At 52.3% G+C, this 137077-nt stretch overlaps 8 protein-coding genes and 2 non-coding genes across 16 annotated transcripts in view; 5 read left to right on the top strand and 5 right to left on the bottom strand.

Moving 5' to 3' along the window:
• BORCS8 (BLOC-1 related complex subunit 8) overlaps nucleotides 1–6826 on the bottom strand; it is a 24583-nt gene extending 17757 nt beyond the window's left edge. For both annotated transcript variants that reach the window (XM_057540686.1, XM_007195433.2), the window contains exons 1-3: nucleotides 6730–6826; nucleotides 3051–3163; nucleotides 2509–2573 (exon numbers count right to left, since the gene is read on the bottom strand). In XM_057540686.1, coding sequence (XP_057396669.1) covers nucleotides 2509–2573; nucleotides 3051–3163; nucleotides 6730–6766 — 215 coding nt within the window. In that variant the 5' untranslated portion in view covers nucleotides 6767–6826. The remainder of the gene's footprint in view (nucleotides 1–2508; nucleotides 2574–3050; nucleotides 3164–6729) is intronic.
• Nucleotides 6827–6852: 26 nt separating this feature from the next.
• RFXANK (regulatory factor X associated ankyrin containing protein) lies at nucleotides 6853–12423 on the top strand. Of its 3 annotated transcripts, XM_007195429.3 has the most exons (10): nucleotides 6853–6961; nucleotides 7557–7696; nucleotides 8207–8400; nucleotides 9642–9725; nucleotides 9867–9932; nucleotides 10195–10295; nucleotides 10476–10601; nucleotides 11003–11069; nucleotides 11481–11561; nucleotides 12195–12423. In XM_007195429.3, the coding sequence occupies exons 3-10, from the start codon at nucleotides 8214–8216 to the stop codon at nucleotides 12263–12265; spliced, it is 783 nt and encodes a 260-aa protein (XP_007195491.1). In that variant the 5' UTR covers nucleotides 6853–6961; nucleotides 7557–7696; nucleotides 8207–8213; the 3' UTR covers nucleotides 12266–12423. The 3 variants fall into 3 exon arrangements, with proteins under 3 accessions (XP_007195491.1, XP_007195492.1, XP_028017982.1); XM_007195430.3 differs by lacking the exon at nucleotides 6853–6961 and having other exon boundaries at nucleotides 7472–7696; nucleotides 9645–9725; XM_028162181.2 differs by lacking the exons at nucleotides 6853–6961; nucleotides 11481–11561 and having other exon boundaries at nucleotides 7473–7696.
• Nucleotides 12424–12456: 33 nt separating this feature from the next.
• NR2C2AP (nuclear receptor 2C2 associated protein) lies at nucleotides 12457–14024 on the bottom strand. The gene is made up of 5 exons (XM_007195431.2): nucleotides 13604–14024; nucleotides 13318–13408; nucleotides 12993–13098; nucleotides 12853–12920; nucleotides 12457–12598 (listed from the first exon to the last, which is right to left on the bottom strand). The coding sequence occupies exons 1-5, from the start codon at nucleotides 13639–13641 to the stop codon at nucleotides 12479–12481; spliced, it is 423 nt and encodes a 140-aa protein (XP_007195493.1). The 5' UTR covers nucleotides 13642–14024; the 3' UTR covers nucleotides 12457–12478.
• Nucleotides 14025–19524: 5500 nt separating this feature from the next.
• NCAN (neurocan) lies at nucleotides 19525–45092 on the top strand. The gene is made up of 15 exons (XM_007195428.3): nucleotides 19525–19607; nucleotides 23891–23970; nucleotides 24855–25262; nucleotides 28417–28591; nucleotides 28702–28829; nucleotides 29383–29676; nucleotides 30579–31175; nucleotides 31373–32833; nucleotides 36698–36814; nucleotides 37804–37917; nucleotides 39253–39411; nucleotides 40549–40631; nucleotides 41358–41502; nucleotides 42255–42437; nucleotides 42690–45092. Exons 2-15 carry the CDS (start codon nucleotides 23898–23900, stop codon nucleotides 42833–42835), a joined length of 4083 nt encoding a protein of 1360 aa, XP_007195490.3. The 5' UTR covers nucleotides 19525–19607; nucleotides 23891–23897; the 3' UTR covers nucleotides 42836–45092.
• Nucleotides 25349–25421, top strand: TRNAK-UUU (transfer RNA lysine (anticodon UUU)). The gene has a single exon. It is a non-coding gene; the product is annotated as a tRNA-Lys (tRNA).
• Nucleotides 45093–48657: 3565 nt separating the features above from the next.
• Nucleotides 48658–55375, bottom strand: HAPLN4 (hyaluronan and proteoglycan link protein 4). The gene is made up of 5 exons (XM_057541786.1): nucleotides 55288–55375; nucleotides 54147–54264; nucleotides 53507–53869; nucleotides 51589–51921; nucleotides 48658–51198 (listed from the first exon to the last, which is right to left on the bottom strand). Exons 1-5 carry the CDS (start codon nucleotides 55288–55290, stop codon nucleotides 50807–50809), a joined length of 1209 nt encoding a protein of 402 aa, XP_057397769.1. The 5' UTR covers nucleotides 55291–55375; the 3' UTR covers nucleotides 48658–50806.
• A 981-nt stretch (nucleotides 55376–56356) lies between these two features.
• TM6SF2 (transmembrane 6 superfamily member 2) lies at nucleotides 56357–64712 on the bottom strand. Its single transcript, XM_007195426.3, has 10 exons — nucleotides 64502–64712; nucleotides 62763–62866; nucleotides 62257–62354; nucleotides 62084–62187; nucleotides 61616–61698; nucleotides 60850–60974; nucleotides 60566–60667; nucleotides 60143–60235; nucleotides 59356–59475; nucleotides 56357–57045 (listed from the first exon to the last, which is right to left on the bottom strand). The coding sequence occupies exons 1-10, from the start codon at nucleotides 64594–64596 to the stop codon at nucleotides 56839–56841; spliced, it is 1131 nt and encodes a 376-aa protein (XP_007195488.1). The 5' UTR covers nucleotides 64597–64712; the 3' UTR covers nucleotides 56357–56838.
• A 2903-nt stretch (nucleotides 64713–67615) lies between these two features.
• On the bottom strand, nucleotides 67616–97246 carry SUGP1 (SURP and G-patch domain containing 1). 3 transcript variants are annotated; one of them, XM_007195424.2, is made up of 14 exons: nucleotides 97175–97246; nucleotides 95310–95481; nucleotides 91375–91475; nucleotides 90166–90366; nucleotides 88022–88145; nucleotides 87590–87690; nucleotides 86505–86628; nucleotides 78172–78527; nucleotides 71076–71182; nucleotides 70050–70227; nucleotides 69558–69664; nucleotides 68581–68726; nucleotides 68106–68235; nucleotides 67616–67807 (listed from the first exon to the last, which is right to left on the bottom strand). In XM_007195424.2, exons 1-14 carry the CDS (start codon nucleotides 97206–97208, stop codon nucleotides 67781–67783), a joined length of 1908 nt encoding a protein of 635 aa, XP_007195486.1. In that variant the 5' UTR covers nucleotides 97209–97246; the 3' UTR covers nucleotides 67616–67780. The 3 variants fall into 3 exon arrangements, with proteins under 3 accessions (XP_007195486.1, XP_007195487.1, XP_028017999.1); XM_007195425.2 differs by having other exon boundaries at nucleotides 88022–88133; XM_028162198.2 differs by lacking the exons at nucleotides 91375–91475; nucleotides 95310–95481; nucleotides 97175–97246 and having other exon boundaries at nucleotides 88022–88341; nucleotides 90166–90330.
• TRNAK-CUU (transfer RNA lysine (anticodon CUU)) lies at nucleotides 81016–81088 on the top strand. Its single transcript has one exon. It is a non-coding gene; the product is annotated as a tRNA-Lys (tRNA).
• A 312-nt stretch (nucleotides 97247–97558) lies between the features above and the next one.
• On the top strand, nucleotides 97559–128426 carry MAU2 (MAU2 sister chromatid cohesion factor). Of its 2 annotated transcripts, none has more exons than XM_028162170.2 (19): nucleotides 97559–97854; nucleotides 108353–108370; nucleotides 108741–108806; nucleotides 109512–109607; nucleotides 111108–111202; nucleotides 113302–113329; nucleotides 113698–113853; nucleotides 114995–115141; nucleotides 115229–115319; nucleotides 116449–116552; nucleotides 117142–117219; nucleotides 117525–117590; nucleotides 118939–119022; nucleotides 120400–120449; nucleotides 120650–120727; nucleotides 120940–121051; nucleotides 123963–124053; nucleotides 124930–125057; nucleotides 125435–128426. In XM_028162170.2, the coding sequence occupies exons 1-19, from the start codon at nucleotides 97579–97581 to the stop codon at nucleotides 125507–125509; spliced, it is 1839 nt and encodes a 612-aa protein (XP_028017971.2). In that variant the 5' UTR covers nucleotides 97559–97578; the 3' UTR covers nucleotides 125510–128426. The 2 variants fall into 2 exon arrangements, with proteins under 2 accessions (XP_028017971.2, XP_028017970.2); XM_028162169.2 differs by having other exon boundaries at nucleotides 118939–119025.
• The last annotated feature ends 8651 nt before the right edge of the window (nucleotides 128427–137077 follow it).

The following is a 137077-nucleotide window of genomic DNA, read 5'->3' as shown; positions in this document are numbered from 1 at the left end:
CGCTCTCTTCGCCCCCCAACCAGAGCTCAGCGGATGCCTGTGTGGGCCGGCACTCATCAGGCACCTGGGGGATTCCATGGGCCTCCCTGAGGGCTCACTGTGGGCTTAAAGTTTAGATTTCCCTATGCAACAGAGCACTGGATGGCAACATGCAACTTTCGCTTAACGGCTGCTAGACCATCTAATGCTTTGAAGGAGCTATAAGCATGCAAAAATGACCTCAAAAATATCTTGCGTTCCTCTTAGGGAACCTATTCCTGCCTCTGAATCAGGAAGCTTGTCAACTGGACCGTGAAAAGCTCTAGAGGTGAGTTTAGACTCATCGCCATTAGAGGGGCACTACTGCAAAGCTGTGCTAAGCTCTGGTGTTGAAGCCACATTGATGGATGTCTAATGAATATGTCCCTTCCAACAGCACTACAGGAACAGATTCACCAAGCCACGCGGGGCCTTGCTAACGCCAGAAAGTTGCCTGTGCAACGACACCTGCAGTAAAAATAAGAGGGTCGTTTTAAAGTCCTTCTGTTAAAGACAAAGAAATCACTCCCATTTATCATCAGTCAGGGACCTGCTTATGGCTATGAGATCAAAAGGCGTTGGCTGTCGCCCGCTCATCTGACACCACCAAATGTAGTCAGCTTTCCTAGTGCCCGTCCACCTTGATAAAAAGCTGTCTAACATAAGCTCACTACTGAATAGTTCACCCCAACCAATATACCATTTTATTATCTTTCAGTTTTACACCAACCGTTAACGCTGCATAAAGCATTTCAACAACTAAAAGGGCACTTTCGTGTCTGTAAAGGAAACAGTCTCTCAGCATTAGAGAAATTCACATCTCACTAAAGAGAAGTGCTCAGAGCTCAGAGTAGACTGGCTCCCTGCCTAGCCCAGGGCTGCTAAGCACTTGAAATGTGGTTCATGAGACTGAGGAGCTGAATCTTTCGTTTTATTTCATTAAAATTTAAGTGTAAACAGCCACCTGGGATCCGGGCTCCTGCACTGGATAGCACGGCTAGAGGAACTGGGAGAAAGTACAGACTTTGATTTGTTCTTCCTTGAACCTGGACCTTTCTGATGAACTCTTGGCTGTCTGGGAACTATTCAGCAGCTGCGAGAAAAACTCCCATTTCTTTTCTACTCTTCCTGGAGCTAAGGAGGGTGTCTGTGACCACCATCCTCAGGAAGATGCCATCTGTCTGGGTCACCCTCCTGTCCCAGCGGAAGGGCCAAGGCTGGTGAAGGCAGAACTCCCAGCGGCACGACTTCCTGTCAAGGAACCTTCGACCACACAACAGAAACAGGCAGGCAAACCGCACAGTGCCACGGACGAGAGCTGCTGGGGAGTATCCAGCCTCCACTGAAACAACCCACAGCCCGAGCCAGGGGCAAACAGCACTCCTGATTAAAGTCACCAACTCCTAAAGCAAACGGAACAAGCCAGGGCATGAAATACAGTCATGCGGAACAGAACCAACAGGAGCACAGGAAGCAAGGCTGGCAAAGCTGCAATAATGGGAAGAAACAACAACTACTGCTTTTTATTCTCAGGCACATCTTTCACTTGGGGTTAAAAAATTTGGATATTTAGAGAAAGTTAAACAAACAAAAATATTAAATGGGATACCCACGGTCACAGAAGCTTTATTCATAGTAGCCAAAACATGGAAGCAACCCAAATGTCCATCAACAGAGGAATGGATAAACAAAATGTGGTCCATCCATATGATGGAATATTATTCAGCCCTAAAAAAGGAAGGAAATTCTGACACATGCTACAACATGGATGAACCTTGAAGACATTACGGTAAGTGAAAGAAGATGGTCTCAGAAAGACAAATACCGTATGAGTCCACTTATGTGAGGTCCCTAGAATAGTCAGATTCTTAGACAGAAAGCAGAATGGTGGGTGCCAGGAATGGGGGGTGGGGAATAGGGAGTTAGTGTTTAATGGGGACAGAGTTGCAGTTTTGCAAGATGAAAAGAATTCTGGAGATGGATGGTGGGGACAATTGCACAGCATTATGAGTGTATTTAATACCACTGAACTGCACACTTAAAAATGGTTAAGATGATGAATTTGCATCTTACCACAATATAAAAAATTGGAAAGAAATAAAAATTTAAAAATAAACAGTCATATTCATGTTTTGGCCCTCCCCCCCCAGCTGCCATCCACCCCACCAGCCAGTCTGTGGTCCTGACTGTGGGTGGGAAACATTGGCCCCTTGAGGCACCTCCTGGAGTCCTTATCAGCCCCTCCTGTGACAGATGGGGAGGGGTTGAGGGCCGGGAAGAAGCCTGCCTGAGACACACGGGCACCAGTCAAATAGCAAGAAGCACAGGTCAGGGCTGGAATTTTGCCCTGTGGCCAGGTGAGTCCAGATCCGCATGCCTCTACTCAGGTGGGTTCGGCAGGGCAAGGCTCACGGGCAGCTGGCTGAGATGCCCCTGAACACCCGGGGCATAACAGGGCAACCGTGGCAGTGCGGAGGCTGTGGCGCTCACCTGCAGGCGTACTCCACTGTGTAGATGGCTCCCTGGCTCTGCTCCTCCCACCGCTGCATGTCAGCCTGCGGGGGGGTTGGGGGCTGTTAGCAGGGGTGGCTGCTACCTCCATCCTCCCAGCTCTCTGGGATGGAGCACCCGAACACCAATCACCAAGGCTGTAGAGAGCAGCCCCCTCCAGCCCCTGATCTTTCCTCCTGCCACTCCCACCCCTCATCAGTCTGGGCTTTCTGTGAACACACGGCGACTATGGCTCAGGGCCTTTGAGCAGGCTGTTCTCTCTGCCTGGCATATCCTTCCCTCATACAGCTGCCTCCTTCTCACCACACAGGTCACAACTACTGCAGACCCTGCTGTCCCCTTCTTCCAAATCTGCCCCAGATCTGTCCACCCAGCCCCAATCTGGGCTGGTGACCATGTGCTTCCTCGCTGGTGTCCCAGCCTTGATTCCTGCACCAACGGCTCCTGCTCCACAGAGTAGGCCCCAGCTCACGAGGTGCAGACCCTGGGAGAGGTCGGTGGCTGGGGCGGGGACAGCTCACCTTATGCTGGGCCAGCTCAGGCAGAGAGCGGCGCACGTGCTCCTGCAGCCGGTACAGGGCCACGGATGGCTCGTTGGCCAGGACGTAGACACTCTCAGTGAACTTGTCTGTTACTGGGTCCAGGATCGAGAGTCGGCAAAGTGGGATGGGAGGGCAGGGTGGACAGGGGGTCAAGGAGACAAAGCATCAGACTCCTGGTTGCTCAACCTGCGAGTCCAGCTAGAGTAGAGAGGAGTATCCAGTGTCCCTCCCAGCGGCTGCGTCACCTGTGGCCCCGGTGATGGGTTGCAGGAGATGGTCACAGCAGGGCCGAACAACTCCATCTGGGAGTCACAGAAGGGCCTTAATCTTTTTTTTTTTTAATAAATGTATGTATGTATGTATGTATGTATTTATGGCTGCATTGGGTCTTTGTTGCTGCGCGCAGGCTTTCTCTAGTTGTGGCGAGCAGGGGCTACTCTTCATTGCGGTGCGCGGGCTTCTCATTGTGGTGGCTTCTCTTGTTGCGCAGCACGGTCTCTAGGCGCGCAGGCTTCAGTAGTTGTGGCACATGGGCTCAGTAGTTGTGGCTCGCGGGCTCTAGAGCGCAGGGCCTCAATCTTTTTTTTTTTAATTTTTTTTTTAATTTTTTTAAATTTATTTATGGCTGTGTTGGGTCTTCGTTTCTGTGCGAGGGCTTTTCTCTAGTTGCGGCAAGCGGGGGCCACTCTTCATCGCGGTGCGTGGGCCTCTCACTATCGCGGCCTCTCTCGTTGCGGAGCACAGGCTCCAGACGCGCAGGCTCAGTAATTGTGGCTCACGGGCCCAGTTGCTCCGCGGCATGTGGGATCTTCCCAGACCAGGGCTCGAACCCGTGTCCCCTGCTTTAGCAGGCAGATTCTCAACCACTGCGCCACCAGGGAAGCCCAGGGCCTCAATCTTGATGACATTAATGTGCCCAGTGAATTCATGATCTTTCCCTTCCCAAACCCACTTACAGTGGACACTGCTGCCACCGGCTCGGATCTACTCACCTTCCTTTTACCCCAGTGACAAAATCCAAGATTCTTCTTCGGATGCCCATTGGCTACTGGACCCAAAAGTGCCTGGAAGTTTACATGGGTGGATGGCTCTCAGCCATGACTGACCACCGAGGGGTAGGAAAGCCCATGTCCTGCGCTGTGTGTTGGAACAACTCAGAGGTGTGACCCATCCCCGTGAGCTCCCCTGTGGGAACAGACTGTGGCTTCTTTCTGCAGGATTTTACCTGAGGTCACTCCTTGCTCAGCTTCCTCCCCGGCCCTGTCCTGTTTCCCCCTCTCCTCTGTGGGGTTCTCTTGGTAAGCTGACTACACACAAATCCTCATCCCAGGGTCTGCTTCAACAAACAGCAGCCAACTGGTTGTCCCTGCCCTTCCTATCCCATCAATGAGCAGACCCTGCTTGTTCTGTCGCAAAACAAAGCCCAGAACTCACCCATTCTTAACACTGTACTGCCCTCACTGGTCCAGACATAGCTGTCTCCCACCTGGATGACAAACTCAGCTGCTCCCTGGTCTCCCCGCTCCCACTCCTGCCAACAATCCAATCCCCACAAAACAGATGGCATGAGCTCCTAATGAACATATCAGATATGTCTTTCCCTTGGTTGAAACACTCTCATCAGCCAGAAATTAAATCTTCCTTCCTTAACATGGCCCTTAAGGCCCTGTATGTTCTACCTGCTGTTACCCCCCTCTGCCCTCCTCGGCCACCGCTCCAGGCACAATGGCCTCCTAGCTGGTCCCTGGACACTCTCAGCACTGTCGAAAAGAACTTTCTGTGATGATGGAAAGTTTCTATAATCTATACTGCCCAATATGGTAGCCACTAGTCACATATGACTACTGAGCACTTGAAATGTGACTGATGTGACTCAGAAACTGAATTTTAAATTTTATCTAATTTTAATTAATTTAAATATGCATAAGTACTGTGACCAGTAGCTACTGTATTGCAGCACAGCTCTGAACACTTTGCCACCTCAGGGCCTTCATACCTGTTGATCCCACCACTGACACTGCCTCCCTCCCCCCGCAACCCTCATTTCTCTTAATCCCTCATGTCTCAGCTCAAATGTCACCTCCTGGGCAAGGCCTTCCTTAATCACCAAGCTTAATCAGATGTCCCTTCAACTTCACTCTCAGCCTCAGCACTTTGTTCATTTCCCTTATACTTAAAATCTCACTCTATTTTTTTCTTAAATTTTATATTGGAGTATAGTTGATTTACAATGTTGTGTTAGTTTCAGGTGTAAAAATTCTCATTCTTTATTAGGTTACATGTTTACCTAAAACTTGATTTGTGAGGGCGTGGGCTTCTCTGAGCCTGTTTCCTCATATGCAAAAATGGAATGATAAAGGTACCCACCTCAAGGTTTGTTACAGAGATGGACCCCATGCTATTGCGCAGGGCAGTGTAGTTGGTGAGGGAGAGAACCCACGTGTGTCTGGAAGTCAAGGGAGGATGTATATGAGTCTGTCCAGTTTGGGTTTGTCCAGCTCACCACGGTGTCCTGACTCAGGCAGAGCCCAGCCTGCCACCTCCAAACTATGTGTCCTCTTACCTTCTTAGGCCTCCTTGTTTTGAAAATGAGCACAGTAGCTTACACCTCACAGTGCTATTATGAAGGATATGGAATTACATGTACTTGTGACTTCTAAATAATTAACTAGTGGGAGTTGCCTGGTGGCCTAGTGGTTAGGATTCCGGGCTTTCACTGCTGTGCCCCGGGTTCAATCCCTGGTGGGGGAACTGAGATTTCGCAAACCCGGTAGCGCAGCCAAAAAAAACCAAACAAACTATAAACAAATAAATTTGTAAAAAAAAAAAAAAGAAAAAAATAACTAGTAATAACATATATAATAAAGTAACAAAGACATTTATACTTTAAAAATAACTTGTGGCATTTTGTAATTTGTAACTATGTGATTTACATATATTTGATAAGTCGATGTAAATGTATGCAAATGCGTAAATACAAAGGAAACAATACGCACAGCAACTGCCACGCCCCAAGCGTTCTTCCAATGCTTTACAGATATCAGATTACTGGGGGCTTCCCTGGTGGTGCAGTGGTTAGGAATCCGCCTGCCAATGCAGGGGACAAGGGTTCCAGCCCTGGTCCGGGAAGATCCCACATGCCGCGGAGCAACTAAGCACGGGTGCTACAACTACTGAGCCTGCGCTCTAGAGCCCGTGAGCCACAACTACTGAGCCTGTGTGCCACAACTACCGAAGCCCGCGCGACTAGAGCCCATGCTCTGCAACGAGAAGCCACCGCAGTGAGAAGCCTCCGCACTGCAAGTAAGAGTAGCCCCCACTCACCGCAACTAGAGAAAGCCCGCACAGCAACCAAGACACAACACAGCCAAAAATAAATTAATTTTAAAAAAATATTTATCAAGTTACTGAATTATCACAACAATTTTATGGGGGGAGGGAGGGAGACTATTATACTCCCCATTCTACAGATGACAAAACCGAGGCACAGAGACTTTCTAAAGGTTTCAAAACTAGTCAGCGGCCGAGCCGCGATTTCGTGGCAGTTCAATCACAGCTCCCAAACGCTCCCTCCGCGCCTTGGCCCCCTCCCGCCCCCAGTCAGGTCGCCCTTCTGCGAGTTCCTGACCCCTCCGCCCCGCCCGGGGCCCCACACCACCTTTCTTCCCCTTGAGCTGCATCTCCGGTTCCTCCATAGTGGCTGCGGCCCTATTCCGAGGACAGGAACCGGAAGTCTGGTGGTGGAAACAGCTGCCTAAACCATCCCTGGGAAACTGGGGCACCGCATTTCTCCAGTTCCGATACTCATTGGCCTGCCCGCCTCGATCTTTAGTCTACCCAGACAGGAGAAGGGCCGTGAGTTAGAGACTGGGGAAAGAGGCAATCGGCAGGTGGGTGAAGAGGGGCCGGAAACCCCTTGAAGCTCCAGGAGGGACGCTCAGGCGGGGGAGTGGGAAGGGCGCCCTCCTTTACCGAACCCCTTTTCCGGGGGCAAATTGGGGGAATACTCCACACACTGCCCACTTCGGGCCGTATAAACTCCCTTCTTGTACCCCTCTGCTGCCACAAAATCCCTGCACATACTCCTGAGCCCCCAGGACCGCACAGGAGACATTGTTATGGGCGGGGACGCCGTCTGTCCGAAGGTGGAGCCGATTGGCTCCGTCTGGGAAAAACCTGTGGGTGGTGTTGAGGGTGAGGGAGGACAAGGTCAGTGAACTCTTGAGAGCCCTCTGAGGCCCCGCCCATCCCTCCCGTTCCTACTAGGCTCCCTCCCGAGCGGCGGGTACGAGAAAGCGCAGGCGCAATTGCATAGCTCTTGCCCCAGCGGAAGCCGCGCCCCTCCCCCAAGCCTTAAAGGGCCAGAAACAGCTCCTACAGCTCCAGCCCTTCCGCACTTTCGGGGGGCGGGGGCGCGCAGGCGCAGTGGAGGCACTCTGCGGTGTGGGTAGCGGTCGCGTATCAAGTTGCTCTCTGTCCCGGCAGAAGAAGCCAGGGTGCAGAGGGTCCAGGCTCCATTTTGCTACCCATTACATCAATTGGAAGAGAAAAGTTTGTGAGTTGGGCCCCCAAGTTTGGGGGGACCCGGGCTTGCGGCGTGGAGTGACAGAGGAGGCTCGTTGGAGGTGAGTGGACCTCCTGGATTGACTTGGGAGGGGCGGGTGGGATGCAACCAATCACATCTTTGTTGAGCCCTAACTCATTCTAGGGATTCCCCCCCCCCCCCAGAAAAAAAAAAACTCAGTGGACGTTTAAGATCTGCCCGTGTATCAGGCCTCCTGCTTAGATATTTACAGACATGATTTTTTTTAGTCCTCCTTTCCCCCATTTTATTAATGAAGACACTGAGGCTTAGAGAAATTAAGTAATGTGCCCAAGTTTTCACAGCCTATAAGTGGAGGGATTCAAACCCAGATGGCTGACCCCAGAGCCAGGGCTTTTAAGCAATGCATTATTGTATGTGCTCTGGTGTTGGGGAGGAGTGGGCCTGAGAAGCAGTTGGACTCTGGTCTTAATTTCCTGGCTGAGTCTTAGTTTACCCACCCTCACTGTGTGAGGCCGGGTATGCAGTCAGTGCCTATTTAATGAGTTGTCAATAATTATTGCCATCTCTCCCTGTTTGGCCTTTCCACCAGCTTCCCAATGGAGCCCACCCAGCCTGCAGAGGATCTCAGCCTGACCCAGCAGCCTTCTACCCCAGAATTTGGGGACCCCGAAGACCCCAGGGGTGAGGCCCCTGACGGCTCAGACACTGTGGTCCTCAGTCTCTTCCCTTGCACCCCGGAGCCTGGGAATCCTGAACCAGATGCTGGTACCTCCTCACCTCAAGGTAGGATACTTACCCTGGACTCCTGCTTCTGGGATGCAAAAATGGTGGAATGTCAGGCCCAAGATGGGACTTATGTCTTTGTGTCCTTGAATGTGTCTTCCATCTCCACCCTGTGAGGGGTTGCTTATTATTATTTTTTAAAATTGTGGTAAAATTCACGTAACATAAAAGTTACCATTTTAACCAGAATTGCTTACAATTCAGTGGCAGTTAAGTACATTCACAATGGTGTATAACTTCCACCTCTATGTAGTTCTAGAACATTTCCATCCCCCCCAAAGGAAACCCCAGACCCATTAGCAGTCACTCCCCATTCCCTTCCTCCAGCCCTTGGGAAGCAAAAATCTGCTTTCTGTTTCTATGGATTTGCCTGTTCCGGACATTTCATATAAATGGGTTCATACAACATGTGGCCCTTCCCGTTCTGGCTCCTTTCACTCAGCAAGATGTTTTCAGGGTTCATCCACATTGTATGGTGTGTCAGTGCTTCATCTCTTTTATAGCTGAATGATATTCCACAGTATGGCTGGACCACATTTAGTTTATTCACTTATGCATTGATGGACATTTGGGTTGTTCCCCTTTTAGTGACTGAATAGTGCTGTTGTGAACATGCGTGTACAAGTTTTTCTCTGAACACATGATTTCAACTCTTTGGGGTAGATACCTAGGAGTGGAATTGCTGGGTCAGATGATAATTCTGTTTGACTTATCAAGGACCCAAGGGTTTCTTTTGACTGGAATCCTTGAACATGTCTAACTCAGTCGCCCTGAGGCCTTTGTCCCTACCATTCCCTGTGTGAAATGCTCTTCCCACACTTCTCTCCAGGTTTCTTCGACTGGCCAAGCTCTCAGTTGGTGTTACCTCCTTGGAGTGACCCTCCCTGACCATTTGCTTTAAAAGGGACTCACTCTCTGCCCTCCGTTCTTTCCACCCCCTCCCACCTACTTTTCATTTCTCCTGAACACGTATTTCAACTTAAGCTCTCATTCTATTTCTCCATTTCTGTCTGACTCCCCAACTTGTCCATGGGCCCCTTGAGGGCAGGGACTGTCTCATTTGTGCAGAACCTTGCCAGTTGCGGAGGAGAAATCCACACCCTGGGTATCTGGGAGGATGGAGTGAGTGAATAGTGGAGCCAGGCACTGTCTCTGGTAGTTCCAAGCCCCCAGGGTCTGGTCTGAAGCCCAAGACATACTGGGGAATGAGGGGAAACTGAGGCCCTTTCTCTCTCTCCCAGCAGGCAGCTCCCTAAAGCACTCCACGACCCTCACCAACCGGCAGCGGGGGAATGAGGTATCAGCCCTGCCGGCCACCTTGGACTGTGAGTGGGACCCAGGTCCCCAAGGGGGAGAGAAGTAGCGGGCTGGCAGGGGCTAAGAGGAGCAACTTTGGACAAGGAATAAACTGGGGCATGGAGCTCAGATGGGACAGGTGAGGACTCTTACCTCTCTCTGCCCCCCAGCCCTGTCCATCCACCAGCTCGCGGCCCAGGGGGAGCTGAGCCAACTGAAGGAGCATCTGAGGAAAGGTGTGTGCCCACGCTCGTGTGCTGGTGTGACCATGCCTGTGTGACCTCACATGCTGGTGTGTGCATGTGGCTGCTGACATGACCTGAGTCTCCACATGTGTACCTATGTCTGTACGTGTGTCTGAGCATGTCCGTGTGTGCATCCACATGTGTGCTTCCCCGCCCCACATCTGACCCCAGCTGCCTGCCCCGCCCCCAATTCCGCAGCACTGGGGAGAGTGGGCAAGGGTGCATCCCAGTGGTACCACCCCCCTCCTGCCAGGAGACAACCTCATCAACAAGCCGGACGAGCGAGGCTTCACCCCCCTCATCTGGGCCTCCGCCTTTGGAGAGATCGAGACCGTCCGCTTCTTGCTTGAGTGGGTGCGTCCCAGCCCGGCTGGGGGCTTCGTGGGGACTCGAGGGCGGGCCAGGGTCTCAGCTGAGTCTGCTGGTGCTGTGTCTGTAAGATGGAGCTAACATGGGGACCCCAAGATTGCAGGGGATGCACCCACCCCTCCTCTTGCCCCCCCTTCTGTCACTGTCCCCCTCTGTTCCCCCCAGGGTGCCGACCCCCACATCCTAGCTAAGGAGCGGGAGAGTGCCCTGTCACTGGCCAGCACGGGTGGCTACACAGACATTGTGGGGCTGCTGCTGGAGCGCGACGTGGACATCAACATCTATGACTGGGTAAGGCGCCACCCACTGGCCCTGGGCACCTCACACGGTACCAGGCTGGCTCTGGGTGCTAAGAACGCAAGACAGACCCATCCCCAAGCCTAATAGAGCTCCCAGTTTTGGGGGGGGGGGGCGGGGTTAGCTGACACATAAACAGCTCAGGTATAGTGAATAACACTATGTTGGCAGATACACAGACAGCTAGCTGCAAGAGCCTAGAGGCTGCCTGTAGAGCCAAGGGAAGTCAGGATGGGCTTCCTGGAAGAAGGGGCATCTAAGCTGAGACCCAAAGGAGAAGCTAGGTGGGCCAAGTGACAAGCAGAAGGAGGAACCATGTTAAATTGGTGGGTGTGGGGTGTCGTGAGAATCTCGAAAAGATAGTGTTGCTTGCCCCCTACCCCTGTCCCTGACAGAATGGAGGGACACCACTTTTGTACGCCGTGCGTGGGAACCATGTGAAGTGCGTGGAGGCCTTGCTGGGTGAGTAGGAGTAGAGGCTAGCCTGAGGGGCCCTAGAGCCCCATCTGGCTCTGCAGGAATCCTGAGGGCCAGGGAAGGGTCTGAGCTCTTCTTGAACAGCTCTTGGGATGGGTGGTTGCTGCCTGCTTTGCCCAGAGGATTGATGTGGGGACAGGAGGTGGCAGGAATAGCACAGGGGTCTGGCTGACTGGGTTGAGAACCCACACCCTGCGTGCCTCAGAGACCCTGGAGGTGGAGATTCTATTGGCCACATTCATCAGAGAGGTCAGGCTCTTGTCCAAGACCACACAGCAACCAGGAGACCTGTGGCTGCACAGTGGGTAGTCACTGGACCTCCCGAGTCTCCGTGCCCCACCCGGGCTCCTGGTCCCCAGGCCCAGCCCTCTCTGCAGTGTCTGCTCTGCTTTGCAGCCCGAGGAGCTGATCTCACCACTGAGGCAGACTCTGGCTACACCCCAATGGACCTCGCCGTGGCCCTGGGATATAGGAAAGGTCAGCCCGAGGCACACGGGGCTAGTGACAGGGGCCATAATGGGGGGACATGTAGGCACTGAGAGGCCCAAAGGAGGCCCTGGCAGGGTGAGGATACCAGGAAGGCCACAGTTCACATGGCCATGGAGCCCAGCCCCCTCCACGGCAAGAGGTGGGTGTGAGTAGGGGCTGTAGGCAGACCCCAGTTTGACTCCCCACTTCAGAAAATGGGGGGATCCTAACAGAACTGACCCCCTGGGGTCATGTGGGGGTGTGTGGGAAATATCCCACTCCTTCCTTGAAGGAGTTTTATTCCATTTGAGACAAGTAATTCCTCACAGTCCCTCTCATCTTTTCATAAAAGTTCCAACTTGACCATTTTGTTTGGTAAGGAATATTTTTATAATTCTGAAAAGCCTCCAAAAATGCATTTTTACAAACTTAGGGGAAATAGAGGTTCCTATGAGGGGGGCCTCTGTCTTCCCAGCTGTGCTCTGGCAAGGGCTTGGATTTCCCTGTGTATGAAATGGGTCCTCCATCCAGGTCCCAGGGCTGAGGCCCCTGTTCTTACCCTGAGGGGAAGGTACAGGTTGGCCTGTGCCTCTGCAGCCGCTGTTCAGTTCATGGCCCACCTTTTCCCTGTTCTGTTTCCAGTGCAACAGGTGATCGAGAACCACATCCTTAAACTCTTCCAGAGCAACCTGGTGCCCGCCACCCCTGAGTGAACGCTGTCTGCCAGGGACTCAGACACTCAGGGAACAAAATGGTCAACCCAGAGCTGGGGGAACCCAGAACTGGCTTCAAAGGCAGCTCCTGGACAGACGGTGGGGGGGGGGGGGCCCTTTCCAAGAGGAACCAATAAACCTTCTGTGCAGAACTTGAAGGACTTCACTGTGCTTCCCGGAGGACGTCCTGGAGGAGGCAGCCACCCAGTGGCCTCACACCTTCTTCTCCCCTAGCACCCGCAGGTGGTAGATGACCACTCGGCCAAAGAAATCAGTGGCGTCCTCAAATGTCACTTTCAGCCGGTCCACCTCAGCAGATGGCACAGGGAAAGTGTAAGCAGGGCAGTCAAGGGAAACAGATGCCTTATCTTTTCCCACCCACCAGCCCCAGCTCAGGTACTACAAATGTGCTGGGTGACCCAGCACACTGTGGGTCCCTCTGAAACTCTCACACAGAACAGATTATCATCAGCCCATTTTACAGGTGAAGCAGTGGAGACCCAGAGGCCAGTTGCTCGAGGTCACACGCCAGGGCCCACAGCTTTCAGATGCACAGACCACCCCACCCAGAGGCTGGGGCAGGATATCTGAAGCGAGTTGTTGTCCTCAGGATAAAAGTCCACAATCTTGCTAAGCGCCTCACTCCCCTGAGAACCTGCAGCAGAGAAAGGAGCAGTGAGGCCAGCGTACCCTCTCTAATCCCCCATCTTCCAGGGCCTTCCAGTACCTTCTAGGCGGCCCTGGCGACTGGAAAAGCCCCCCTGGAACTGGATCTGCAGCTGGGAGACACAGATGCGCTGGGGAAACTCCAGTATTACCCACTGGGAGGGGCCCTGGAAGCAGAGAAATAGAGGTCCACGGTCACTCCAGACTCAGAGCCCTGCTGTGCCTCTCATTCAGAGTCCATGGTGGGTGGGGAGCACAGTGAGCACGGGTTCCCTCCCTGGCCAACCTAACTGCCTAGCTGGGGTGCACCCAAATTCTCAGGGCGCCCTAGACCCCTGATTCTGATTCACACTAGGGGTGGAGGATCCAGGGAGAGGGTGCCTCACCTGGTCCGAGTTCCAGCAGGTCTCCTCATCCTGGTCGAACAGGTGCTTCTTTCCAAACTGCCGAGTGTTACGATTCAGCACCGAACTCACCCTAGAGGCAACCAGAATCGGCGCGTGGAGAGGTGCTGAGCCCTGCGGCGAGGGCCCGCCCACTACCGGGCCCACCCCTCCCTCGCCACCGGTTCCCCCATTTCTGTCCACTACGGAGGGACTAAATCCCAGGCCAACGGCCCCGTCCTCTACTGCCCGCCGCCATTCACACCCCACCCCCGCCCGGGGCTCTCACCTGCTCACTGTCTCTGGACAAACCAAAGAGTGGGTCATCTCGGTTCCACAAGGCCTCGCAGGACTCAGAGCTGGGCTCAGTCAGTGTTCAAGTCCCGGCCGCCAAAGCCCGACCTTGTTCACGCTCAGAGTCTCAGAGTCTTCACGTCCTCACCTGTAGCACGGCACAAGAACAGTCACTGCTCCGTCACTCCAGTCCTAAATGTCGCCTTGACCACCCCCTTGCCAGAAAAATTTGGAGTTTCGGGGACACTGCCGATGACCCGAGGCCAAGCCTTTCACAGTGGGTCCAAGGAAGGGAAACGGGTTTCCTGTGGGTTTCGAGAGCAGTCGCTCCCTCTCGGTGCCTCAGTTTCTCTGCAAACAGCTTGGAAAACCAACATCAGTACCCGGAATCGCGTGAACGCCGCGCAGGCGCAGAGTGCCTCAGGCTCGCCCAGCCCCCGCTCCCGGGGCGCGGTTTAGTTTGAGCCCCGCCCCCTCAGCGCCTGCCTCTTAAAAGGTCCTGGGCCAGTGATTGCCTATCTCTCGGAGCTGGAGGAAAAAGGCAGGCATCTAAAGCAATTGTGTGCCTACTGTGTGCGGGGAGCTGTCCTTTGGTGCCCGCGGGTATAGAGCCCTAGTTTTGGTGTCCGAGAGCCTTCTTATAATGATGTCTTCCTACCGGCAGAATGAAGTCGGCCGAATTCATTCCCTGATTGCAGTTGCCGCCTGGGAACCCTTGCATTTCACTGCCTCCCAGAGGCCAAAGGAAGAGCTGAGGAAGAGGCTACGATGGTGCGAGTACTGTACTGGGAGCCTTTATCAGCCTCGCGTGTCCCCACTGGGACACAGGAGGCCCGGTTTCCAAATCTGTCTTCTCAGTAAATGCTGCCTGGGACAGGCTTCTTGGAGGAGGGGTAATGTGAGGTGGGTTTTGAAGAATGAAGAGGAGTTTACCAAACCGGATTATACAAAGCCTCAGATACACTGCTAAAGGTTTGGTTCTCTGATTCACTAAACAACTGCCACTCCCTACTGCCCAGCCCTGTGCTGAGTGATTCTGAGGACTGTGAGAGGCCTCAGTTCCAGCCCCATATCTGAAGATCTCCCAATGTGGGGAAGACAGAACTAGACACATACACTCCCAGCCCCATGGGGCCAGGGCTGAGCCAGGGGGAGAGATAGGGCTAGGGAAGCAGGGGGTCTACCTGTAGGGAGGGCTTCCTGGGAGAGGGGATATTGTCCTGCGCTTTAATGGGTGGGCAGGAATTCACCAGGGTGAGAAAAATAGGGGGGCGGGGTGGGCAGACAGGGTGAACAGCATAAGCAAAGGCCTAGTTGGATGAAAGACCATGAATTTGAATAAAATATGTGGAGCCAGATCCTGCTGGACCTAAAGCAGTCACAGAAGGTGTTTGAGAAAGGGCAGTACACCCGTCCAATCTGCATGAATGGAGGGTTCTGAGACAGAGCAGCCATTGGCAGGAGGCTGCAGTTCCTGGCTTTAACTGAATGGTCTGGGATCCAGTCCCTTTCTTCAAGGGCTAGGGGAATGGTCCTCCCGGCGTCCTACTAGTGTCTGCCCAAGTCCACACCAGGAGTGGAGGCTGGCTGGGAAACTGGGACACCAGCGGAAGGGCCGCCCCATCAACCCCTGCCTGCCAGGACTTCCTGCATTCAGTCATGGCCTGGTGCCATCCAGACCTGGCTCTGCTGGTCTCAGGGCCGGGGCTGGGGTGTCAAAAAACACCTCCCTACCCCTAGAGGAATTTAGGAAGAGCATGGACCCTGGAGGGCCCAGATCCTGTTCAAATCCTGCTTGGGCCACTCAGTCATTGGCTGTGTGATCTTGGACAAATATGTTGACCTCTCTGAGCCTCAGTTTCCTCATCTGTGAAATGGAGGGAAATCTATAGGACTGCTGGAGAATTCAATGGGCTCTTCAGGCTGACACATAACAACAGTGGCTGACATTTGTTGAGCGCCTACCCTGTGTTTAACTTGAAGCCACGTTTGTCTCCATCCACAGGATCATTAAATCTGCTGTGCTGGTCTCTGTCACTCCCATTTTACAGCTGAGGATACGGCCACTCAGCCACTTGGCAGCCAAGGTTCCCCAGGAAGGATATGCATGGCCCCAGGGCCCCCCTTGCCACTCCTGGTCTTGGCATGGAGCCACCTTGCCCAGTGGGATAAAGCCAGCTTCGTACCCTCTTCCCGCCTCCTCACCCCACCGGTGCCTGGTCATGAAAGAGCCTCCTGTTTCTCCAGGGAATTAGCAACTCTAAGCTCCCAGCAGGGCAGCAAAAAGTGGTCCATTCATTTGCCTTAGTGAGAAGAGACCAGGCACTCCCTCCTCCCTCACCCCAGGGGATGGGGCAGAGGGAGGTCTACAAGAGCCAGGAGCTGTAACTCTGGTTGGCTGAGGGAAACTGAAGCAAAGAAGTCATTTGGCTAAGGTCACTGAGGGGAACCGGGATACAAACCCCAGTCTGACTCTGGAGTTCCCTCCACTGAGCTGAGTTCTGCATTTTTCAGGAGAGGACTTGGAGGCTCAGAGAGGGTCAGGGATTTGCTGAAGTCACACAGCAAGTATGTGTCAGCAGGGACTCTCTCTGGGGAGGCAGCCACACTCATGGCAGAAAACAGGTCCCACTTCCCATGAGTTTGTCATCCTGGAGTAGGGCAGGGAAAAGCCCTCAGATTGCTTCAGGCCTCAGTTCCCCCTGGGCAATAAGTGTAATGGTTGCCCCAAGACCCCAGCCTGGAGGATCTGTGGGGGTGGAGGTGATGGAGTCGCCTGGGCTGGCAGCCCCTCTATGGGGCAGGTCCGGGTCTGATTTATCCACGGGGGCCTGCATGAGTACCACAGGGCCCAGCTCAGAGTAAACGGATGCTCACTTGTTTCCAACTGGACTTGTTGGTCCTGGCAGGGGGCAAGCCTGGGAGCCTAGAAGCCTGGGGAAGTGGAGATGACAATAGGCATGAGAGGGGTCAGCCAAGCATGAAGGGATTGAGCTGAGTTCACGTGAGAACAGGGCCACGACTGGCCGACTGGCCGTGCTGAGGATTGAGCATGAGTGGCTGTGCTGTGAGCATGGCCCCGGGGGGACTGTCTCCATGTTGGTGACTTGGGGTCAAGTGATCATGGTTGGGTGCTGGCTGTCTGTAGGTAATGCCATGGCTGTAAACATAGTAGGGTGTAAACAACATGGGGCAAATGTGGGCTGTTTGTGGCTGCCAGGAAGGCTAAGTTTCGGTGGGTGTGCACAGCAATGGGTGTGTTTGAGTGTGAAGGGACTAGGTGCAGCCGGGCTCACAGCTGTGAGTTTGGTTGTGCAGCAGACATGACTTGTGTATGGCCAGTGTGACTTATATGTGGCCTGGCTGAGTATGGTTGTATATGAGCTGCCTGTGCTGTCATTGTGTCTCTGGCATATGACTTTGTATCAGTGGTTATCGGTAACATTGTATGTGACAGGAGTGAATATGGTTGCATGTGCCCTGTCAGTATGTCACCTTGGGTGTGTGAAAAGCACTTCGGGGGACACTGTCCACCCCTGATGCCCAGATGTCCTGGAGGGTCTTGCCTTCTTGCTCCTGTTCTGGCTCACAAGCCCCCTCCCCTGCTCCCTCCCCCCACTCGCAGCAGCCCCTGGCCCAGGCCCCAGTGTAGAGGAGACAGAGAGAGCACTCAGGGCTGGAGGAGGGGGGTGGTTGGCCCATTCCCAGTGCAGGCCTATAAATAGCTCTTTGAGCCCGGCAGATTCCCAGGCAAGGTTGCCTCATTCAAGCCCCCAGCAACAGCCTGCTCCCGGGCCCCAGGCCAGCCCCTCTAAGCTCAGCCCTGGCACCAGCCAGGGGAGCCAGGGGGTGGGGGAGTGAAAGGGTGAGGGGAGTCAGGATGGGGATCAACTTGGTTCTGAAGCCACAGACCTGGGCTCCCACTTGGCCCCTACCCGTACTCTGCAACCTCAAGCACATGTCCTGTCTCCCCAGCCTCAGTTTTCCCAGCTGGAAAATGGGCAGCAGCACGATAGCAGCCCCCAGCTTGTGTGTTTACTTCCCATTTCATTCTCCCAGCAACCCTGTAAGGTGGTTACTCTTAATTATCCTTGTTTTCGACAGGGAAACTGAGGCACAGAAAGACGAAATGGCTGGCCCAGAGTTACACCACTGTTAGGAGTTGCAGAGAGGGTTTTGGTTTTTTGGGGTTTTTTGTTTGTTTGGTTTTGCCATGCCGCACGGCTTGCAGGATCTCAGTTCCCCAACCAGGGACTGAACCCTGGCCACAGCAGTGAAAGTGCCAAATCCTAATCACTAGACTGCCAGGGAACTCCCCAGAGAGGAGTTTTGAACTCTGGACTTGTGAGGCCAAGCTGAAACTCCCACACATGTCACCCAGACCCCTGTCCCCACCGCCTGTCACCTGCAGACACTTATATCAGTGTGATCCCCGACCTCCATCCCTCCTCTGGGATGAGAAGTTGAACAGTGAGCATAGTTCCCCATTGTGTCACTTTGGCCCCTGGGGCCACCTCTAGCCCACCCCCCGAACAGCAGTCTGACACTTACAGACCTTCTAGGGCAACATTGCTCCCCTGGGGTCTTCATCCTTCACTCATTCTCACCCCCTTTTTGGTAATCTTGCCGAAATCACCTAGTTCCCTGTTTGTCCCCCCACCAGACTGAAATCCACCCTCAGAGATGCACACACACACACACACACACACACACAGATGCAGGACACTGGTGGAGTGCACAGACCCTCTGACCAGCACAGCCCATTCTCAGTGCTGAGAAACTAAGACCCTGGGAAAGAAGGCCAGCTGGGTAGAGGGCTGATTTCTTTAAGATTTTGTTCTCCTTCATTTCCATTTTTCATTGTGGTAAGATACACGGAACATAAAATTTACCATTTGAAAGTGTACAATTAGTGGCATTAAGTATACTCACATTATTGTGCAGCCATCACCACTATCTAGTTCTAGAACATTTCCATCACCCTAAAAGGAAACCCTGTACCCATTTGCAATCACTCCCTGTTCCCCCTCCCCCAAGCCCCTGGTAATCACTAATCTACTCTCTGCCTCTGTATTTGTCTGTTCTGAACACTTCATATAAATGGACTCATACTGTGACTTTTTGTGTCTGGCTTCTTTCACTCAGCATAACGTTTTCAAAGTTCATCTATGTTGTAACATATATTAGTACTTCATTCCTTTTTATGGCTGAATAATATTCCATTGTAGACCTTTTAAGATCAGGGGTCTCCCTGCAAAGACACGCACATGCCGCCTGCTCAAAACAAAGGTATTTCTGTAACAACAGTACCTGGTCCACAGCAGGTGCTCCATAAAAGTTGACTAGATAAGGGAATGAATGAATGAATGAATGATAGTTCTGGCTGGCGCTGGCAGAAACAGCTCTGGGTGTGACACACCTGGGCTCTGACTCTGCAAGTCTCTTACCAGCTGTGTGAACCAGGGAGATTTCTGTCCTCTCTGAGCCTCAGCTTCCTCTCTATACATGGTGTAAAACAGTAACTGTAGCCAAAACTGCTTCAAGTGTGAACCTGCAGGCAGACCAGGGTTGGAATCCCAGCTCAGTCCTTCCCCTCTGCGTGACCTTGGGAGAGACTTCATGTCCCTGGGGTCTCAGTTTCCCCATCTGTAAGATGGAGCAGACCCCACTGCGGGGGCGTCTGGGGATCCTTAACGTGGCACCTGGGGCGAAGTGAATGGGAGGAAGCCAGGAACAGTCTTCCCCGGGGTGGGGTGAGTGGTCGTAGGAATAGGGAGGGGGTTTTAGGCAGAGGGAGCACCCTCCCTCGCGCAGTTGGAGGCGTCAGGCTGACAGGGGCGCATGCGCAGAGCAGCCCCGCAGCCCCTTTATAAGCGCTGAGGCGGCGCTGGGGCGAGCAGAGCACAGGGCTCAAGGGTGGACCCGGCGCGGATTGAGCGCAGCCAGAGCGTCCTTTGTGCCGGTTGACCGCCCCGGGATGCGTCCGAGCTAGGAGCCAGGTGGGGGTCCGTCGTGGGGAGGGGGCCGCGTTGAGGGAGAGGTCCTTGAAAACAGAAACAGAGCCCGAGATTGGGGAGGGGGATCAGAGGGAAGCCCCCAGAATGGGGAGGGGGTTTAGAAGGGGAGGGAAGCCCCGGGTTGGGGAGGGAACCCACACTGGGAGAGGGCTTGGGAATGTCAAGGGGATTCGGATTTGGGGGCAAGGTTGTCTGGGGAATTCGGAGACGACCCCGCGATGGGGAAGGGGCCGGGCTGGAGGTGGGTCTTAGAATTGGGGAGGCACTGGGAACCAAGGCTAGGGAAGGGGCACCCCGAGCTTGGAGAGAAGAGGGGGACACCCACACGTTGTGTGGGGGACTCTGGAACAGGGCACCCCGTGTCTGAGCTGAGACACCCCAAGATTTTAAGTGGGGATTCCCAATTTGCAGATGAATACAGGATTCCAGGCTGGACTGCAGCAGGGAGGGGGCCCCCAGACCAGCCTGAGCCCAATGGACGGGGTCTGCACTGAGAGTGAACCCCGACAGGGATGGGGTGCCCTGCAGTCTCCCTGTCTTTTTGGCTCAAGTCTTGTCACCACATCTTGACTCAGGGAGGAGGCTCTGGGGGGCTCCTTCCCAAGGTGGTCCCTGTTGTTCCCTGGGACTTGGAGTTGGGGTGCTGTCCCTTCTCCCAGGGAGCACATTGTGTCTCCGAGGTGAATGCTAGTTGAGAGCCTCTTAAAGCCCCCAGTTATGGATCCCAAGGACCCGTAAAGAGCACCCAGTCTCTAGGGGGGAGCCACCCCCAGTATTTCCACATCTGGCCACATCCTCACAGCCAGACACAGATCCTTGCCTCACCCCTTCCGTTCCATCTGGCCACATGGATGCATGTGGAAGTCCTGGCTTGGCTTGGGGGCACAGGCGCTGGGAAGGAGGGGGCTGGGACCCCAGGCCCAGCCTGGGCAGGAGCAATCCCCATCCCTGTTCCTCTTTGTTCCTCTCAGCAGCATTAATGGGAGACAGCCAGGCTGAGGAGAGGGTTGGCGCTGGGCCCCAGTGGGGGATGTGGGGCAAGGGCCGGGAGGGAGGGCTGGGCAGACCATGGGACCCCAGACCCCAGCAGCCTTACTGGCTTGTGGACATATCCAAACGGAAGGCGTCCCCCAGGAGGTAGGGACTTTGCGTGTGTGTGTGTGTGTGTGTGTGTGTGTGTGTGTGTGTGTGTATCCCGTACTGGGAGAAGGCATGTGCTTATGGGGGGACCCGGGGTCCTCTGTGACTCTAATGTGACCAAGGTTGTGTCTTCGTCAGGAAACTTGTGCTGGGGGCCACTTCACCAGGTTGCAAAATGATGTATGCCCACCAGTCACCAAAGCCACAATTTATCCAGCCTGGTCTGTGCCAGGGGGCTGGCAGCTACGTGAGTGAGTGTGTGTGAGGAACTGTGTCTGACAGAGTGGCCTCATCGAGGGGTTTATGTGGGGAGCCTGAGACTGTGGGTGTGTGTCTTTGTGCAGAAGACGTGCTGCCTGGCTTGTAAGTGCCCATATTGTCTCTCTTTGTTAATGTCACTGTGAATCTGTGAGTGTGTGTGTCTCCTAGGCTCTGAGCCTAGAGTGTGTGGCTGTGTATGTGTCCCGTGTGTGCAGCAAGGGTCCTCTCCATGTGATTGGCAGTGTGGACCCTGAGTGGGTGAGTGTGAGATGTAGTCTGTGTACAGAGTTGGGGAGCTAATGGGAGAGACATTGACAGGGGTTCAGGTCTCCAAGGGACAACCTGGGATGATTTACTGAGCCCGGTTTCCTTTCTTCTCCAAGGAGTTTCCATGCTCTAGCCCATCCACACAAATACGCTCTGACTCCAAGGCCAGTAACACATACACACGTGTGCTCATAGCCCCTGCTGAGGGGTACTTGAACCCACACATCCAGAGACCACACTGGGTCCCCTATGCCCCACCCAGTGCATATTGCTGCTGTGGACCCTCGTACATGTTCACACACCACAGGGTGCAACCTCATGGATATCCTTGCCTGGATGCACACACAGGCACAAACACACAAAAATGCCTGCTGGCAAACTCACCCTCACTCAGTGCCTTCTGAGACAGGAGGTGGATGTGAGGGAGGGGGAGACACACACACACACACACACACACAGAGACACGTGCGCGCGCGCGTGCACACACACACACTCACACTCTGTCTCTCTCTCTCTCTCTCTCTCCCCTCCTGGGCCACCCCTCCCACAAAGCCCCCTAGGCCCCTACTTGCATATGTATGAGGATCATGCATTATTAATGAGGGGACAAGCCCCAGACAGCTGTGTAAATGCTCACCTCTCATGGCCCTGGGGAAGAGGTATTTTAAGAGAAGGGGTGTGGGTGTGTGAAGTGCAACTGGAGGGGATGGAGTGTGTGGGGGAGGGTGTGGGGGGGAGTGCAACTGAACCTTTGTATGTCACCTTGTTGGACCACCATTGCATATTTGAGTGTGTACACAAGGCTTTGTGTATAAGAAGCTGTTGTTTAAGTAAACATTTCTTGGACTTCATAAGTCTTAGCTCATTCCATTCTCACAATAACACTCTGAAGTATGTGCTGGTTGATCCCCATTTTACAGGTGGGAAAACTGAGGCACGGAGTGATGAAGCAGCTGTCTAGGATCATGCAGCATGTAGGGAGTAGAGGCAGGGTTTGAAGTCAAGTCATGTGGATATAGTCTGAGCTCTTAACCATACAGAGTATGTGTGTGTGTGCACGTGCGTGAGAATTCTCTGAACTTGCCCCCTCCTAAAACTATCTTGGGGTAGGCACAGCCCAGAGTCCTGCCCCACCCTCTAATACCCATCCAGGCCTTGGACAGCCATCAGGGGACCCTGCCCCGCTCAGGGTTCCGAGGGGGAGAAATGAGGACAGCCTGGGATGGAGGCAGAGGTTGCTGAGGTTTACAGGTCGGTAGTTAGGGGCATCGTCCCAGAAGCTGGCCTCTGCCCTGCTGTGCAGTCCCAGGCAAACCGCTCACCCTCTCTGGACCCCGAGATGCTGCCCTAAGAAGGCAAGAAGGAGACCAAGGGGGTAGTGCCACTGTGTGGCCGCCCCAGAGTTCAGCACCACGGACAGGTCCCCGGCCTGCCTCCCTATGGGGGCCTCTGGGAGCTGGGAACTGGTGGGGCCAGCTGTCCCCCACAGGACCCTATTGTGGACTCCATCCACACTGGCTATTCTTTTATCAGGAGGAGGGTGCAAGGGCTGGGTTTGTAGGTGATGTTCTAACTTCCCATCTGCCCCCACCTTCTGAGCCCCCCCAGTGGGGTAAGGGGAAGGGGGTTCCAGAGGGGTGGGACGCACCACCACCCCAGGGTTTCTAGTCTCTGGAAGACTGTGAGGTTTGGGAGGGCACTGCTGTATCCCAGTGTTTGGAATGGGCTTTGCTTACAGGTAGTGCTCAATATTTGTCCACTTTATGCTCATGTGCCACAACCCCTATAGGAGTCTAGACCCACAACTGGAGTTTCTCTGTGGACCTAGAAGGCACCTTCGCCAGTCAGTATGAATTCAGAGGGAGGATGGGGTGGGCGAGGGCGAGGTCCCTTCCTCCAGCTGGGACTTGGCAGCTCTTCAAAAATCCCAGAAACCAGGAATAGAATCTTGGCGACAACCAAATCCTGGAATTGAAGCTGAGAATCGTGTCAGTCAGCAAACCCAGATTACAGGCTGGATTGGAGTCCAGTCTGCTGCCAGAACTGGGGACCCCAGGCAGACTAGGACTGGCTGCTGCTCTCTAGGAGCCCCCAATTTGATTTGGGAGGCTGACTTGAAAAATGGGACTTTGATCTTGGCTATGTTAAAGTCAATAATAATAATAGGAGCTGAAATTTACTCCTTCATGCCAGGCAGTTCTAAGCATTTTATATGTATTGACTATATTGACTCATCTATTCCTTCCAACTACCTGATGTTATCCCCATCTGACCTGCAAAGAAACTGAGGCACAGAGAAGCTAAGCTACTTGCTCAAGGTCACCCAGCAAGGAACAGGCAAAAGACAACCCCAGGTTTGATTCCCTCCAGCACCCATGCTCTGACCATAGGACTTCACTGCTCAGATTCTGAAGTCATTTGGTCCTGGGTTTGGATTCTGGCTCAGCCCTGGCTTGCTGACTGTGTGACCTTGAGTGACACACTGGCCTCTCTGAGCCCCAGTTTCCAGATCTGTAGAATGGGAGGAATTGGTCCTTTCATGCCAACTGTCTAGGAGAGTTGTACTCACCCCTTCCTTCCTCTCCATCTTGTTTCAGGTCCAGGATGGGGGCCATGTCTGTCTGGGTCTCAGGCCTCCTGATTCTCCAGATGCTGCTCTTTGTGGCTGGGGAACAGGGTGAGTTGGCTTGTTGGGTGGGAGAGGTTGGGGTCTGGAGAATTGACAAGATGGGGCAGCGTTTTAACTTGAGAGCCTTCTCCTGCTGGTTCTCTGGCTTGGTCTGGAGAATAAAATGAGAATAGATGAAAAAAGTCTTTGAACAGTCAAAAGCGAACAAGACACCTGAGAGGTTATTTTTAGTCATTGCCAGCGGAGGCTAGAGGTTCCCGCCTCTCACTGTTTTGCTGAGATGAGCTGAAGAGAGAGAGAAAAAAAAAAAAGGGAGAGAGAATAGTATGAAGATTGATTAGTGATGCCTGCCATGGGTGGGACAATAGAAATAAAGGTCTGTGTGCCTCTCCCTGGCATCTCCCCAGTAGCGGTCAAAAGCCCAGACTTTAGAAATGCCTCCTGATTTGCTCTGTGGCCTTACGCAATTATAATGATGTCTCTGAGCCTCAATTTCCTCAACTCCCCCAAAAGAGGATGAGACATGGCTACCTCTGCAGATGGTTATGAAAATCAAATGAGCTGATTGCTATTTATAAAGTGCCTGTTATATAGAAGGTACTCCACAAACACTGTTTCTCTTCCAATGGCTGCCTCTTGCTTAACTTTTGGGGAAACCATGGCTGAGAGCAGAATAGTGACTTTCCCATGGACACATAGTGAGTCAGTGACACTGAGAGTTAAATCCCTGGCCTCCAGGGTCTGGACTTTGAGTGGAGGCAGAACTATGAAGGGATTCGACCCCATTACCCCTCTTCTGCTCACAGATGGGGTTACAGATCACAGATCTGTGTACGGCATTGTGATGTTGTGTAGGCAACCTAACCTCTCTGGCCTCAGTCAGAGGGTCCTTGCCTCTCAGTCAGGCCCTCTCTCCACCTTCTCCACCCCAGGCACACAGGACGCCACTGCTGCTGCCACTGCCGAGAAGGGGCTCCACATGCAGAAGGTGGGGTCTGGGTCGGTGCGGGCTGCGCTGGCAGAGCTGGTGGCCCTGCCCTGTCTCTTCACTCTGTGGCCACGGCCAGGTGCAGCCCGAGAAGCCCCTCGGATCAAGTGGACCAAGGTGCGGACTGCATCAGGACAACGGCAGGACTTGCCCATCCTAGTGGCCAAGGACAACGTGGTTCGAGTGGCCAAGGGCTGGCAGGGACGTGTGTCACTACCTGCCTACCCCCGGCACCGGGTCAACGCCACGTTGCTACTGGGGCCACTGAGGGCCAGCGACTCCGGGCTCTACCGTTGCCAGGTGGTGAGGGGCATCGAGGATGAGCAGGACCTGGTGCCCCTGGAAGTGACGGGTCAGTTGGGGGAAGGGGAGGGGCCAAGGCTGGGATGGGGAAGCCCATCCACTGAATGTCACCTTAGAAATTACTCCCTGGGGAATTCCCTGGTGGTCCAGTGGTTAGGACTCTGCACTTTTACTGCCGAGGGCCCAGGTTCGATCCCTGGTCAAGGAGCTAAGATCCCACAAGCAAAAAAGAAAAAAGAAAAGAAAAGAAAAAGAAATCACTCCCTGAACAGTGATTTGCTTTCAGTTCTGATAAAGTCAGGAAGAAAGTCTCCATGGGTACGCCTCTCTCTTTAACATCTCTCTCTTTCTCTTTTAGCTAAGAGAGAGCAGCCTCTGGCTCAGTCTCTTATGGACCACAGCATTTCATAGGATTTCAGAACCTTGTTTTAAGTCCATTTCATGGTTACCTACTTTCACATAAGGCAAAGGATATTGGCTTTCTATTTAAAATAGGAATACAGATTTCCTTTTAAAATAAATATATGTTTTAAAAAAGTGAAGTTATTTTTTAAAAGTGGATTAAAAATATAGATTAAGTAAATAACAGTCATCAATGTAACCAGTTCCTATATTAAATTGTTTCTGTTGAAATAGTCAGTGTAGTTTCTGTTTTCCTAACCAATCAAGATGAACAAGGCAAAAAAAAAAATTATTTTTAATTATTAAAGCAAAGTCCTAGGACAGGGCATGGCACTCAGAAGATGATCAATTGATATTTGACGAATGAATCAATGAATAGATTTGTGGGGTTTTTTGGCTGCGTTTTGGGTCTTCATTGCTGCGCGTGGGCTCTCTCTAGTTGCAACAAGCGGGGGCTACTCTTAGTTGCGGTGTGCGGGCTTCTCATTGCGGTGGCCTCTCTTGTTGCAGAGCATGGGCTCCAGTAGTTGTGCCCGTGGGCTCAGTAGTTGTGGCTCGCAGGCTCCAGAGAGCAGGCTCAGTAGTTGTGGCGCACGGACTTAGTTGCCCCAAGGCATGTGGGATCTTCCTGGACCAGGGCTTGAACCCGTGTCCCCTGCATTGGCAGGCGGATTCTTAACCACTGCGCCACCAGGGAAGCCCAATGAATGGATTGTTGTGTGCAGAATGTCCTGTGGACTCCTACTGGGAAGTCAATTTCCCTTAACCTGTGTTGGCCATGAGCAAAGTCCCTGCACCCTGTGTTCTGGAGCACAGTCTTTCCCCAGCCAACAGTGTCTCACTGCATATTTTATGGGGTCAACCAATCATCCCCTTTCCAAGGCCTTGTTCTCAAAACTGATAAACCTCAAAGAAAACTGATAAGTGGTGAAAGAAGAGAATTCCACCTCTGGGTTTGGTAAGTTCGTTCATTCAGCCAAACATTTATTGAGCAGCTACCACATGCCAGCCTGGTGCTGGAGACATAGCCATGACTGAGACACAGCTGCTGCCTTCTGGGAGCTCTCAGTTTGATAAAATGGAACAAAATGTTTAATACCTTTGTTTTGCTCAGCCATTTCTCTCATCCCTAAATCAGAATTTGAGTCACAGTGAGCTTACTGATGCTTCATGTCCTGGTTTACATGTCACCTCCTCCAGGAAGCCTTCGGTGATTCCATTTCTAAGCTGGGCAAGAACCACATTTGGGGGCTTACCTGGTGGTGCAGTGGTTAAGAATCTGCCTGCCAATGCAGGGGACATGGGTTGAGCCCTGGTCTGGGAAGATCCCACATGCCGTGGAGCAACTAAGCCCATGAGCCACAACTACTGAGCCTGTGTGCCACAACTACTGAAGCCTGCGCACCTAGAGCCCATGCTTCACAACAACAGAAGCCACTGCAATGAGAAGCACGCGCACCACAACGAAGAGTAGCCCCCGCTCGCCACGACTAGAGAAAGCCCGCACGCAGCAACAAATATCCAATGCAGCCAAAAATAAATAAATAAATAAATTTATTTTTTAAAAACCCACCACATTTTTTTTTTTTAATTTTATTTATTTATTTATTTATTTTTGGCTGTGCTGGGTCTTCGGTTCGTGCGAGGGCTTTCTCTAGTTGCGGCAAGTGGGGGCCACTCTTCATCGCGGTGCGGGGACCGCTCTTCATCGCGGTGCGCGGGCCTTTCACTATCGCGGCCCCTCCCGTTGCGGGGCACAGGCTCCAGACGCGCAGGCTCAGCAGCTGTGGCTCACGGGCCCAGCTGCTCCGTGGCATGTGGGATCTTCCCAGACCAGGGCTCGAACCCGTGTCTCCCGCATTAGCAGGCAGATTCTCAACCACTGCGCCACCAGGGAAGCCCAACCCACCACATTTGATCACCCATTGCTGCCTTTGCTTCCCCTATGTATGCATGTACTTAATTCCTAAAAGGCAGAATCTCTCTCTCACTCTTCTCCATGCCTCCTGTCACCTCCAGAGCCTAACCCTAGGCAAGAAGAGTGCTATCTTTGGAGTCAGATCTTTCTGGATATAACTTCTGGCTCTCCCTTATACAGGTTATGTAGCCCTAGACCTGTCCCTCAACCTTTCTTTTTTTTTTTTTTTTAAACACTATTTTATTTATTTTATTTATTTATGGCTGTGTTGGGTCTTCGTTTCTGTGCGAGGGCTTTCTCTAGTTGTGGCAAGTGGGGGCCACTCTTCATCGCGGTGCGCGGGGCCTCTCATTATCGCGGCCTCTCTTGTTGCGGAGCACAGGCTCCAGACGCGCAGGCTCAGTAATTGTGGCTAACGGGCCTAGTTGCTCCGCGTCATGTGGGATCTTCCCAGACCAGGGTTCGAACCCGTGTCCCCTGCATTGGCAGGCAGATTCTCAACCACTGCGCCACCAGGGAAGCCCCCTCAACCTTTCTGAGCCTTAGTTTGCTCCTCTGGAAATGAGGATAATCATAGGGTTGTTATAAGATTTCAATGAGATAATGCTTATAAATGCTTTTTACATAGCAAATATTTAACAAATTCTATGGCCCTTTATGGCCATTGCTATCAGTTTCCTCATCTGTAAAATGGGGGCATATCAGTCTCACTCCCCATCATCACCCTAGCACTATGCCTGTTGCTGAGTGAACAGACATGATACAGGGCAGTGTAGGGCAGCAGGTCTGTTATTATCAGACTGGGTGGTGGGGGGGCATTCTGCAAGAGTGAGGTCTGTTCTTGAAGATCACAGCATAAATCATCCTGGATGTTTCCCCATAGGTGTTGTGTTCCACTACCGAGCAGCCCAGGATCGCTACTCGCTGACCTTCGCTGAGGCCCAGGAGGCCTGCCGTCTCAACTCGGCCACCATTGCAGCCCCGCGGCACCTGCAGGCTGCCTTCGAGGATGGCTTTGACAACTGTGACGCCGGGTGGCTCTCTGACCGCACTGTTCGGTGAGGGGGTACACAGGGTAGGGAGATGGAGAGCTAGCCCCTGGAGAAAGATGGTCCTTGGGGGCCCCAGGAGCACACATCTGAGAGGGACCCCCACCTTGTCTTGTCAGGTATCCTATCACCCAGTCCCGTCCTGGTTGCTATGGTGACCGTAGCAGCCTTCCAGGGGTGAGGAACTATGGGAGGCGAGACCCACGGGAACTCTACGATGTGTATTGCTTTGCCCGTGAGCTGGGGGGTAAGTCTGGGGCTGGCAGAACACCCTCTTCCCTGAGCCCCATTACCCTCCCTAACCCCCATCCTTCCCTAAGTCCTTCCTAGCTCTCCTAAGTTTCATCCCTCTCTAAACCTGCAGCCAAGATCTGAGCCCACTGGTTCCCTGAGACTTCCTCCACTCCTTGAGCCCCTCTCCTTCTCTGTGCCCCTTCCCTCTCTCTGAGCCTCTTCCCTCTCTGAGGCTTTGTCCCCTTCTCTGAGTCTCTCCCCCTTCCTGCCCCCCTCCCTCTTCCTACTTCCCTCCTCACTGAGCCCCCCTCACCAAGGCCCTCCCTCTCTCTGAAGCTCAACTCGTTAAGGGGCCTGAGTTACCTCACTTGAAAAAGAAAGTGAAGCCCCCTCTTAGCACTGCATGAGAGGTAACGACAGTGATGTTCTGGCGATGGGGGCACGCAGCTGCGGCTGCCGCAACCCAAATCCAGCCAGATCAGGGCTATTTGGGGTGGGACCCCCTTCCCGGGCTCCGTGGGAGGGTTCTTGGGGCCCCTCTGACCTTCTCCCGCGCCTTCCCGCAGGCGAGGTCTTCTACGTAGGCCTGGCCCGCCGCCTGACACTGGCCGGCGCGCGTGCCCAGTGCCGCCGCCAGGGCGCCGTGCTGGCCTCGGTAGGACAGCTGCACCTGGCCTGGCATGAGGGCCTGGACCAGTGCGACCCGGGCTGGCTGGCCGACGGCAGCGTGCGCTACCCGATCCAGACGCCGCGCCGGCGCTGCGGGGGCCCAGTCCCGGGCGTGCGCACCGTCTATAGCTTCGCCAACCGCACCCGCTTCCCGGCGCCGGGAGAGCGCTACGACGCCTACTGCTTCCGAGGTGCGCGTGAGGCCACGCCCCTTGAGTGTGCGTCCCCTGGTGGCCACGCCCCAAGGGCATGCACCTTGATAACGGCCGCGCCCCGGGAGCTTGGCTTTCTAGTGGAGGTGGAGGCCAGGCAGGGGAGAGATACGAGAAAACTTGCTCCGCGGTGAGCCACGCCCCCAGGGAAAGGTCATACCCCTGAGACAAGCTTTCCGTAGGAGCCCCGCCTTAGAGGAGGACGAGACCCAGAGAAGACCAAGCTCTGGGGGGCAGTCCTGTTTAGCGGGTGGGCTATGTCTCCTGAGATCTCTGAGAGACACGCCCCTGGATGGCGCAGTTCTTACCTGGAGCCTTGCCCATGAGCACCCGCTGGGGAGGAAGTGATACCTCAACTAGCCATGACCCCTGAGCAAGGCCACACCCCCAGGGATGGGACCAGGGATGACCCTCATCCTTGGGGTGGGGCCACACCCTCAGAAGCTGCAAACCTCAAGTCCAAGGAGCTGAGTCTTATGCGTAAGCGGGGGGAAAAAAATCTCTTCGTATGAAGACCATGCCCATTAGGCGCTTTCTCTTCGGTGGGAGGAGCCACGGCCCAGGTCTGACCTGTCCCCCTGAGAGCTGGCCACTGCCTGAGCTTCACCCACCAGCCAAGCTGTCTCTTGACCCTTTACTGTGACCAGTTGACTCTGACCTTTACAGTGGACCCCAGCCTGAACAATGAGGATGATAACTTTCCGCCTCTGTCTCTCAGTCAGGGGGGATCCCAGAAACAACCCAGAGAGACAGAGGGGCGCAGAGAGACAGAGATACATAGAAGATCTCTGCTGTAGCATGCTGGAATGTGGGTAGACTTCAGGCAGAACTTCCCAGCCAGCCCCTGGGCCTAACACAACCTCTTCTGCTTTCTCCCACAGCTCATCACCCTACATCACTACATGGAAACCCAGAGACGCCGTCGTCTGGGGATGAGGGGGAGATTCTGTCAGCAGAAGGGCCCCCCGCCCAAGAACTGGAGCCCAGCCTGGAGGAGGAGGAGGTAGTCACCCCAGACTTCCAGGAGCCTCTGGTGTCCAGTGGGGAAGAAGAACCTCTGATCTTGGCAGAGAAGCAGGAGTCTCGAGAGACCCCCAGTCCTGCCACTGGGGGCCTCACACTAGCCTCAAGGCCTGCTCTGGAGGCTGAGGAGGTGTGGCTGAGCACGGTGTCCCCCGCCCCCAGCAACGTGGAGGCAGGCACTGCGGTGGGCATGCACACAGAGGCAACCCCAGCCAGCACCATGCCCAGGAGGAGGGGGCGCTTTAAAGGGTTGAACGGGCGCCACTTCCAGCAACAGGAACCCCAGCGAGGGCTGAAGGGGGTGCTCCAGGCCAGCGTCCAGCCCCCCACCCCAGAGGTTGCTGGGAATTACGTGGAGCCTCCCCTGGCCACAGGAGCCACTGACGCCTTGGGGAGTGGCCGGAGCCAAAGCCCCTGGGCTGTGCTGACCAATGAGGTGGATGTGCCTGGAGCTGGTGAGTGGGGTCCAAGGGGGAGATGGGACCTGCCTGGGGATGTCAGGGGGACAGGGGAGGAGGCTCCGAATCACAGTTGGGTGCCCTGGCCTCACCAAGCCTCAGAAGACCCCTCTTCCTCCGGCCTGGAGCCAAGGAGACAATCAACAGAAGGAGCTGCTGAGAGATAATTATAATTACTGTTGATATTGTTTCAGGTTCCCCTGGTGGCACGAGCCCCCCAGAGCCCTGGCTGTGGCCCCCAACCATGGTCCCACCCATCACCCTTGGCCTGGAACTAGAGGAAGCCAAGGGCCCCAGTGTGAGGCCAGCCACCCCCGACCTGCCCTGGTCCTCCTCGGAGGCCACTGCCTTGGCTCCCAACCCCTTGAAGGGCCCCAGCACAGCCCGCTGGGAGGCTCCTCCCACAGTCATTTCTCCAGACCTCCCTGTCATGGCCATGCTTCGTGCCCCCAAACTGTGGCTCCTGTCACACCCTACGCCCCTCCCCGCCGATGCCAGTGAGGTAAAGGGGTATAGTGAAGCCATGGCCGCTGCCCCACCCTCCCCTGCCTCAGAGATCGAGGCCAGCCCCCAGGATCCCATCCATCCAGAAGCGTATTCCCTGCCCGCCTCCTTGGGCCTGACGGGACAAGGTGGAGAGGCCACATCCCCGACACTCAGCAGCCATGGCGAAGGAGGTCCTACAGCTCCTTTGCAGGCAGCCACAGACACACAAGCTGGAGCTGGTCCTAACTCCTTCAGAGCAGACTTCGGGAAAATTGGGGGGACCAGCCCTACTGGGCTCAGCAAAGCTGAGCACCCCAGATCCAACCCACAGGCTTCTGTGGATGGGAATGTGGTGGCAGCCGTCACTCCCACTGAGACTGCCACTGAGCCCATGGGAGCCAGAGGCATCTTGGGGTCTGAGTCTGGGGTCTTCAACACAGCAGAGACCCCCACTTCCAGCTTGCAGGCCAACATGGACGAGGCACAGGGCATGTGGCCGTCACTGCACAGTGAAGGGCTAGACCCCCATTCCCCATCCGTGCTCTTGGGGGTCCCTGGGGTCTCCCTGATGCCCAAGGTCACCCCACATTTGGAGCCTTCGGCTGCTACAGATGGAGGAGCCGCAGTGGGTCCCATGGAGTCCATGGCCACACTAGACACCAGCGATGCTGGTGGGAATTGGGAACCTGGATCCCACGTGGTTGAGGGAGATGAAAGCCCCACCTTGAGCCCTCAAGTGGCTGTGGATACAAGTGTGGTAATGTCCCTCATGTCCCTGGACCTGGGGGACAAGGTTGGGGTCCTGGCCATGTCCACAATGGCCTCCTCAAGCTCCCAACCCCATCCAGAGCCGGAGGGCCAGGTGGTGACCCAGGGCACCCTGAGAGGCTTGGAGCCTCCACATGAGGGCAGCCCCTCAGGGGAGCCCGCTCTTCCTCCTTGGACACCGACAGCAGCCAGCGAGGACAAGCCCATTTCAGTTTCCTCGGGGGAGCCTTTAGTGCCGTGGGACTCCCCCAGCACCCTGCTGCCTGCCTCCCTGGGCCCAGAGGAGTTTGAGCTGGAGGTCCTGGCGGGGAGTCCAGGTGTGGAGAGCTTCTGGGAGGAGGCAGCAAGTGGAGAGGAGCCAGCCCTGCCAGGAACCCCTGCAAATGGGAGTGCAGAGGAGGGTGAGTTGGAAGCTCGTGGTCTCATCCAGGTCACTGTGTTTGCGCTCAGGAACCAGGGGCTGGGGTAGAGGCCAGAGCTGGGAGGAAGGATTGTTCTTGGGTGCCTGGGAAAGTTTCTAGCAGGGGATGATGTTGAAGGCGGGAGCTCATTAGGCAGAGTTGAATTACAGAAAGGGTATTCCTGGCAGAGGCACTAGCCTGGGCAAAGGCCAGGAGGTGAAGCTGCGTTTGATGTGTTTTATGCACAGCGAGTAATGAGGCAATGATGAGGTGCTGGGCGGAGTTTGGTTTTGGAGGATGAGTACAGTCAGCAAATCATGTTCATGACCACTCTCAGCTGACAGTGTTGTGTGACGTTGGGGTCCTGCCTTCAGCGATGCCTCAGTCTGGGGAAGACAGAGCTGGTTACAGGCAACCCCCCTGGGGTGGGGCCGGAGGGAGGAGGCATGGCAGGGAGGCCTTCCTGGACAAGTGTTGAATTGCAGCTGGAATTCAGTGGTGCAAAACGTGGGGGGCCTCAAGCCACAGGTAAAGTGGGTGCTGGGAAGGGGTGGGAGTGGTGGGATGCATCACCCCCATTTAGTAGACAGCAAACTGAGGCTCGGGGAGGTATGTCACTACCAGCTAGTCAGTGATCAAACCTCAACTGGCACCCAAATCCACGTGTGCCTTGGTTGCTCTATGCCCAGCGGAGTCCAGAGAAAGCCATCACCCTGTTCTCCTGGGGCCAGGTCTGCCCATAACTCAGCCTGCAAGTTCCAGCCCTTTATTTTTTAGGTCCTGCCATATTGAGCTATTCTTTCGGTCAAGTGAGCGTTAAAAAAAAAAAAAAAAAGAAGCAGCAGCAGCTAATTAAAAGACACACTTTTTCTGAGTTGCAAAACACTCTTATTAACACGATTGGTTTTACACTTGCTCCTTTTTTTTGAAGACAAAGTGTCGTGGTGATGGAAACAGCGGATGCAGGGTTTCATCACCCACCCTGTCATCTCTGGGTTGTGTCTGGGGCTGCATCTTCTTTTCTTAGATGCCCAGGAGGCAGGTGGACCCTGGGCAGGGGCACTTGCATCAATAAAGGCTTATGCTTATTGGTGACTGCCTTTGTGCTTGTGGGTTGGTCTGAGCACTTTACTGGAATCATCTTGGTTAATCTTTTTAATGTCCTTGAGGAACAAGTTCTAGTACGATCCTAACTTTACAGATGGGGATACTGAGGCACAGGGAAGTCAAGTGACTTGTGCAGTCATGCAGCTGGGGAGTGTCAAGGATAACATTTGAATCCAGGCTGACAACAGTCTCTGTCTCAATCACTGGGCTCTAAGATGCTTATTTCATTGACATAAAACAAAACAAAACGCCCTGAGGTCTTGGGGAGGGGTAAGCTTGCCCAAGGCCAAAGGAACTAGAGAAGGAGTGGTCAGGTGGGAGGGAAACCACGAAGAAGGGTGCTAAGGAAAGTGTGTTGAGAGGAGCCCCCAGGGCCACGGCTGGATCTGTCTTGGACTTTGTTGGTTTTTCGGCTCCAGACTCAAGCCATGGGCAGCCGGGGTGGAGGGAGGCAGCCAGTTCTGGGGGAGACCTGGGCGCCTACTCACCTACTGCTTGCAGCAGAAATGCTAATGAAGCCAAAAATAAATGCAGCACCAGCAAGCGACTGAGTCACCGCCAGTCTGTGGGCAGGTGTCAGCAGCTCGGGGCACCTGGTGGGGCTTACACGTCCCGGCGCCTGGCAGCCCCACGCATGTGCCCGCACGTGCCAGGATGGCACCAGGCACAGACATAGCCACAGGCCTCTCTGGCCATCCGTGGTGGTACACGCCACTGCCCCAGGGACAGGCTTCAGTCACTGCGGGCAGGCCAGCGGCTACCTTTATGCAGTTAGCAAGCAACTATTGAGTGCTTGCTGTATTCCAGGCACCATGTTGAGACCGAGTCCCTTGTCCTCTGGAAGCTGACATTCTAGAACAATGCTCTAGAACTTTCCCAATGATGGAAATGTTCTCGAGCTACGCAGTCTAATACAATAGCAACGAGCTATTGGTGGCTACTGAGCACTTGAAATGTGGCTACTGTGACTGAGGAACTGCGTTTTAACTTTTATTCCATTTTAATTAATTTAAACTTAAATAGCTGTGCGTGGCTGCCATGTGGAACATCACCGCTCTGGGGGGGAGGCACGGATAAGAAACGATGGTCCTAATAAATTATATTGGAGGTTAGAAAGTAATAAAGACAAAAGAGAAAAGTAAAGCAAGGGATGAGGGATGCCAGTGGGTAGGTTTTGGTTTTGGAAGGGGGGTTAGGATGAATTTGAGCAAGCCTGAAGGAGGTGAGAGAGGAGCCATGCAGAGATCTGGGGGAAAAGCAGTTCAGGCAGACGGAATAGCTTGTACAAAGGCCCTGAGGCAGGACCGTGCTTCGTGTGTAGGAGGAACAGCAGGGTCAGTGTGGCTGGAGTGGAATAAGTGAAGGAGGGAGAGGAGGATCCGGCAGGGAGATATTGGGGAACATTGCATGGGGCCCTGTGGGCTGAGGTAAGGATTTTGGCTTTTCCAATGAGGGTAATGGGGAGCCATGGAGGAGTCTAGGCAGAGGAGGGACATGACCTGACTCAGGTTTACATGGGCTCCCTCTGGCAGCTGTGGGGAGAACAACCTGTTAAGGGTGAAGGTGGAGTCCAGAAGGTCAGGGAGGAGGTGACTGCTTGTCATCATCTCAGTTTCTTGTGGGCCTCCAGACCAGGACAAAACAGAAACAAATTCTAGGTTATAGGGCCTGGAGAGAGGGCCTTAAACTGGGCTTCCAGAGCCCCGTAGGCCAGTCTTGGCTCTTGTACTGTCCTGCTGAGTGGCTTTGAGCTAGGCCCTGCCCTTCTCTGGGTCTCGGTTCTAGTATCTTGCAGTGGAAGGGTTGACACTGTCCTGACAAGGGATAGGGGTCATCTGGGGTACATGGGCGTTCTTGCTCTGCCCCTCCAAGACTCCAGGGTGGTCCAGAAACCACCCACCAAGGCCTCTGAGCCCCTGAGATGGGGAGGGGTGGCCCTCCTGCCTCTAGGGAAACCCCACTGAGGAATGAGAGAGGTGGACAGGGCCTCACATTCAACTCCCCCTGGATGCCCTGTCCGTGTTAAGCAATGTTGAGACCCCTCAAGAGGCCCCAGGCTGATATACAGAGAGCCAGTCATGGCATTATGGTCAGGATTGGGAGAGCAGGATGAGCTATTTTTATTTTCATTTTGTAAATGAGGCAACTGAAATTCACAGAAGTAATTTGCCCAGGGTTCCCTAGTGAGTGGCAGAGGCAGGAATTGAACCAGCCTCTCTGACTGCACAGCCTATGGTTATTACTGCTATAATCCACCACTTCTCCACACTGTAACCACTGAGGTTGCATCAGAAGAGGTTGAGCCACAAGGATGAAGGAAGTGATGGTTCCCACTGGTCCCAGTGCCGTTCATACCCCATCTAGAACCTATGTCCACTTCTTTGCTCCAAAGTATGAGAAGCACAATGACCAGTTGGGTATTTCTAGAAAAATGGGGATAAGTCAAGGAGGGCACTTAAACCATGTTCTGTGAGAAGACTTCCTAAGAGAAGCTGCAGGAATCCCATTCTAGTTCAGTCCAAGGAAGGACTTTGTCATAGCCAGGGCATCCCACAGGTGCTTTGGGCAGTTCCTGGAAAGAGTAAGCTCATCACAGGGGCATGTGAGAGGAAGTTGGCAGTCAGTTATTGGGAAATTATAGAGGGGACTCCACAGAGAGGGGTGAAATGAGAGGGCCTTTAGGGGTCTGAGGTCTGGATTCCCTGGGAGGCAGACTTGGTGGTCTGACTCCTTCCCGTACTCCTGTCCATCCTGCAGTCCCCTCGGATCCCTGTGAGAACAACCCTTGCCTGCATGGGGGCACCTGTGAAGCCAACGGCACCATGTACGGCTGTAGCTGTGACCAGGGCTTTGCTGGAGAGAACTGTGAGATCGGTGAGTACCCCAGACTCAGGATCTGAACACAGACTTGTTTGACTCAGAGCCCTGGGGTCTATCCCAGCAGCCATCCCCATGAGGATCAGGGATCACAAAATGCTGGCTTCAGATGCTCCCTTCCCCTCCGTCCCTCCTTGGCTCCAGTAAATCAGCCTCAGCAACAACCATCTGAGGTTTCATCCTCAGGGCTGAGGCTCTGGTGTGCTGCCTCCCATTATTACAAGGCAAGGGTGGGGAAGGGGAAGACAAAGGGATGGTAAGGCTCAGACTCCCACCAGCAAAGGGCCCCAGGGGATCGCCTACCCTCTCCTGGGTGGGCAGGGGTATAGGCACCACCACTAGAACTGTTGGAAGCTAGCCCCAAAGCCCAACACAAGAAATATGACAAATTATGAAATTATAACAATTATAAATGATATAATTTCTTGAGCTCTTCCCATTGACTCTACTCACAACCACCGCTGTGGAGGTGCTATTATTATCACCACTTTGCAAAAAAAAAGAAACTGAGTCTCAGAGAGGGCAAGTGACTTGCCTGGCATCATACATGCCTCAGGCACTATCTACACAGGAATTGGGAGAAGAGGTGCTCAACTGATTGCTCCCTGTACCTACAAACAACTTCGTGATTCTGTGCAAATCCTTGTAAGTGCTCCACATTCTGAAGACCCTTCAGCTTCGACATTCTATGGGTCTGTTTGCCAGACCCACCTTCACTGTTCTGGAGTCAGGGGGAATGTCCTGCACACTCTGGCTTTCAGCCAGCCCAGTGGCATCTCCTCTCATTGATGCTAATTCACATCAGTTGTGTGAGGTTCCACCCCCTTGACCTCCAGAGTCATTGGGCCATCAGTGCAGACCACCGCTGTTGTACTCAGGTCTGGGATAGATGGTAGGGTCATGACCGCATCTTCTGCCTGGTTCTCCATGGGGCCTGGGAGCCACGGGGAGGCTGACCTCTGACTCAGCCCCACCTTCCCCTCCAGATATAGATGACTGCATCTCCAGCCCCTGTGAGAATGGAGGCACCTGCATCGACGAGGTCAACGCCTTCGTCTGCCTTTGCCTCCCCAGCTACGGGGGCAGCCTCTGTGAGAAAGGTGAGTCTCTGCCGAGACCCCAGAAACAGTACCAGGAGCAGGGTTGGGTGCTGGACCACAAGCTTCCCACATATGGAGCTCCAGGTCTCTGCCTCTGGTTCCATGGCCGTGAGTCAGACAGGCAGGAGGCGAATAATTTTCTTGAGATAAAATTCACATAACATAGAATTAACCTTTTTAGAGTGTACAATTCAGTGGCATTCAGTACATTCACAATGTTGTGCAACCACCACCTCTAGCTAGTTCCAAGACATTTTCATCAGCCCCAAAGGAAATCCCATCCCCATTAGCCATCACTCCCCATTCCTCCCCTCCAGCCCCTGGCAACCACTAATCTACTTTCTGTCTCTATGGATTTGCCTATTTTATGTTTCATATAAATGTAGTCATACGCTCTGTGTCTTTTTGCATCTGGCTTCTTTCTCTCAGCATGATGTTTTTCAGGGTTCATCCACATTGTAGCACGTGTCAGTGCTTCATTCCTTTTTATGGCTGAATCGTATTCCATTGGATGGGCCACATTTTGTTTATCCATTCATCACTTGATGGACCTTTGGGTTGTTTCCCCCTTGTGGCTAATGTGCATAGTGCTGCTATGAATGTTAATGTACACATTTTTGTTTCAATACCTGTTCTCCATTCTTTTTGTTTTTTCCCCATTCTTTTTGGTGTACCCAGGAGTAGAATGGCTGGGTCATGTGGTGATTCCATGTTTAACTTTTTGAGGAGTTGCCAGACTGTTTTCCACAGGGGCTACACCATTTTACATTCCCACCAGCAATGCACGAGGGTTCCAATTTCTCCATATCCTTGCCAGCGCTTATTATTTTCTTTTTTTAAAAAAATTATAGCCATCCTAGTGGGTATGAGGTGGTATCCCATTGTGATTCTGATTTGTGTTTCCTAATGATTCACGTTGTTGAGCATTTTTTCATGTGCTTGTTGGCCATTTGTATATCTTTTTGGGAGAAATGTCTATTTGAGTTTTTTCCCAGGAGGGAAATTTTAGGCTTTCCTGAGACCATTTCCTGAGGTCCCAGGATGTGGCCAGATCAGAGAATGAGACATTAGAGTTGGGATAAGAGGGGATGGGTGTAATGATCTTCCAGCTGAATCTCTTCCTGCAACAGAGAAAAGAAGTGAATATGGGAGGAGGGCGGTGAAAAGGTGGGGGGACAGAGTGGGGGCTGGGGGATGGGCCCAGGGAGAGGGTTGATTTAGCCCCACAGTGACCTTGGATTGGGCCCTCTCTCTGGTGGGCTGGTGTGCTCACGGCTGGCAAGGCAGGCCTCGGCTTGAGGCCAGCCCCCTTCATGCTCCCTTTCCACCTCCCAGACACAGAGGGCTGTGACCATGGCTGGCACAAGTTTCAGGGCCACTGCTACCGCTACTTCGCCCATCGGCGGGCATGGGAGGATGCCGAGAGGGACTGCCGCCGTCGAGCCGGCCACCTGACCAGCATCCACTCACCCGAAGAACACGGCTTCATTAACAGTAGGGACTCTGGGGTGGGCAGGGGTGGCCTTTACAGTCCCTTTGTCAGGGCATCCCCCCAGGGTCCTGAAGACGCTGCCTTTCTGAAGCTATGTTCATTAATGCAAGCCCCGACCACTTATTAATTCAAGTGTCTATTTATTCACTTGTCAGTTCATTCATTCACTTCATTCATTCTCCGACTATTTACTGAGCACCTGCTATGTGCCAGGCACTGTTCCAGGCACAGAGACACACATTGTCCTGTCCTTAGGGAGTGACGTTCTTGAAGAGGATATAGTCAAACAAGTAAATATCTAATTAAATAAGTCTATCCTAAAATTTAGCTGGTTCTCAGGGCACTGATGACAGTTAAAACAGGGCCAGGGAACAGAGGGTGATGGAGAAGCATCTGTGGTGTGGGGGATGAAATGAGGGAGGAGCAGAGATTTAGAGAAAGAGGGGTGTCCCATAAATTAAATCCAGCATTTATTGATTTACTCATTATTCCTTCTGCCCTTTTTCATCCATTTATTTATTCACATTTTCCCCATCCCATCCCCTGTTAATTCTTTAATTTGTTCATTCCCTGGTTCACTGGCTTTTTTCCTCTATGTAATCAAACACACATGCATCCAGCTGCTTCCTCCCTCCTCAGTGACTGATTGGCTCATTTAGATTCACCTGCCTGCCCTGTCCAGCCTTGCTCGCTGGCTCTCTTAGCCCCTACTCTCTCATTTCTGCAAAGATCTGACTTGCCTTTATTGTTTCCTCTGGCCTTTTGTTTAAGCCACAAATTGTGACAAGGCCAGGAGCCTAATTCCGGCCCTTTCCATGCCTCAACCCCACTCCCCAAGTATGAGGGCAGCCAGAGCCTCAGCCTGCTAGGGAATGGGGGGACGTGGCCTCCAGCCCATGCCCCACAGGCTGCCAGAGGGGCTGGGGTCCTCCCTTCCAGCTCAAACCCAGAACTGGGGGAGGGGCTCTGGGTACCCCGCCCCTCCCTTCTCATCTTCATCCACTTCCCCTTCCAGCCCACCTTCAGGCTGGGCAGGGGGCTGAGTCTCCCCTCCCACACCCCCAACCTGGCCTCCAGCCAGCAACCTAGGCTGGGGGAGGTGCAAGTACCCAGCCCTCACGACACCCCACACCCCACAGGTTTTGGGCGTGAAAACACATGGATCGGCCTAAACGACAGGATCGTGGAGAGGGATTTCCAGTGGACGGACAACACAGGGCTGGTGAGTGGTGGCAGCCTGGGGACCTGGGGACCTGCAGTCAGACTGTTGACTTGGGCCCTGCCTAGAATGGAGAGTTCTGGGTAAGCTGTAATGACCCGGCCCTCTGGCTTCACTTTAGTAAATTTTATATTATATATTTTTTACCACAATTAGAAAAGAAATCCACCTCCTCTCTTCTGCCATGAGAACTGGCCCCGGCCCACTCTCTGACTATACTCGAACTGGATCAAGCAGCCCCAGCCCTCCTGGCCTCTGTTCTGTTCCTCAGACAGGACAAGCTCAGTCCTGCCTCAGGGCCTTTGCATTAGCTATTCCCTCTGCTTAGAACTCTGTTCCCTGCCTGCGTTGTTCTTATCCTTGAGTCTTCCTTCAGCTCTCCTGTTGCCTCCTCAGGGAAGCTCTCCTGGACTTCCAGTCTGAGGTCACCTTTTGTTCAACTATTTATCTAACAATGAGTTACCCATGTGGAAAACAGACTGTCAGGGAGTGAGACGAGGCAGGAGGACCAGGGAGGAGAACACCACAGCCTCGCAGCTAGAGAAGGGTTGACTTGGACTGTAGTGGCAGCCACCCTCAGGGCAGGCAGAACAGTGCCCATTGTAGAGATGGAAACACTGAGTCCCTAAGAGTTTGAGTGGTCTGGCCAGGGAAATCCCACAGTGCCAGTGCCAGAGCCTGGGACAGGCTGCATGTCCCCTGAGCACCCCCTGCTCCCCATTCTTACAGCAATATGAGAACTGGAGGGAGAACCAGCCCGACAATTTCTTCGCGGGTGGGGAGGACTGTGTGGTGATGGTGGCACATGAGAGCGGGCACTGGAATGATGTTCCCTGCAACTACAACCTCCCCTATGTCTGTAAGAAGGGCACAGGTATGCTGCTACTCTCCCTCCCACCCCTTCTCCCCCAACCTTCCCTCCTGCCTGTCACTGGTTCGTTGTTTTATTTAAGTTTGTAAATGTAAGAGTCAGTCCAGCCCAGTTTTCACGCTTCAGCACTATGTGAGGGTACCGATTTTCCCCCCACCCTTGCCAACTCTGTGTTCTCAAACTTTTTGTTCTTTGTTCATCTAAGTCCTGAAAAACAGTATCTCATTGTTATCATAGTTTGCACGTCTTCGAGGATGAGAATAACCAGCTCTTCATATGTTGATAAGCTGTTTATATGTATTTGATTTCCTGTGACCTACCAGTTCATTTCCTTTGCCTAATTTTCTATCGGTTCATTGGTCTTATTGATTTGTAAGAGCTCTTTACATATTAAGGAAACATATATATGTATATGTATATTCTCATGTCCACCTTTCTCTTATACTTTTCTTCATTCTTGCTTCTGTTTCCTTGCCAATTTTCATATCCTTTTTTCCATTCATTTGCTCAGATTATTCTTGCCTCCCATCTCCTTCATTCCCATCATGCACAAGAATTAGGGGTTGGGATGTGTCCAGGAGGTTCCTGCCCCTCAGCAGCTCCTGGTTTGGGTGGAGGAGACATCCACTTCTAGCCCTTTGAAGTCACAGCTGGGCAAAAGGTGGGACCTGTTGAGGGTTCATCTCAACAAGAGATGAAACCAGTTCAGCCGCAGTCCCACCCACTTCTTTAAATGGAGGTTCCTCTGTCCCCAGTGCTGTGTGGTCCCCCTCCAGCAGTGGAGAATGCCTTGCCCATTGGTGCCCGCAAGGCCAAGTATAATGTCCACGCCACTGTACGCTACCAGTGCGACGAAGGATTTGCCCAGCACCACGTGGCCATCATCCGATGCCGGAGCAATGGCAAATGGGATCGGCCCCAAATTGTCTGCACCAAACGTAAGTGGCTTCCCCCAGACACCCCAACAAAAGTTTCCAGCTACTTGTAGTCTCCAATTAAGCATCTCATGACTACATACATTGATCTGGTTGAATGTCTGCCTGATAATACGGCCTTGCAGATAAGTGAGAACTTACTAGCTTGCCTGGTGTTCCCTCCGTTTCCCGCTCCCCCGAGGAAGCCTGTTCCATCAGGCCACCCACCTCTCATCAGCTTTTGCCACGTTCCTGTCGTCCCTCACTTCCCTGCAGCCAGACGATCCCATCGGATGCGGCGACACCATCACCACCACCAACACCACCACCAGCATCACCACCACAAATCGCACAAGGAGCGCAGAAAACACAAGAAGCACCCAGCAGAGGACTGGGAGAAGGACGAAGGGAATTTCTGCTGAAGAACCAGGCAAAAGAAAGCACAATCCCCTTCCCACACCTCCCCTGGAGGCTTCACCTGGGGAGGCATAGCCCAGAGAGAAACAAGAGGGTCCGGAAGCCCCTGAGTCCCAAACCACATCTCCCCATACATAACCATTTGTAAAAAGCTCCTCTCTCCTTTTTCTTACATAAACAAGGTCCTCTTGGCAGGTGTAGCCATGTGTCTGAAAAGTCAATTCTAGTCAGGCTGAACTCTGGGAGCATCTCTCAGTGCAGGGAAGCACAATCGGCAAAGATCATCATTCTTTGCACTGGTTTAGTCTTTTGTTGGCAAGGCTGACTGCCAGTTGTGGAAGTAAGGCTTTGATAAGGGTGCAAGAATGTGTGTTTGGATTCGCACTAAGGAATTGCTTTTACCACCAGAGATTCAGATTTAGTAAACTGTCAGATGTCCTAAATGCAGGCTGAAGCCTATAGTGAAGGTCACTGGCTTTGGGAGTAGAAAATTACATGGACACACACTGCTTGAACTTGATGACTGCTCTTCCTTCACCTTGGACTTCAGCCTAAGTCAGTCCTTAGTCTTGGTGGATGAACTGAGTGTGGAATTCCTATGTACTGAATTTTAGGAATGTTTTTGGAACAACATCCCTCCAGGCCCTCAGAGTTAGGGGTCGGAATAGTCAGAGAAATTTGTGGGCAATGAAGGGAAGCTGTATTGCTTGCCCTCCCAGGTCTAGTCCAGTGCTGAGATTTGGTGGTTCTGCATGTGTGGTGAATTTTATACACACACACACACACACACACACACACACATACACACACACACACACACACACGGATGAGAGGATGTTTAGGGCTCAACGAACCCAGATTTCTTCCCCCTCCATCTCTCAGGGGACAAAGAACTTCCTTCCTGGACCAAGGAGGTGCCAAGTTTTCTAGCTCGGTGCCCATATCCATCCCTCAAGCAGACATTGGTAGTGCCCCTGCCATGGGTCCCACCCCTACCCCTACTCTATTCCTGTCTCCTCCATTCATCGCCTGGTGGACTAGAAATGCTTAAAACTTGAAGTAGTGACATCTACCTGCGGTCATGTAGAGAGATATGCAGTGTTAAAACTGAAACACACACACACACACATTTTTCTCTTAGTTTTTTAATTTTCTAAGCTGTAAAGAACTCACCTTGCCTTCCTCCCCAGAATCTGAAACCTGTAAAAACTCTCCCCAAGCCAGAAGTCGGGATTCAGCTTCCTGATCTCTGGCAGGAAAGATCCACAGCTTTTCCTCCATGTCCTTTGTCCACTCTCAACCTCTCTAGTCTGGGTAACATCTGTGGATTAGTGTTAAAAACCACAGTGGAGAATGGCCCTCTGCAGGAAAGAAAAATAAGCAAATATACGGTCCATCTAAGGGTTCAGTAGAGAAAGAAACGTGTTGGCTGAGCCTATATCCCTCCTGGGAAGTACTAATCATAGTTGACAACTATGGAGTAGGTACCATGCTAAGGACTTACACACACTGCCTCCTTGAATCTTCTCAACAGCCCAGTGACTTAGGAACCATTATTTTCCCATTTTACACAAGACAAAACTGAGGCTCAGATAAGAGAAAGACACTGGCTTGCAAGACAGGAATAACGATTCAGTCCTGCCTCTGGCTGACTCCAAACCCTGCTCTCTGTTTTGGGGGGAAGGAATTGAAACATAATCATGCTCTAACACACAGGAAGATTTAGGAAAAGATTGAGAAGTGCAAACTAGACCCGCATCCTTGACCATGGTCTTTAGTGTTCCCTGCTATATAGACATTATCCACTGTTCCATGTTATGGTCATTGTTGAGAAAACCCAGGGATATAGGTTTGCCTTCTAGGTTTGATAATTCCTCTTGGTTTAAGAAATATAAAAATAATAACACATCTTTGGTCATCCATGTCACAAAAGAATTTTCCTTTGTTTGGAGTGGGGGGCTCTGGGGATGCAACTTTTTTGGGGGTGTCTTGGTTTATGCTCCTTACCCTTGACCACCTCAGCCCCTCGCCCTGCCCCCCACCCCAGCTCCATGGTGGGAGGGGGCTCTGATATTTTCTAAGGTGGGTGGTTTGTCTTTTGGTCTTTCCCTTTGAGATGTGCGTGAGTGTTTGCGTGTGCCGCGTGTGTGGCATGCGTGTGAGTGTGTGTGCGCGTGAACAGCTTTGGATTCTGTTGGTTATGCTGTCAGCTGCAGTGTTCCGTGGGTCTGTGGTATCTGACACTATGGACATTAATGTACTCCTTGGACATTTTAATAAAATTTTTTAACAGTTCAACCTGCCTCCTGACACCTTCCTTCATTCATTCACTCAGCAAGGACTTACTGGGCAGCTATTATATGCCGTGTACTGTGCTGGGTGCTGGGGAGATAGTGGTGGACAGAACAGATGTGACCCCTGGGAGGTGGTCAGGGGAGGCTTCCTAGAGGAGGTGAATGGAATCTAAAGGATGAATAGCATTAACTAGACGAAGAAGGGAAGAAAGGAAGAGAGTTTCAGGCAGAGGGAAGAGTAAAAGTGAAAATCTTCTTGCAGAAGGGAACATGGTTCATTTGAGAAACAGCAAAGAGTCCATAGTGGCTGGAGCGGAGTGACAGAGGTAGACAGTGGAGGGAGATGAGGTCAGAGAGGCAGAGGATGGATCACTCAGGGCAATATGGGCTGTAATGAGAAGTTTGGGCTTTATTCTAAAGCAATAGTGGCAACAAACAACATTAACAAGGTCAAAAGGCGAATGCCAAGCTTGGAAACAATTCTTCAAATCAGAGATAAAGGAATTTTGCCTTAATATATAAAGAGCTCCTACAAATCAATACAAAAAAAACCCAATAATCCAATAGCCAAATGGGCACAGGATATGAACAAAAAGCTCAAAGAAAAGGAAATACAGATGGCTCTTAAACTACAACATATGCTCAACAAAATAATACACAATTTTCAGATCTCCAAGGTACACAAATAAGGACATATAAATAAAAGGGAATAAACAAATCTCACAAGAGAGGGGCCTTGCATATTTCAATGATGACAATGTACCTGAACTGAGAATGATTTATGATTTACTCAACTGCCTGCATCTAAAGTCAAAGTGGAGGATAGTCAGCTTCATATAACAGGTGAATTGCAAGTGACAACCACAATGAGATATTATTTTTCACCTATCAAGTTGGCTAAGGTAACAAGTGATAACACATGATGCTACTGAGGACGTATGGAAATAGGCAAGTACATCTGTTACTGATGGGCTATAAATTGGCCTCACCTCTAAGAAGAGTTGGAGATCACTAACAAAATGGCAAGTTTTGACGCCTTGATCAAACAATTCCTGCTATCATCCTCCAGTTATACTTGTACTTATGTGATGACCATGGTACTTATTACTAACAGCAAAATATGGGAAACAATGTAAATGTCCACCATTAGGAGACTGGTTACAAAGATTATGGTGCATCCAAACAGTGACTACTTTGCCAACCTTCAAAAGAATGCTGGTGGGGGAAGGGGACAGATTTATACATGCTGAAGGAAACCAGTCCCCAAATATACTGTTAAATAAGAGTTACTTTAAAAGTGTATATGAGGGCTTCCCTGGTGGCGCAGTGGTTAAGAATCCACCTGCCAATGCAGGAGACACGGGTTCGAGCCCTGGTCCGGGAAGATCTCGCATGCCACGGAGCAACTAAGCCTGTGCGCCACAACTACTGAGCCTGCGCTCTAGAGACCGCATGCCACAACTACTGAAGCCCGTGCACCTAGAGCCCACGCTCCGCAACAAGAGAAGCCATCGCAATGAGAAGCCCGCGGACTGCAACAAGAGTAGCCCCCGCTCACCACAACTAGAGAAAAGCCCGAGTGCAGCAACGAAGACCCAATGCAGCCAAAAATAAATAAATAAATAAATATATAAAATAAAGTATACATGGCACACAAATGTTCATAGCAGCATTATTCACAATAGCCAAAAGGTGGAAACAACCCAAATATCCATTAACTGATAAAAGAATAAACAAAATGTGATATATATACATATATATGAACATTATTCAGCCATAAATATTATACTGAGTGAAAGAAGCTAGACACAAAAGGACACATACTGTAGGATTCCGCTTGTACAAAATATCAAGACTAGGCAAATCCACAGAGATGGGAAGTAGATTAACAGTTGTCAGACGGGTTCGAGCTCTGGTCTGGGAAGATCCCACATGCCGTGGAGCAACAAGGCCCGTGAGCCACAACTACTGAGCCTGCGCGTCTGGAGCCCGTGCTCCGCAACTAGAGAGGCCGCGATAGTGAGAGGCCCGCGCGCCGCGATGAAGAGTGGCCCCCGCTCGCCGCAACTGGAGAAAGCCCTCGCACAGAAACGAAGACCCAACACAGCCAAAAATAAGTAAAATAAAAATAAATTAATTAAAAAAAAAAACAAAAAACAGTTGTCAGGGCATGGAGTGGGGATGGAGGAATGGAGAGTGATTGCTTAATGAGTATGGGATTTTCTTTGGGGTGATGAAAATGATAGGGGTGATGGTTGAACAACACTGGGAATGTACTAAATGACACTAAATTGAAGACTTTTAAATGTTTACAATGGTGAATTTCATATTATGTGAAGTTTTACAACATAAAAAATATATGTTGCATATTTTCATTTGTGTAGAAGTGGGGGGAAAACAATATATGCATGTTTGATTGAATGAATATGAAACATCTTTTGAAGGACATGTAAGAAATTTTAGATGTCTCTGAGAAGTGCCCTGGGTGCTGGAAGACAGGAGTGAGACATTTTTCTGAATAACTAGCTTCAGGAGTGGCTCTACCCTGGTTGCCATCCTTAGGTCTCCTCCAGGTGGACCCTCGAAGACCTCCACTCCAACAGTGCAGAGACCCAGCAGAAAGAGGGTTCCCTTGGTCCTATTGGTCCATCAAAATCGCAGGCAGTCTCATTGGTCTGCCTGGGTCCATGTCCACCCCTGGACCAATTAGGGTTGCCCAGGAAGATGAGCCACAGCACTCACTGCCCAGTGGAGTCAGCCCCTCTGACTCACAGAATGAGAGGAGGGAAACCTACATACCCGAGGCAAAATCAGGATGCTGGAACCCATGGAAGGGAGAAAGGATGTCAGCAGGGAAAAGGTGGGATGAAAGAAATCTCATGCACTCATCTCCAGAAAAATGCCCCTACCATTCCTCTAGTCAAGGAAGCTAAGGCACAGCTGGAGCCCAAGGCAGTCTAACCAAGGGACTGGACCCTGGCTTCAGATGAGTGGTTGGAATCTCTAGGAGTTGTGTCCCATCTGTCATTGAAGCATGAGCAGTTAAATCGACCATCCCACTTCTACAACCATATCAGACGTTTACCCTTTTTTTCTCTTCTCCCTTTCTTTGTATGCCTGAAACTTTCAATACTCCTAGGCCCACACTCTCCCTACCCTGACCTCCACACCCACCCCAGGGAAAATTTGCAACTTCTCTGCCTTCCTGATGCAGGAACTCAACACCCAGTTTCACACACTTCATTCCCAGGGGACTGAGAGGAATCACTGGATTGGTTAGTGACCCAATTAGGACAAGGCTGAGAAGGGCCAGACCCATGGGAGGTGGCTCAAGGGACAGAGGGAAAGATGATGGGAGGGAAGGGAGGGGAGAGAGATTAGGGAGAGGGAATGGTCTTGAGGAATGAGAGGAGACGCTTCCCAACCGAATCGTCACCAAGCACCCACAGCTGAAAAACATTTTGTCCACCAAAGTGCATTTTTGAAGTAACTACCCACGAGCTGTCTCATTTTCTCATTCATCAAAAAAAAAAAAAAATTTATTGAGCCCCTGCTGTACACTTTGCACTCACTGGGACCTTAGAACAGCCTTGATACAGAGGAGGAAATAGGATCAGGGGTTTTGTCACTTGGTCATAGAGGCAGGATTCGAACCCAGGCATATCTGGTTCCAAAACCCACAGATGGGTTTCCTGGAGATGGATGTGACAATATGGAGGGCTCCAGGAGGGACCGCAGTGCCACTCCAGGCAAGACCTCGAAACTGGGGTCTCCAAAAGCTGGGGTGGCCTTGTTCGTGGACAGTCTCTCTGAGCTAGCTATTAACACTGGGGAGTTTGGGTCCTGACTTCTTAGCACAAATTGCCCTTTAGAACCTGGAGCTCAGAGAGGATTTTGAGGTTTAAAGACAATTCAACCTCTCCTGGATCTCTAAGAAGGAAAATGTGGGTGGAGGGAAGTTAGAAAAGGAGAGAGGAACTCAGTGAGAACGGGGATGTGGTCTCAGAGAGGAAGCGGGAGCCTAGTGCTTGCATAGCACAAAGGGTAGGGGCACGCCAGAGCCTCAGTTTGTTCACCTGGGTGCTGCAAGGGTGTCTCGTGCACAGCTGTTGTCTGGGATATAGTTAGCGTGCAAACGGAGGATATCCAGCAGCTCCAGAAGTCCACCTGGGTCTGAGACGCTGCCTGGAGCTGGGCCCATCTGGTGAAGGGGCAGCCATTAAGCCCTATGGGGCACAGTTCGGGCCCATGGTAAGAAGTTCCTGAGAACTGGGAAGTCAGTTGTCCTGGGGACGACGTTGACAGTCTCTATGGTGACAGTTTGGAGGGGCGGGCCCTACCGACAAGGGAAAGCCTAGGGGGACAGGTGTTCTGTTACCTCAGACACCGGAGTGTAGTCTCCATGGCAACAGCTGGGGGGGGGTCCAAGCCGCTTGGGGGCGGAGCTTGGAGGGTAGCAAGGAGCTGAGGCGTCCCGCAGAAGGGAGCAGCCTGTTTCCATGGTGAGAGCTGGAGAACCGAATGTTGGGTCACTCTCAGGACAGTTAGGGGAGAGGGTGGTTTCCATGGCTGTTGGTCAGGGTGAGGACAGCGGGAGTGAAGTTGTAGGTCTCTGGGGTGAAGGTGGGTGAGATAGGAAACGTGCGGTGTCCATGGTTACAGCTGGAGGAGGGAGGCACTAACTCCATGGGTGTGACTGATGAAGGAAGGGCTGTGTGACTCTAGGTGACAGGTAGAAGCTGGGCTGGTCGCCTTGGTAACAATGGGAAGTGGGGCAGCTTCTCTCCATAGTGAATGACATAGATTTTATGGGTCTCTGGGCCTGGGAGATGGTCTCTTAGGTGACAGCCAGGAAAGGGCCCATCAGGTGAAGACGGATTTGCTCCCTCAGAGAGATACCTAAGGGATGGGCCACAGCTGCCAGTAATGCGAGCCAGCTGGGGCGTGTCAGTCTGTCTTAATAGTGACAGACAAGTGTGGTCTCCCCTGAAACTGGAGGGGCGGAGCTGTTCTCCACAGTTACCTGGGGACACGGCCTGTTACTATGGAAACTGGGGGACTCGTGGGAGAAGGGGGGGGAAATGGGAGTAACCAAACTCCAGGTCACCCTAGAGGAGAGGACAGGAGCCCACAGTCTTCATGTGACCACGGTGGCATGGTCAACTGACGAACTCTGAGGTTTCTGGTTTCTCTACAGGTGATAGGGAGGAGAGTTCAGTGTCCGGGTGACCTTAGGGGACCAATCTTCAGTCTCCAGGGAGATGCATAGGACGTGTGCCCAGTCTCCAGATAATCCCGGGGGTCCAGCCTCCAGGCGACCTTGGGGGTAGTTCCAGAAGACCTCGCGAGACGTTCCCAGTGTTCAGGAGACCTCGGGTTCTGTTGGTCTCCAGTGGTTCTCAGAGGGTGTGCCCTGTCTCCTGGAGAAAGTCGGGAGAGGAGAGGAATCCACTGTCCAGGAGAGGCGGGGCTTGGTCGATTTCCAGGGGACTTGGCTCCCGGGACTGGCCAGACTCTGGGGACCTCAGAGGGTGTGGCCAGGGTTTAAAGACCGCAGGAAGCCTGGTCAACTTGCAGGGCACCGCAGGGTGCATGGCCAGTCTCCAGGGGTGTGGTCCATCTCCAAGTGGCCGTAGGGCACTCGGCCAGCCGCCAAGCGCCCCAGCGGTCCACGGCCCGGGCCTAGACGCGCAGCGGGGTCCAGGCGGCGGGGTCTCGCGCGCCTCCAGCCCACCCGCCGCCTCCGGCCCAGCCCCAGCCCCAGCCACCAGGTGCCGGGTCCGGTGCACCAGGCGCGCGGTAGCAGTAGACGCCGAAGAGGCGGCGCGTGGCGTCAGGAAAGCCAAGGCTGCGCACACCTGGCCGGCGGCCGCCGCAGCGCGCGCGCGGGTTCACAATGGGGTAGCGTGCGCTTCCGTCCGCCAGCCAGCCTGCGGTGCAGCGGTCCAGCAGCTGCAGCTTCCACGCGGCGAACAACTGCCCCACCTTGGCCACAGCCGCTCCGCGCGCCGCGCACGCGCGCGCTGCTCCCGCGAAGGGCACGGGCCGCAGCGGCTTCAGGAAGAACACGCGCCCTGCCGGGGGATGGGGAGAAGTGGTTAGGGCCGCTCTTGGGACCCGGCTTCCTCGGGATTCAGGACACTCTCCCGCTTGCAGCCTAGGACCTCAGCCTCAGGGCTCAGAAACACCCCCTCCCCTGCACCCCGGGACCACAGCCTCGGCTAGAGCAGTGCTGGTGCCAGGCGATGTTTGATTGCCGTGCCTAGGCAGTACTAGGGACGGCATCTCCTGGTTCGGACCCCCGAGGGCGGTTGTGGAGAGGAAGAACAGGGAGAGAGACCTGGGCGGAGTGGGAAAGAGTCTGAGAGGGAGGGGTACCTGTGTGGGGGTGGGGTCTCATACGCGGGGCGGGGCCCGGGCCAGCGGAGGGCAGGACCTTCCTCCCAGGGGTGGAGCCTACGCACCCGGGAGGTTGGATGTGAAGCAGAAGGCGTCGTAGAGTTCCTCGGCGTTCTGGCGGTAGCCGTAGTTGCGCACACCCCCCGAGGCTCCGCCGCCAGCCCCGGCGCTCCCGGCCCCGCCCAGGCCGCCGCAGGGCTCCCGAGGCTGGCTCACCGGGTACTGCACGGAGCCGTCGCGCAGCCAACCCGCGTTGCACCAGTCCAGGCCGTCGCGCCAGGCCGCGTGCAGCTGCTCAGCCGACGCCAAGATGCCGTCCTGTTCAGCGCACGCGCGTTGCGCCTCCGTGAAGGTCAGCTTGTAGCGGCCTCCACGCGGGTGGTAAGGGAAGACTACGCCTGAGAGGATACACGAGGGTCAGCTCGGACCCCCCAACTCTCACCCACCTACCTGACATCTGTGGTGCCGTGTGACTCTTCCACCTAGACCTTTCAGGCCATCCCTCACTATGGCCTCAGAGCTGACCATGCCTTTCCCCAGTTCACACCCCTCATACCTTTGCCTTAAGCTTGGGATTCACTTGACCCTCCCCCTTGACATACTTAATCATGTCCACCTCCTTTCCACCACTGGAGGCTTTTGTTCATGTTCTTTCCACCTTTCCACCTGTCGAACTACTATTCATCCTTCAAAACCCAGCTCCCACAACCCTCCATTCAGTTCTACGTGCTTCTGACATTCTTCCAGCATCAGGACCTTCCTTCTTGTCAAATCCTGAGCCCACAAAACTGACTCCCTCACACTGGGAGCCCACGAAAGTTTGACCCTGGGCAAAGACCTCTTTGATCTCCAGCATTGTCCAGGACAATTCCCATTGGTTTCCCTTCTACCTTCAGTTCTTATAACTCGTCCCTCATCGGAATCACAGTCATCTCAGCTCACTAGCGTTCTGTGTGTCTGTGTTTGTGGGGTGGACCTTGGGGGTGCAGGTGCAGATGCTTCTCTCAGCAGATGCAGGAAGGATCAAACAGGAGCCAGAGAGAAGAGCTGGAGCCTGACAGACTAGATTTCCAGTCCTGGCTCTGCCACTCACTGTTATGGGCCCTGGTCAAGGCTCTAACCTCTCTGAGCCAGTTGCCCCTCTGTGAGTAATACCATCTCCCTCAGGGTTTTTGGGAAAATTAAATGAAAGCTCAGAGAGGTCTTCAACCAAGCTCCTGGCACATAGAAAACACCCAATAAAAGAGAGCTGCTTCTATTATTGTTGTTGTTATTCGCTATTGTTGGGAAGTTCAGCGAGTGAGGGCTCTGAAATCTCTCTAGCATCTTACTGAGGTGGAGTGCAGAAGGCAAACCACATGGGATGGAATTCTTCAGATAGAAACCCTACTTCCCAGCTCCACAGTCAGCCAATCAGAGCATCCCATCTCCCAGGCACAGTGATTGGCCCATGGATAGGCAAATGACTCAAGCTGGGCCAATGAAGGACAACTCTGGGACTCTAGCTAGCACTCCTAGGAAATCAATTGCCAAGCTGGGAGGGTGGAAGCCTGGCACTACTTTTTGGTTCCATCAGGGGAAACTTGTCCAAGGAAAGCCCACCCAGGGAAACAGAGCTGAAGGAAGGATTTCTGACATGATGTGAATGCCTGGATCTCACTGTGCTTGGATCCTACCAAAGGGTTTCCCAATGTCTTCACTATTGACATTTTGGACTGGATTATTCTGTGCTGTGGGGAGACTGTCCTGTGTGTTGTGGGCTGTTTACAGCATCCCTGGTCTCTACCCACTATATCACCACAACCTACTTCTAGATATTGCCAATATCCCCAGGTAGCAAAATCACCCCAGATCAGAACCATTATCCTACCCCACCAAGCCGCTGAATTCCTTCAGGCCAACTTGATTTGGTTTCTGTCCTTTGCAATACCCTCCTCTCTTCTCCCTGAGAAATGAGCCTCATCCTGCCCACAGGCTAGTCACCTTCCAGGTCCAGCTTGACCATGCCAGTGTCATCCTCCAGCTCGTTGGTGACCTCGCACTCATAGCGCCCATAATCCTGCAGCGTGACGTTTCGGAGAACCAGGGAGGCATCCCCGGGCCCATCGCCCTGCAGCTCAGCCCGCCCGCGGTAGCTGCCAAACGCCCGGTGCTGGGCACCCAGCGCCACGAAGACATCGGCAAAGGCCAGCGGGTCCACCACCTTGGTCCACTTGAGGCGGACGCTGTCGTGGCCGTGGGCGGCTGCCTCGTAGTGGTAGCGGCAGGGCAAGACGATGGTGCCACCCCGGTGGCTGACCACCTGTCCCGGCGCTGTCTGCACCACCACCGAGCCCGACTCCCCTTCTATGGGCAACCAAAGAGGGTTAAGAAGAGGTTCTAGGGGCGGGGCAGGGGAATCTGGGGAGGGGGACCCAGGGAAAGGGATGTGGGAAGAAAACTTGGGTGAGGATCAGGAGATCAGAAGGGTAAAGGGGCTCCGTAAGGGGACTAGGGAGGGGGCGGGGACTGTGGCCATCAGGACCGCCCAGCACCCTCCGTCCTCCCTGTTCCATGCACCCTGGTGATCCTACTTGGCCACGGCTTCTGCGGGGCAAGATCCGCTTCCACGGCCCTGACTCACCCAGCACGTGCACGACCTTCTTCCGGCCGTGCTCCGCTTCCGCGGCGCCGGTGAGCAGCAGGACTCCCCATGCAGCTGCCCAGAGCGCCCCGCGACCGAGGGCCGCCGGAGCACACACCTGGTGGCACGGAGCGCTCAGTCTAGCCTCCTGGCCTTTGCCTTTCAGAAGACTAACTCCCTGGCCTTCCTTTCCCGCGGCGAGGACTTCTTACATGCCCAGGTCCCCAGCCCAGCCAGGATCCCGGAGGACCCCCCCAAGGAGAAGGCTAGCAGACCCTCCCACCCACCCCCACTCTCCCAGGATCTCACACACTTGCCCTCGGGCAAAGCCCACGCCCCTGGACACACTCTCCCTTAGTTCTGCACGGGCAACCCACCTGACCCCCTGACCCCAACACCAGAGCCTCGGAGCCCCGCGCCCTTCTCTCTCTCTCTCTTTTCTGGCCCAGGCCGAGGACTGGGGAGGAGGGGGGAGGAGCAGAGGAGCTGGAGCGGCGGCAGCGGCAAGGTTATCCGCGCGCCAGGAGACTGCAGCAAACCCGTGCAGGTGGGGGTGGCAGGGCGAACGGGTGGTAGAGGCAGAGCGGGGGAGACGCACAGAAAGAGGGCGAGGACAGGGAAAGAGACTGAGACAGAGAGAAAGGCAGGGAGAGATGGAGACAGAAGGAAAGTGTCACAGACAGAGGAAGGAAAGATGGAGAGGGACAGAGATACAAAGGGAGAGAGAGAAGAGAGTGCCAGAGGGACACACGGAGAAGAGTAAGGAAAGATGGAGAGAGACAGAGGTAGAGAGGGAGAGACTGAAAGAGAGAAAGGAGAGAGAGCAAGAGGGAAAGAGACACAGAGAAGAGGGAGACAAGGGGGTAGGGAGAGACAGAGACTCAGAGAGAGGGAGAGAAAAGGGACCCAAAAAAAAAAAAAAAAAAAGAGGGAGAGAAAAGTAGGGAGAGACATAGAATAAGAAAAGGAGAAGCAGAGAGGGAGAGAGTGGGAGGGAAAGAGATACAAGGTGAGAGACAGAGAGAGATGGGAGAGATGAGACGGAGAGAGGGACTGAAGAGAGAAACACTGCGGGATGTAGATCAGAGACACAGAGACAGAATCCCAGAGAAGGACCTACCGAACCCATAGCCCCACTCACCATCCTGCCGGTGCGGCCCCCGACCAGCGGCCCCTATGTGCCGGGACTGCGCTCCCCACACACCCAGGAAGGACTGGGCAGGTCCCTGCAGGCGGCGCAATCCCGGCGTCTGCCTGCAAGGGGAGGAGGGAGGTGGACGGGGGGGGGGCGTTAAAGGGGACGTGGTGGCGCCTGCTGGGGGAGAGGTGATGATGGGCACAGATGGAGGAAGGACTGCCCTGAACAGTGAGTTCAGAGCCAGGTCCCAGCCTCCCTGCTGGCTGACCTTGGGCCACCGGAGGAAACTTTCTGGGTCTCAGTTTAACTCTCTTTAAAATGGAGGAAGTGGGGGGCCTGATGATGCCCTGCGTGGGCAGGGGGGCTGAGTAACCTGGGAAAGGGGCTTGGCTTGCACGTCTCCGTTTTCCCATCTGTCACTGGGTGACCATCAAAGCGTCCTGGGCCCCGGCAGCCAAAGGGTGCTCACTCTGTGGGATGCGGGCCCTACAACAATCACACGCTCTGCAGAGGGACTCTGTCCCTCACTCTATGCCTCAGTTTCCACATCTGAGATATGGAGTGCTGGGTCTTTCGTGAAGATCTAATGGCTAGACATAGGTGCCTAATAAGTGTTAGTAAGGGCAGGGAGCAGGCGGATCAACCCCCTGACCCAGAGTGGTCTGGGCAGGAGTTACCCCTGAACCTGGACCCTCACTCAAGTTCAAAAATCAAACCAGGAGGCAATGAGCCCTTCTCCCAACTTCTTGGCTGCCTCCCCAGCTTCAGTTTCCCCCAAATATAAGCCAGTCAGACAGCAGAGGCAGGGTTATGGGCTCTGTGGTTGAAGGGGCTGGGGCTCGTTGCCTAACTCAGCTGCATCCAGGAGGCATGACTTCGGACCAGGACATTCATCTCCCGCAGGCTCAGTTTCCCCATCTGGAATATGCGGTGAGACCCAGCATGTAGCATGTGAAGTTAGCCATTGGCCTGGTATATGGTAGGTGCTTAATAACTGTGCCACACTGTTAGTTATTAGAATTTATTGGTGGAGCTTAGACTTTGGACCCTTCTCTCCTGATTGTGCCCTCAGGCAGGTCTCTGGTCCTCTTTGAGCCTCGGTTTTCCCTACCTGGAAAATGGGGCTGGGCACACCAACCAGAGGTAGACTTCTGCTCTCCGGCACCTCCAGCTCCTGATGGTTATGCTGGCAGTGATGAGTGGGCCCTCGTGGGTTTGGAGGAGAGGGTCCCTTGCCCCTGCCCCCTGAAACACTCAGAGCAACATTTTATGCGTCAAAAGGAATTTTACTGAAAGGATCCATGGGGGGATGATGGATAAATTCCGGGAGGGTGCCAGTGTGGAGTTTAGGTGAGGTGACAGCTGAGCATGGCCGTGGCCTTCTCTGCTGGAACACCTGGACCTTGGGCCCCCCCATCCCACCCTGAAATCACCATAGCCAGGACTGAAGGCACCCAGAGACACACGTCCTGCCTCTAAAAAACCCAACCCACCCTTCCAGGGGCAGGGCCAGCTGGTTATGTAAACAGGATCTTGGGGAGTCCCATGGCCCCCTCAGTACTGCTTCTCATGGTGGGCTGGGGGGCCAGGAAGCGGGCGTAGGAAGAAGGCAGGGCTCCACAGGCAGCGGTAGGCCAGCAAGTGGGGCCCCAGAGCATACAGTAGGTTGCACATGAAGAAGCTGGCCCAGGCATCCTCAGGCACACGGTAGGTGAAGGGCGTGCGCAGGTGCATGGAAGCACCCATGTGTGAGAACTGTGCCTGGTGGCCAAAAAGGGAGGATGGATGTCACAGACCAGGAGAGAACAAGTCCCAGCATCACCAGCATCCCACCCTGTGGAGCTCAAAATGTCCCCATCCCTATCTCGCTGGCTCTGCTGACCTACCTGTCTCCCCTCTTCAATCCATCTGTCTCTAAATATCCCTATCCTCACATGTCCTGTCTATCCTCATCCATCTATCTGTAAGCCTCTCCCCAGCTGCCTAACCAGAACGATCTTCACTCTGTCTGCTGGACCCTGCACCCTATTTCTCTGCCCTGAGTCCAGCTCCTCCTCCTGGTCTTCCCCACCCCAGGCAGCCTTGATACAAATCCTCTCAATTCTACCCCTAATCGATAAAATAATAATATATCTAATGGATGTTCCCCTGGTCCCACTGCCCTGGCCAGGGCCCAGCCTTTATCACTTCCCATCAGAAACCCAGAAACATGCCCCCAGCTCTGACTGGGCCCTCCACTGCTCAAACACCTTCTACAGCTCCCCATTGTTCTCAGCACAAGCCCCCAAGCCCAGAGTTCAAAGCCCTTAGCATCTAGCTGTCAATTTATCTTGTCTCTGCCTTTACCCACGTTATGGGTCTCTAAATCACTGTCCCCCTCTGTGCATTTCCTTATGCTGTTCCCATTCCTGGAATGCCCTTCCCTGCCTGAAGAACTCATACCCATACTTCAAAGCCTATGCCCCCGGGGGTGTGTGTGATGAATTGGGAGATTGGGATTGACATATATACACTAATATGTATAAAATGGATAACTAATAAGAACCTGCTGTATAAAAAAATAAATTAAATAAAATTCAAAAATTCAAAAAAAAAAGTAATATCTTTCCAGAGCTCAAAAATAAGAAACATTTATTTGGAAAAAAAAAGAAATGGAAAATTACAAAAAGAGTAAGTGGAAAAATTACTGAAAATGGTTTGGCAAGGTGGGTTAGACAGTGTACATTTTGTGGTTTGGCAGGATCACATTTTCTTGAGCAAAGACTCAGCATGAGGGCTGGGGTCATCTTTATTGACACAAACTACAACCTAGTTCAGGTGGAAGTCAAATTGAAGTTTGGTCAACTCTCTTAGCACAGTGTTAACCAAGCCCTTTTTTCTGTATAGGGGTTTAGAGTTCAGAAACCTCATGAAGCCCAAAACATTCCTTCATGTAAATTTTCTTTGCTTCAGAAATTCTCAACAGTCCTAACTGGCTTGCTACCTAAAACTATGCAAAAAGTAAAATCTATGTTTAAAAGGAGTAAAGATATTTTCTATACAAAGCCTTGAATATGCTTGAATTACTATTCTCCCTTAATAATAACCCTTTATAATTAGATAGTAATACACAAAATAAAAACAGAGAGTAGGATGATAGCTGGGGCTCAGCAAGATCAGTCCAGTCCTTCTGGTTTACAATGTTAGAAGATTTCCCTCCTCCTGAAATAAGGTTTCCAATTTCTTGAACTTGTCAAGTCAGATACTTCCAAATTCTTTAATACCTCAGATACTGAGTATCATTGAGTATCATAAGGAGAAACATATAATTTTCAGATTCTTCCTTCACATCACATAGAAAAATAAATTACAGATGGAATAAAGAGCCAAATATTGCATGTAAGAATTTTTAAAGCCTATGCATGAGAAAGCTTTTGAAATAGCAAAAATATCTCCAAAGCTTGACTTTAAATATTGGTAGTCAGAGCTTTCGGACTCAGAACACAGCTTCCAAAGCAAAATATAGAGAAGAAAGAAACCAAGTTAAGAGTAGTTCTTCTGCCTTTAAAGAGCTGGATGGAAATGAGACATTCTTAGCAATTTTGATAGATGGCTGAGATTTTTACAGCACTCTTCTGTACAACAAAATTATTTTTGACAGTCATCGTTAATGAAACAACTAATAATAATAACAATGATAATAATATCCAGAAGAGAAATAGACAATGAGTATTTTCTTTTATTGTACTTTGAATATACAATCATGCCACAACAAACTAAAAAATAAATAGTAAAGTACAATAGAGAAAAAAAAAAAGCCTATGCCCCCTTTTCTAAGAACTCTGCCCCCTCTGGAATCCCTCTCAGACTCTCTACCTCCCTCTATTCAGTTCTAACCTCATGGGTTTGGGGTGTCTGTGTCTGGCTCTTTCTCCCCCACGCTAGGGAATCCTGGGGTACTGAGCTGGGGGTGGAGCCTGTCAGGGGCCGAGTATCACCCTGCTCAGGGTGAGCACAAAAGCAATTAATGAGCAGGCAGAAACTTTCTTCCCTATGCACTGGCCCACCCCACCCCATTCCACCCCACCTCACCTGGCCAATGGCTCCAGCAAATACCAAGGTCCAGTCAGGCAGCCAGGAGCAGCCAGGAAAGATGAGGGCATAGATGGCCAGGCCATAGAAGGGCAGCACGTAGAACATATTCACCAGCATCTGGGGGGCACACAGCTGATGGATTGAGCGGCTGCCCCAGTTGGGTCTCCTGATACCCCTCAGGTGGTGGCCCCAAGGAGAATCTGGCCAGCCTCAGACCCCACCCAAGACTGGGGCTCTCTGCACATCCTTCCCTGTGCAAATTGCTCCTTTATTTCCCTTGGGTTTCCCCACCCATCCCACTCCCACACACTGAGCCCACCCACCTTACTCCAGAAGTAGCATGTGACCCTGGCCTGGCCAATCAGAACACCCCAGCCCCCTGGCCATAAAAATCAGCTATGAGCATGTGATTTAAACTTGGCCAATCAGAGCCTGCCTAAGACTTATACTTAAGCTGAGGAATTAAGGGCTCACACTCCTCTGTGGTGGCTAAGTAGAAAGAATGGAAGCCTAGAGCTACCCAAGGCTGTCTCTGCCATACCACAACGGCACTACCTGGGAGTGGAGCACATGCAAAGAAAACACAGTCTAGAGACAGAGTTATCCTTGAGCTCCTGGATCCAGCCATACCTGAAGAGAATATCTGTACTTTTTTGGTAGGACAATAAATTCCATTTGTGCTTCCACCAGTTTGACTTGTGTTTTTGGCACCTGCTTCAAAGGGGCCCAGCAGATCCCTAACCACGGCAGGATTGTGGCGCTCTCCTCCCATCTGCCCTCTCACCTGCACCTTCGGATAGGCCACGGGGTCCCGCAGGTATGGCTCATACTGATAGATGTAGACAAAGCAGGCATCCATGGGGCAGTCAAGCACCACCTGGGGCCCACAGACAAACCAACAGCCTCAAACATCCCTCCCAGAGGAAGCCTTCCCCGGCCTCCCAGGAGGGGCCCATACCCCTTGCTCTGGCCTGCCCCAACTTTGGTTCTCTCCTCTGGCTGAGAATCCACAGATATGTGAGCTGGGGAGAAGGCTACAGGGAATGGGGCTTTGTGATGGAACACTCAGGTTAGACTCGATGAACTTCCCTGGATGATCAGATGGGAGAGCAGTGGCCTTTTTGCACTGGATAATGAAGATAAAGGAGGGAGGGATGGGCTGGGGACGGGGAGTTGGAGGCAGGTAGGCTGGCCAGTGCAGACTCACCAGGCCCCGAAAGAAGGTGAAGAACGCAGCAAAGATGAGGTAGATGATGAGGGCCAGGTCAACTGGGCGCTGCAGAAGGCCCTTTCTTTGCTCCTCCTCCACCTGCCCCATGAGAAACAGCATGAGAAGTCTGGTATCCAACAGGCACTCAATGAAGGCTCATCCCTTCTTCCCTAATGACCAAGGAGATCTTTCCAAGGAGATAATGTCTTTGACCAGAAGCAACTCAAATGGGGGACATTCAGGCATTTGGCACAAGGCCTATCTGGGGGCAAGGGACTCACCATGTTGGGAGTGCAGCAGCTTGGTGCCTGGGTCTGGTTGAAGACCCTCAAGCCAGCCCAGCAGGGGACCAGCAAGTAGGGGATGGTGAGGAAAAAGGAAGGCCTGATCTCTGAGTTGTATTTGCCTGCCATGGTAGGAGAGACAGGGTGTCACGCAGCGAGGATCTCCCAGGCCCGGCCGGATCCTTTAGCTGGGCCATGTCAGAGCCCCTGGCTGGAAGTTGTGATTCACAAATGCCATCCTAGCTCAGCCCTAACACGTCTGACTCCCCAGTGCCCATAAGATGATGTCCACGCTCCTCAGCCTGGCCTGCCTCAATTTACCTTCTGGACACGGCTCGTACACTTCAGCTATTCTTAGCTCCCCCTAGAAACACCCTGGATATTCCTCTTGCACAGCCATCCCCACATCCCTGGCTGCCTTCTCTGCTCCGCCTCCTAAGACCTACCTACAAAGGTTTCACTCTGCCCTCTGGATCCACCTTAAAATTCCTTTCTTGTGTCAAGAGCATTCTGGGCCAAGTCCCTGGGGTCAGGAACCGCTAGCTGGGGAGGAAATGGAATGCGCTTCCGCACCTCCAAGAGGAAAATGGGGGAGTGGTGGGGAAAGGCTGCTGGCTTAGGCTCTGAATGGAGAGGCATGTGGTGGGGAGGAGGGTGCCCTCTGCAGACATTGGAGAGGGTATGGAGGATCCACTGGGAACTTCCAGACACAGGGCAGTGACCCAGCCCAGGGAGACAGGATTCCTCAGAGCCAAGTCCTTACCAAGGATGTTTCCTGGGAGGAACACCAGGATGCTCATGACGAAGGATCCCAGCCAGTAGAGTCCAAGGTTCCGGTACCTCTTCCTGGGCAGGGGATGGAGGGGTGACCAGTAGATCCCTGTCCCCCAGTCTCAGAGCCCCCGACAGGGTCCAGAGACCAATCTGGGATCCCCAGCTCTGGATCCCTTCAGTGTCACCCAGGACAGAAGGGACAACAGGAAGTTGAATGAACTCTGTCCAAGGACAGTAGTGTCTGCCCAGGCACAGGGTGGTAGAGAAGAGAACCGACCATCACTGACACCTGTGATATTCCCTGGATCCTTCTCCTGGCCACTCCTGTCTAGAGCCCTAGAGAGGCTTCCTGATATCCCCTACAGATACTTCTGGCTTCATCCTGACCTGGGACCTCCCACCTAAGGACGCGACCTCCTTCCCAGGGTCCAGGTGCCACCCTGCCCACCCCACGCACCTTTTACGGATGGCACCAGCCATGGCCAGGTAGAGGAGGTAGTGAACAATGCCATCCCAGTAGCAGATGAAGACCCCGTGTGCCGTGCGCAGGTACGGCTCACCCTGCAGGGGCAGGTGCAGGGCTCAGACGGGCAGTAGGGCTGCGGGCATCCCAGACCGCTCCCTACATACCTCCTTGGTGTAGAATGCCATGAAGCTCCCCATGTAGCCATCTTCCTGGAGAGCGATAAGGAGGTCCACCACGGAGGTGAAGGAGAAGACTGCGAACACTACGGGGAGAGTAGGCGGGGCATGGGCAGGGTGTGGGCGGGGCACAGACCAGGTGCGGGCGGGGCCTGAGACTGCAGGTCGGTGACCGGCCACCCAGTTTCAGGGCAAAGCCTCTGCACAAACCTGCTCCCAGGCCCCACCCCGCAAGTCACATGACCCACAGCCCGCCTCAGAGGGAGGCACAGTCCCTGCCTTTAGGGGTCCCCAGGCTGATGGGAAAGGCACTGTCCCTGCACTCAGGAGTCCCAAGTCAGAAGGGGGAGTCCCCTTGAGGTTCCCCAGTCAGCAGGGGCTCTCCAGTCTCTGAGGTTCTCCAGTCTGATGAAGGCCCTTCAAGGGCTGCCAGTCTGATGGAGGAGGCCCTTGCCCAGACAGTTCTCTTCCCTAAGACCCTCCCACCAACTCACCAGCATAGAGTGGGTCATAGTAGATGTCACTTCGGGACAAGCTGTATATAGCCAAGAAGAGCAGACCCAGGATCAGGGCGCTCATCCACACCACCCCCAGGGGGCTGTGGAGAGGAAAACCAAGTCAGGGAGGCCAGGCCCATTCTGAGGTCCTGCCCCACCCTAGGGCAAGAGCAGACTCCAGGAAGCTCCAGGTGAGGAGGCTGAAGCATCTGTCCGTCCAGGAAAGCCATTCCCTGAAACTCCCCTTTCCTAGCACCAGGCTCTCGCCCCAGCTGTTTCCCTCTTCTGGAAACTCCTTCCAAAAGTCTTCTTTCCACTTGGCAAACTCCTACTCATCCTTCATGGCCCAGCTACATTGCTCCTCCTCCAGGGAAGCCCTCCCTGACTCCTCAGAAAGGATCATTGCCTGACTTGGGCCAGGCACAGAGAGAGCATCTGTCAACACTTCTGACTATATGATTTATCCAGTCACTTGCTGATGTGTGTGACAGTTTGCTTGCTCTGTCATTCAACAGCTCCAAGACCCTCTGTGGCCAGTCCCAGTGCCCACACCTGCCAGAGGGTCTCTAGTGCTCAGCTCTGTACACCTCATGGTCTGAAGCTCCTGACTCCTCAGGTAAAGTCCAAATATTTCCATCAACTCCACCCCACCCCTGCCCTGATCTGTTCCCATCAACCTGATAAGGCAGGTCAACCAGCTGCAGAGATAATAGAAGCCAGGTCTCTGGGCAGCCTCCAACTCTTGGCAAACCAAGGCCAAGGGTGGGAGGGTGGGAGACATATCCAAGGTCACACATTCCCCCCCACACTCTCTCCAGGCCCCGACCTTCTCCTGAACCCCTCTAACCCCTAGGATCCCCATTCCCAGCCCCATCTAACCAACATGACAATTATAGCAATCACATGAGACCACACCAGCATCTTGGCACACAATTTGTAATCCCTAACTGTAACTATGGGATAAGCTCTAGAATTATGTTCATTACACAGTGAAGAAACTGAGGATCCTGGGGCAACCTGGCTCACTCAGGGTCCAGGGGGATGGAGCCAGTAATTTGTACCCAAGGAGCCAACTCCACAGTCAAGACTCCCTCTACCCCATGTCTTGGGTTGTGCTGGGTTTGGGAGTGTGAGGGGCTTGTGGTTGCCTGGTACCCAGTAGCTGGATCCACAGGGTTGAGGCCGAGGGTTAGGAGATAGGGACAGGAGAGGTCGAGGTATGTAGGGGAAACTGAGGCTAGGGACAGGGTGGGCCAGCCCTGAAGAGAAGAAAAGTCCCAGGCCTGAGACAGGCAATGGAGGGACAGTCTGGTAGGGGTGGCGCAGCAGAGCGTGTGTGTGGCAAGAGCCGGGTCGCTGGGGCATTATCTGGGGCAATACTTTGACCCTTGGGGACTCTGGAGCCTGTGCTGGGCACATGCCTGGGAAAACACCAGAAACCCTCCAAAACCCTGCCTTGTTAGGGGCCCTGCTTCTCAAAGTCCCTCCTCCCCAGGCCCCAAAAGTCCCAGGAGCGACCCCAGCTCCAGCACACAGCTCCGGGCCTGCTGGCAGGCGATTTCCGGTTGGAGGTGGGGGGGGGGGTTCTTCTGACCCAGCCCCTGTCCTCGCGGGCCGGAGCGGCGCGGGGCCGCTGGGCTCGTGGGAGCCCGCGCATCCTCCATCCCGCCCCCTCCACACCCCAGCCCAGCCCCGCAGCCCCCGAGGAGGCCGCCCCGGCCCCTCCCCGCACGCACTACGAGAGCGCCGAGACGTGGTTGAGCGCGTAGGACAACGGGAGAGCGCCCAGCGACAGAACTGCGACCTTGCCCGCCAGCGGCGGGATGTCCATAGCGGCGGTGCCGGGACCCCGGCTTGGTTTCTGCGCGGCGGTGGCTCTAGGCGCGGAGTTGCCAGGGACCCAGCCCGGCTCGGCCCCGCCTTGCGCAAAGGTCGCCCCCGCGCTGTGACTGCCCTTCGAGCTCCCGCTGTGACTGCCCTGCGAGGCCCCTCCCTCTCGCAGTGGCCCCTCCCCGCCTTGATAGCCTTGCCGGACTCTGCGCTGTCCCCAGTGGCAGTCCCCGTCGCCCAACCGGTTTCCCTCTCTACTAATGCTAGAACACGATGCCTCACGATGCTTCCGCTTCTGCGTCCTGGAGGCCACTTCAGTCAAAGGGAATTCGTTCCCCGGGCCTCGTTCTGCACTTCTTTCTTCACCCTAAGGCACAGGCATCCTAGCCTCAACCTCGACCCCAAAGGGGGACCCTTTTAACTCTCCACATTCCGCAGACCTCCCTCCAGCCCAGGATCAAGTGGGCATTGTATGTGCGCACTGACAGAGGAACCTCATCTGCTTGGGTGCAGAGTTCCCTTTAAGTGCCCTTGGATTTGAGTTTTCATGCGGTGGCCACAGACAAATTTAAACATGTGTCCAGATGTGAAGTTTTAACTGGTCCCGGGGGCCAACTCAAGGCAGACGGTCAGGGCCCAGGGTTGGGGACACCTTGAAGGACTCCGTGATTCTCTGCTGTGTTCCTTCCGTGTAGCCTGAACCCCTGCTCATGTGGGCGAGGTCCAAAGGGTGGCTGAGATGATAAAGCGGGGATGAAGTCAGTTTGGTGAGGAGTTTGGTAATGGTGCTCCTGGCGGGAAGAAATAGCTCAGGCTTGGGGATGAGCAGCAGAAAGGAGGCACTGAAGGCTGGGGTTGGTGGTGGGGTCATGGAGCAAGGTGGGGTGGGCTTGGGAGCATTCTGAACAGCCTGGAGGAGGCTGGGCTCCATTCGGGGTCATATGCAAGGGGGCAGGGCTGGACCAGGGAGGGGGTTGCAGGGTGGAGAATTAGGAGGCAGCTTTTTGTCAACCCCTCCAGCGAGCCTCGGATTCTTGCCCACGTGGTACTTGTGGGTGCAGGAAACAGGGTGAGCGGTGCCCACCTGTTTCCTGCCCTAGGGGGCCCAGTTTTTGTTTTTTTTTCTGGCTGTGCCATGTGGCTTGCGGGATTTTAGTTCCTCGACCAGGGATTGAACCAGGGCCAGAGCACTGGACCACCAGGGAATCCCCTGGGGGGAAATTCTAACCCTCACATCCCCGCAACTCCCACCCGGGCCAGCCAGGGCCCCTTCTCCATGGGGCAGTTGGGTCCCATCTCTGAGCCTGGGTGACAAGATGATCTGGCCACTGACCTGAGAGCCTCCTTCCCCAGGTGCCTGTTGCTCATGAGTGAAGCTCAGGTTTCTCTGGGCTGATCTGAATCTCCAGCCTCATTTCTTGATTTTTCTCAATTCTTGTGGTGCCAATACCCTACATGCCTCTCTCCTATCTGCAAGATGGACCCTCTCATATTCCCTCACCCCTTAAAGCAGGCCCCAATGTCCCCTCCTCCAGGGAGTTCTCCCTGCCACTCCACCAGCCCCACTTCTCCCCCTGGAGGGCCAGCGGTATCTGGTGCAGCTCTGTCTACGGGGCTGGCCTTGCACCCTGTATCTGGCAGATACCTGCACACCCACACAGCATTTGGAAGCCTCCTCTTCCAACTGTCCCCCTGGCTGGGGCTAGAGTCCGTGGTCTGAGTCTGGCAAGCCTTCTGGTCACTGAGAATTAAATGGAGGGGTGACCTTGACTTAGGTGTTTGGGACCGAGGCCCAGGGTCCCCATCACTGGAACCTCTGGCTGCCCAGACCTATACCCTTGTGCTCAGGACTCTGGTCCCCCAGGTCAGGCTCCACCTCACCCCCTTGCCCTACCCTGGGTACAGCGTCCATGGTGGGGAAACAGGGTAGTACGTCACGCCAGCCAGGGGTTTGCTGCCGAGACTTCCAGACCCTGAACTCCCTCACTGAGACACTCCCCAGGCCACCGCCACCATAGGTCCCACTTCCTCTTTATGGCATTTATCAGTCTCAGATTGTGTTAGGGGTTAATGGCCACAGCCCCAGCAGACTGTGGGTGCCCAGGGGCAAATCCCATGCATGTGACTCACAGTCAGTGCTGTTTGCTGAATGACTTTGTCAACTGCAGGCTGGCCCAGGAGCCTGACGCCAGCTTGAGTCCTCAGACCCCATGAGCTCACAGGGGTTGAGCAGGACCTACTGGGTACGTGTATGTGGCAGGGGGATGAGAGGTAGGGGCTCCTCAGTTTGCCAGGCCCTGCTACTCCAAGCATGGCTCACAGATTTCCGAGACCCTGCCCAAGCTGCTCACTCAGCAGCTGCAGTTGCACAAGATCCCCAGTGTGTGGTTTCTGCACAAGTGTGAGGCACAGGCTCTGGAGATGTGGCAAGCTCTCCTTGGTCTGGGCTACCCAATAGCCTCCCCTCCTCCAGGAGGCGTGTGATGTCTTAGTACAGTGTATCCGTCCATGAAGCTGTCCCCCAAAGGCACGAGCCCTAGGGACTCGTGTGTCCACTATACCTGTAGGACCCAGGGCAGCTAGAGTAGCTTGGGCTGCAGCCATCGCTAGCGAGGTTTGTTGTGCGTGTGTGTGTGGGGGGGGGCCCTGTCAATGCCACGTGTCAAGAGAGGTTGAGGGGCACAGGTGTGCCCTGGGTCCACCTGCCTTGTGGGTCTGAGGGAGGAATGGGCCCTGCCTGGAGACCCCTCCCCAGCCTCCTTCTGCAGTGCAGGGCTAGGCTAGGAGGGGAGTCCCTGATGCCCCTGGCCCAGGTGCAGCCAGGTCTTGGCCAGCTGGCCGACCCTCCCCTCTCCAAAGCTCCTCCCCTCAACTCCAACCCAGGCCGATGGGGGACCCCATAAGCAGACAGAAGGTCCAGGTGGTCTTCCAGGATTCCTTGGCGCTGCGCAGCCTTCAGAGCAGCGTCCTGCCCCCACCGGTCCAGCCTGGCCCTGCTAAGGAACAGGAGGGCTTTCTGGTGATGGCAAGACCAGGCTGCCACGGCAGGCAAGCACTGGGATTTTAATACACAGCACGACACTCGCAACAATGGGAAGGGCAGGCAGAAAAGCAGGCCGGAACATTCCACAGTCCAGGAATGGTCGGTCTTTTGGAAAGTACATTTGTGCATTTTTCCAGAATACTCAGTAGTAAGGCCGTCTGGGGTTGTTCTGTGGGAAGCAAGAAAGATAAAAGGGGAGGTGGTTATGCTGTGCTAAACGGAGCTAGCAGTTCCTCCCGTCTAGAACCTAGCGGGGGCAGCTAGCTCACATCCTCTAGAAGGGAGGGCAGGCTTTGGGGAGGCGAGGCAAGCTCGAACAAGGTGGAGAGGTGGGGTGGGTCTGCTGGAGAGCCTAGCTGGACTGCGGAAGGAGGGACACTTCTGTGACCAGCACCACCATCCGCCTACAGCGGAGGAACTGCGGCGGCCCGGCCACAAGCAATATAGGGGGATAGGGACACACGCACCAGGGGGTTGGGCCGGAAGCGGTAGGCCAGCATCATCCTCTTGCGGAAGGCCTCGTACTCGTCATCTTCCTTGGAGAGCTCGGCTGGCCGGTCAATGCCAAAGCCAGCACCATCTACCGTGGTGGTCCCCCTGCATTGGGGCAACGGGTGGTGTGAGCCGGGGAGCAGGCTGGTGCCGGCAAGAGGCGGGGTGAGGGACCCGAGCTTGGGGCAGGGAGGCCTCACCCGCCCTGGCTGGGCTCAGCAGCAGCACCCCAATGCAGCTCAATGTGGGGGCTATGCTGGGCTGGGTGACATCTGTCTGGGACACTCCTGGCACTGTGGGAAGATGGAGAGCCCAAGACGGCCCAGCCACCAGAGTCCATATCCCTGACTCCCAGCACAGTGATAGGGCTGGACCCAGGCCCTGGGCCTATGTCTCCGTGTGGGACTTTTCCTCTCCCCCCTCCCCACTGGCATTGGAGGCCACACTCACTTATTGACTGGGTTCTTGATGCCCTGGCCTTCTGAGCCCAGGCCATCGCCCTCCTTCCAGCCCATCTTCATCAGCATCTGGTAGCCGATGTTCTCTATTGTCAGCTTGAACTCCTTGTACTCTGAGTAGTCAGGTTCACGGCCCTCCTGCAGGGGGAGGAGGTAGCCGTCATCCACCAGGGCTGCAGCCATCCCTAGTCCCAGCTCTGGCCTGAAACCCCACCCCCCACATGGCCTCATTGGCCGCTGGGACCACCTGCCCACCTGCCTCCCCACCACTAGGTCAGACTCCTTGAGAAGAGATCAAGCTGCCCCTTCTCAGAGGCCCCAGGGCCAGAAGCAGTACTGAGCTCCCTGGTGGCCAAGTCAAAGAGGGCAAGGTGACAGGTCACACAGGCCTTGTCCACCATGAGAAAGATTAATGGTTCATCAGTGAAGAAAAATCCCATGTTCCAAGAGCCATTTGTTACACAGAGTGCTAAAAAGAGTGCTGTGGTCACATGAGGTGACCATCTCATTGGTGAGATTATGTGGTACAAAGCAGTTTTACAAAAACCCTCAAGACTATGTGGAATGTTCTATGTCAGCCCTCTCCTCTTGAGCATGAGGGCAGCATGCGAAGAACAACTTCACTCTGGAGAGCCCAACACATGGGGGCGTCTGCCTGAGAAATGCTTTGCCTGTGAACTGCATTTAATTGGCTCCACTGGAAGCAGAATTTCCCTAAAGCCCCAGGAAATGTTTCTAAAGCGGCAGCCAAGATGCTATTTTCTAATTCCCTACGCAGATGGCACCTGTCATAAGCAGGTGCCACCCGTGGCAAGAGGGCCCTACTCCTCCTGTGAGCGAGGGGGCCCCTCAGGCCACCACAGATGCCTGCCACATGAGGAGGCTGCAGGAGGGGCTGGGACACTGCGCAGGCCGCCTGCTACACAGGCTCACAGCCGGGGCTGGTGCCTGGGGCCCCTCCCAGCCTACCTTCAGGGCCTTGAAGGTCTCCATGAACTTCTCCAGCTCATCGGGTGGCAGGAAGTCTCCGATGAAGTGTTTGCCCCGGCCCATCTTCGTCAGCTGCTCCGCCCATTCTGCCCAGAGATGGGGTAAAGGTGAGAGGAGGAAGGAGGGTGTGGCAGCCCCACAGCAGAAGTGTGAGTCTCGGGGGGGAGTCTGGGGCCGTGGGGAACGAGGCAGCTGGTTGAGACCTCGAGCCCTGCTCTCCCATGCAGCCCTTGTGTTCCGTGTTCAAACGTCAGTGAACACTCAGAGGACCATCCTTTTACCACTGAAGAAACAGGCACAAAGAGGCCAAGTCTCTTGCCCAAGGCCTTACAGGCTGGATAGGTGGCTTAAGACCCCAATGTGGTGTCTCCAGGCACTTCCTGGGCCGGTGAGTGGGCCTCCTGAGCCCACAGCACCCTGAAGAAAAGGGCACCCCCCCACCCCGCCCCTGTGACTCGCTCCTCGGCCCACCCCGAGTCTTGTCCATCTCCATGCGCCGCAGCTGGTGCTCCCAGGTGCCCAGCTCGCTGTCCACCTCCTCGTCGCTGTCGTAGCCATGCTGGTGCTGCTGCAGTGCCTTCTCCCACAGCAGCTGCATGTCCTGCATCGCTCGCTTGTGCTGCATGATCATGTCGTACATCTGCTGCATCTGTGGGCAGCACACGCCAGTGAGCAAGGCCGTGCACCGTACGTGCAGGAAGCTAGCCCCCTCGCCTCCCCTGTGCATGTTGGGCACCCCTTTTCCCCCCTCCCTGGAGCAGGCACAAGAGCAGGGCTCAGAGCAAGTGTTCAGGAAGGCACTGAGTCCTGTGTCAGGACATGCCCTGGGTCCCCTGAATCTCTACTTTGAGCAGGGAGGACCTCTCTCTGTTTCACCCAGAGCCCGGCCTGGAATCTGGAATATCCTGGGCACCATCACTGTGGACCAAATGAGGGCGACGTGGGCTCCTGACCGCTGGGAGGGTCGAGGGTGATGTGATGGGGCCGCCAGCCTGGAGGAGGTGGCCCAGGTAAGCTGTCCCAGCTGTCCATATCCTGGCCACAGAGCTCCCTGCTGAGCCAGCCCTCACTCCCAAACTGCCCAACACCAACTGAACAGCTGTCACATTGTTCAGGGCACCCAGTGCCAGACAGGCTTATCCTGTACTGAGTGCTGCAGGGAACGGTAAGGAAAACTTAAATGGAGACTCTCCAGTCAGGACCAGCCCACGAGCGCAGTGGGAAGTAGCTGTGGAGCACCAGCTGAGAAGGCTGCCCAGGCAGCATGAGAAGGCCTGGGCTCTGGGCCCAACTGTGGGCTTGGGAGGGCCCTCAGGGGGTGGCTTGCCATTGATGGGGGACCCACCTGCCCAAGAGCCTCTCCCCTGACTGTGGGATTCACCTGGCACAGGGAGGCTCAGAAAGAATACACCGTGACCACTGCACCACAGGGCAGGGTGGGAGACGATACTCCACCAGCCCCTTGGAGCCTGCTTGCCCTGCCCCCCAGGGCCTTACCTCCTGCTGCTCCTTCAGCTGCTTCTTCTGGGCGTCTGAAAGCTCTGTGACACCCACCAGACCCACGGGCTTCCCCTTCTCGTAGCCTAGACCCTTGAGGTCCTGAACTAGAAACAAGACACAGGCTGGTCAGCAACAGACACGTGGGCTTAGCCATGCATCTGTGTCCCAGGCGGAGTCCATGTGTTGACGACACCTGAGGCACCTGGCCCATGTGGCAGGACACTGAAGTCGGAACAGTTAGCATGCATGTCACTTGATGACCTCGGGGGGCTTTGATCCGCTCTATCGTGTGTACTCAGTTCCATCCCCAAATGACTGCTCCAGGCAGGCTCTATGACTCCACACTGCAAATGCTGACACCAAAACTCAAGAGGTCTGGGGCCTCACTCAAGGTCACACAGCTAATGGGTGACAGGCAGGGAATCTGCAAAGCCAGAGATGCTTGCACACAGGCTCTTGGAAGTAAGCCCTACGGTGAACAGATACCTTATGTAGACACACAGGTTTGGAGTCTGGCATAAGACTCAGCTGCGTGGTTCTGTTAGCTCCTTCTGGGGAAGCAGCCAACCATCTTTAAAGCAACTGACATTTAAGCTGGCATCACCTTTGGAGCTTGGCTGGAGCCTGCAACGCTAACTCACATCAAGATGCTGCAATGGCCCCATCTGGGTGGTGGAAACAACCACCCCTCAGGTGGTGGCTTCCTGGGGAAGAAGCCAGGCAGAAAGGGGTGCAGAGGCCCCTCTGGGAGGATGGAAAGAGCCAGGTCTTCCCAGCTCAACGGGACCGGGTCGTCGCCTGCAAGAACCACCCGCAGGTGCTCCTGGGCCCTAAGACTGCACACCAATCCCTCCTCGGTCTATGGGGGCTCTGATAGATGTTGGAGAGCCCCATGGAGAGAGCAAGGGAGCCAAGGTCTGAGCAGCCTGCGGTGTGCCTGGATCACACCCACAGTCCCTTTCCTCCTTGGGCGACTTCACCAGTGAGCAGGCAGGTGGGGGCTGCCCACGCTCCCCTGGGGACAATGTGGACCAGTGGGGCTTGAATCTGAACCTGAGACTTCAGAGCCTGTACTTGTCCCCTAGAATATGAAGGACCTGGGAGCTGGGGCTGGACCTTGCGGACATGATCTCAGAGGTGGGGTGTGCATGCGTCAGAAGAGCCCTCACATCTGAGCACCCTCCTTTACAGTGGGCACCAGGTTTGGCACTTGAGCAGCAATCCGACCCTAGGCACCCTCAACCCTGGGTAGAGGTGCTATCTAGAGCCCCAGGGAGTACCACACTTTTCAGTCAGTAGCTTTTCTCTTTGGCCAAGGGAGGCATTCAGCCAGAGACCACTCTCAGAGCTGGGCGGGCAGGGCCAACAGGCCAGGCCAGCCCTGTGACCTGGGTGAGACGCCTTCCCCCTCAGCCCATCCTTGTGTGGCAAATGTGGGTTTTGGCGCCAGGGCATATATGACTCTTCTTTGTGCCTGTGTGTCCAGCTCCAGTGAAGTCAGGGGTGAGGGAGGTTGAGAGGGTTCTGCCCCTGGTGCAGGCTGCGTGGTGAGGGAGTCAGACAGACGGCATGAGACGGCCAATTATCAGTCACCAACATCATCTGCAAAACGGGATGACAACAGACCCCCAACCTTATGGTTTTGTGGTAGAAAATGAGAAATGAGGCCACACGTTGGCTGTCCCTGAAACTGCTGTCAAGGAGGGAGAAGCTGCAGATCACTGTGCAAAACTGACTGTATCAATTATTGTTCTTATCACTGTGCGTTTCCTGAGCTTTCTATGACAAAACTGAATCCAAGTACTTTAAAGCTTAAGGGAGAAAACAGGACTATCTATATGTTGTCTAGAAGAGACTTACTTTAGATACAAAGACACAAATAGGTTGAAAGTCAAAGGAAGGAAAAAGAAATGTCAAGCAAATAGTAACCAAGACAGAGCTGCACTAGCCATACTAGTATCAGACAAAATATACTTTAAATCAAAAAAGCTTATGAGAGACAAAGAAGGATGTTATATATTTACAAAGATTTGATATAGAAAGAAGATATGACAATTAAATATATATACAGACTTGACAACAGAGCCCCAACATAAATGAAGCAAAAATTGACAAAACTGAAGGGAGAAATAAACAGTTCCATAGTAATTGTTAGAGATTTCAGTACCTATTTTAAATAATGGACAGAACATCTAAACAGAAAATCAATAAGGATATAGAGGACTGAACAACACTATAAACCAACCAGACCTAATAGATATCTATAGAATATGCAATCCAACAACACCAGAATACACTGTATTCTCAAGTACACATGGAACATTCTCCAGGATAGATCATTTGTTAGGCTACAAAACAAATTTTAATAAATTTTAAAAGACAAATCATACCAGGTATCTTTTCTGATCACAATGGAATAAAGCCAGAAATCAGCAATAGAAGGAAAACTGGAAAATTCACAAACGTGGAAATTAAACACACTCCTAAACAACAAATGGGTCAAAGAAGAAATCACAAGAGATCAGAAAATGCTTAGAGATGAATGAACACAAAAGCACAACACACACCAAAACTTATGGGGTGTAGCAAAAGCAGTGCCAAGAGGGAAATGTATAGCTGTAGATGCTCATGTTAAAAAAGAAGATAGGGCTTCCCTGGTAGTGCAGTGGTTAAGGATCCGCCTGCCAATGCAGGGGACACTGGTTCAAGCCCTGGTCTGGGAAGACCCCACATGCTGCGGAGCAACTAAGCCCGTGCACCACAACTACTGAGCCTGTGCTCTAGAGCCTGCATGCCACAACTACTGAGGCCGTGTGCCACAACTACTGAAGCCCGCGTGCCTAGAGCCCGAGGTCTGGAACAAGAGAAGCCACCACAATGAGAAGCCCGCGCACCGCAACAAAGAGTAGCCCCAGCTTGCCGCAACTAAAGAAAGCCCGCGTGCAGCAACAAAGACCCAATGCAGCCATAAATAAATAAATAAAGATAGATAGATAAATAAAGACCTCTGATCAATACCTAACTGTACATCTTAAGGAACCAGAAAAAGAAGAGCAAACTAATTCCAGAGCTAGCAGAATGAAGGAAATAAAGATTAGAATGGAGATAAAAGAAACAGGAAATACAAAATACGAGAGAAAAATCAATGAAATCAAAAGTTGGTTTCTTGAAAAGACCAACGAAATGGACAAATCTTTAGTTAGACTGCCTAAGAAAAAAAGAGAAAAGACTCAACTACTAAAACAACAGGGGGATACAGCAGTCCACTTTACCTGCAGGGGATACATTCCAAGATCCCCCCAGTAGATGCCTGAAACCACCCACAGTACTGAACCCCATGTATACTATATATACATACGTATGACAAAGTTTAATTTATAAATTAGGCACAGTAAGAAATTAATGACACTAGCTAACAATAAAATAGAACAGTTATAACAATATACTATAATAAAAATTATGTGAATGTGGTTTTTCTCTCCCTCTCAAAATATCTTATCACAAATGTAATGCCTTTTCCATTTTAACTAAGTACTTAGCACACACTGTGGCCATAACTTTCGCAGTTTGAGGTATGACAGCAAAACTAGCACAAACTTCTTTTTCCTTCTTCACAATTTCATGGATAGATGATTTGTTCTTACTGTAGATCTTGGAGACCTCAGCTTAAGTCAAGAACTTTTACCCTTTCACTTAAAGGAAATACTTGACGGCTTCTCTGTGGCATGTCTAAATTGCCAGCATCACTACTCTGTGCTGTGAGGCCATTATTAAGTAAAATAGTAATATATGGGTTATTTGAACATAAGCACTGCAATACCATGACAGTCAATCTGATAACCGAGTGACTACTGGTGACTAATGGGTGGGATATGCTGGACAAAGGGATGATTCACATCCCAGGCAGGGTGGAGCGGACAGCACAAGATTTTATCACAATACTCAGAATGGCACAAACTGGATCACATAGAACAGCACAAACTACCAAAACTAACTCAAGAAGTAACAGAAAACTTGAATAGACCTATAACAAGTAAGGGGACTGAATCAATAATCGGCTCTCCCCCCTCACCCCCCCAAAGAAAAGCCCAGAACCAGATAAATTCACTGGTAAATTCTACCCAAGATTTAAAAGAAGAGTTAACACCAATTCTTCTCAAATTCTTCCAAAAAGTTAAAGTAGGACACACTTCCTAACTCACTCTATGAGGTCAGCATTATCCTGATACCAAAAGCAGACAAAGACAATATAAGAAAACTACAGACCAATAATCCTTATGAGTATAAATGCAGACAGAAATTTGCAACAAAATAGTAGCAAACCAAATCCATCAGCATGTAAATAATTAGTAAACTAATTATTTACTACAACGGAGGGGGATTTATTCCAGGAATGAAAGGGTGGTTTCATCATACAAAAATCAATCAATGCGGGGCTTCCCTGGTGGCGCAGTGGTTGAGAATCTGCCTGCTAATGCAGGAGACACGGGTTCGAGCCCTGGTCTGGGAAGATCCCACATGCCACGGAGCAGCTGGGCCCGTGAGCCACAGCTGCTGAGCCTGCGCGTCTGGAGCCTGTGCCCCGCAACGGGAGGGGCCGCGATAGTGAAAGGCCCGCGCACCGCGATGAAGAGCGGTCCCCGCACCGCGATGAAGAGTGGCCCCCACTTGCCGCAACTAGAGAAAGCCCTCGCACGAACCGAAGACCCAGCACAGCCAAAAATCAATCAATCAATCAATCAATCAATCAATCAATCAATCAATGTAATACTCCACATTAATAGAATGAAGGGAAAAACCCACATGATCATTTCAATTGATGTAGAAAAAGCACTTGACAAAATCTAACACTCTTTCATGATAAAAACACTCAATAAACTAGGAACAGAAGGGAACTTCTTCAACATGACAAAGGCCATCTATTAAAAACATAAAACAACATCATACTCAATGGTGAAAGAACAAAAGCTTTCCCCCTAAGATCCGGAACAAGGCAGGGATGCCTGCTTTCACCATTCCTGTTCAGCACAGTACTGCAAATCCTAGCCAGAGCAATTAGGCAAGAAAAAGAAGTAAGAGGCATCCAAATTGGAAAGGAAGAAGTAAAACTATCCTTATCTGCAGATGACATGATCTTATGTGTAGAAAACCCTAAAGACTGTTACCCTAATAAATGAATTTAGCAAAAAATAAAAAATACATAATCAACACACAAAAAATCAGTTGTATTTCTTATACTAACAACAAATAATCCAAAAAGGAAATTAAAAAAAACAAATCCATTTGCAACAGCATCATAAAGAGTAAATCACTTAGGAATAAACTTAACAGAGGTACAAGACTTGTACAACAGAAAGACAAAACACACTGAAAGAAATTAAAGAAAACCTAAGTAAATGGAAAGCTATCCCATGTTCTCAGATTGGAAGACTTAAATGTTGTTAACATGTCAATACCTCTCAAAGCAATCTACCGGTTAATACAATCCCTAACAAATCCCAACAATGTTTTCTGCAGAAATGGAATAGCCCATCTGAAAATTCATACAAAAATTCAAAGGACCTCGAATTGCCAAAGCGTGAAAAAGAGGAACAAAGTTGGAAGACTGACACTCCCGATTTCAAAATTTCCCACAGAGCTACAGTAATCAAAACAGTGTGCTACTGGCATAAGGATAGATATATAAACCAGTGTAATAGAGCAGAGAGCCCCAAAATAAACTTCTACATCTATGGGATTTCTGACAAGGGTGTCAAGAGACCATTCAATGGAGAAAAAACAATAGTCTCTTCAACAAATGGTGCTGGGAAAAAAAAAAAAAATGGTGCTGGGAAAATTGCATCTCCACATGCAAAGAAATGAAGTTGGACCCTTCATAACCTTATAACATATATAAAAATTAATTCAATTTAAGAGCTAAAACTATAAAACTCTTAGACGAAAACATAGGGGCATATCTTCAAGACTTTGGATGTGGCTATGGTTTCTTAAGACCAAAATCATAGGCAACAAAAGAAAAAATAAATTGCACTTCATTAAAATTTAAAACTTCTGTGTATCAAAGGACATCAAGAGGATGAAAATACAGCCCATAAAACTAGAGAAAATTTTTGCAAATCATGTATCTGAATGGGGGTTAATATCTAAAACATATAAAGAACTCCTACAACTCAATAACAAAAAGACAAACAACCCAATTAAAAAATGGGCAAATGACTAAAATAGACATTTCTCCAAGTAAACTATACACTGACCAATAACACATGAAAAGATGCTCAACACCATTAGTCATTAGGGAAATACAAATCAAAACTACACTGTGGGGGCTTCCCTGGTGGCGCAGTGGTTGAGAATCTGCCTGCTAATGCAGGGGACATGGGTTCGAGCCCTGGTTTGGGAAGATCTCACATGCCGCGGAGCAACTAGGCCCGTGAGCCACAACTACTGAGCCTGCGCGTCTGGAGCCTGTGCTCCGCAACAAGAGAGGCCACGATAGTGAGAGGCCCGCGCACCGCGATGAAGAGTGGCCCCCACTTGCCGCAACTAGAGAAAGCCCTCGCACAGAAACAAAGACCCAACACAGCCAAAAATAAATAAATAAATAAAATTAAAAAAAAAAAAACTACACTGTGATTTCACTTTACACTTATTAGAATAGTTATATAATAAGGCGAGAATGAGAAGAAACTGGAACCCTTGTGCACTGCTGATGGGAATGTAAAATGGTGCAGCTGCTGCAGAACACAGTTTGGCAATTCCTCAATAAGTTAAACAGAATTACCGTAAGACCCAGTGATTCCACTCCTAGATATATACAAAAAAGAATCAAAATCAGGGATCCGAATAGTACTTGTAGGCCAATGTTCACAGCAGCACTATTGACAATCGCCAAAAAGTGAAAATAACCCAAGCTTCTAAACAACTGATGAATGGATAAACAAAATGTTGTCTATCCGTACACTGGAATTCTATTCAGCTGTGGAAATAAATGAAATTCTGACATGTGCTTCAACACAGATGAACCTTGAAAACATTACGCTCAGTGAAAGATGCCAGACCCTCCCCAACAGGCCGAGGGAGGGGGTCGGCCCACCTGACAGAGGCGAGGGAGAAGCATCCACGTCCCTCTGCACCAGCTCGGCAGGTGGGAGCTCCACCTTGTCCTCTTCAGGACCCCACCGGCTCTTTCGCTTCCTCTTCATGTTGGCTGTGGTGGCCGGCTTCCCTGGGGCAGCTGAAGATGGGTTGACGTTGGGCAAGGGGGCAGATGAGGTAGGGCAGGCAGTGGCGGTGGGCATGGACCCCAACGGGGTCTCAGGAGGAGATCTGCGCTTCAGTCCGAGGTCAGGTGCCGTGGGGGTGCCCGTGGGACCAGCCTTGGCTTTCCGGAACTCCTCCAGCTTCTGGCGGTAGTACTTGTACCCTTGGCTGTTGGGTTCATACAGAAAGCTGCAAAAGAGAGTGGGGGGCACACCGTCATTGGGCCTCAGCCCCCTACCCCTGATTTAGGGCAGAAGAAGCTTGGGCCTTGTGTAGGCATACTGGGGTCAGCTAGGTCACTTCAGGGTCATGTCAAGATGGGGGTCTCTATCGTGACCCCTGCCCTGCCAGGCCTCAGTGGCTGCTGGTGCTGGTGGCCCAAACTTGAGGAACAGTGTGACATGCCCACAGGTTGTCATGATGCTGTTCCTGTGAGCTGAGGGCCACTCCAAGCCCCTACCCCATCTTTATTGGATGCCCGTCACAATATCATTGATCCCCTGCTTCGAAAGAAAAGGTGCGGGCTCTCTCAGACCTTCCCCAGGCTCTGCCAGGCTTCTTCCCTTGCTGTCCTAGATGAGTGCACCGGTGCCTACAAACCAAGAAATCCTGAGTTGCGAGAGACACCTGGTGCCAAAAAGGGCAGGGTTTGTCCCAAACCTGACAGCTGGGCATATTTGTGCTGCTTTCTGATGCATCCTTGAGAGGCATCAACAGTGAACAGAGACAAAACAAAGACACTAAACGTCGGAACAGACAGGGAGCTCACTAACAGCCTTGCTGGTAGCTGTTGGTCCCCAAGTGCAGAGCAGGAGGTGCTGGGTTCAGAGCCGGCAGAGGCTGCAGCTCCTTCTGCACCTGCCCAGCATCTCTCAGACTATGCATGTACTGAGCCAACAGTCCTACTTCTAGAGTTCACACCAGAGGGAAGAGACACAGCCCAGTTCCACATACCAAAACCTGTGCACAGCAGAGATTACAAAGCCCTTGACGAGACAGGGTTAGACTTGCACTCATGAACCTGGAAAGACAGTCACGGCACAATGCTGTACTACAAAAGCAAAATGCAGGCTCAAGGATGCTGTAAATTCCTTTTGTATAAAAGGAAGTTAGCAGAAAATAAATCCACATACTATTTCTACATGTCTACGTCAGAGATGGGAGAGGGATGGGAGGACTCCCAATCCCGCTAACATCCTAGGGTGGGATGGAGGGATGGGGAGACTGTGTCATCTTCTTTGTATTCCTGGGTCATGGTACAAGCATGCACACCCTTCAGAAAACCCAGTGTGGAACATTTGCAAAAGTTAAAAAAAACAAAGATCAACAAAATCGCTAAGCCTCTAGCCAAGCTAAGAAAAAAAGAGAGAGGACACAAATTACTAACAACAGAAAAGAAAGAGGGGCCATCACTACAGATCCCACGGACATTAAAATTACTACAGATTACTATGAACAACTCTATGCCCACAAATTTGATAACCCAGATGAAATGGGCCAATTCTTTGAAAGGTACAATCTGCCAAAACTCACACAAGAAGAACTAGACAATCTGAACAGGCCTATTTTTATTAAAGAAATTGAATCAGTAATTAATAACCTTCCAAAAGTTCACTGGTGAATTTCACCAAACATTTAGGGAAGAAATTAAACCAATTCTGTACAATCCCTTTCAGAGGACAGAAGCAGAGAGAATACTTCCTAACTTACTCAGTTACCCTCATACCAAAACCAGACAAAAACATTACAAGAAAAGAAAACTATAGACCAACATCTCTCATGAACACAGATGTAAAAATCCTCAACAAAATATTAGCAAACCTAATCCACTAATGTATAAGAAGAATAGACACCACAACCAAGTGGGATTCATTCTAGGCAGGCAAGACTGGTTCAACATTTGAAAATCAAGTAATGTGGGCTTCCCTGGTGGCGCAGTGGTTAAGAATCCGCCTGCCAATGCGGGGGAACACGGTTTCGACCCCTGGTCCGGGAAGATCCCACATGCCGCGGAGCAATTAAGCCCGTACACCACAACTACTGAGCCTGCACTCTAGAGCCCGCGAGCCACAACTACTGAAGCCCGTGTGCCACAACTACTGAAGCTCGCATGCCTAGAGCCCGTGCTCCACAACAAGAGCAGCCACTGCAATGAGAAGCCCGCGAACTGCAACAAAGAGTAGCCCCTGCTCGCCGCAACTAAAGAAAGCCCGCGTGCAGCAGCGAAGATCCTATGCGGCCAAAAACTAAACAGATGAATAAAATAAAATAAATTTAAAAAAAAAAGAAAATCAAGTAATGTAATCCATCAGGTCAACAGGCTAAAAAAGAAAAATCACATGATCATATCAATCGCTGTGGAAAAAGCATTTAATAAAATCTAATACCCATTCATGAGAAAAACTCTCAGTAAACTAGGAGTACAGGGGAACTTCCTCCACTTGATAAAGAATATCTACAAAGAATCTACAGCTAACATCATACTTAATGATGAGAAACCTCAAGCTTTTCCACTAACAACAGAAACAAGCCAAGAATATCCCACCTCCCCAATGCTTTTCATCATCATTCTGGAAGTTCTAGCTAATGAAATAAAATGAGAAAAGGAAGTAGAAGATATACTGAGAAGGAAGAAATATAACATGATCGTCTACATAGAAAAAACAGATGAAGGAATTCCCTGGTGGTCCAGTGGTTAGGACTCTGCACTCTTACTGCTGAGAGCCCAGGTTCAATCCCTGATTGGGGAACTAAGATCCTGCAAGCCATGCGGTGCGACAAAAGATAAAAATAAAAAACACAGATGAAAGAATAGACCAAAAAACCCTGGAACTTAATAAGCTATTATAGCAAGGTTGCAGGATACAAGGTTAAAATACAGAAGTCAATCACTCTCCTATATACCAGCAATGAACAAGTGGAACTTGAAACTAAAAACACAATACCATTTACATTAGCATTCCCCCATATGAAACACTTAGGTAAAGTGTAACAAAATATGTACAAGATCTATATGAGGAAAACTAAAAAACCTCTGATGAATGAATTCAAAGAAGAACTAAATAAATGAAGAACTAGTCCATGTTCACAGATAGGAAGACACAATGTTGTCAAGATGTCAGTTATTCCCAACTTGATTTCTAGATTCAACACAATTCCAGTCAAAATCATTTATTCTGTGGATACTGACAAACTCATTCTAGAGCTTATATAAAGAGACAAACAACCCACAATAGCCAACACAATACTGAAGAAGAAGAACAAAGGTGGAGGACTGACACTACCTGACTTTGGGACTTACTGTAAAGCTACAGTAATCAAGGCAGTGGGGTATTAGTGAAAGAATGGACAAAGAGGTCAACAGAACAGAATAAAGAGCCCAGAAACAGATCCACATACATATGGTCTGTTCTTTGACAAAGGAGCAAAAGCAATACAATGGAGCAAAGACAGTCTTTTCAACAAATGGTGCTGAAACTGGACATTCACATGCAAAAAAAAAAAAAAAAACAACAACAAAGAATCTAGAAACAGACCTCATAAACTCCACAAAAATTAACTAAAAATGTATCACTGACCTAAACATAAAACATAAAACTATAAAACATAGAAGAATACCTATGTAACCTTGGGTATGGCAATAACTTTTTAGATACAACACCAAAGGCATGATCCATGAAAGCAACTGATAAGCTGGACTTCATTAAAATGAAAAACTTCTGCTCTGCAAAGGACAATGTCAAGAGAATGAGAAGAAAAAGCCACAGACTGGGAGAAATATTTGCAAAAGACACATCTGATAAAGACTGGTATCCAAAATATACAAAGGGGACTTCCCTGGTGGTGCAGTGGTTAAGAATCCGCCTGCCAATGCAGGGGACACGGGTTTGATCCCTGGTCCGGGAAGATCCCACATGCCACGGAGCAACTAAGCCCGTGCGCCACAACTACTGAGCCCATGCACTGCAACTACTGAAGCCCGCATGCTTAGAGCCCATGCCCTGCAGCAAGAGAAGCCACTGCAATGAGAAGCCCACATACCGCAACGAAGAGTAGCCCCTGCTCACCGCAACTACAGAAAGCCCACGCACAGCAATGAAGACCCAACACAGCCAGAAAAAAACAAAAAAAAATAAAAAACCCCAAAATATACAAAGAACTCTTAACACCCAACAATAAAAAAACAAGCCAATTAAAAAATGGGCCAATGACCTTAACACACACCTCACCAAAGATTTACAGATGGCAAATAAGCATTATGAAAATATACTTCCCATCATGTCATCAGGAAAATGCAAATCAAAACAATGAATATCACTATACATCTATAAGAACGGCCAAAATCCAAAACACTGACAACATCAAATGTTGACATGGAGCTACTGAAACTCTCATTCATTGCTGCGGGGAATGCAAATGGTACAAGCCATTCTGGAAGACAGTTAAGTTGTTTCTTACAAAACTAAATATACCATACAATCCAGCAATCACACTTCTTGGTAGAAAAGAGTTGAAAATTTATGTCCACACAAAAACCCTGCACACTGACGTTTATAACAACTTTGTTCATAATTGCCAAAACTTGGGAGCGACCAAGATGTCCTGCAGGAGGTGAATGGGTAAATAAACTGCGGTATATCCAGACAATGGAAAATTATTAAGTGCTAAAAAGAAGTGAGCTATCAAGCCAAAAAAAGACTCAGAGCAACCCTAAATACGTATTACTAAGTGAAGGAAGCCAATCCGAAAAGGCAACATACTATGATTCCAATTATATGACATTCTGGAAAAGGCAAAACTACGTGGTTGCCAGGGGTTAGGGAGGAAAAAGGGGTGAACAGGCAGAACACAGGGAATATTAGGGCAGTGAGAATACTCTGCATGATATCATAATGATGGATACATGTCATTACGCATTTGTCCAAACCCATAGAATACACAACACCAAGAGTGAACCCTAACTATAGACTTTGGGTGATCATGATGTGTCAACATAGGTTCATCAATTTTAACAAATATACTATTCTGGTGGGGGATGTTGATAATGGGGGAGGCTCTGCATGTGTCGGGGAAGGGGGCACATGGGAAGTCTCTGTACCTTCCCCTCAATTCTGCTGCGAACCTAAAACTGCTCAAAAAATAACATCTTAAAAAAAAATCAAGAGACGAAAGCAAGAAGTCGTTCAAAGAGGGAAGGGAGCAGATGGCTGAATTTAAAAAAGACTCGTAGCAACCAGGACATGGATTTAAAGTGATTTGGTTCCTCTGAGAAAAGCAGACTGGGGAATTCGCCCACTGGGGCAGGGGGGCAGCTCCTAACGGGGTGGGTCTCCTCTAAGCTCACAAGCTTGCCTCTTCCTGGCCTCAGCTGCTGATCCATGCTGATTCTCCTCCGAGATGCTCTGAGAGGCAGCACCCAAGAGCCCCCCATGGGTATGCCTGTCTGCGAGGAGCATAACAGCTCACTATGGGCCCCGGGCACAGGTGCAGGGGATTCTACAACAAAGACTGCCTCTGACTGGTGTAATCCCACGCACAGGGTTAACCAAAGTTACCACTTTGGTGTCTTTTCCTTCCAGACTTTTTCCACTGCAGATTTATTTGAACAGAGCTGTGATTCTATTTTCCGCATCCTGATATTTTAAGAATTTCTTAACCCGACAACATAAGGCTTTCCTGTTAGAATGCAGTGTAGCATGGTGGTGAAGGCATCTCCACCAACTGGCCTCCTTGCCTTGCTCACCTGTTAAAGGCCAACACGCCAGGTTGTTGTAAAGAACAACATGGTTCGCCCGGGTGATGTGTTAGAGTCACACGTGGCTTGAGGTGTGCTGGCTGCTACCACCTTCAACAACTTGCCTTCCGATGGCCACGATTCCACTGGGGAGATGCAGTTATAGGAGTTTAGCCCACTGGGGCTGGACTTTCATTGTGTTACTAATTTTTCAAGACTATGACAGTACTATATATATAACATTATTTCTGGGGATGGCATCTCAGAAGCAGAATGACTGGTCAAAGGGCCAGGTATTTCCAGCTTCTTTACAGATGAGCACAGCTATTACAATTGTTTCCCAAAACTCATAGCTACTGGGAAATCAGAAGAGAAGGGCCTAGAGCGGTAGGAACACAGGGTGGCTGTTAGATTTGGGGGTGAGAGGAGCGGCCTCGTACCTGACCCCATGCGAAGATGAAACAGTCTGCTTGGTATGAACCTGCATGCTTTGCCCAGGCCCAGACGCCTGATCCTCCCTCATTTACTATTTCCCCAATGTGTGGAGTGCCAACTGTAGTTCAGCTCTGGTGTTGAAATGAACTCCCCCAGACCACGCTGGTCACCTTCAGCTACTTCTCTGCCAGACACCCCCAGGCTCTGTCCTCATCCGTGGCAGTCACCCTCTAGCCTCCATCAAAGCCACACCCAACAAGCTGGATGCCTGCCAGTAATGCCCCCACAAGGCGCAACTGCTGCAGGGAGGGCCTGGAGTCGCTTGTGGTGATAATGTCTCTTCGCTTTGACCCCAGGGAAAAGGCTCAGCTGGAGCTGCTGAGCCCTGGACCCCTGTGACCAGGGAGAGCCACCTGCGCTGGGGGTTTTGTACAGAATTCCATTACCTCGCCCACTTTGCCTGCGATAGATTTTTTGTCAGCTCTTGTAACGCTGAGTGACAGTACATTAAGTTTCCTGTTTAAATAAACTTACTTAGGTAAACGAAGAAAAAAAAAAAAAGACGTAGTGACTTAGACCGTAACACTGTTAACACTGGTCCGGGTATGGTGGCCGACATCACTACATTGTGAGGAGATCCTGGGTCTCCTGAACTCTAGACCCAAACACCCAACAGCCCCCATGAAAGCTCCTAGCTGCCCAGGTACCAGACACAGGGACACCTGAAACCCTCAGCAGCCCTTCTCCACCCCCGGCCCCACCCGATGGTTCCCTTCTGCCCCCATGTGCCTCAACCTGGTGTGTCTGACCACCCTCCACAACCGTGGCCAGATGATCCTGGAAGAACAGCTGACCCTGTCACTCCCTACGCAGACCCTCCAAAGGCTCTCAGTGGACACCTGAGCCCTCTGGGACCCAGCCTGGCCCAGCTCCAAGGCCCATCTGCACTGCGTCAACGCTCACCCTGCTCCCCCGCCAAGGTGGCACAGCGCCCGCCATCTCTGTCGCTTCACTCCTGCGTGGCAGTCCCTCCAGACGCCCTTCACTTTGCTCCGTGTCTAGCTCACGCTGGCTCACATGTAGTAGATGCGACTGGCCGCCTGCCCAGCATCCACACCTTCTTCTTTCTTCCTGAGTCCCTGATGGTGTCTAGAGCTGCAGAATCAACCAGCCCAGATGGCTGCTGCTCCAGCACTTTCGTTAAAAGCGCCATCGCATCTCCTCACTGAGTGAGTGGGGACTTGTGTTACTCGTGGCCAAAAGTGTCCTCATGGGTGCATCACCTCCACAACAGGTTCAACGTCCACCTCACAAACCTCTGCAGGTCCCCGCCCTGCAGCAGTGACCAACCCACCCACACCCCAACATCCGGGCCCCCCCATCAGCCTTCCCCCACAAAGAGCTGGGGCTGAACCCACCCAACGAATGACAGAGCCGGGGGAGCACAGACCCAGCCTGAGGGAGTGGTGTGTGACTTCGTGGCTGGGGACAGCAGGGAGGCCGAGATGCTTGTCCCACCCACTCTGTGGAACCTGCACACAGGCTGTGGGTTCCCCCTCCCCAGAGCCTGAGGTATCACATTCCCTGCTTTCCTGCCATTTCCCTTGTCGTAAAGATGAGACCCTCAGGATGCAAACAGTGAACAACGATTCTGTGAGTTTCTGCTCGAGAGCCTGACCTATTCTGTTACAAGGGAGCAAGGCAAGTGCTAGAGACTTTCTCCATGAGGCACCTGGAAAACACAAGGCCCCAAAGATCCCCACACACCTGCCTCAGAGATGATTCAGGGCACCAATGTGCACTTGGGGAATGCCTATGGGGTGGCAGGGCTAAACTCTGTGGTCAGAAACTCCTGGACCTGAGTCCTGGCCCTGCCAACTTCTTGCCATGGGACCCTAGCACGTCTCAATACCACACCAAGCCCGTTTTCTCAGCGGGGGAGCTGTGACTAGGGTGAGAGGTTACCTCTCCAGTGGGTTCCCCCTTCCCCTGCTTACCTGAATGCCTGGTTCTCGCGGTTGTTCTGGAGGGCAATGGTTTCCACCTCGGGACCCCCATCCGCTATGAACCTGGCCAACTTTTCTGCGAGGTTCTTGACCTCTTCGTCCTCTGGGGGTGAAACTTTAAGCAGGCTGTCAGTACTGAGCTCAACTCACCACACCCAACAGCCTAATTTCTGCTAAGAACCCCGGGCAACAAGAGGGGTTTATTTTAGGAACAATACAAAGAAAAACAGGCAAATGGGAATCAGATTACTGCACTGGAACCAAACACCTGAATTAATATAATAATACATCTTGAGCCTCTGCCCCCCACACCCGACCCCTTCCCACCCCATATGTCTGGGGGTTTTGGACACACACTGGGACGTGGGAACAGAATGTGAGGGACAGTCTGGGTCCAGGCTGGAGGAGAGATGGGAATCCCCACCTCAGCCTTTCTGCTGGCAGCTGTCCCCCCAGGTCACATGCGGGGGATGGGCCTGGCCCACCTCTCCTGGGAAGAAGGTCAGGGCAAGGGATTGCAAGTGACAGACATGATGAACCGACGTCTGTGGCCCACATTTGGCTTAAACATCAATCCCCCTGCTGCCCACCAGCACCTGGCTGGGGTTTCACTTCATTACAGCTGGAGACCAGGCAGCATCTCACCCTCCCCTGACACTCATCCCACCAGCTGACCGTTTTTGTCTCCTGGACCCCCTTGACAAGCGTCAGTCACTGCATTTGTCTCTAGCTGTCCTCAGTGCCCAGCATGCAGCAGGTGCTCATTAGCACTTGTGAAAATGACCATGAACCAAGGGGCAAGTGTTCCTCTCCTGTGCCCCCTTTACATGCACAGGGCTGAGCTCCTGGACACCTTGACCTTTACCTTGACCCTTAGATTTCCCCACTCCTCAGAGCACCGGCAGGGAGGGCAGTGCTGGTCCCAGCATGACCGCAGCTCCCTGGGAGGGCACAGACCTGCACTGTCAACGCCACCCCACGCCATGACAGGTTCCAGGAAAGGAACCCCGATTCCACCTGGGGCGTGGTTTGTCCACACGCCTCCCTAGAACCTCCCACCCCCTTCAGCCACCTACCTTTCTGAGAGGCTGCCTGCAACTTCTGTGCTTCCTTTCTTATCTCAGCCACCTTCTTTCTGTAGTAGAGGAATTCCCTGCTATTCTTATCATGCAAAAACCTGGAGAGGAGTTTTGTAAAACAAAGAGTGGAAAATGAGCAACGGGGATGGGTGGACCCATGCAGCTTCTGAAGACATACTGTGCAAAAGCAAGCTGGTGAGCAGAGACACCTTGATGGGGCCCAAAAATAAGTCTCCACACCACACTCGGGCCCCTTGCTACCTCTGGTGTGAATTAGAAAGCTCTCAGAACAGTATCTGCCCCACGCAAGGAAGCACCCAGCCCCGGCCAGCTTCAGTCACCACCAGGGTTTTATAAGAACATTTGCATGTACTAACATGTGGCAAGAACATTAAGCAGCAGTGGCCTTCCCCTCCCAGAAATACTTACGAAAATGCTGGGTTATCCTTGTAGTTCTCCATAGCTACTTTTTCTAACTCGGGGCCTCCTTCTGCCACAAAGCGGGCCAATTTCTCTATCACTTTCCGAGTCTCGGCTCCCTCTGGGGGTGAAACTTTAAGGAGGCTGTCAGTACTGGGGTTCAACTCACACACCCCACAGTCAACAGGCACACTCTCTCTACGGACCACAAGGACAGAGGGGTCGGGGGAGAAGAGGGTGAAATGCGGGAGGTTGTCGGGCGTCCCGGGTCCATGCACAAAGCACCATGATGAGGGGTGAGTCGGTCTAGACAGCCTTTGCGAGACATGCTGGAGGGAGAAAAGTGTGTGAGCCTCCCAAAGGCCAAGCCAGTCCCCAGGCTGGCAGGGAGATGTTGGAAAACATAGCCAGCCTCCCCCTCCTTTTGTGGAATGCTCAATTCCTTTCTTTACCAGTGTTCAGTACAATAAATCAATTCCCTTTCATCCTTCAAAGACAAATTCTTTTTTTAAAATATCATTACAAACTCTGATTTAAAGACATCAGTGGGTTTCAATCCAACACAATTAATATCATCACAGAAGCTCAATCACCCCCTCTGTGGCCAGTGGAGCCTCTTCAAGCTGGCTCCTGAGGCCTTTGGACATGACCCCAGTCTCTGATGGCCTCCTCGATATCTGCTGGGACAGGGCACTTCAGGATCATCTCAGACGCTTCCTGCCCAGACCTAGAGCCAGCCATTTCTCCAAGAAGTCCTCGTTTCCGTGAGTGAGAACATGTGTTTCCAGACCAACATCTGGGAGCTAGGGACACTCATTGCAACGGGCTTAATTGTTACCTCAGAGCACTTTCAGTGAACACCACTAAAAAATATATTTTTGTATTAGCCTCCACTTTGAGCCACATGGAACTTGCTTTTGTATTTACTGCTGGCCTGTTTCTGAGACTGTCAGCCACCATACAGCTCACATCCCTCATATGAAAACTCCCAGAAGAAATTTCTTGATGTCGGTCAGTGCTTAGGAATGTTTGCTCCTCCTGGCAATGGGGCCAGACACTGAGCCTGTGGCCACTCTTATTCCCCTTGTTGCTTGTACTGCCAGGAAGCTCGCGGTAGGGGGGGTACAACATGTGGCCTAAGGAGGACCTATAAGAGGTCTCAGAGACATTCTGTGTCTACCTTTTCCCTAAGCCTCACCCCCCTCCCACATGCCTGGCAACGACCCTGACCTGGTCACTTTACAAGCACAGGTGCTTTTCTGAGGTTCTATCAACAGCAGGCCATAAAAGCCTCAAGGGCCTTGAGACACCCACTGACCCTCATAAAGTGGCAGTTCCCAGCAGGGTACCATTGAACTGCCAGGGCCCCTCTCTGAGGAAACACCACACTCACTGATTCCATTCTGACTAATGCTCCAAGGTTCGAGGTTGGCCACCGATCTGTTTAGATGCACGGCCTGAAGCCGGCACCCTCATCCAGAACAAGAGGCCTAGAGGCTGTCATGGCATGATTATATGGTCACTTCAGTCTGTCCTGTCAGGGAGACATGACCGTGCTAGCCATCCTGGAGCAGAGGTGGCCCAGGGCCAGGACTTCACATAGCTCGTTCTCCACACAGCACCGAAGTCTCGTTCTGAATATGGACACAGCTGGACGCACTAGGAGTGCCACCATCACCACCCTCCTCCACCCTCCTCCACCATGGGGCTGGAACTGGCTCACCCAAGGCCAATGACTGTCCTTCCCTGGGCAGGAGAGCACACCCTCCAACCCGCACGCTCATACCTCTGGCCCAAACTCGTGGAGACAAGTACCTGCACTGAGGAGCTCCTCTTCTAGTATTGGATGAGGAGGGCACAAGTGAAGGCTCTCCTGAGAACGCCCCCGCCCCCCGGGAGGCCAGCCCCCACACAAGTGGACAATGGGTCCCACAGCTCCCAGGATGAAGCCCACACTCTGCAGCCCCTCCATGCTCCCCATGCTCTGCTCCCCACCCTTTCCTTCCCCTCCCTCATCCTGAAGGGCCCCACCCAGACCCTTGGCTCAGCCTGGAGCACCCCTCACCCCCGGCTGTGCGTCCCCGGTGGCCACGGGCCCTGCCTGCGGGGCTGAGCAGCAGCCGTGGGAGGAGGGCAGCAGCCCCGCACCTCACCTTTGATCTCCAGCCACTGCTCATAGTCCTCCTCCTCGTCCTCGTCAGGAGACTGAAAGACACTCGGGCGGCTGGCCACGGGCAGCTGCTTGGCGTGCACGTAGTTCTTCATCTGGCCCGGCGGGCTACTGATGAGGGGGGGCCTCTTCCCGGTGCGAGGGAGCACGCGCGGCGGGGCAGCGGGCGCACTCGGGGGGGCATCTTGGGATACAAGGAAGGATACCCACACTCGAGGTCTGTGGTGCAGGTTTCCTCATCTTCCTGCCTAACCTGCATGCCCCGAGCCCCAGGTGGCTGGGTTCTTAACTTCTAGCACAGCACTGGCAGGCAGTGGGTGATGAGAAGCACTCAGGGAGGACGCCACCCCCATTTTACAGATGAGGACCGCTGAGGCTCAGAGAAGAACCTATTGTGGTCACCCAGCCCGGAACTCTGCAGGTGGCAACTCTGGCAGTAGGTGCCTCTGATGCCTATATCCACAGACTAGGGATGCTGCAGCTCTTCCGGATAAGACCTGAATCCCCACGTCCAGCTTACACCCACTCCCTCTGGTTGTCAGTAGCGGGCTGGAGCCAGTCTATTTGGGACTTTTCAAACACAACTCATGGCATGAGACCCTGCAGTGAAGAGCTCATATAGCCCTTCCTCCCTCTCTGTGGGCAAACTTGGCCTTGGGTTAACTGTCTTCACTGTTACCTGGGAAACCTGACAAAGGTTGAAGGTCAGCTGTTTCACCAGTAACTTTCTTACAGTAAAAATGAGACTGATAAACTGCACAACCACAGATACAGGTGGGCTTCCCACAGGTGGTGATTCTCACACCTGGCATGCCCCATGGGGCTCCTGTGGGCCAAGCACCCCCGCCCGAAGAGGGTCCTGTTCCTTGCACCTGGGCTGCCGCTCTAACTCAAGCCTCAGTCCCACAACCCTGGGGCATGCTTACTCCTGGCCCCTACCCCCTGGATCGAAACCTGGCTTCTTTGTCTCCACTTCTTGGGGGTAAGCATCTAGAAGGCAAGGTCTGCACTCTCCCCTTGGGCGTTTAGTGTGAGGATGAGTAGAATGAGAACGCTCAATGAACGAGGGGTGAGAGGAACAAGTCTAAGGTGGGACCTGCCATTTCTGAGGTGCTGAGGGACCCTTGGGAGAGAAAGCCAGCAGGGGGAGCTCTAGGAGGAGGTGAGATGGGACAGGGGGCACTGCACTCACCTGTGCTGGTCTGTGCCTTCTGCAACTTCAGAAACTGCTGCAAGAAGCTGCCGTCGTTGGCAAACTTGTTGGAAACATTAGAGTTGTGTGCGTTTGCAATTCTAGACCCGAGACAGAGGACAGACAGGGTAAGCCTTGAGAAGAGGGGAGGGAGCACGCCTTGTCGGCCTCAGTCCCACCCCCACCCTTGTGTTCTCACCTAAGGGGACCCAAAACAGGCCCCCAAAGATGCCAGGGAACAACTGAGTGCACAGAGCAGTCTTCAGAGTAGTAAGATGGAACAATCTTGTTCTAGTGAAAGCAATCCTATCTGTGCTGGTGTTCTCTCTACCCGCATGTTGACCTTCCAGGTCCAAAGGGCCTCCCCAAGAAGATGGCTCAGAAGCACCTGCCGTACTTATTGTTACCAAATCATCTGGGCTATCACTGATTCTTACGTCTGTTTTCCCAGCTAGACTGTAGAGTTCTCAAAGGCAGGGCCTGTGTCTGTACCTGCGTGTGACCGCAGTTCCATGCCTGGGTCAGCCAGCGCTTCTGTGGGTTTCACATGTGCAGAGGAAAATACCCAAAGCAATTTCTTGGTGGGAGAATCATAGGGGAATTTTATATTTTTATTACTTTCTCTTTTTGAAAAGAGTATGTTTTATTTTGAAAAAAAGAAAAATTTATTTTCAACGAACACAAAAGCAAACCCAGGGGCCTAAGTGTTTAATTCAAATTCATTTTTCCTTATCATAAAAGTGATAGAGGCTCATTATGAGCAAATGGGAACGTGGAAAAAAACAGAAATACAGAAAGCAAGGAGAAAACCCTAAAAAAGTCTCCTCACCTCACAAGAGCCACAATTAATACTTTGATATACTTCTTTGATTTGCCCCTTAGATTAGAAATAGAGGAAATAAGGCTGTGATCATAGCATATATTCTACTTCTTTCATCTTTTCCTACAGCATACTATCTTGCTCTAACCTCAGAAACTCCTCGTATGTGCTGCTTTTAGGGGCACGTCCATCATACAGACACACCCAATAACTGGAAAAGCTCAGGGAGCCCACAGGTCGGAACTTTTTCCTTTAAAGTAAAGTTTAATCCTCCTAGAAATCCGTTCTAATGAAGTAAAAGTGGAAAAAAACCTAAGTAGTCAACAAGGGGCACTGGTTAAATAAATTACGAGACATCCATAAGGCAGATGGAGTGGCCCTGAAAAGTTGAAGTGTTATAAATAAAGCAACCAAGCACAACGTTCAATGAAAAACAAAAAGGCACGATGTAAAACAGTATCCACAGGGTGCTCCTACTTATGTAAAAATATATTTGACTGAAAAATTGTTACAAAAATCCATCAAAATGCAACCAGCACTTGCCTCTGGGTTGCAGGGTTACAACTGATTTTATTTCTTCCTCATTTTCTTCTCCTCTACTTCCCAGGTTTTCTACCACATATATGAATTATCTTTAAAGTTAAAAAACAAAAGAGAGAGAGAAGGCAGTAAAAGTTATTTTATATGAAAGAGAAAGTTCTGCTGATAACCAGCCTTGGCATTAAACAAGCAGGGCCTTCTAGTGACCCTGGCCCTGTCCTCATGCTGTGTGCACCTCCCTCAGGAGGGACAGAAAGAAGGCAGGGACAATGAAGGACAAGAAAATACTTCGGGGGAGAATTCCCTGGTGGTCCAGAGGTTAGGACTCCGCACTTTCACTGCCAAGGGCCCGGGTTCAATCCCTGGTCAGGGAACTAAGACCCCCCAAGCCACACGGTGTGGCCAAAAAACCCCCCCCCAAAAACACTTCAGGTCAACAGCATGTCAGCACACGAATCCCACTTGAAAACCACCCATAACAAACGGCAGGGGCTTTCCTGGTGGCGCAGTGGTTATGAATCCGCTTGCCAATGCAGGGGTCATGGGTTCGAGCCCTGGTCTGGGAAGATCCCACATGCCATGGAGCAACGAAGCCCATGCGCCACAACTACTGAGCCTGCGCTCTGGAGCCCGCGAGCCACAACTACTGAAGCCCGTGTGCCACAACTACTGAAGCCTGCGCGCCTGGAGCCTATGCTCCGCAACAAGAGAAGCCACTGCAATGAGAAGCCCTCGGCAACTAGAGAGAGCCCACGCACAGCCACGGAAGACCCAACGCAGCCAATAGATAAATAAATAAATAAATAAATAAATAAAATCTATTAAAAAAATGGCAAGGGTTATCACACAGCTGTTAAATGATGGCTTTTGATGAACAGATAAACAAAACATGGTCCATCCACACAATGGAATATTATTCAGCCAACAAAAAAAGGAATGAAGTACTGACACATGCTACAAAGTGATGAACCTTGAAAACATCATGTCCAGTGAAAAGAGCCAGACACAAAAGGCCGCATATTACATGAAATATCTAGAACAGGTAAATCCACACAGACAGAAAGTAGATTAGTCGTTGTCAGGGGCTGAGGGAAGAGGGAATGGGGAGTGATTGCTAATGGGCATGGGGTTTCTTTCTGGAGTGACAAAATGTTCTGGAATTAGTGATAGTAGTTGCACAATGCTATGAATATACTGAAAATCACTAGATTGTATAGTTTTAAAAGTCAATTTTATGGCATGTAAGTCATATCTTAATATGAATAAATAAAACTTTAAAACTGTGACGGTTCTAAAGAGTTGTAACGCACGGGTTGGGGGGAAGCTTTTCCTTTAAAAAGTGGGGGGGGGGGTGGGAAAGCAACATATGAAATTGACCACAATTTAGTGAAACAAAGCAATGACATGGGAAGGGAATATATCAAAATGGTTCTCTTGAGGCAACCTGAATGTTTCTTATTTCTGCAGCACGAAATTCTAAGGTGTTCTAAGCTTTTACAATGGAGAAAACAACCTTATTTTCAAAGCTACCTGTACTCTGCACCCACCCACCTGATGTTCCTTTTTGGCTGCCTGATCCTGGCGCTGAGATCCAGCAGCCTCCAGGGGGTCCTCTTGGAAGCAGTCCTACAGGCCTTTCCCATCTTTGTGCAAGTCCTTCCATAACCCCAGGGGTGACAGCCCACAAGCCCACCCACAGATCACTCAACATCTAGTCCCCATGTTCCTGAACACCCTGGAGGTTCCAACAAGAATAAAGTCTAAGTACCGCCCTCAAGGAGAAGCCACGGACTCTTAGAAAAGGTGGGAGCTGGAACAGAGCCCTAGTGGAGGGCTAACATGCTCCACACTTCAGACCGCAGAGGAAGGGGCTTGTCTCTCTCAATCTGCAGCCTGAAATTCTTGGATCTTGTCACCCTGATCACACCACCCCTGCTCAAAACTTTTGGGTGCCCTCATGATCACACCACCCCTGCTCAAATCTCTTGGGTGCCCTCAGAGTTTCTCAGGACAGTCAGGAGGAAACCCTCTCTCCTGGCTCAGAAACAGCCCCTTTGGTGCAGCAGCTTGAGCTGCCTGACACACAGGGGCTCGCCTCCCTTCTGCCCTTTGCAGTCCTTTCCTGCTTCCTCAAAGGGCTGGCTCTGCCTGGGGCCTTCAGAATGCAGAGCCTCTTCTGCATCCCTATGGCAGCTGCTGCATCTGGGAGCACACTGCCTCATGTTACCTACCAGAGCTCTAGGGGTATAACTGGGACCCCCCCTCACAAATAGACTGTGAGCCCCATAAAGGCAGAGATGGAATCTGGGTTTTTGCTCCGTGCAGTATTCTTGGCCACTGGCCCACAACTGGTCAGCGGTAAATAACCACTGAGTGAAAGAGTTGGCAGCCATCCTCTGGGCTCCCATACACCCCTTGTTTCTGTCCTGCCACACAGCCTCCTGAAAGTGCACCTGCGTTCCTCCTTGCACCATCAGGCTGTGGCTAGATGCAGAAACACCTCGACTACTCTCGCAAGCAAAACCCTCTGTTGGTGACCCTCGAAGACCCTAATCCAGCCTCAGGGTAGACTTACTCGCCAGGATGCCGGGGCTGAGGGCTGGCCACCTGATTCTGCTTGGCTTTCTGCTCCATCTTGGCTTCAATTTCCCGTTTCTTCTGAGCAATGAGCTCCTCCTGGTGAAGGATGTTCATGTTCATTTTTCCAGACTTGGAAGGAGCAACCCCAAACCACCGGTTAGCCTTTCCTGGGGAGGGAAAAGAAGTACATCAGAAATCACCTTTGCTCCAAAAACATTCCCAGTGGCTGCTATGGGAGCAGCCCAGATGCTGCCGCCTGCAGCAACTGACATTCAGATTGACATTCACACATCTGTTCCTTCATTTATTTAGCAAACATTTACTGAGTTATGCACCAGATGCTGTACTTGGTGCTAATCAAGACAGAAGGGCCCTCTGCCCATGTGGGATTCACCTCTGGCTGAGGAGACAAAAGACTTGTAACAAAAAAGTAGTTGCAAAATCATGATAAGAGCTCTCTGCTGGAAACAAAAAAAAAGATGAGAAGGCGTAACAGAGGACCACCTGTACAGCTAGGGCAGCCAGAAAATAACCATTAAAAAAGGGGACATTTAAGCTAAAACCAGAAAGATAAAGAGGTGGCTTCCTGAAAAGCCACATGGGGAGTGATCTGGGCAGAGTAAGAAGCAGGGGTCCAATGTGGTCAGAGCAGGTGGTTCCAGGGGTGGGGCTAGTGGGGGTAGGGCAAGATAGGGAGTCTGAGTTTTACTTAAAGGGTTTTAGGAAGTGACAGGTGAGTATTCAGCCGATAAGATCCAACTGGCATTTTTATTTTTAAGATCATTCTGTCTACTGATTGGACAGAGTGCATAGGCAGCAAGGAGACCAACGAGGAGGCTTACTGGCTCCAAGCAAAAGATGATGGTGTCTTCAGACAAGGGTGGTAGCTGTGGAGATGGAGAAGACACCTCGAACGTTCCCCATGGGACTCAAAATAAAATCCAAATTCTGAAAGCCGATTTTCAAGACCCTGCCAGAGATGGCTCCCCTCCCCACTTCCACTTCATCCCTGACATTCTTCAAAATGATAAGCTCTCAAGGCCTTTGCACTTGCTGCCCCCCTCTGCATAGAAGGCTCTGCCTTCCAGGCCTTCCAATAGTTGGCATCTTCTCATCTCAAATATCTTCTAGTCAAAAAGGCTTTCCTTGAGCACCCAATATCAGCAACCTGCACCTCCACTCTCTCATATCATTATAACTCACTCTCTGTAAATATTTCCTTTTTTATGCATTGTGATGCCCCAGTAGAAAGTAGCCTTCAGGAAGGCATGGCCCCGTTTTGGTTACCACTACATCCTCAGCAACTAGCACTGTGCCTAGCACACAATGAATATTTCCTCAATGTATCCCAGTCTGGGGGGGGGGGTGCTAGGGCTGGCGGGGGTAAAGAATAAGGCTTGTGGTAAAGTAGGGGCTCTAAAGACCCAGGAAAATGTGTACAGGGAAGCCGAGTGCAGTTCAGAAAAACAGCTTTTCCAGAAAGCGGGATACAGGCCAGTCAGGAGCTGCCACGAAGAGAGAGGCGCAGGACAGCCCAAGGTTGCTACTGGCTCGGGGAGCGGAGCTCAGAGCACCCCTGAAGGCGGTTATTTCGGAAAGCAGGCGCAGGGCAGATCCCGGTGGCGGCCTTTAAGGAAAGCCTGCCGTCCTCAGCAAACCAACGGGGGGGGGGGGGGCGGGGGCGGGGTAACTGGGTCTGGGGTCTCGAGAGACGGGGGTGGTGCAGAAGCCGCCTCTTCCAGCCACCGGGAGGCTGAGGCTAAGGGCCGGCGGGTTGAGGCAGGCCCGACGGTAGGGCGAAGCAAGGACGCGTAGCCCGAAGACCCAGGCAGACGCTTGCGGAGAGGCGGGGGCTGTTACCTGCAACATCCCGGTTGTCCATCTTGAGACTCATCCAATCCCACAATGCTCCGGAGCCACCGGGGGCGAGGGGGGCGGGGGGCGCTTGTTATAGTACGCATGGCCTGATGGGAGATGTAGTCCGCGTCGGCAAGCCACGCCCCGCCATTGCTTGGACACCTGGGGTCTTCACCCCAGGACTGCAAACCTCAGCCCATCGGAAATCTCCGGTCACAGTCCCGCGGACCAGAGGGTGTCGCCTTTTCTCAGACCTTCCCGGAGCCGCGGCCACTCCAAATACAAACTACATATTCCAGGATGCTTTGTACTGCAGCTCTCGCGAGAAACGCGAGGCGCTCCCGGCCCCGCCCCGCGCGCCTGCTTCCGCCTCCTTGTGGCGGCAGCTTGTTGTTGTGGAGGCCAAAATGGCGGCTCAGGCGGCGGCGGCGGCTCAGGCGGCGGCGGCCCAGGCAGCGCAGGCCGAGGCGGCTGAGTCGTGGTACCTGGCGCTCCTGGGCTTTGCCGAACACTTCCGCACTTCCAGCCCGCCCAAAATCCGCCTGTGTGTGCACTGCTTGCAGGCCGTGTTCCCCTTCAAGCCGCCGCAGCGCATTGAGGCCCGAACACACCTGCAGCTCGGCTCCGTGCTCTACCACCACACCAAGAACAGCGAGCAGGCGCGCAGCCACCTGGAGAAGGCGGTGAGCGCGGGCCGGGCCGCGAGGGTGGAGGCGCGGGCTCTTTTCCGAGCTTGGGCTGACGGGTCGCGACCCTGGCGGGCGGGGGCCGCCGGCGCCGGTCCTCCGGGACCTGGGGCGTGACTTCCGCACCAGCAGCAAGACCCCGAAGACGTGAGCCTCTCGGGACCCGAGGGAACTCGCCCCGTACCGTACTTAATGTTTCTGGTGACAGGCAGAGGCCTAGGACTCCGCTCCGGGTACTCCGAGAGTTGCCTCTTTCAGGAGCAACAGGGTCTCCAGATTCTTCAGGTTTGCAGCAAGATGTCACCTTTTGGCATCTCTGGGGACGCCCCCAGATCGGCCAGTGAGTCCTGCAGCTTCTAGGTCCTCAGGGCTTAGCCCCGGGAGCATCAGCCTGAACGCTCCCTTCTTAAATGATTCGGGCATAGGGGAGTGTCCAGGTAACAGTCCAAGCATCCCTTAAGAATCTGAAGTTCGGTTTCTGAGGAAATCTCGGAAGGCATCCTCTCCCAGAACACGGAAGTCTGAGAAGGGTCTGGAGGGTACTGTGCCCCCATCAGTGATGAGGGGAGTCATAGGTGAGAGGCAGAGGCCCAGAGCCTGGAGGCAGTCGCTTGAGGTCCTGTAAAAGGCAGAACTGGGGCGGGGGGTGGGGGGTGTTTGGATTCCAGGGCTCAGGGCTCCTGCTTTCTCCGTATCTACCTGTGACTTCTCTTCCTCCCACCATCCACTCATCCATCCCCTTCAGAGGGCAGGCCCTATCTTCCCATGTTGACCTGTGGGATCTTGGTGCCTCAAAGAATGTGGGAAAGTGGCCATCATTCTGCCCCTTCTGGCTGTGCAGTTGTTTCTACGCACAGCAACACTGCGCTCCTGTCATACGGTGTCTCCATTTGCCATTTACCCAGCTTTATTCTGCTTAGAGGAGAGACTTCTTGAATACAATCAACTTCGATTTTAAAAATGTGTTGATCTGAGGTAAATCTGAACCCACCGGTGGCTAGTAACAAATTGCCTTTGGTAGGATAATCAGATCTTTGTTTTGCAGACTGTAAAGAGTTGGAAGGGGGCTTTAGTTCTTTCTTGATCCACTTCCTTGTTTTAGGAGTGAGGCAGTATGGGCCCAGAGAGGTAAAGTGATTTGCCCAAAGCCACACAGCAACTTATTAACAAAACTGAGCTCAAACCTAGGCTCAAGGGCTTCCCTGGTGGCGCCGTGGTTAAGAATCCGCCTGCCAATGCAGGGAACACGGGTTCGAGCCCTGGTCCAGGAAGATCCCACATGCTGTGGAGCAACGAAGCCCGTGCGCCACAACTACTGAGCCTGTGCTCTAGAGCTCCCGCACCACAACTACTGAAGCCTGCGCACCTAGAGCCCGTGCTCCGCAACAAGAGAAGCCACTGCAATGAGAAGCCCGCGCACCACAATGAAGAGTAGCCCCCTCTCGCCGCAACCAGAGAAAGCCCGTGCGCAGCAACGAAGACCCAACACAACCAAAAATTTTAAAAAAATAATAATAATAATAAGTAAATTTACAACAACAACAAAAAATCTAGGGTCAAGATCGTCAGGGTCCATGCCAAGACCATAAGTCATGGGGTTTTGTTTTAATTAATTAATTTATTTATTTATTTATGGCTGCGTTGGGCCTTCGTTGGTGTCGCGGTCTTTCTCTAGGTGCAGTGTGCGGGGGCTACTCTTTGTTACGGTGCACGGGCTTCTCATTGCGGTGTCTTCTCTTGTTGCAGAGCACGGGCTCTAGGCGCATGGGCTTCAGTAGTTGTGGCACACGGGCTCAATAGTTGTGGCTCGCAGGCTCAGTAGTTGTGGCGCACGGGCTTAGTTGCTCCGCAGCATGTGGGATCTTTCCGGACCAGGGCTTGAACCCGCGTCCCCTACATTGGCAGGCAGATTCTTAACCACTGCGCCACCAGGGAAGTCCAAGTCGTTGTTTTTGTGAAGTTCTTTTCTTTTATTCATTCAGCAGATATTTAATCAGCTGACACTGGGTGCCAAGCCCTATTCTAGGTGCTGGGGATCAACAGTGACTAAAGCAGTCCCTGCCCACAGAAGCTTATGTTTTTGTGAGGGAGACAAACAATGAATATATAGTAAAAGGTTAGGCAGCTATAGAAGAACCATGAAAACCAGGGTGAAGGTTGGAGTTGACAGCTATTTTTAGCAGAGGTAATGAGGGAGTCTCTATTTGTGGGAGTGACATTTGAACAGAGGCCTGAATGAGGTGGGGGAGCAAGCCTTGAGAACCGCTCAAGGTTTCAGGTCAATCCCTAGGAGTGCCTGAGCTGTCGGTGACTGGTTGATATCAGGGTCTCTGCTGAGCAGTGATGAGGCTGAGATCAAATGAAGTGTCAAGCTTCCTTGGGTGTGGGAAGGGTGGAGGCTGTGATTGCCCTGGTCTCACGGCCCAGTGTCTTTAGTGGATGTGCTGGTTCTGAAGCTCTCCCTTCTCTCAGTTAACAACAAATCCTGCCACCTCCTTTCCCTTGTCTTCAGGCCATTCAGCCTGTTTCTTTTTTCTTTTCTTTTTTTTATTTGAAATATCGTGGGTTTTTTAAAAAAAATTTATTTAATTAATATATTTTTGGCTGCATTGGGTCTTTCTCTAGTTGTGGCACGTGGGCTCAGTAGTTGTGACGTGCGGGCTCTGTTGTTGTGGTGCGTGGGCTCTGTAGTTGTGGCGCACAGGCTCCAGAGCGCATGGGCTCTCTAGCTGTGGTGCACGGGCTCAGTTGCCCCGCAACACGTGGGATCTTAGTTCCCCGACCAGGGATCGAATCCACGTACCCTGCATTGGAAGGCTGATTCTTAACTACTGGACCACCAGGGAAGTCCCCCAACACCATTTGTTGAAGAGGCTGTCTTTTCCCCATTATGTATTCTTGCCTCTTTTGTTGTAGATTAATCGGCTGTATATAAGTATGGGTTTATTTCTGGGCTGTCTATTCTCCCCCATTGATCTATGTGTCTGTTTTTGTGCCATTACCATACTGTTTTTATTGCTGTAGGTTTGTAGCATAGTTTGAAATCAGGGAGCATGATACCTCCAGCTTTGTTGTTTTTTCTCAAGATTGCTTTGGCTACTCAGGGTCCTTTGTGTTTTCATAATATTTTTAGAATTATTTGTTCTAGTTCTGTGAAAAATACCATTGGTATTTTGAGAGGGATTGGATCTGCAGATTGCCTTGTGTAGGTTGGTCATTTTAACAATATTAATTCTCCCAATCCATGAGCACAGTATAGCTTCCATTCATTTCTGTAGTCTTCATTTTCTTTCGTTGATGTCTTAGAGTTTTCAGAGTATAAGGCTTTTACTTCCTTGGTTAGATTTATTCTTAGCTACTTTATTCTTTTTGATACAGTTGTAAATGGGATTGTTTTCTTAATTTCTTTTTCTGATATTTCGTTATTAGTGTATGGAAACACAACAGATTTCTGTATATTAATTTTATATCCTGCAACTTTACTGAATTCATTTATAAGTTATATTTTTTGGTGACATTTCTAGGATTTTCTGTATATGGTATCATGTCATGTGCAAACAGTGACAGTTTTACTTTTTCCTTTCCATTTAGCCTGTTTCTAGCAGTGTTTCATAGTCACTGTATATATTTTTTTTTTTATAAACTTATTTAATTATCTTTGGCTGCGTTGGGTCTTCATTGCTGTACGCAGGCTTTCTCTAGTTGTGGTGAGCGGGGGCTCCTCTTCATTGCAGTGCACGGGCTTCTCATTACAGTGGCTTCTCTTGTTGCGGAGCATGGGCTCTCGGTACACGGGCTTCAATAGTTGTGGCCCACGAACTTAGTTGCTCTGCAGCATGTGGGATCTTCCCGGACCAGGGCTCGAACCTGTGTCCCCTGCATTGGCAGGTGGATTCTTAACCACTGCACCACCAGGGAAGTCCAGTCACTGTGTATATTGTCCTTATCATATTTTGCCCACTCAGTGCTGTCAAGGAGAAGCAGCCATGCCTCAGATTGCTTCCTTGTAGCTGCTTGGCTTTTGGACCCATAATTTAAATCCTTGTCATTGTGGAGAGTTTTCCCTCGATTTTACAGAACCCTAAATCTTGTGGGGTCTTCCATAGAGCCACAGGGTACCCTCCGTAGGTCGCACTGTCGTTACACCTGGAAATACCTTTCTTTCTGTCAGGTGCATCCCCACATGAAAGTTTGTTCAGATTTCAGTTGAAGTGCCATTCTCTGTAATGTTTTCCTTCTTTCGTTGTTTCTCATCTCCTTTTGTGTTGCAATGCAAGCATGCTTTTTTTAAACTTCATTCTTTATTAGTTGTGCATTTTTTCCAAATCAGGGAGCTGTCAACTTTTATTCTTTCCTTTCCTTTCCTTTCATTCTTTACTAGGTAAAGAATCATATAAGTGCTATAAGGTAAAACTTTTAATTGACCTCTGAATTTAGTATTACATTCATCTTCCTTAACTATTATTTTCATCATCTTTTGCTTTTCCTATGAGAGACCGTAACCTCGTTTGTAATCACTTTTTATATATATAAGGGTAGATTATTATTTCTGTTTCCTCAACTGTATTTGTAAGCTTTCCAGAAGGAATGTGTAATATACTCACCCATCTGCTTCATCAGTTCGTTTGTTAAGGGTTCCCATCAGAGGGATGGAGGGTATTTCTCCCTTTCCTCAGCAGCTTTATCCAAGTTGCAGCCATTGGTCTCTCAGTCGTACCTGCCTCTGCAGGCCTTCGGAGTACCTGCTGGCTGCCTCATTCCCTGGATCTATTCAGCAGGTCCTGTAACTGTTACGGTACATGACAAGACACTTCACCAGAGAGCCTTCTCTTTTTGCTTATGGTTTTGGCAGGGATGTGGATGTATCTACAGAATTCTTTTTTTTTTTTTTTTAATTTATTTATTTTTGATTGTGTCAGGTCTTCATTGCTACACACGGGCTTTCTCTAGTTGCGGCGAGTGGGGGCTACTCTTGTTGCGGTGCAAGGGCTTCTCACTGCAGTGGCTTGTCTTGTGGAGCACAGGCTCTAGGCACGCGGGCTTCAGTAGTTGTGGCTCGCAGGCTCAGTAGTTGTGGCACATGGGCTTAGTTGCTCCACAGCATGTGGGATCTTCCCGGACCAGGACTCGAGCCCATGTCCCCTGCATTGGCAGGCAGATTCTTAATCACTGCACCACCAGGGAAGTCCCCTCAACAGAATTCTTGACTCCTTTGTGACTCTGACTAAATCATTCATGATTATAAGGAATGTCGCTTTACATAGAAATCTCTTGGCTAGATACTTTGTGAAGCTATTTCTACAGGTTTTGTCAGATTGTGTTCTTTTTCATTTCATTTTTGCCTTGTTGTCTTTCCTCTTGCTACATACTATTCCTGTGTAAATTTTCAGTCTTCTTTTATATTTTACTGTTTTTCAAACAGTTCCATTTCAGTCATTTGTGCTTCCACTGTGGAACTGAGAATCTTTATATCTGTACTTAGATGTGTATTTATTTCCCCCTTAACTTTCTTAATTTATCTGGAAAGTGCATCATCATCCTTAGATTTTGCTGATTTGAAAGCCACAGAGGAATAAATGCTACTTCTCTGGAATGGATTGTTCATTATTTGGTATAAGCCAGGCAGTCATTCTTTGGACAGTGGTCTTTTGTGACTGCAGCATCTGTGTTGATGCCATGTTTGCTTTCTCTGTGTGTTTGCAATGGGGCTACTTTTTAGTGGTTGTTCGTCTGACTTAGAAAGCAGCTCCAAACTGCCAGTCAGACACTCCTTAATGGTGCTTGCAGGTTTAGCCCGAGCGTCTATGGCTACCTTCCCAGCAAGTGATTAAAAGCTTCCCTTTCTTATTTTAAGGCCTGAAAGGGCTCAATTCTGGGCCTTTCATCATCAGGCACAGATGGAGCACATCTTTCATCCTTTAGGATCACGGCTGTGTCCTGGTAAATTCCATGCTACATCAGCTGGGAGCAGAACCTGGTACAGAAGCTGCATTTGCAGAACTTGGTATTAAGCATTTTCATGGAAGAGTATCTGTGCTTCCTCCTGTTTGCAGTTCCATTTTCTTCACTCATTCTCTGAGTCTCATCTGACTTCAGGAAGTAAAATGTGTTTAGGAACCTTTACTTCATGATTCTTCCAACTTGCCCCCTGTCTCCCCTGCAACCCCTACTTCTCCGGTTCCTGCCTGGGAATTAATATAGTATTCTTGGTGCCTTCCACATGCCAGGCCCTGCGTTCATGGTTCTTGGAGCACTGTCTCTTTGGATCCTCACCAGACCCACTAGGTAGAGACCACTTCCGACTTGCCGATGACAGTACTGACCGGGCTGCTTGTAGCCATGGTCACATGGCAGAGAGAGGCAAGGCTGGCTCCTGAATGTTGTGCTTCCATCCCAGAGGAGTTGCAGTTGATAACTATTTCTACACATTTTGGTGACTTAAAAAAACCTGATTTTTAAGAAAAAGTTACCTTGGTTATGAGGTACAAGAAGGCTTGAAACACTCAGCCCTGAACTGAATGCCCTAGGAATGAGAAGTGTGCTGATCCCAGCCCTTCCACCCCTCAGGGTGCGTGCTAGCCCTGTGGTGACCCTTGCTTTTCCTGAGAACCCCAAGGTGACCCCAGAGGCTTCTGGTAGGGTCATCCACACCTCTGCCTCACACCTGCAGGCTTCCTGGCAGTGACGGGACTCTCACTTTGGCTGCTTTCCCATGACAGGAAGAAGACATAAAAGCTGTATTTTAATGTTACAAAGTAAAACATAGATTGAGGTAGCAACCTTGGGTAATTTGTGAGATGGACGTATTTTCTAATATCTAGATTTCTGATTATGAATTTATGTTGCAAGTGTTAAAAAAGGTCCAAAAGCCAAGTGATTTGATTGGCTTCTGACTGACAATCCTGGGGAAGTGACTGGCTCAACTTGACATGAGCTAGTCCTACAGCTTCAGAAATGGGTCATCTCGGGGACGGCTCAGGGGTCACTGACACTGATACCTGAGCAAGAAACAGTGACGTTTAAAGACAAAGAGATGTCTGATGCCACTTAGGAATTAGAATTTTGTGTTTAAAAGGCATAAGCCTGGGCTTCCCTGGTGGCGCAGTGGTTGGGAATCCGCCTGCCAATGTAGGGGACACAGGTTCTATCCCTGGTCCAGGAAGATTGCACATGCCACAGAGCAACTAAGCCCGTGAGCCACAACTACTGAGCCCATGTGCTGCAACTGTTGAAGCCCGAGCGCCTAGAGTCCGTGCTCTGCAACAAGAGAAACCACCACAATAAGAAGCCCACACACCACAACGAAGAGTAGCCCCCACTTGCTGTAACTAGAGAAAGCCCGCGTGCAGCAACGAAGACCCAGTGCAGCCAAAAAAAAAAAAAAGGCATAAGCCTCAGTTCTGTGGCCATTTGTGCATGAGGAAGCCCTCATTTCCTTGTGATGATAGATAAAGTCATCATTCGTGCAACAAATGTTTCCTTAGAGCCTCCCGTGTGTCAACCCATTCTAGGCACTGGGGACACAGAATCATGATGAGGCACATTATGGGGCTTTATCCAACATCCCCAATTTGTGTGTGTGTTGGGGGGTGGTGGCCCACAGTGCATGCATGAGAGAATGGTGGCAGGTCATGGCTCTGGGAAATGGATGCTAAGGACCACTAGGATCCAGCTCCTCCAGGAGCTGGAGTGTTGCTAACTCCCATGTGGGTCCACACCTCAAACTTTGTCCTCTGGCCCCTAGAGCAGCGCTCCTGACAGCCTCTCACACTGACAGACAAGGCCTTCCAGAAGGTTTGAGTCTTAAAACTTTGGACATGTTACTTTCCAGCTCTCCCCGTAGTCACTAAAGGCCCCAGGGGGATGTGATGCTCTTTCTCCAGCCCTCAGGTCAGAAAACAGAGAGAACTGTCAGAGACAGAAACTGATCATTAACAGACACATCTGACTTACAGAAAAGAGATGTCAGTGGGGTCCAGCCCAAATGTCTACTGAATAGATGTTAACCACACAAAAGCCCCAAATGAAGAGACACTTGATGGGCCCATGTGGGCCTGGGCCCAGCAGCAAAGGCCAAGGCGCTGGAGAAGTTGGCATAGTGGGGCCCTCCCCTGGCAGTAGGCAACTGGCTGTGTCCCCTCACAGTCTGCCTACCATGGACATACTTCTGTGGACTGTCCTCACGTGAATTTGGAGTATGCCTTGTGCAGTGGGGAGAGCATCCCTGGGCCACAGACTCATAAGGAAGGCTTCTTCGCCCCACTGGAGGAGTTTCGCCTCTTGTTGCCCTCTTCACCTCTGTTGGGGGGCAGTGACACACAGATGTAGTCAGCTTTACGCCAGGTCCTGAGGCATGGCCAAGCTTGACTTGGAAACTCAGCTGTAGGTGATGGGTTTACTGAGCCCACTCCGCCTTGGCTACCAGGCTGGGTTGTTGAGAGCAAGCCACACGGTGCTCCGAGTGGAAGGCAAATGCTTCTCATGTGTGTCTTTATCCGCCCTGTACTCTCTCTAAAGGGCTCCCCTTGAGTATGGAGGCCTTGCCTGAGATATGTCTTGCATGTGGAGATTAAGTCATGGAACTACAGAATCTCGAGGTTGGAGCAGGTCTTAGCATGTCCCTAACCCAGCTTTTTAGTCACAGAGTTTTCTACACGGTGTCTTGTCCCTCCTCCCAGTTGGTGGCCTTCAGGAGTGTCTCTTGCTCGACTGCCCTTCCTAGTGAGGAGGAGTAGAAAGCAGGCCCCTACTTCTGTGTTTACCAGCTTCGTGACATCACACGAGGCTGGAGCTAGGCCTGTCCCCACTGTCCATGTAGATGGCCTTCAGCCAAGGAGCCTCACTTGGGGCCACACTCCTGGCAGCAGGCACTGGCCCTGTCCCTCTTGGGACCCTCAGCTCCTCCTGACGCTGTTGCAGGGGGGCCTTGGGAGGGGACACCCGGGCTGACTGCAGAGTGCCTTTTGCCTGGGCTCTATGTGCATGTGCACTTGTATGTGTGTGTGACAGACACAGGAGCCTGGTGGCTCTCCACGTTCCCTCTTTCTCTCTGTTCTATCCCTCTCCTCTACTCCCATAGCTCCCCCTCCTGGCCCACCTGTGTCTCTCAGGCAGCTGGTCTCCAGACCCGCTCCAAGTCTTCCCCAGCCTCTTTGGTGACTTCCCTGGCCACCACTCAGCCCCAGAGACATCTCGAGCTCCAAGGCTGTCCCGCTGGCGTCACTGGCCTTTCTCCCTGGCGGCCAACAGACCCATGGGCCTTCAGCCTCTGGCTCCTCTTTCTCCTCCCCCTCCCTCTGCATCTTTTGCTGCATCTAAGATGCTCTTAAAGCTTGCATCTGATTAGGTGCTTTTGTTTTATGCCTCTGACTGGGTCAGGCTCCAGGGGTGACATCAGGGCATTCTTACCCACAGTCACATGAGTGGCACAGAGACCAAATGCGCCTTCCAGCCTCACCTCCCTGGCCCTCTGCTCTTCTTTGCCTGGAGCACCTCCTCTTCCTTCTTTGCCTGTCCCTGTAGGTATGGCCACCCATACCTACATCCTCATCCTTCAAGGCCCAGCCCCAGACACCCCAACCCCCACCACCTCCCTCCACATGCACGTGCGTACACACATACCCACCCCCCCCACACACACACCACACACACTGTTCTCCCACAGAGCATGGCAAGTAAGAGTCTTCTGTTGGGCTCTGGATCTGCCTTTCAGCAACCGCTGAGGCTCTGAGAATGTTTGCAGGACGAGTGGGTCAGCAGGAACAGCGTCAGGTATATGCTTGAGTCCTTGATGGTCTGACAGACTTGTGGTCAGTGTGGTGGACTGTCCTGGGACCTCACCGCCTCCTGTTGGAATGTGAAACTCCAGGGCACAGTTAAGGCCAAGTGGGAGCATGTCGTTGTCTGAACCACGTCGCAGCCAGTGTACTAGCAGAGAGGGATGGTGAGCTCAGAACTCAGAATCATCCCTGCTTCCCCTGGCCAGGTGCTGCCCACACCAGTCCTTCCTGGAGTACTCTTCCCTCCCCTCTGAGGCTAACTTTGCTTATTTCCAAACATCTTTTAAATGTCACTTCTCCAGGAAGGACTGACACCCACAGACCTACTCTCTAATTGTAATTAATTCCTCATGTCATGATTTGCTATTGGCGTACTACAGTGAATGGCATGTGGTGGCCCCTCTGTGCTCCTTCCCCTTGTGAAGCATTGCTGCTGTAGTGGGAGAGGGCTCCAGTTCTGACTCAGGAGCCTGGCAGGACGGGAAGCCCGTGAGTGGGGGAGCAAGTTCATATTCCCTTTCCCCCAGACACGCCCTAGTTGCTGGATTAGAGGAAAAGCAAGCCCACCCTCTTAGGCTGAGCAGGCCATCTTCCCACTTAACTGAACACCTGCAGCCTTTGGTGATAAGACAACCTGTGTAAACCCCAAAGTGGAGCCAGTTAAGCATGTGCAAAGTGTATGGCTGAGAATTAATCCTTTTTTCTTTCTCTTTCAGTGGTTGATATCACAGCAAGTATCCTTTTCTTGGTACTGTTCCCTTTAAGGAAAACTCTTTCTAAATAAAAAAAATGTGGTATAAACTTGAATCCTACCTATAATGCACACCTTGGGTTTGGGCTTTGCCCCACAGATTACCTGAAGCATCCCTTCAGACCAGTAGCTTCTCCCTGGGTGCTGTGCTCCTCTTCATGCCCCAGCCTCTAGCTCCACACCCAGCCAGCAGCAAGCTCAGGGATTACTGGGGGAATATGTGAACTTGGGGTTTTAGAGCGGGTGGGGATACGCCCGTCCGGCCAGCCTCTGCAGTGTAAGAACGCTGAGCTGTGGCCCTTTTAAACTGACCATTTTGCAGTGTCTCTACTTCCTTAACTGGACGTCATTAGATCCCGCAGTTTGAAGATGTTAAATTTGAAGCAGCAAGTCTTTTGTCTGAATTATACTGTCAAGAGGTAAGAACATATGAAGGTTTCTGAAAGCAAACTCCCTCTCCCTGTAGCAAAGCACAGTGGCAAACTGGGACTCTCAGGAGTGGATTCCCTTCTGGCTTTTAAGACTTCTCTTAATTTTCTTATCTCCCACGCCTGGCATGGGGCAGCCATGGGTGATCACTTGCTAACAAAAGCTAGCAGAATCTTTTTCTACCGAGGACTGTTGGAAAACAGCCTTGTTCCTAGGCTAAAGATGATTAGTTCCTGAACAAGTTTATATAGTTTAAACTTAGGCTAAAGATGATTCCTAGGCTAAAGATGATTAGTTCCTGAACAAGTTTATATAGTTTACCTTAAGCTGGTTCCTGACGTCAGGTGTAGCTGAAAATTGCCTTTCCCAGCTTTGAGCAGTGACCCCTTTTCACGCCCCTGGCCCCTCTCTCTAGTTGCAGAACAGGAAAGACAGCAATTGTTATCAATTTGACTGTTCAGGATTTTGAACTAAAGCTAGTTTCAGTTTAGTTGAGTGGGGAGTTATTTTAAGGTCGATGCAAAAACTTCCCAGCCAGTGAGTCTAATAAAATATCTTTACTTCTTTAATCAAGCACATTGGCAACCCACAAATCCTTTGGTAAGTGTGAACAGAAATGGCCTTCTGGCTCCGCAGCTGCTGCATAAGGAATCCACCTTGTTTTTTCCTCCCCAAACTTCACTGTTTCCTTTCAGAATTCCGTTGATGCAGCAAAGCCACTGCTGCGGAAAGCAATCCAGATCTCACAGCAGACCCCATACTGGCACTGCCGCCTGCTCTTCCAGCTTGCTGTGAGTACTGCGGGCCTGGCCGAGATGCGTGGGTGCCTGTTGGGGGCCGTGACCTTGGGGCACAGCTGCCCCAAGTACAAATAAGCAGACTCTGGGACACACGGGTCTTCCTCAGGCTGCTGTACTGAGCGGATGGGGACACAGGAACGTTTCTTTGACCTGCTCACAAGTCCCCTCCAGACTGTCGCCAGGAGGCGGTACTCCCAGGGTGGGCCTCTCACTCAGCAGCACCTGGGGTGATTGGTGGGAGTGTCCTTCCCCTGGAGCTGACTTGGGGCCTAGTCTTCATGTTCCCCTCCCTCCTGTTGCTCCCTTTGGCCTGCATTCATCAAAATTTAGGGAGCATTTCTTGCCAGAGGTCCACTCTGTTTTCTGAGAGCTGTGCAGAGATTCCAAGGGACTGCCTATTGGGCAGCAAATGCTGGAGTCAAGCCTTTTCTCCTAGAGCCCACTTTTGGGGCCTGCTGGGGTATAGCCTCACCCTGGGCTCCACACAGCCCCTCTGCCCTCAACCTCCCTTAAGCTCCTCAGATGTAGGTGGTGCCTGGTCCCTGCACTCTGCGATGCTCGGGTGGTGAGAGGCTCTCTCAGCTGGGTTTTCCTGGCTACAGTGGAGGAGTCTGCAGGCCGGGGGCTGGGTAGACTCCTTCATGAGGAGTGCCTCTTCATCCTGGGCTCTGCCCACACCTCCCCAGCACTGGCCATCCTCTATCCTCTCCTGCCCCTGACACAGCCTACCCACCAGGCCACCTCTCGCCCACCCTCCATGATAAGCCCCATCACCTGCCTGAACACACAGTGGGTGCTGGGCTGCAAGTGTCCCCTGCTCCCTGGGGGAGCCTTAATGCCAGGAGGATTTGGCTCAGAGGGTCCCCTGCTGAGAAGAGCTCACCTAGCCTGGGCCCCTGCCTTCCCTCCAGGCTTTTTCCTGCCCTACACGTGCACTGTCCTCCTTTTATCCTTCATGTGCTTTTGTGCCTGCTGGCAGAGGAGGAAGCAGGCCAGGCGGTGAGTCACCTGCCTCAGGTCACAGAGTTGGTTTGTGCTGTGAGCACGGAGCCCAAGATCTCAACCAAGGCCCCACAGGTGTCCCTGCCTTTCAGCCTGTCAAGGCTTCTGGGTTTGAAACTCCCATAGGTACTTACCCCTGAAAGAGTCCCTCCTTGTTTGAGGCTCCTCTGGCTGCTCCCCTAGTGACCACCCTCTGAAAGTGACCTGGGAAGCATTCAGACATACTCGCACAGCCCTGGAGGGGTCTGCACCTGTGAGTGTTAACTGCTGGCTGTATGCACCATTAAGCTTAGATGATGTACACTATAAACGAAGTGGAGTTCTGTACCCAAACACTGTTGATGAGATAATATGCTTAATTTAGCTGAAAACTGACATGAGGCAATATTGTTGACGTAGGGGGGTTCAGTTTAACTCCCCAGCAATAAGGTCAGGTACTGTAAAGCAAGTGGTTTGGAAATGAGGGTCATTGTTCGTTCTTCTTTTCAGCAACTGCACACACTTGAGAAGGACCTGGTGTCAGCCTGTGACCTCCTGGGTGTGGGGGCCGAGTACGCCCGGGTGGTGGGATCTGAGTACACACGGTAGGCACCCTCTCCCTGGGCCCCTCCTCCTCTTACTTGGAAAGAGTTTGGCCATCTTGATCCTGGACAACAAATAGAAATGGCATTTCAGCATGAAACGATGGCCACCCTTATACATAGTAAGAGACATGCAAATTAAGGCAGCACCGAGATGCTTTTGCCCCATCGATTCATGAAGTGAGAAGTTGTTGAGTTGACTGTGAGGGTGAGGGGCAGCTGGCATTCTCAGCACCATCAGCACTTGCACGTTTCTAGTATCTCTTGAAGTAAAAAGGGCTCGTATGATTTTCTGGGTTGATCCCCTTCCTGGTGCAGTGCAAGAGTGGTGCTTGTAGAGAGTGTGGGCAGCATGCTTGGCAACCAGTGTCCCCACTCAGCGGACACCCAGGAGTTTTTAGATACATAACAGGAGACAGAGTAAGTGGACATTTGTGTAAAAGAAGGGACATAGGTTCATGTTATGCGTGAAACTGCTTAGACTACCTGGAGGCTAATGCCCTGGGGTTGGGGTCAGAGGTCTGAGGCCACCAGTGCTTCACTGTGTGCCCTCTAAGAGAGCCTCCAGTCTGTCTCTTTTTCCCCTAAAGAGAAGAATCCTCTGTAGTAGGATTCCAGACTCCAGGTAGCAGTGCTCTTATTCTGTTGTGTGCATTGGGATTCTGGAAACACAAAATCTAAGCTTGTCCCGTGGGGTTATGGCACAGACCAGTCCCTGACTCCATTCTCTGAGCTCTGGACTTGCAAGTGCTCACAGGGGTCCACACAGTTCCCCACAGGCTGTCATCCCTCGACCAACCTGCCCTGGGATGGATACTGTCGCACAGTCTGGTCTGTGTTCCTGGCCCGTCTTATCCTCCTCGTGCTGTGGCCGTCACTGGATTCAGGGTGACACTCATGCCTTGCAGGGCATGGGGATGGCCACACACTGCACATGTTCACTCACAGGTGTCCTCAAACAGGCCTCTGTACCACTGTGGGTGGGTGACCTGGGTGGGCCTCACTAGGGCATGGCGCCTACAGGTCGCCTGACACAGAACTTCTGATCTCAGGGATATGGCCTAGTGATGTGACAATATGGGAACCTTGACATGAAGTTCTAGGCCTTAGATTTCAACAGTCAGACAGTAGACCCTAGAGTGTCCACGCTGTGAGGTAACAAGGAATGGCGAGGTGGCTGGGAGTATAGACATCTCTCACTGTGTGACGGGGACCCCCTTCACCTCAGTCTACTCACCTGGAACGATGCCCATTTGACGGGGTGTCAGCTGCAGCACATGGGGACTCTGCACAGACTGGCGGGACAAAGACTTAGATGTTGAACAAACTGACGACAGCCCAACAGCCGATCCTAAAAGCCTGTCCCAACGCCAGTGCCGTGAGGAGCCCCTAGGCACTGGGGTGAGGCTGGGCTGCCCTCCTTTGTCTTTTGGCAGTCTCGTAAACCTTTTACTGTGTTCATTTTATTATTTTTCTTGCTGATGACAGCAGTACGTGCTTGTTTAGAAAGTGCAGAAAGATTTAAGACAGTAGAAATCTCCTGGCCGCGCCACCCTTGAGGGTGGGGACAGTGGGCAGCGAGGCTGCTAACATGCCTAGGCTTCCTGAGTTTCATCCCCTTAACCCTCAGGAGAGCCCGAGGGGGCTTGGCTGGTTATAGGCAAGGAAGTGTGGGCACAGAGGGGCCACGGTGAGGTGCAGATTTCGGTGTGGGCACCTGAGCCTAATTACCCCCCTTCTCTCCTTGCCCCACCCTGTGCTGTCCACAGATGTGGAACCTGTGATCTGCTGTGTCAGCGAGAGTAAGGTTATGGTGGATGTGCTGTCCTGTACCCTGCCCCTCCGTGCTTTCTGAGCACGTGTTTCTGCTTTCTGAGCTTTTGAACCACATGAGTGTCTAAACAGGAAAAAGCTAAAAACAAATAGAATAGAACAAAATAGAGCCCTCTTATAAATAAAACAAACCTAATTGGCCAGGGTCCATTGTCATCCATTTAACTGTCCCAGAGGTGGCTCGTTAGGTTCCTGTGAATGTTGAGACGGCGCAGTCATCCCAGGGGGTGCCTGAGTCTCCCAGACCTGACTACCCCTCTCTTTTCCAGGGCACTCTTCCTGCTCAGCAAAGGGATGGTAAGTGGAGGCTGGATGGGTTGGGGCTGGTATGGTGGATGTGAGGCCGGGTCCCCACGAGGTCTGCCAAAGCCTCGCCTGCTTGCCATGTCGTGGCCCCTCAGGCGCCCAGACCCTCACGCATGGCAGGCAGCCACGAGGGGCAGGCCCGTGTCCCCCAGCTGGATTCAGAGGTAAAATTCAGGTTCCAGGCTGTGGGATTTGTGCTGATGGAAGAGCAGCCTGGGTTGGAGCTGCCTAGACCTGGGTTCCAGCCCGGCTATGCACCCTCTCTTCGTGGTGCCAGCAGTCCCACAGCGCGTGGGCAGGTGGGCGGCAGTCCTTTGTACCAGGAGGGTCTCCCAGCACGTGCACCTCTCCCTCCCCAGCTATTGCTGATGGAGCGCAAGTTGCAGGAAGTCCACCCACTGCTGACCCTCTGTGGACAGATAGTTGAGAACTGGCAAGGGAACCCCATCCAGAAAGAGTCTCTGCGTGTCTTCTTCCTGGTGCTCCAGGTGACCCACTACTTGGATGCTGGGCAGGTATGTAGTGCCTCTCACCTGAGGGCTGCTGGGGAGCAGGCAGGTGGTGGGTGGGCCTGTAAGCTAAGACATCAGCTCTGCAATTTCCTCCTGTCCCTCACCACTGGGCACGTCTGTCATTCGGGGCTCGATTCCCCCACAGCCCTATTGTGCTCTGGCATGAGTACTGTACCTCTGTGGACAGAGGGCACTCCAGGAATGGGTCTGTCCCATTTCTGCCCTTATAGCGGGAATAGCTGTGGCCTCACACACATCTACTCAGTGTGTGAATGGTCAAATGACCTTGAGGGCAGTTTGGGGAATCCAAGAAAATACACTGGGGATTCTGGCATGGTGCCTGGCATACAGCAGGTGCTCAAGCAGTGTCTGTCCACCACCCCCCAGTTAATGACAGCTTTGTGGGAGTTGAGTAGGGACTAACAAAATCAGCTGTGTTTGAGGCACACACACAAAAAGCCCATAACCCTCATATGGTTGAGGAGCAGCTGTACCTGTACATGGGGGAATGTCTCAGCCTTTTGGATGGGTGCTGCCCCATGCACCCTCCCCGCCCTGTCATGCTTCCTGGTTGCCCCACATGCACCAACCTTTGCCTGTTGGGCCGAGCACTTCAGTCAACACATAGGAGCACAGTGCAAACTCTCACAGGGTGCTGACGGCTGTGGAGATGGCCTGTAGGGCCTCGGGATGGGGCTTCCTGGTGCAGAAAGGCCAGTCTGTATAAACCACGGCACCTGCAGGACTCCGAGTGGCCACTTCACACCTCCCAGGATAACCAGCCGTGTCCTCCTCTCTTGAGGTCACTGCAGGAAGGAGAAAATGTGGCTGGAGCAGGGTCTTTGAACAGGCCTTTCCCGGGCCTTGGTGTTGTGCCCAGCGCTGGGTGGTGGTGGAGCCTCAGTCCCACAGATGACCTTCCTGGCCCTGCCCTGTGCCTTGAAAGCTGGCTGACCGATCTTGGGGGGTGGGTCTCCTGCAAGTGGTGGGTGTGGTAGGAGTTCCCGGAAAGGAAGGGCTGAGGGGCCGATGGGCAGGCAGGACCTGGCTAGCTGCCACTGTGGGCACCTGCCTCCTAAGGGTGGTTGGCACCTGATAGGAGCAGACGGGTGCTCAGGTGTGCATTGCTGTCTGCCTGCTGCAGGTAAAGAGCGTGAAGCCATGCCTGAAGCAGCTGCAGCAGTGCATCCAGACCATCTCCACACTGCACGATGATGAGATCCTGCCCAGCAACCCCGCTGACCTCTTCCACTGGCTGCCCAAGGAGCACATGTGCGTGCTTGTCTACCTGGTGAGTCCCTGGAGGGGCCGGGGCCTGGTGGCCCAGGTGAGAGAGGAGAGGGCCCCAGTGACCACCACCATCTGATCTTGTCACCAGGTGACTGTGATGCACTCCATGCAAGCCGGCTACCTAGAGAAGGCACAGAAGTACACAGACAAGGCCCTCATGCAGCTGGAGAAGCTCAAGAGTAAGTCAGGCTCTGTGGGGCTCAGTGGGTCAAGTAGCCCCCTGGTGGGCGGCCCGATCACCACCTCCTATGCTGGGCCTGAAGGACCTTTAAAGACTGCAGCACGGGTCCCTGCCCCATGGATCTTGTTACCCCAGTTGGCAGATGGGGACGATCCAGGTTCGGGCAGAGCAGGCCAGGCCTGGACTGGATCCTTGATCCCCAGGGGGTTGTGTTGTGGGGTGGTTGTGCCGTCTCTGTCCTGTCCCCCTCACTGCGCAAGATAGCCATGAGGGTTAGCGGGACTCCACTGGGGGCTGCTGGGGCGGCAGTGCTCAATTGAAACAGGCGGTGGCTGCTTTTGCTGTCTATTATCAGTATCGTGATGTGGGTTGTGTTCAGGGTGAGGTTGGGATTGGAACTGACTGGCAGCAGGTCCTCTGGAGGCCCTGGGTTCTTCCTGGATGCTTGACTAATCCATCCTGTGCGATCAAGGACCTTTGACTAGTAGGAACCCAGAGCCCCACATATCCCTGGCTGGCTTGTGCGCCTGTTAACCTCATTCACTCCCTGTGCCCTTGTCAGTGCTGCTGGGGAAGAGCCTTAGAGCCAGAGAACCAATGCCCGCGGGGGCTGCGGTTCTTTCCCTTCAGATGAGTTGGGAAAGTGCTGTCTGGTTCCAATGTGAGGACAGCCGCTTGGGGCAGCCAGAAGCTAGGGTCCCCCCACTGTTGCCTGAGGCCTATCGCCGTGGCCTCAGTCTCCCAGACAACTTCAGCATTTCTAGAATGTGTTGTGTCCAGAGTGCCCTTGAGCACTCAGCTGGGTCGGGGTGTGGTGAGGATGGAAGACAGATCCCTCCAGGATTTCTTGTTCTTACAATACTCTGGTCACCAAAGCCTGCTATGAGCCTGTTTCCTCACCTAGACAGGGAGATGCACCCCCTCGCTTGAGGGTGCTGTGGGCACCGAGCAAGGTGACAGACTGGGTGCTGGGCCAGTGTCCAGCGGAGCAAGTGGGCTCAGACCCACGTAGCTGAGGGGCCGGTGTGGCCGGAGGGCTCGAATCCCCTAGGAGGCAGGGGTCAGTGTCTCCTCAGTTGTCTCCTCCACCCACGCTTCGAATGCTCATCCCTGCCTCTTACCCCCAGTGCTCGACTGCAGCCCCATTCTGTCCTCCTTCCAAGTAATCCTGCTCGAGCACATCATCATGTGCAGGCTCGTCACAGGACACAAGGCCACAGCTCTGCAGGAGGTGAGGCCACTGGGGGCTGCACACACACAGGGTGGGAAGGCTGAGGGGTAGAGTGGTTTGAGTTTGCTGGGTCTCGGAGGGTGTCATGTGGGAGAATGTAAATGTGTCGCCAGTGCGTGTCAGCAGGACGTCATCTGTTATATGACTATAACTTGGCAGTCCACGACCCTGCGTGGACACAACTGATCAGAGGCTTTTACCTAAAAGTTGGCATGCCCAAGGAACATGGGGTCTGGGGTTTTAGGGTCCCCTGACGGCAGTTCTAGCACTCCTCCTGCCCTGTGATCCGTAATCCCTTATGCCCACCTTCCTGAAAGGGCACGGGGGCCTTGATAAGGGTGAAGGTACTGTACAGCTGAGACACAAGTTGGAAAGGGAGAAGGCGGGTAATGGACAAGGGTCACCATCCTCAAAGAGGTCAAGGCCGTGCCTAATCCTCACAATGGGCACATCCGCTGGGACTTTGTGCCCAAGTTAGACTGGGCAGGACATGGGCACACCCACCGGCTTTGGGGTCTCCTCAATGCTGCCAGGGCACTGGGTCCCACATTACAGGCCAAGTGATGTCAGACATGCTCTCTCCCGGCAGATCTCCCAGGTCTGTCAGCTGTGCCAGCAATCCCCCCGGCTCTTCTCCAACCACGCAGCACAGCTACATACACTGCTGGTGAGTGCATGAGGGCTGCCCGCCCCCAGCCCCATCCCTGCGAGTAACCCTGTGACCACCACCCCAGGCAGAATTCAGAACCTTCCCAGTGGACTTCACTCTGACAAGCATGTCATCAAGTCCAAGTTGACTTAGGTCCCGGGAGGCAGGAATAATTAAGCATGCTATCTTTCTCCCTGTTTGTCAGGGTAAAGCTCAGATATAGCTAGCTCAGTAGAGTCACTTGTCAGGCTCGCCTGGGTGCAGCTGTGCAGGCCCGGGCAAGCTGCATGTGGCTCTGAGCCCTCAGCATCTTCTTCTTCCAGGGCCTGTATTGTGTCTCTGTCAACTGCATGGACAACGCTGAAGCCCAGTTCACCACAGCTTTGCGGGTAAGGTGCCGGCCCTCGCTTTATGGGGCAGGCAGTGCTTCTCAGTAAGGAGTCGGGCGTGGTCTGTGATGAGGACAACAGCCATACAAAACCATGGTCAGCGGGTGACTCCACAGCACTCAGCCTGATGCCAGCGGTGACAGTGATACACCATTTATCCAGGGCTTTCTGTGTCACGTCTTGTGCTGCTCAGCTGCAGACAAGGCCAGCACTGGCAGCACAGCTTAATGAGGGATAGCTGTGGGCAAGGGGACTCCTGGCTAGCCTGCAGTGGGGCTTCCCCGGCTAACTCAGGGCTGGTGCCATGGCCTGTTCAGCCACTTTCGCTCTCGATTCCCAGTCTTCCTGAAAGCCCGCCAGGTGGCGTTGACTTGTGTCACAGCTACTTTGGGCCCTGGTCGGCTGGTGCTGCTCACTGCAGTGGTGCCAGGACCACCCCACATTGCCCGCGGCCCTATGGAGGTCTCTTGGACCCTCCTTCCCCATCTCATTTCCTACACAAGTGGCTGCTGCTTCTTTGGTTCAACATCAAAATTCCCGACGGATGGTGTGTGTCCCAGGAAGTCCTCCCCACTGGCCAGGGGAGGGGGGGTGGCGCAGCCAGGAATTGGGCCCAAACCCCGCATGACCCCCAACCACACGCTGTTCCTGCGGTCCCATGACAAACATATTGGAGCATCTTTGCTCAGATCAGATGACCCTCTGGACCTCCTTGGCACCTGCCAGGGGCCTCCAGGTGGAGTTTGTGCTTCCCAGGCACCCTCGGCCTCCTACACAGCTGCGCTCCCTCAGCCCCATTGGGAATGCTCAGCCCGCTCAGCTTGGTCCCTCTCGTGGCCGTTCCTGTCCCCCCAGAAGAACTGGGGATCAGGGTCTGTCCACCACCAGCCGTCAGAAGCATTTCTGGCCTCTAACAGCTTCGGCTTCTTCCAGGCAGGGTCCCTGCCTCCCCGAGGATCAGCGTACTCCTCTGCTGTGTCAGCACACGGGTCCTGGGGTTACCGCCTGTGGCGTAGAGGGAAGGTCCAGCCAGGTCTCAGACCGAGAGACAGCAGAGAATAGACCAAACTGTGGTGTGTTCTGAGGGCAGGATCAGGGTGGCTGGCTTTTCTTTTCTGTTTCCGGAATTTCCCATAATGTGGGTGATTGTTTTATAATGAAAAGAACTAACAGTTTTGTTGTCCTTGGGTTTAGGAGGCAAGGGGTGTGTGTTTGGAATGAAAAGAATAAGGAGATTCCAAGGTAGCCACTGTGGAGCGTTTGGGTGGCTCTGATGCCGCCAAGCGGCCCCTATGTGACATGACTGTGCCCAGCCCAGCCCCCTAATGCCCTGTGTCTCCCATTCCAGCTCACCAATCACCAGGAGCTGTGGGCCTTCATCGTGACCAATCTGGCGAGTGTGTATATACGGGAAGGAAATAGACACCAAGAGGTAGTAGGTGACATGCTTCATGTTTGGTATCCTTTGTTTCAACTCTTACTTGGAGGGGAGCGTGGGGGGAGTGTTGTCCTGGGTACCAGCAAATCTCAGTAGCCCTGGGGTATTTGCCCCCCAACAAGGTGTCCCACGCAACGATTCGTAGGCATGGCTGGGGGAAGGCCAAGTCTAGGACAGAAACGTTCCCACAGCCAGTTAACACTTTTCCCTGCTGAAAACGAGCCAAGCTTTACTGAATCCCTCAGAAAAAAAAAAACCAATTTCTTCTACCCTGAGATGTCTGTTCTAGAACGTTGGTAAGGCCTCATGGCTCAGTTATGAGGAGCAACAGCTTGGGCAGTTGTCTGCACTAGGTCTCTACGTTGTTCTGGTGCCCCAGCCTGCTGAGGCGGGGAGGTGGGCCAGAGCTTGACCTCGCAGGATAAGTCCCTCCCACCAGGTTCCCCTTGCAACACCCCCTTATCCCTGCAATTCCCTCCCAGCCCTGACCCCTCTAGAGTATCTCAGATTCGGCCACTTGTCTCCACCCCTGCGGCATTCATTTCTTAGTTCAGGCCACTATCACCTCTTGGCTACAAAAAGCCTAGCTGACTTCCCAGGTGATTGGTTGGCTTGAATGCTTTGGGTAGAAAGCCCAGTGCAGGACTTTGCTGGTGGCACAGTGGTTGAGAATCCGCCTGCCAATGCAGAGGACGTGGGTTCAATCCCTGGTCCGGGAAGATCCCACACGCCACGGAGCAACTGAGACCGTGTGCCACAGCTACTGAGCCCACGCGCCTAGAGCCTGTGCTCCACAACAAGAGAAGCCACAGCAATGAGAAGCCAACACACCGCAACGAAGAGTAGCCCCCGCTCGATGCAACTAGAGAAAGCCCACGTGCAGCACCAAAGACGCAACACAGCCAAAAAATTAATTATTTTTTTAAAAACACCTCATTTATTAAAAAAGAAAGAAAGCCCAGTGCAGCTGCTCCAGTAGTCAGGAAGCACAGTGGGCAGGGTCATGAGGGCCTGGTGTGGCCTTGGTGGTCTCAGAGGAGTTTGGTTCCCTTGTGTCTCCTCTGCACCCCCACCCCAGTGTCTGCCTCCTGATGGGACTGTGTGGGTACTGGGTGAAGCCTCAGCCCACTTCAACCCTCATCCACCAGCACACCCTCCATATGATAGCCAAAGGGCACCTAAGATGTCAGTGATGTTGCAGGTCCTGCCCCTTCTCCTGGCAGGTTGCTTACAGGCGTGGGATTTGGGGTACGGGCACATTCCTCAGGAAGTTGCAGGCAGCCCTAGTCAATTTACTAGCATATCTGGGGCCGAACTCTCTCATATTTAGAAATGTGGAATTATCCTAACTTGCAGACATTTCTTTCACAGCTGTACAGTTTGTTGGAGAGGATCAATCCAGACCACAGCTTCCCCGTCAGGTAGGCTGCCCCAGGCCCTGAGTTCTACTTTACTAGTTATCTTATGCTTTCTTTGCTTTTTGGGGTGGTGTGAGCACCTGTGGGACCCTAGACTGCCCCATGTACCCCAACACCTCATACCCCCCCAACCAATCCCCTTTTGTAAATCTGCTGGTTTCACAAAAACCCCACCAAGGTGTGACGCTCCGCTCTCCCCTCAGCTCGCACTGCCTCCGAGCAGCAGCTTTCTACGTGCGTGGGCTCTTCTCCTTCTTCCAGGGACGCTATAACGAGGCCAAGTGAGTACTGGGAGAGGGCAGGTGGCCCCGTGCCCGGCACCTCCCGGTGTTTCTCTTCCCCCAACAGCATGTGCGAGGTCCCCTGTCCCTGCGCTTCCCACCCACTGCCAGATGGGGTGGGTGGCCCTCTGCTCAGGGCCTCAAGGCCATTGCTGCCTTTTCTTCCCCAAAGGCCTCCCGATGGGGCCTCATCATCTGTTCTTCTCATGAAGGCGATTTCTGCGGGAAACCCTGAAGATGTCCAATGCAGAGGACCTGAACCGGCTTACAGCCTGCTCCCTTGTGCTCCTGGGCCACATCTTTTATGTGTTGGGAAACCATAGGGTGAGTGTCAGGGGTCAGGCTGAGGGGCATGGGGCCAGGGTGGTGCTTAGTAGGGGGAACCTAGCAAGGAAGTGCCTCCCATTCTGTGCCCCACAATGATCGCATCTCACTGACCCCTCACCCACCATTGCTCCGTGAGGCTCAGCCAGGGCAGAGGCACTCTGGCTCAGACAGCCTGGGCAGGCAGGGCTGGGGGAACTTTGGATCCCTGGAGGATGCATCTGTGGGGCAGACAGGGCCAGTGTTGGCCATGGGCAGTCATCAGGCAAAGCCCCAGGGCTCAGTGGAGCTAGAGCTGGTCAGGCTGCCCAAAGCTGGCAAGGCTGAGGGCAGGTTCCCTTTCCTGTGTTAATACTTGGGGAGAAGGAGTGTGTCTGCTCAGTCACAATCCCAAGGGTTCCATCTCTGCCCATCACACGTGGTGTCTTCAGTGCACTCTGTGTTTTTACCCTCACCAACAGTGCCCCCCTGGGCCTGGTCCCCACCCATGCCAACTGGTCTCTGGTGGGATCAGTTGACTCCGAGTCTCCCCATCTGGGGATGTATGTACATCTCACCTGCTCTAACCCATCGACCATACAGGGTCTTTAATTTTTTAAGGAAAATATTTGTCAACATAAAATACGGCATGTATTTTATTTCTCATAGAAAGTCTGAGAAGCAAAGGAGAAAGTCATCGCATGTCTTCTGTCTTCCAGCTCTTTCCATTGCCTGCCTCTGCCCATGCATAGGTTTTGTTTATCAGGCTGTTTTATAATTTTATGTCTGGTCTTTCTCTGCACCACTGTGTTGGAGCTTTTTTCTAATGGCAGTGAGAATTTTTAAGCTGGCATCAACTCTGTAGTTTAGCCAAACTCACTTCAGCTGTTTTTTTGGGACAGATAGTGCAGGGTACTTGTCTTGGCCCATAAAGTTCTATCTGATCAAGCCCCAGGGCTTCTGAAGAGTGAGTGCTTTTAATGAGCCTGGTGCATCCCCTTCCCCACAGTCATGTGGTAAGCATTTGCCAGGCCAACATGCCCTGTAGCTGTGGCCTGAACCCTGGGAGGTATCATCACCCTGGAAGGAGGAGGACCAGTACTAAATTCTCCCTTCTGAGTGTAGCGCCACTCCTTCTACAACACCTGTCACACTACCCACTGAGCACAGTGAGGACAGTGGCCTCCGTGTGCATCTGGGGGTTAGGCAGGGACAAGGTGCTCAACGTGAGGCTCCACTGAGTGTAGGCCACATGCCTTGTGTCTTGGTGCAGTGGCTGTGATTACCTCGTTGCCAGATGGGGAGATTGAAGGCACACAGCCCCAAATTTTTAAAAAATGAACATTTTTAAAAAGGGACTTCCCTGGCAGTCCACTGGTTAAGACTCCACTCTTCCACTGCAGGGGGCACAGGTTCAGTCCCTAGTTGGGGAACTAAGATCCGGAATGCCGCACGGCGTGGCCAAAAAATAAATAAAGTTAAAAAAAGTAAGTCACACAGCACCAAACTGCAAACCCAGGCTTAGAACCCGGACCTTGTTGGCTCTTGTTTGTCCAGAAGCCACCTTCAGGATGGGCAGAGCAGCTCTTCAGCTGCAGCTTCTGGTTCATGTTTGGGGCGGTCCCGGAGGAAATTATAGAGCTTATTTGGGAACCTCTGCTGCTCCCTTTGTGCCTGGGCCCACGTAGGGTAACATGGGGCCACCAAGAGTCCTCAAACCCAGGTCCTGCCTCAAGCAGCTCCAGGTCTGGGGGAGACACTGCCTGCCCCGGGCCTGCCAGGCCAGAGTGTCCTTGGGCATTACAAGTTTGCGGGTGGCCTCATACAGGACTGCTCTCAGGATCACTCCGTGCTTCAAGCCCACGTTCTGTGGGGCAGCCGCAAGCTGTCATGGGGGAACCTGAGCCAAGGGGGACTCTCCCTCCTGGCAGCTCCCTCCCAGCCCCAGGCCTAGAGGAGGAGAGTAGTTTTTCCTGTTCTGCTGTGCATTCTGAGGTCTTGGAAGGGCTTGGTCCAATTTTGAAAAGTTTTGAGACCCACCTGGAGCTTATCTTCGAGGTGCTGGCCACAGGGCAGCATAAAGTCACTGGGCTTTTGTGTCTGTGTGGCGGCATGTCCTGCGCAACCGTGGCCATGTTGAACCTGGGCCTCAGGAGTTGGTTTTGAGGATTTGTATGTCTCTGGGCTACATGCCAAGTCTCCCCCCAGGCTGCAAGGTGTTGCCGCATTGGGAGTTTTCCCAGTGTCACCCTGAACCCAACATTTAGGCCAGCAGGCTGTGGTCTCCGGACTGGGTGTAGTCACAGCAGTGCTGCCGGTCACTGCGGGGTCAAGGATGGGTGTTTACAGCCCCCAATGGCTCTCACTCAGCTCATCCTGGGGATTGGGGGCCGGGGGCGCTGTTGCAATCACGTGGTGGAGTCAGGGTTGGAGGGTTCAAACATCCTGCTGCCCCACAGCCCTGTGTGTCCCAGGTGGCGTCGCACAAGAGCAGGCTTGTACGTAGAAGAGAAACTTCTCTTCCTCTCTCTTTTGTCCGTTCAGCCCTCGTTGCTCCTGCCAGGACAGACTGCTGCCTTTTCCCAGCCCTGGGACCCCTGAATCTGTATTTCTAATCAGCTCCTGATATGGGTCCAGGGCTGACTGCCACCAGTGCCTTTTCCTCTGGCTAGAAAGACAAAGGCACATAGAATTGCCCATGGCCGTACCCCAGGGAGGAGGCACACGCAGAGCCGAGACGTGGAGGCAGTTTATTTTTCCCCAAGGTGGTCGAGGAGTACTTCGGAGAGGGTCATTTGAGATAGGCTCTGAAGTAGGAGTGGGTATATGCCAAGCAGCAGGAGGTCACAGGTGGGGCCCACGCCGTCCCTGCCACCAGCCCTTTCTACCACCACCCCCCGCGCTTGACTCCTCTGCTGCTCTCGATCGACAGGAGAGTAACAACATGGTGGTGCCGGCCATGCAGCTAGCCAGCAAGATCCCAGACATGTCAGTGCAGCTGTGGTCATCGGCCCTGCTAAGAGGTGAGTAAGAGATTGGGGCATCTGGGTAGAGCCAAAGGCTAGAGGACCCTAGGTAAGCCCTGCTAAAGCCTCTGCTTTAGACTGGACCTCTGCAGGCCATAGCCCCAGTTCTAGCACATTCTCAGGCTTCTCAGGAGGCCCTGTTTGAGGGCAGTGGGCTCGTTCACATAGTGAGATCTACGCAGAATCTGATTCTGTCTTTCTGGGACCCACAAGGCTAGTTCTTGGCATCTGAGTGAAGAATTGAGCTGTGAGCCCTGGCACTTGGCCTCAGTTTCTTTCCCATGAATGGGGATGGCAGTCATTTCTGTCAGGCAGGACGAGCCAGGGTGCTCAGCAGGTGTTGTTACTGCTGCTCTCCCATTTACAGGTTGTGAAACTGAGGTCCATAGACTCACCCAGGGCCCTGGGGAGGAGGTAGAGGGCAAACTGTTCCTATCTGCAGTGGATTCATGCACCCATTCAGTTCTCCTGCCTCAGAAGTGAGCATTGGGTGCCTTGCTCCCGGTGGGCTCCTGGGTGCCCAAGAGCTGGCCAGGAAGTGCTGGAAGTGCTGCAGGGAGTGCTGCATCCACAGGGAGCCCCAGGGACTTTCACTGCCCTACCAGCCCTTATATCTGCCCCTATGGGCCTTGTTGCTCATCCACCTCCAAGGACAAAGGACTCAGGAACATAGGAGGGCACATGTGAGGGCTGCTGGCAAGTGGGCTTTGCTGACCTTGACACAGGGCTCAGGGCAGGTAATGTGCCAGGCACACAGCAACCCACTGGCAGAGCTGGGGTTTGACTTCAGGGCTCCACCCACACCCAAGGGGAGGGTGTGGGGGCAGTGGCAGGCCAAAGCAGGCCCATCCTTTGTGCATATCCCACCCTCAGACCTGAACAAAGCCTGCGGGAATGCCATGGATGCCCATGAAGCCGCCCAGATGCACCAGAACTTCTCGCAGCAGCTGCTCCAGGACCACATCGAGGCATGCAGCCTCCCTGAGCACAACCTCATCACGGTACGGGCACAGGGTGGGAGAGACAAAATGAGGGTGCTGGTTGGCTCCTTGGGGCCAGCTCACCTGGTCTGTAGCCCCTGGGGGACTCGCTTCCTGAGGAGGGAAGTACACACTTGGCTACCATTTCCTTCCATCTCTCCAACAATCCCTAACTCAGCCTGGCCTCAGGAGCCCCCTTGGATGGGCAAGATAGCACCAACCCAAGTGGGTGATGCAGGCTGCTTCCTGGGGGCCCATCTGACTCAAGTGTGGAAGACGCAGGGTCCTGGCTGGTGACCAGCCCGAGGAGGGCAGCATTCCAGGCGCAGACATGTGGCCCAGCACACCCCTGCTCCTCTCTAAGAAGGACCTCACTTGTGTGTCCTCTTCCCCAACAGTGGACAGACGGCCCGCCTCCTGTGCAGTTCCAAGCTCAGAATGGACCCAACACCAGCCTGGCCAGCCTCCTGTGAGACTCCTGGACAGGGCCACTCAGCTTCTTCGGGCCTCTGTGGGGCCTGGTGTGGCCCCGACTTCCACCCAGATGGCACTTGAGCTTTCCTTAGAGACGTGCTGGCGTGGCTGTCCCCAGGCTTCTTTCCCGACTGTCTCCAGAGCTTCCAAGTCCTTGGGGAGTGTGGAGGGCCAGTTCCCGTTCTCCCAGGAAGGGCCGGCTGGCCATTCTTGCTGAGTACCAGGAGTCCGGGTGCTGAGGCTCGCAGGTGGGATTTTGGAGGCAACTTTCCAGAGCCATCCTTCAAAGTGGACTTGAGCTGCCAGGCCTGCTTCCACGTCTGAGTCATGTCTTCAAGAGAGTGTGTCTGGGCGGGGAGTGGAGTGCCAGCCACTGGCCAGCTCCCGATCCTGCATGCAGGGGTGGTCATTACCACCGAGGTGCCACGTGACTTCCATCGCCTGGGCCTCTATGCGTTGCTGGAGTCTTTCCTCTGCTCATGGCAGCTTCCAGTGCCCAGAGGCAAGACACCAGTTTCTGGCCCAAAATTAGAGGGAAGAAGTCATTGCTCATGTCAGGGATAAAAATGCACGTCCCGCCACGATGCTTTTCCCAGTTTGCCTTTCTGTCCAGCATCCATCCTTTTGGCAGCTGGGGCCTCTAGCTAGGGGCCCTGGGGGACCCAGGAACTTGGCTTCCAAACATCTGCACCTTGACTGGATTCACTGTCCAGCCATGGGGGTGCACGTGTGTGCGTGTGTGTGTGTGTGCGTGTGTGCGTGTGTGTGTGTGTGTGTGTGTGTGTGTGTGTGTGTGTGTGTGTGTGGCTTCACAGAGCTGGCGCCCAGAGCAGAAACTCCTGTGTTTGCGCCAGCCGCCCTCCCCCGTCAGCGTCCATAGTGCGGGGCAGGAAGCTGGGGAGAGGGACTTTCCTCAGCCCAACTCAGGGCGCCGGATCAAAGGGGCTTGCTTTCTGGCAGCTCTGCAGCCTCCTTTGCAGAGAATGTGTGCAGACACCTGAAGCTCCACCAGCCTGCAGGCAGCCACTCCCTTGGCCCCCTGCCCTGTGTTCAGAGGGAAGGAGGAGGAAACCTACCTGCCTTGGGTCTCAGAACAGCATTGAAAACTTCCTGAGCTGGACCCCAGGAGGCTCTGCCAGGCCCAGACAGCCATTCTCGGTTCTGTGTTCCTCTTGGATAGTTGAGGAGGTGCCCCAGGTGATGGGGACGTTAGGGGCAGTCAAAGCAGCTGCCGCCTTTAGCTTCTGGCACCTGGGATCATCTCCCTGATGAGGGATGGTGAGTGGTTTTGCTAGTCACAACTGCTTGTTGGTTCAAGTCTAGGCACCCAGCACCGTGAAGGCTGTTTCTTGAAGCCTCAGTGTCCGTGAAGGAAGGAATGTTGGCCTCGCTCAGGTCAGCTGCCTGGGCCCTGAGGCCTGGGTGTGCCTTAGCCATAAGCAGGCCTGTCAGCAGACCTCCCTGCTCTGGGCTACTGCCCATATCAGGGCCCTACTGCCCTCTTGGGGGCCCGCAACAGGCATGCAAGTGAGCTACTGGTTGAAGGGACAGGCTGGTTGGAGGGACGGGCTGGCAGAGTTTCGTCCTAAGAGGACCTGCCCTCTCTGTGTCATCCTGGGTCACTCGTAAGAGTCTGGCCCTCTCCCATGTTCCCTGGGGCTACCCCCTTGATGTCACCACTGGGCCTGTGAGGCCTGCAGATGTGGGTCTGATGTCTGGTCATGAGCTGTCCACATCCTGTCTTCCTCCCCCCTCAAGGGTGCCCCCCAGGTCCTCCCCTCCACTCAAGGGACAGAGCACCTGTCTTGCTACAAGCTGCGCCTGCAGGCCTGGACCCCACACTGTCGAACCTCTCCAGACCCACATTTCTTCAATCACATTTTACATCATGCTTGTCTCTGTGTATTTATTTAAACCTTTCTTTCCTTCTAGGACATTTTGTATGTAGAGCAGTTGAAATAAGAACCTCAACACTTAAGGTCTGTCCTGATGTTAAAGTGCTTTTAGTGACCACTTTGTTATCTATGTATATGTAAAGTTAAGGTTAAGTTCTTAAGTTTACAGTTAAGAATTCAGTACTCAATATTTAATATTCCACTCTAGCTTTATGGAAGCCAACCCGCGTGTACTGCATGCGTGCGTGTGTGTGAACTTTGAATGTCCCCTTCACTGCAGCACCTTTCAATTACATAAAGCTGTCGTAAATACCTTCCTGTGAGTCCAAATTCAGTGCCTCACAGTTTCTCAATCATAAGAATTTAAGAGCAAGCAAGCCCCCAGGGAGACATTATAGCTAGTGTCATATAGCTAAGTGTTCAGGAAAAAACAGATAAATAAAAACTCCAAACCCTTAAGCATACAGGGGTGTGAGGGAGTAGCGGAAAGATTCCTGTTGGCAGGTAAATTAAAGCTGGTCAGACCCCTTGTGTGCACCTCCCACTTCCTCCTATGAGCAGTGGTGGCCCTCAGGGCCTATGGTTCTGGGGACGTTGGTCCAGGAGGTGCCAGGTTCCCTTGGAGACACAGCTGCCTTCCCCTGTTGGATCCCCCCAGTCGCCCATGGGTGAGGCCAGCGTCCTCCCCCTTGGGTAAGCACTCCCAGTCCCATTTATTGGGAGCACAGGCAGGGAAATCGGAAAGGGCTGCCTGGTGGCACAGCTGGTAAATTTGTTGGTTGCATTGTCTTTGTTTCCTTAAAGGGTTTTCAATAAGTATGTTTGGCATACGGTCTTTTAATGGGTTTGCAGTGTCTTATGTTTTTAGCAGCCTGTATCTTCAGCTGGTGCTTTTAATCAGGAAAAAAAAAAATCTGTAAATACAAGAATCGTTTAAAAGACATAACCGTAGAACATAGCTTCTCGTTTGCAGATTTCTTCTCCTGTATATTCAAAGTAAAACAACTTGCGGGAGCCATCACTCACTGTGTCTTTGTTGTGTCGTCTGCCCCTCACATGTGCCGTCCCAAAGACTAACCTTCCCCGCCCAGCCAGCAGGGCCACAGAGACTTCTGCTATAACCTACAGAGTGTGAGGATGCGGAACCCGATGCCCCGGACTGGAGGACCTGGTGGCAACCTGAATCTTTTCCCCGCTAATGATGATGTTCCCCAGTCCAGCCCTGCCTAGAGGGGAGGAAACCCCGCAGACATGGCATGCAAGGCCCACAGCACTGTCTGTCCTGGCCCTCGCCAGAGACAGACTTCCTTGCGTGCCTGGTGTTCTATTCCCTGTGTTCTTAGAAAACTCGTGGGTCAGCCTTCATGTGCCAAGGTTTTTTTTTTTCCTCAGGTTTTTTTTTTTCCTTTTTGAGGTGAAAGTCACATAACATAAAATTAACATTTGAACATCTACAATTCAGTGGCGCTAAATACATTTACTATGTACAACCAGCACCTCTGTCTAGTTCCAGAACATTTTCATCACCCCAAAAGGAGACCCCATCTCCATTAGTAATCACTCCCCATTCCCATTCCTCCAGCCCCAGAAAACCACTAATCTACTTTCTGTCACTATTGGATTTACCTCTTCTGGGTATTTCATATAAATGGAATCATGCATCATGTGCCCTTTTGTGTCTGGCTTCTTTCACTCAGCCTGATGTCTTCAAGGTTTTTGCACGTTGTAGCGTGTATCAGTGCTTCATTTTTATGGCTAAATAATGTTCTGTTGGATAATGGACCACATTTTGTCTAGTCATCCATTGGGCTTTGGGTTGCTTTTCCCTTGTGACTATTGTGAGTAGTGCTGTTATGGATGTGCATTTTGTTTGAACACGTGTTTTCAATTCTTTTGGGTTGTGCCGTGCTTTTAATGTGCATGTATTGTGCCAGGCTGCCACTCACGCTGCATCAAGGCCCTTGTGTTGCTCTTGTCCCTGTGCCCCGAGATGATGCCCATGTGGCCTTGACTGCTCCCTTCCAGGGGCACTTCTGAACGCTCCTTTGGGCCGTCGTCCCAGGGCAGAACTGCTGGCCACTGGATGTGTGAGCGATTCCACAGACAGTGACACAGTGCAGAGAACATACTTGGGAAGTAGATGACAGGAACTCAGCCAGGAGGCAGCCACAGGACTGAGGGGAAGACAGGAATGGGCCTCACAGAGGCTAGCAGGTGGCCAGGGCAGCTGGCCCGAGCATCACATGCCTGGGGAAGGGTTCATTACTAGCCTTTGACCCATACATCCCCAATCCTCAGAAATCCTGCCGGTCACTCTGCCTATTCCTGGCCATCTTCTCCGTCTGTCTGAGGCCCAGTCATGTCTCCCACCTGGCTGCTGCCCAGCCTCCTCCCTGAATGGTCTCAGAACATTCTGTGCTCACTCCCACCTGTCCCCTTGCCAGGGGCACTCTCCTTGTGGCTGCTGGGTTTCACTGAGGAAACATCCTGGCCCAAGCCTGACACAGGGTGTGTAGGTCCGTGGGGCATCCCAGAGGGAAGAGCGCGTGGGCCAACCCCAGACAGGTCCAGCAGATGCCACTGTGGACACCTGCCCACAATGTGCGTGTGTCACAACACCCAGTCACTGTGGCCAGTCCCACCCCGCCGCCACCAAAATGCCAACAGCAGGTCCCTGCTGTCCTGCAGGGGAGCCTGGACCTTACACCCCCAGGCTGATGGGCTCCTGGGGGCCCGGGAATTTAAAGTATTCCCCATGTGTATTGGCTTCCCCCTTGGCTTCCTTGAGCTCTTTGGGTTTACATTTCCCCGCAAAGAAAGCTATTCAGGGAGATTGCTGCCATGTTTCCGTCTGTGCAGCACCTTGCATCGCTTCTTCCATTTGAACCACGGTGGCTTCTTCCCCTAATAAAATCCAAGTCAGCTCAGAGGTGCCCAGTGGAGGCTGACCCCAGGTCAGAGGAGGCCCCTCCCTCCCATCCCTCTCCACGCCCCACCGCCCACTCTGCTGGTCCTCAGAGGGTCTGAGAGGGGAAGAGGGGATTGCTGACAATTTTAAAAGTATTTCCCCACAAATTCATGCTCACTTGGTGAGATTATAATGCAGTTGGTTGGGGAAAAAAAGGAAAAGATTTGTTTCTATGTGAATTTGATTTTCTTAGCACTTTGATATTTTTTGATACCTTTTTCAAGGACTCGAAAATAAAGGGACTATTACAGTCCCTTTGTGAAAAATATGATACTCTCAATGCATTATGGCTGCTACAACAAATGTCTTTTTTTTTAAATTGGGGGCTTGATGTTTTTAAATTAATTAATTTATATATTTATTTTTGGCTGCGTTGGGTCTTCGTTGCTGCACACAGGCTTTCTCTAGTTGAAGCGAGTGGGGGGCTACTCTTTGTGTGGTGCGCAGGCTCTAGAGTGCAGGCTCAGTAGTTGCAGCTCATGGGCTTAGTTGCTCCGCGGCATGTGGGATCTTCCCGGACCAGGGCCCGAACCCGTGTCCCCTGCATTGACAGGAGGATTCTTAACCACTGCGCCACCAGGGAAGTCCAACAAATGTCATTTTAAAAATCACAACATTCTTACACTAAATTAGGAGTTTATGGGAGAGAGATCAGCACTCGTTCGTCCTATCCCTGTTGTGTATGCAGAAAAGCTCTCTAAGATCCTTAGAAGAGGACCACTTTGTCAACATGTGTTTGTTTTGCTTTGAGTATTGTTTCTAACCACAATTCTGAGCATCATGTGTCTGTGCAGCTTGGAGTTCAGGCTCCATCTGCAGTTAGGCATGCTCCGCCCAGAGCGAGTGTCTGTGTGGCCCTTGGAGGATGTCCTGCTACTGCAGGGTTCTGAACACAAACGCTCCCCTAAAGGGTTAAGTACAAACTGCTCAGAAGTAACGTGAACCGGAAGTAAATCTCCCACTCTGTCATCTGTGTGTCACCAGCGGCTGCCAGTGGCCCAGCCTGCTCCTCAGCCGCCAGGGGGCGCGGACACTCCGGGCAGTGTCCCCATCAGGCAGGGCAAGCAGGCTGGGAAGACTGGGCTGGATGTCACCAGACCCCAATGTACCCTGGCTCTGTCCTTATCTGCAAGGATGTGGGCTGACCTCTACCTCAGGGCTCTCAGTTCCCCTCCTGTAACATGCAGGTCAGAGACGCTGATCCCCGTGGTTCTCTAGGTGTCAGGGTTGCACCATTCATTCCCTCATTTACTTGCCAAACATTTATTTGACATGTGCCGGGTGCTGGGCGCTGGGGACTCAGCAGGAACCACACCAGATAAAGTCCCTGCCCTCGGGGAGTGCACATTGTACCAGGAGCTCTATGATGGACCTCAAATAGGAGTGAGTGCTGTCCTGCCTGTGAGAGAGGAGTAGTGCACTGTAGGATGGGACAACCATGGGACCTGGGGGGTGGGGGAGCTCTGTGACAGGACAGAGGGGAGACATCCCTCAGCCAAGCCAGTCAGAGCTGGGCAGCTAGATGGCGTTTCCAACTTTTGCTTACATGGCCACCAAGACTGGGGGAAGGGAATGGGCAGCCCTCATGTCTGGCCACCCCAGAGAGGATGCTGGGTGGGCATCTGGGCTGCCTGTGGCATTCTGGAGGGCAGGGGCTGCCACATGTGCCCACCACCACCTCAAGCACAGCTGACACCTGGGTCATGTTCAGGAGGACATTGATGGATGGGGAAAGTGATGGAGCCCCCTTGTCCAGGGGAAGGATCAAAGTCCCCGGGTCTCCTCAGGTTCTTCTCCTCTTACCACACTTAGGCCTACATCCCAGAAGTGAGCTCGGGTGGCGGTGATGCAGACAGGGCTGAACTGAGACAAGGGCACGGGTCAGAAGGTGACAATGACAGAGATGGGGTCACTAACCCCCTTGGATAACATGGGCTCCAACAGCAGGTGACCAAGGGCCAGATCCCTCCTGACACCACCACGAACTAACCAGAGTAGATGCCTCAGAGCTGGGTCCCCAGTCCGAGTACTGTACCCCTAACACCCTGCCCAGCAGGCACCACGATGTTTCCTGAGGCACCCCCTCCCCAGGAAAAGGGACTTCATCTCTCCAAGAAGTCCTTCCTGCCTCCAGAAAGTTCTGTCTTCTGGCGCCAACAGAAGGAAGTCCCCGCAGGACCAGGGCCACACCTGAAACCCTCATTCACAGGATCTGTTTCTCTCACAGCATCTAGTTTTCCTGAGACCCAAAACCTTGACTTAGGGAGATTGTTTTCCAGGGATTATTTGCCCCTCCCTGGCTGTGTTCTGGAAAGGCCACAGGCCATGCCCAGGGTTGCCCCGTGGAAACACCCACATGCCTTGTCTGCAGAGTACAGGGCCAGGTGGGCTTTGCACACCGACAGACCCCATGGCAGTGTCAACTCAGTCCCCGTGATGGGACGAGGAGCCCATGGCCACGTCATCTCTCTCTGGATCCTTCCAACATTCAAATTTTACCTCAGGTCTCTCACAGCCACACCCTCGGTGAGGATAATGGGTGAGTGCCGAACACGTTACCCTCCCTTCTCGTAATTCTCATGAAAAAGGCCAGAACCTATACCTGGCCACCCAAATAACCTCCCCACACAACACGATACATGTTTGTGATGCAGGGGACGTCGAAGGCATTTTAATCAATGCCATGTGGGCATCTAACAAGAGTTGGGGCACCCAAAGGAATCGCCAGTTCAAGGTCACAATTTGGGGCCAAGGTGGATTTTTGAAGCTGGTTAATCTCTCTCTCCCAAGTCACACCAGACTCTAGCCTTCATGTCTGACCAGTTCCTCCGAAGGCAGTAGGCTGTGGGGTTGTGTGAAGAAAATCGTTCAAAGCTGAGCTGACTCCTAGCGGGGCCCTGGCACATGGAAGATACTCTGACACTGTGGGATAGACTTATACTACAGGAGACTTGGTCATTAATCTGAAATTCACCCTAACTGGGCATCCTAGGTTTTCTTTTTCTTTTTTTTTTTTAATAAATTTTATTTTATTTATTTTATTTTTGGCTGAGTTGGGTCTTCATTGCTGCGCATGGACTTTCTCTAGTGCAGCGAGTGGGGGCTACTCTTTGTTGCGGTGCACAGGCTTCTCATTGCAGTGGCTTCTCGTTGCGGAGCATGGGCTCTAGGCACGTGAACTTCAGTAGCTGTGGCACGCAGGCTCAGTAGTTGTGGCTCGCGGGCTCTAGAGCGCAGGCTCAGTAGTTGTGCTGCACGGGCTTAGTTGCTCCGCAGCATGTGGGATCTTCCCAGCCCAGGGCTCAAACCCGTGTCCCCTGCATTGGCAGGCGGATTCTTAACCACTGCGCCACCAGGGAAGCCCCATCCTATGTTTTCATTTGCTAAATCTGGCCACCCTGGAGGCTCAATAACATCTTTGAATAAAAGAACACAGGCATGAAACCAGAGAGCTGGAAGATTACCGAATCCAAACAAGGAATTTTACCAGTGGGAAACAGAGCTCACAGAGCTTTGTAGCACGCTTACTTCTTCTTCCCGTTAGAATAAAATCCAGCTTCCTCCCAGGCCTGCAACATCAGCTCTCCCACTTCATCCTTGCCCACCAGCTCTCCAGCTGCTCTCTGCCCCATGCTCGGTGCCCTCAGGGCTGTGACATCCACTGCTCCCCTCTGCCCAGAATGCTTATCCCCAGGCTGAGTCCTTGTTAAGATTCAGTTCTCTCCTCAAATCCACCTGCTCACAAGCCATCAACTCCTGCCCTGGCCGGAGTCCTTTCCAGTCACTGTGTCACATCCCTGGTTACTTTTCTTCATCAACATCACCAGGGGTTGAAATCACCTTGTTCACTTTGTTGTCAGTCTGTCCCTCCCCATTCGACTTGCTCACCACAGCATCCAGAACGGTCACCATAACCACAGGCCTCTGACGGCTCCAGTGGAGAACCTGGGCCCTTGCACTGAAATTCCTGCGATAGCCCCATCTCCCCCTAAGCTGCAGGCCCCTAGCTCTCAGCATCATTTGGAGCAGGAGTGAAGCTTTCCAGACCCAGGGGCACTAGTGACTCCTGCACTAGGAAGAAGATAAGTTAGTTTCCAGATCTAAGCAAAAGTAGTGATTCAGCCTTTCCTAACCCAAGACACGTAGAAATATGTCTACTCCAAGGATCCAAGGACCTTTTCCCCTTGGGCACCAAAGCAGGTGTTTCTAGGGCTTTCTATACTGAACAGCAATGTTGGGCTAAGGGTGCTCCTCTTAGGAACATTCTAGAAGAGTCCCGGTCACTGATTGAGGGTGGCAACTTGCCTCCATGGTGAGAATTGCCCACCAGAACACTTGCTTTCAGTTTAAAAGATCAGAGCGTGTGCACCATGACTCTGTGTGTGCACAAAATCAAAGTGGACCCCATGCATCTGCACATGGAATAGAACCTCTCTGGAGGGACATTTGAGAGACTGGTGATGGTGGCTGCCTGTGGGGAAGGGAACAGCAGGCCTGAGGGTCAAGGTGAGAGAGAGATGCCTCATCCCCGGCACCTTTGCCCACGGCGCTCTACCCCACAGTGCCCAGCCCTCCTTAGGGGCCCATTAAATATTTGTGGAATAAATGAATATACCAATGAATGAGGGAAGTTTTGAAAGGTTACTCATACAAAAGAACAAAATAAGATGGAAGCACTAAGTATCCTCTTTCATTCCATCCTCACCGCTCACCCTGCTACCCACCCAGTGCCAGCCCCATGCCCACCACAGGGGAGGAAGAGGGGAGAATGGTGCTGACCAGATACATTGCTATAGTTTCTATATGTCTGGGGGGATGTCTTTCTCTCCTGGCTCACTTGTCTATGCTTCGGCAACAATCCAGGAGAAAATTCTCATAAAGAGGACCAGGGCCTTGGTGAGCAGACGCGTGAGAGGCTGAGCAGCAGCGGGAAGGACGAGCCCGGTCTGGTCTGGGTGGAAGGCAAAGGTGGGGAGCCCTGATGGCTGCTTCCCCACAGACTGGCCTGGAGGCCTTAACACGGAGGCAGGAAGCAGCTGGGCAGTGACAAGGAAACTTCCCTCACAAAGGCACACGAGTGGCCCACAGGGCGCGGCCCGTGACTGCCCAGAGCTCCCTGGGGACTCCTGAATTCCACTCAAGACAGGAGACAGGATGCCGCCTGCTCTGCCACCGGGGTTTAACAACCACGAAAGTGCAGTGAGTCTCTGTGGCCTTTGAGATTCAGGCTGGCTTTGCCAAGAGACCAGCTCGGCTCTCGCCTTGATGCTGTGCTTGCTCAGTCATACCCTCTCTGCACTCTCTGCATTTGGGAAATGTTGAAGATGGACTAGCTGATTGCTTAACTTCCTCTCGGTTCTGACAGTCCTTAACACGCTATTATCTAAAAGAAGAGGGGATGTGAAGGGGAGAGAGGAGTGTGGTGACTTAATACAAAATGCACAAAAATGAGGATTATAAACAGAAAATGTTAGTTAGCAACATGCTTGTGGCCCCAGCAGGTGGAAAGGCTGTACGGGAGTCGGATTTTGTTCACAATTGGAATTGAAACCTAGGCTCTGGTTTTATTTATTTGAAAACCCTGAGCCTCGACTGTCTCCCCTCCAAAATGGGGCAATGTACCTTGATCTCATAGAACCCCCCGAGAGAGGGAGATGCAATAAGGGAGGCAGAAGCTGGCTTAGACAAGGGCAACATGTCAAGCCAGCCCCAATCAAGCCATGAACCACATTCTACTGAACCAGGATTTTTTCTTTTTAACTATTTTTTTAAAAAATATTTATTTATTGGGCTTCCCTGGTGGCGCAGTGGTTGAGGGTCTGCCTGCTAATGCAGGGGACACGGGTTCGAGCCCTGGTCTGGGAGGATCCCACATGCCGCGGAGCGACTAGGCCCGTGAGCCACAGCTACTGAGCCTGCGCGTCTGGAGCCTGTGCTCCGCAACAAGAGAGGCCGCGATAGTGAGAGGCCCGCGCACTGCAATGAAGAGTGGCCCCACTTGCCGCAACTATAGAAAGCCCTAGCACAGAAATGAAGACCCAACATAACAATCAATCAATCAATAAAATAAATCTTTAAAAAAAAAAAAAAAAAAAAAAAAAAAAAAAAAAAAAAAAAATATTTATTTATTTATTTGGTTGTGCCGGGTCTTATTTATTTATTTATTATTTATATTTATTTTTGGCTGTGTTGGGTCTTCATTTCTGTGCGAGGGCTTTCTCCAGTTGCGGCAAGCGGGGACCACTCTTCATCGCGGTGTGCGGGCCTCTTCACTATCGTGGCCTCTCTTGTTGCGGAGCACAGGCTCCAGACACGCAGGCTCAGTAGTTGTGGTTCACGGGACTAGTTGCTCCGCGGCATGTGGGATCCTCCCAGACCAGGGCTCAAACACGCGTCCCCTGCATTAGCAGGCAGATTCTCAACCACTGCGCCACCAGGGAAGCCCTTTAACTAATTTTTATTGGAATACAGTTGCTTTACAATGTTGTGTTAGTTTCCGCTGTACAGCAAAGTGAATCAGTTATATGTATACATATATCCCCTCTTTTTTGGATTTCCTTCCCATTTAGGTCACCACAGAGAGTTGAGTAGAGTTCCCTGTGCTGTACAGTAGCGCAAGGATATTGATGGGTGTTCTTAGAAAAAAAGGAAACATTATGTGGTCAAGGGAGGGGGATTGTAATATAACATAACAACATGTATTA

This window comes from Balaenoptera acutorostrata, chromosome 2, assembly GCF_949987535.1.
Source record: "Balaenoptera acutorostrata chromosome 2, mBalAcu1.1, whole genome shotgun sequence".
Classification (NCBI taxonomy): Eukaryota; Metazoa; Chordata; class Mammalia; order Artiodactyla; family Balaenopteridae; genus Balaenoptera; species Balaenoptera acutorostrata.
The sequence above is the reverse complement of the archived record's forward strand: the minus strand, read 5'-3'. Positions and strand labels throughout refer to the sequence as shown.

Bases quoted from the DNA above. Each gene is read 5' to 3' on its own strand.
- RFXANK (XM_007195429.3), top strand. From the start codon at position 8,214: ATGGAGCCCACCCAGCCTGCAGAGGATCTCAGCCTGACCCAGCAGCCT. The intron at 9,726-9,866 runs GTGAGTGGGACC...TCTGCCCCCCAG, and splicing joins CCTGCCGGCCACCTTGGACT to CCCTGTCCATCCACCAGCTC. The intron at 10,602-11,002 runs GTAAGGCGCCAC...TGTCCCTGACAG, and splicing joins ACATCAACATCTATGACTGG to AATGGAGGGACACCACTTTT.
- NR2C2AP (XM_007195431.2), bottom strand. From the start codon at position 13,641: ATGACCCACTCTTTGGTTTGTCCAGAGACAGTGAGCAG. The intron at 13,099-13,317 runs GTGAGGCACCCT...CTCTGCTTCCAG, and splicing joins CCTGCTGGAACTCGGACCAG to GGCCCCTCCCAGTGGGTAAT. The intron at 12,599-12,852 runs ATATCCTGCCCC...TGCCCTGCTTAC, and splicing joins AGGACAACAACTCGCTTCAG to ACTTTCCCTGTGCCATCTGC.
- NCAN (XM_007195428.3), top strand. From the start codon at position 23,898: ATGGGGGCCATGTCTGTCTGGGTCTCAGGCCTCCTGATTCTCCAGATG. The intron at 29,677-30,578 runs GTGCGCGTGAGG...TTTCTCCCACAG, and splicing joins CGACGCCTACTGCTTCCGAG to CTCATCACCCTACATCACTA. The intron at 40,632-41,357 runs GTGAGTGGTGGC...CCATTCTTACAG, and splicing joins GGACGGACAACACAGGGCTG to CAATATGAGAACTGGAGGGA.
- HAPLN4 (XM_057541786.1), bottom strand. The intron at 51,922-53,506 runs GTGACTAGCCTG...GTATCCTCTCAG, and splicing joins GGTCAAGCTGGACCTGGAAG to GCGTAGTCTTCCCTTACCAC. The intron at 51,199-51,588 runs GTGCGTAGGCTC...ATCCCCCGGCAG, and splicing joins CTTCACATCCAACCTCCCGG to GGCGCGTGTTCTTCCTGAAG.
- TM6SF2 (XM_007195426.3), bottom strand. From the start codon at position 64,596: ATGGACATCCCGCCGCTGGCGGGCAAGGTCGCAGTTCTGTCGCTGGGC. The intron at 62,355-62,762 runs GTGAGTTGGTGG...CTCTCCCCGTAG, and splicing joins CTATGACCCACTCTATGCTG to TGTTCGCAGTCTTCTCCTTC. The intron at 57,046-59,355 runs GTGAGGTGGGGT...TTTGGCCACCAG, and splicing joins TTGCTGGAGCCATTGGCCAG to GCACAGTTCTCACACATGGG.
- SUGP1 (XM_007195424.2), bottom strand. From the start codon at position 97,208: ATGAGTCTCAAGATGGACAACCGGGATGTTGCAG. The intron at 88,146-90,165 runs GTGAGGTGCGGG...GCCTCCTTAAAG, and splicing joins GCAGTGGCTGGAGATCAAAG to TTTCACCCCCAGAGGGAGCC. The intron at 69,665-70,049 runs GTGGGCCGAGGA...ATCTCTGGGCAG, and splicing joins GGAGATGGACAAGACTCGGG to AATGGGCGGAGCAGCTGACG.
- MAU2 (XM_028162169.2), top strand. From the start codon at position 97,579: ATGGCGGCTCAGGCGGCGGCGGCGGCTCAGGCGGCGGCGGCCCAGGCA. The intron at 120,450-120,649 runs GTAGGCTGCCCC...CTCTCCCCTCAG, and splicing joins GACCACAGCTTCCCCGTCAG to CTCGCACTGCCTCCGAGCAG. The intron at 120,728-120,939 runs GTGAGTACTGGG...CTTCTCATGAAG, and splicing joins GGACGCTATAACGAGGCCAA to GCGATTTCTGCGGGAAACCC.